General features: G+C 39.4%; 2 protein-coding genes across 5 annotated transcripts; one reads left to right on the top strand and one right to left on the bottom strand.

Moving 5' to 3' along the window:
• Positions 1–9,431: 9,431 nt before the first annotated feature.
• On the top strand, positions 9,432–81,250 carry LOC106554926 (UDP-glucuronosyltransferase 2A1-like). Of its 3 annotated transcripts, XM_087713239.1 has the most exons (8): positions 15,997–16,053; positions 20,180–20,258; positions 71,549–72,418; positions 75,306–75,454; positions 78,331–78,462; positions 79,122–79,209; positions 79,304–79,523; positions 80,149–81,250. In XM_087713239.1, exons 3-8 carry the CDS (start codon positions 71,650–71,652, stop codon positions 80,426–80,428), a joined length of 1,638 nt encoding a protein of 545 aa, XP_087569365.1. In that variant the 5' UTR covers positions 15,997–16,053; positions 20,180–20,258; positions 71,549–71,649; the 3' UTR covers positions 80,429–81,250. The 3 variants fall into 3 exon arrangements, with proteins under 3 accessions (XP_087569364.1, XP_087569363.1, XP_087569365.1); XM_087713238.1 differs by lacking the exons at positions 71,549–72,418; positions 75,306–75,454; positions 78,331–78,462; ... (1 more) ...; positions 79,304–79,523; positions 80,149–81,250 and adding exons at positions 9,432–9,537; positions 49,660–53,702; positions 55,791–55,922 and having other exon boundaries at positions 15,996–16,053; XM_087713237.1 differs by lacking the exons at positions 71,549–72,418; positions 75,306–75,454; positions 78,331–78,462; ... (1 more) ...; positions 79,304–79,523; positions 80,149–81,250 and adding exons at positions 9,432–9,537; positions 49,660–53,702; positions 55,788–55,922 and having other exon boundaries at positions 15,996–16,053.
• An 813-nt stretch (positions 81,251–82,063) lies between these two features.
• YTHDC1 (YTH N6-methyladenosine RNA binding protein C1) lies at positions 82,064–116,727 on the bottom strand. Of its 2 annotated transcripts, XM_087713234.1 has the most exons (17): positions 116,449–116,727; positions 103,065–103,166; positions 101,990–102,321; positions 101,298–101,700; positions 99,221–99,310; positions 98,711–98,764; positions 97,625–97,719; positions 96,486–96,594; positions 95,891–96,008; positions 94,228–94,312; positions 92,625–92,791; positions 90,350–90,432; positions 89,633–89,669; positions 89,510–89,549; positions 89,360–89,422; positions 84,612–84,746; positions 82,064–83,801 (listed from the first exon to the last, which is right to left on the bottom strand). In XM_087713234.1, the coding sequence occupies exons 1-17, from the start codon at positions 116,474–116,476 to the stop codon at positions 83,583–83,585; spliced, it is 2,160 nt and encodes a 719-aa protein (XP_087569360.1). In that variant the 5' UTR covers positions 116,477–116,727; the 3' UTR covers positions 82,064–83,582. The 2 variants fall into 2 exon arrangements, with proteins under 2 accessions (XP_087569360.1, XP_087569362.1); XM_087713236.1 differs by lacking the exon at positions 98,711–98,764.
• Between the last annotated feature and the right edge of the window lie 2,613 nt (positions 116,728–119,340).

The following is a 119,340-nucleotide window of genomic DNA, read 5'->3' as shown; positions in this document are numbered from 1 at the left end:
AGGGGGGAATATGAGGTGTATAAGGAGGAGTGGTAAGGGGAGAGAGAAGGAGAAAGGAAGGGGAAGTAGAGTAGAAAATGATGGACGGAAGAAAGGATGTAGAAAGGGGGAGGAGAGAGGGGGAAGAAAGTGTCGGAAAAGGTATAAATATGGTGTATGGAGAGCAGAAGAGCCAATAACTGGTTTTTTTTTCCCTTTGGTAGTTGATGGTAAGATGAATTGATGTAATTACTTAATAATACAACATGATATTGACTATGTAATAGTCAATGGAAAATAAAAAAAAATTCTATGCAAGAAATACATTAATTTATTAGAATCAACATTCTGGCGTGTACTCCTGAGAAGCCAAAACTGCTTCTGCTTAATTGCATTTGAACTTTACTCCTTTATCTCCTCCCTTCTGTCATGCGTCATAGATCATATTCATGAACTAGGTTGTAGAAATATGAGATCCAACTCTGGCAGCAGGTATGCATGAAATCCTTCCTTGAATGCCTACCTGATAATAGTCATAGCAATGCTTTACAAGTTGACACTCGGTTTTCACTGCCAGAGGGTTGCAGGCCATCACAGCTGAAAATGGAGCTCGGAAACTTGTTTTCGCTGGCAGACTGCTCAGACCACCACAAGCACCCCCAACACGAGTGACATCAAGCTGGCCATGCCCACCCCAGCACCCTGAGGTCAAACACAACCCTGATGCTGCCCTCAATGAAATTGAGTTTAACACCCCTGTTGTAAGCCCACCTTTTTCAGAGAAAATATTAGGAACTTTGAAATCCTGAATTCTTTCGTTAGGGAATCAGAGAAACTATGGAATTAAATCATAGAAGATGCTAAGGATGAATGGGAAAAGAAATTGCCACAACCAAGAAGTAGAATAAAGCAACTGTCAGAACAAAACCATGGAAATTTCCATGAAGAGAAGCCAAAGCAAAGAAGAGTCTTAGGAAGGAAATAACAAGGAATTTAAGATGGCTGTTAGAAGAAGCACAAAACAGTGTTGGAGCGATATCTGTAAAGACATTAATTATGAAAATAGAAAAGAATGAGTATGCTTCAGATCCCATTGATTAAATGTTGTAATCTTTTGGGACTAAGGTAAAGTGACCAGATTGTAAAATTGGTAAAGCGGGACACCATTGGCAGGTGTGGTGGGGCAGGGCGAGGGGGGTGTTCTTGATTAAAATTTTTGCCGCCTGGCACTGAGGTGAAGCCGCCAAAGTTCCCGCCCATGGCAGCAGCGGTGCTTCCTCCCCTTCCGCTCAGAGCACCTGAGCTGGGCACCGTGTTACCTATGCCCTGCCCCCTCCTCCTCCACCGTGCTTTTGAGGAGCCATCGGGCCTTTTTTCCTGCTCCCGCCCCTCTGCCGCCTTTCTACTGGCTCCCGTGGCCTCAAGGCTCCTCAAAAGCACGGCGGGAGCTTTGGCGGCTTCACCTCAGCCGCAGTGCCGGGCAGCAAATCTGGTGATGCTGTAAGAGGAGGAGGAGGAGGCAGCAGCAGTTAGTCCGGTGGTGGCGGGGGCTTACCATCAGTCCAGTCGCCCTGTGCTCATCACAACAAATCACTGCGGCTGCGCGGGAGTTGAAAAGTGCTGCGCAGTGTTTTCTTACCTTGGGAACAGTGGTCCCGCGGGGGAGTCTCCGGCCGCTGCGCTCGCCTCACCCGCTGGCCCCCGAAGTGCGCGAGGGATGCTTTGGGGAAAGGCTCTGCTTCCAGACCCCGCCGAAGGCCACACACACAGGTGGCTTTTTTCAGAGAGGCGGAGGCTTTCCCATGGCTTGTCCAGGTGGAAGTGGGGCTGGAAAGGCGAGCCGCTCCCCTGCCCATCCGCCCGCTCACTCGCTACACCCCGCCCATGCGAGTGGTGGCGGATGGGCGGGGGAACGAATGAGAGGCTCACTCGCCCCCCGCTCGCTCACTCTCTACACCCAGCCCATGCCAGCGACAGCAGATGGGTGGGGGAACGAATGAGCGGCTCACTCGCTCCCAGCCCATCCGCTCGCTCCCTCGCTACACCCAGCCCATGCGAGCGGCAGCGGATGGGCGGGGGAACGAATGAGCAGCTCACTCACTCCCCGCCCATCCGCCCGCTCACTCGCTACAGTACCCAGCCCATGCGAGCGGTAGTGGATGGGCGGGGGAACGAATGAGCGGCTCACTCGCTCCCTGCCAATCTGCCTGCTCACTCGCTACAGTACCCAGCCCATGCGAGTGGCAGCGGATGGGCGGAGGAACGAATGATTGGCTCACTCGCTCCCGCCCATCCGCTCCCTCACTCGCTACACCCAGCCCATGCGAGTGGCAGCGGATGGGCGGGGGAACGAATGAGCAGCTCACTCACTCCTCGCTCATCTGCTCGCTCACTCGCTACAGTACCCAGCCCATGCGAGCAGCAGCGGATGGGCGGGGGAACGAATGAGCAGCTCACTCGCTCCCCACCCATCCGCCCACTCACTCACTCCAGTACCCAGCCCATGCGAGCGGCAGGGGATGGGCGGGGGAACAAATGAGCGGCTCACTCACTCCCCGCCCATCTGCTCGCTCCCTCGCTATACCCAGCCCATGCGAGCGGCAGCGGATGGGCGGGGGAACAAATGAGCGGCTCAGTCGCTCCCCGCCCATCCGCTCGCTCACTCGCTACAGTACCCAGCCCCTGCGAGTGGCAGCGGAATCTTTTGAGAACACCACAGGACGCGGGAAAAATTATGAAAAGGCGTGCCTGTCCCGCCCGATGCGGGACGTCTGGTCACCCTAGACTAAAGAAGTGTGCCTTATCTGTGGTCATATTTGTCTGGCATTAATAAGTGGGAAGGCTACAGGAAATATATCAATGGAGGAAGGTAGGTTGCTTAATGACTGCAAGACTCAGTGATTTGCTTAACAACTATGGCAAAAAAGTCATAGGACTTTTTTGGTCCTAATTCTAGTCTTTCCCATGACCAGCCTGTCCGAGATTCATCAGTGAACATGAAGCACTTCTAGTAAAGGCAGAAGTCTAAATCCAAACCAACACAACAAAGAAGGAACAACTACCAGAAAACAGGAAGGGCAATGGCAGCATGTCACTCAAAAGTCCAAAAATCTGAAAATGCTGCCCCTGCCATTTTAGCTGGACAATCAATTTCATGCCCTTTCCCTGAAAGAAAACACACAGATACTTGGAGAGCCTTTATCAAGTATTCCAATGACAGAATTTGTAGTAAAAAAGGCATGTATTAGTGATTAGGACTCACTACTCAGAGGACCAATATCAATTTGTAGACTGAACAATTTTTCAAGGGAGGTGTGTTGTCTCCCACATGCAAAGATTAAAAATGTGACAGAAGATTATTAAAATCACCAACCCTATCAACTATTATCCTTTCTTCCTCTTTCATATTGGGACAAATCATACAACTAAGAGTCTGAAATCAGTTTGAAAAGGCTATAAGCAACCAGGCAGAAAAGCAAAGGATCTGAATACTCAGGTTGTATTCTCCTCTGTACTCCCAATTGAAAGTCAACACCCAATGAGGGAATGAGGGCTTTTGTAGTAAACCATTGACTGGTGCTATTGTGAGAACTTTGAATTTCTAGACTATGGTTTTACATTATCTTCAGGAAGGGCTTCAAGCAATGAAATCGCTTTTCTCCCAGAGTTGTGGGTGCACCATCACTGGATATTTTCCATAAAGAATTGGACAACCATTTTGCTGGAAATATCTACTGTGGGTGGGGTTAGATTAGAAGACTTCCAAGATCCCTTCCAGCCCTATGATTCTATAATTCTAAGAATGTGTTGGAAAAACAACTACCTCTGTTCATCCAAAGAGCTTTAAACTAAAACTAGAGAGGGAAGGAGACTAAATTTAGGACTAAATCCAAAGCATAAAGCCCAGCACAACAAACCGGCCAATGAGAAAAGGAATGGGGAGAGAGAAGGGGCACACAAGTACAAATCAGAACACATGAGAAGAAAAGCCAGGATTAACCATTAAGGGCTCAGATGCCTATACCCCAATGTTCATAATATGGGGAACAAACAGGGACAGTTCAAAATCCTAGTACAAGGGTCCCTAAGCTATGGTCTGTCGACCAGCACCGATCCACAGCATGCCAGTAACCAGTCCACACAAACAAGCAAAGCTCTATCTGTGGGATGCAGGCAGCATGCAAAACCATGCTCCCTCAGGCTTGTGGAAAAATCTTTCTTCAAGGAATCGGTCCCTAAAGGTTGGGGCTACTGTCCTAGTACATAAGGGCAAGTATGATATTGTTGCTATTACTGAATTTATTATTGAAACACACAATTAGAAGGATATAAATTGTTCAAAACAAACAAACCAACAAAAGAGGGTGGTTGCATTGTATATAAGGAGTTACTACAACTCTACAGAAATGCTAACTAAGAATAAAATCTTCTTGAAAGTATTTGAGTAAATATTAGAGAGAAAAAAATGACTTTGTAATAGATATGTACCATAAGACATTCCACCAAGCAAAGGGAATAAATGTCTTTTTTTGCTAATCAGGTGAGGTGTGTAAGAAAGACACCACTGTAGTAATGGGAGACTATATCCTAGCATCAACTGAGAAATCAACTCTGCAGAAAGTGGGAGTTGCCTAGCCGACAACTTCATTAGAATAGACTTAGATTTGGACTAACTTTATTGTCACTTTGAATGTACACTAATCAGCATACATTAAAATGAAATTTCATTGAATACAGCTCTTAAAGGACCACAACCTCCAACATACACTACATAAACATGACTAAATAAATAAATAAATAAATATGCATATGCCCATATATAATTATATGATACAAACAACATAGTCTACTTCAAATGCATACATGTACATGGAGAGAAAAATAAATCTTGCAAGTTTACCAGATGAATGGCATAAAGCTGTTACAGAATCAAGTAGTCCTGCTAGAAATACTTCGAAATCTCCTCCCAGAAGGGAGCAACAAAAACAAAACATAAAGTGTGTGTGTGGTGTGTGTGTGTGTGTGCGTGTGTGTCTAACAATGCTTTGAGCTTTAAGCACATAGCGCTTATATGCAGTATCCTGAATAATAGGAAGTTAGCTTTCTATACTCTTCTCGGCTGTCCTTACCATTCTCTGTATAGACTTTCTATTTGAGGCACTGCTGCCACCAAACCAAATAGTGATGCAGTTTGTTAAAACACTCTCAATTGTGCCTCTATAAAAAGTGGCCAGGATAGAAGAAAAAATATGTGCTCTCATCATCCAATGCAGGAAATGCAGATGCTGGTTTGCATGCTCCGCTAAGGATGACAAGTAGAGACACCAATTCAAATTGTTAGTTATCTGCACCACCAAATATTTAATACAGTTTATGTCTACAGCTGCATCCTTGATGCTGAATTGAGTATGACTACACTGACTGTTTCTAAAATATACAAGGATTTTATTATACCAAAGGTAGAGAATGGAACTAGAGGGACAGTTATACTGGAATTAATTCTTACCAATACAGATGAAATGGATAAGGGAAAATAATAGGAACTTTGTGAGACAGTAATAATATCATAAATTCAACTTAATTCGGAGACAGAACAAAGTCAGACAAATGTTTTATATTTAGAAAGGTGAAATTTTGAAAATCAATTCCATTCCAATTAGACACATTTTTGAACTTCATCACACCACTAATTTCTTCAAAATATACTGAATTGGCACAGTATACAATAAAAGCTGTAAAAATATTACATGATTTTTATTTTAAAAAACTCTGATCTTCTATATGAAAGAATAAGTAATAGAAATATGCTTCAATGTCTTAGAGTACCTTCATATTTCATATATATATGTATGTATGTATGTATGTATGTATGTGTGTGTGTGTGTGTGTGTTTTATCTAATAGATAAAATCTTATATATGTATGTATGTATGTAAGTACGTATGTATGTACGTACGTATGTACATACGTACCTACCTACCTTACATACATGTATGTATGAAAAAGAAAGAAAATAAGACCCTGCCTTATTTGTCAGGGAAACGGTATAGATAGATAGATATTATATATTTTATATATCTGATATAGTCTATATGTGATTTACAGTTATTTTAAGTGTTATCTTTATTATTTATAGTTTTTCTTTTTCTTTTTATCAATTCTTTTATTGCTTATACTATACTCCGCAGGGAGGTGGAGCCGATTAAATGGTTCCGCACCAGGCGCCTGATGGACCCACTGAGGTTTCAGACGGAGCTTGGGGAGATACATGACTCTCTTGCCCACATTCCGGCAGACGCCTTGGTCGCCAGCTGGAATGCAACAGCGACTAGGGCTCTGGATCGGATTGCGCCTTTGTGGCCTCTCCACGGCAGTGGATCCAGGAGGACACCTTGGTTCACCGAGGAACTCCGAGAGATGAAGCGCCAAAAGAGACGCCTACAGCGACGTTGGAGGGCTAGCAACTCCGAATCCGACCGAACACTACTAAGAGCCTTTATTAGGACTTATTTAGTAGCGATACAGGTGGCAAAATGTGCACATTTTGCCACTCTTATTGCGTCCGCAGAATCGTGCCCAGCCGTCCTGTTTAGGATAACCCGCTCCCTCCTAAAAGGGGAGGATGCGGGGGAACCCTTACAGGGACGAGCTGAGGCGTTTGTTTAGTTTCTGTCGGACAAAATCACTCGGATTCAGACAGACCTAGACTCCAGTTGGACAGTACCAATGGAGGTACCAAGGGAAGGTCTTGCTCAGATTTCCTGGAACGAGTTCCATCTTGTCACCCCTGAGGAAGTGGACAAGGCCATGGGAGTGATGAGTGCCTCCACCTGTTTGCTGGATCCGTGCCCCTCCTGGCTGGTTTTGACCAGCAGGGAGGTAACACGAGGCTGGCTCCAGAGGATTACTAACTTGTCTGCAGGAGGGATCTTTCCCGCATTTTTTGAAGGAAGCGGTGCTAAGACCCCTCCTTAGGAGGCCATCTCTGGACCCAGCTATTCTCAACAACTATCATCCGGTCCCCAACCTCCCTTTTTAAAGGAAGGTTGTTGAGAAGGTGGTGGCCCTACAACTCCGACGGACCTTGGATGAAGCAGATTATCTAGATCCCTTTCAGTCTGGATTCAGGCCTGGATACTCCACCAAAACCGCTTTGGTCACGCTGATCGATGATCTCTGGCGGGCCAGGGATGGAGGACACTCCTCTATCCTTGTGCTCCTTGACCTCTCAGCGGCCTTCGATACTATCGACCATGGTATCCTTCTGTGACAGCTGGAGGAGGTGGGAGTGGGAGGCACCGCTTTACGGTGGTTCTCCTCTTACCTCTCCGACAGGTCGCAGTTGATGTTGTTTGGGGGACAAAGGTCGACCCCTAGGCCCCTTAAATATAGGGTGCCACAGGGCTCGGTCTTATCCCCCCTCCTATTTAACATCTACATGAAGCCACTGGGTGAGATCATTCGCCGGCACGGGATCAAATACCATCAATATGCGGACGATACCCAGTTGTATCTCTCCGCCCCGTGCCAACTCAATGTAGCGGTGGAAGTGATGTGCCAGTGCCTGGAAGCTGTCAGGGTCTGGATGGGAGTGAACAAACTCGCACTCAATCCTGACAAGACCGAGTGGCTATGGATGTTGCCTCCCAAGGACAGTTAGATTAGTCCATCCTTATGCCTGGGGGGTGAAAATCTACTCCCCTAAGAGAGGGCCCGCAACTTGGGAGTCCTCCTGGACCCACAGCTGATGTTAGAACATGACCTGTCGGCTGTGACCTGAGGGGCCTTTGCCCAGGTTCACCTGGTGCACCAGTTGCGGCCCTATCTGGATTGGGAGGCATGTCACATGGTCACTCACGCCCTTGTTACCTCGAGGCTTGACTACTGTAACACGCTCTACATGGGGCTGCCCCTGAAAAGTGTTCGGAGACTACAACTAGTCCAGAATGCAGCCGCGCGAGCGATATTGGGTGTACTAAGGTACACCCACATCACACCTATCCTCCGTGAGCTGCACTGGCTTCCTATTGGTCTCCGGGCGCAATTCAAGGTGCTGGTCATTACCTTTAAAGCCCTACATGGCATAGTACCCGGATATCTGCGAGACCGTCTTCTGCCACATACTTCCCAACGACCGATAAGATCGCACAGGGTGGGCCTTCTCCGGGTGCCGTCAGCCAGACAATGTCAGCTGGCAACCACCCGGGGGAGGGTCTTCTCTGTAGCCGCTCCGACCCTCTGGAATAAACTGCCCCCAGAGATCCGGACCCTACCCACTCTTATGGCCTTCCGAAAGGCTATTAAGACCTGGCTATTCTGGCAAGCCCCGGGCTGTTGAACTCATGACTGAGTTCCAGCCATGATTAGACTGGGTGTATGTTGTGGTCTTTTTTAATCTATGTTTCTGTGTTTTTAATTTTTCTATTTTTTAAATGTATTGTTGTAAGCCGCCCAGAGTCCTTTGGGATTGGGCGGCCTATAAATTCATTAAACATTCAAACATTCATACATTATACTACCTTTTCTCTTTTCTTATAGTATTTCTTACACTCTTTTAAAATCGAATTTGTATTCAATATTCTTTTCCCTTTTAATGTGAAATTATATTTCTTTTTATAAAATTAAGACCAAGGGTAAAATATAATGTGGTCTACTCATTTTGTGGGGGAGTGGAGCCTGACGTGAGTCCCAGAAAACAAGACATTCAACAAAGCAGGCCTGCGGCCTGCATTTGAAAAGGGACCTAATCCTTTCCTCAAGATCAGAGGACCATCTTTTTAAGACTCACTTGGATCTGAGGGCCGAAGGGTCATATAAGTCCTCTCCCGGGGTTATCCTACCCTCAATATAATTTTTGCCCGTTGATTTCTGTTGCCTGAATAATCCCTTAGCATTCTTTTGTATATCACAAGTTTTATTACGTTGAATGAAAAATACTAATCAATTGAACCGCTGCAAAAGTACGAGGCGTTATTCCCAGCCTTCCACCCCTCAGAAAGTCCAAAGCTAAGTTACCGAAGACGTTCAAAGGCACCACTCTTTGTCTAGGAACAAGGTTTGGGGTAGGTGGATTGGGGGGGGGGGGAGGGTATGGCTATATGCAAGTTCGACGGCAGCTTCTGAAAATAGACTCCCAGCCCTGCTTCGCGCCCAGTTAGTCAACCCGCTTTCCGACTTTTCCACCCGCCCTTTCCATTACAGCCAGCAATCTAGAGGCGCTGGGAAGGAGGCTAATAAAGGTAGGTAGGCTCCGACGAAGCGTACATCTCCCAGGAGACAAACGAGCAGACGCCGTCTTTGGAGGGGCTCGCCACAGAGGTGGCGGGTCCACCGGGAGAAGGGCGGCGGCGGCGGCGGCATGGCCTGGGAGACAATCCCAGAGCCGTGATGTCAAAAAGCTTCCCGTGACGTCGGGCTTGCTGTCTGGCGGCACCTTCCCTTGGTAAGCGCTCAGTGCCGGGTCCGGAGAAAACCAGCAAACAGCACCTTTCTGCTGCTGCCGTGTTACCAACTACATGCGGGAATACAGCGAGTGTTGAAAGCATGGGGAAGAATAAAGGTGAGTGACACACGTGGAGAGCCCGCGGGAAGAATTGGACTACTAATGTACGAGCAAGAGAGGTCCAAGAATATTACCACCAAAAAGGACCTCTGAGTTATACAGAATTCTCTGAGTTATAGAATGCGACTTGGTGTACTGGCGAAGTGTTCAAATATGAATCCGAACACAACTTGAAAGCCGATTTCAGTCAACCCAGTAATTATCTGGGTCATTCATTTACCAGTTTCACATACTCAAACTTCATTATGTTTGAACCAAAATTAGTTAACTCAGATTTTCTTTCTGAGGATAGTAGTTGTGAAGCTAAAAGGGGGTGAGGAGAAGCTGACATACTCTGACCTTTTATCCTCTTAAGAAAACCTTTTATAATTAGCAAAAATGAAGCAGCTACAGAAAAACTGTAAATTTCTCTGGTGCTTTGGATCAGTCTAAGTCCACTGATCCAGAAAGTCCACTTAGAAAGCTGGGAAGTAAATCTGAACAGATAAATACAAACAAAATCATTCTAAAGAGAAAACAATTATGAGGTTGATGGAGAAAGCACAAATACAAAGTTTTGAGATCTCCAGATCATTTTATTCAGAACATGTCAGAAAAGTTTGATTGGCTGACATCCAGTATTCCCTCCTTCAGTTTTGTATTCTCTACTAATAAATCATTTATGAGACATTAATAGCTAAATGGAATATTATGCTCACAAAGTACATTTTAGGAATTGAGAAAGTCATGGCTATCAGTCATGACTATATGGCCATCATATAAAGTCATGGCAACCAGCTATTGCAATGCTGTGAATATATATATATGTGTGTGTGTGTGTGTGTGTGTATGTGTTTGTGTTCACAAGACAACATTCCTGTTGTTCTGAGACTTGACTAAGGTTCCTGAAACAAGAAATAAATTGTAAGCACTCTTGTGCATCCTTTGTAGTCTAAAATTAGTCCTGGCCTTCTAATCTTGCTCCCTGCACTGATTCAACCATAATATATTAGAAGAACATAAAACATTTCTCTAATGATTCACTTGTAAGGAAATCAAATCTGATTCCTGCACATTAATGGTGGTTATGTTATGATGATGGAGAATTCTGAGAGTTAAAATCCCAAAACATTAGGAGGAGCAAAAAGGAAGACAGATTTATGTCTTCTGTGAAGTAACTCTATAGAGGGAGGAAACCTTTGAGGGAACTTATTGGTGATAGCGTGCTAGCTTATTTTTTCCTTGGTTATGTAAGTCTTGGTTTCAAAAATTAGAATAAGCTAACAATGGCAACTTGAAAAAATCAGTCTACATTCCAATACCAAAAAATTAACGGTGAACACCATACCATAAGCTTAATTTTACATGCTAGCAAAATAGCCGGATTAGAGCCTTTCATAGAAAAACAGATGCCAGATATTCAAGCTAAAGCAAAAGACATTATTGCTGATGCATTCTAGATAATTGAGACAGTCAAAGTATGCCAAAAAGAAATCATTATGTGCTTCATTGATTATAGAAAAGTTTTCAATTATGTTGATCATGTCAACTGTGAAAAGTACTCAGCAAAATGGGAATGTCAGAACATCTCATAGTGCTCATGAGAAGTTTACAACAGTGGAACCTCTGGTCATGAATGCTTCTGACCACAACCAAATTGGGTTCTGACCAAAAAAATCACAATTGTCTCCTAAAATCCTTTATCAGAAGTCACAAATAAACATCTAATATGGTGGATTACAGAAAAATATGCTAAGAAAGCTGGTTACTAAAGACAACCAGAAAGAACTAAAGATTGTAATTAAAGGAGAATACACTGTAATATAGAATGGAGAAAGATTTGGCAGAATTCAAGGATATTTAGCAACAATATACTGAGAACATTTTTATTACTTTCAGATGGGTTCAAAATTGGAGATAGAAAAGAATACAACTGAGAATCCAGGCTGCTTTGAATATGGATTTTAAAATGTACAAGAATAATAGTGGAAAAGAACTTATACAAGATTCACAAATGAAACTGATTGATATTTTAATAGCTAACAAGGGATGTGTTAGATACTGGCGTCAGCTATAATGGTTTCCACCAAGGTCCTCTGTTCCAGCGGGAACAGAGGTTTAATTTTATTGGTTGAAGGGTCTGACAGCTCCCTATAAAAGGGTTGCTATCAGACTCAACCTTCACTGGTTTGTACATAGTTGCTACTGAGTTAATAAAGAGCTGTTGTTACCGTTAGCCTGTGTGTGCCTTTCCATTACCCAATCTAACAGGATGCACAAATAATAATTCATAAGAGTGTTTGGATTTCAGGTCAGAAGAATGACTTGGAGATATATTATATATATTATATATTATATATATATTATTTTGGACTTGAAAGGGATGTTATCTCAAGGAGTTCTTGACAGAAGATAGAAAATTAAAAGAAAGTATTTTTGGGGACATTACTTAAAAAGACTAAACATCATATCTTTAAAATGTACAAAGAAAAAATTATTTATTTAACCATAGTTGAAATGTATATTATATTTTTCTTTGACTAGCTTAATGGTTTATTTCTTAACTAGGACTAAAGTATGAGGCTTTAAAATTTCTTTATAGTATTATGAAGAAGAAAGGTTTTTTGTTGTATTTTAAGAGAACGTGGTAAGCTAAGATATTCTGACAGATGAATAGAAAATGAAAAGAAATTATTTTGTGGATCATTGATCAGATTCAATTTCAACATTTTGTTATTTTTGGTAGATTTTAAAGAATTATTTTTGAAACTTTAAAAATGAGGCTTTAAAGATTTGTTTACAGATAGATTTTAATAGAAAAAATATATAAATATTATATAAATGAAGAGTAAGAAACTATTACTATAAGAAGTGTGTGTGCATGTGTATTGTTTTTGTAGCTTTTGCTGATTAAATGATGAGGCTTTATTATTTACTAATAGATAAAAGATGAACTATGGTGGGATCGACATTTTATAGAAGGTGATGTGAATGAAATTGTACTTGTCTTGATGAAGGGGGAAGTAAAATACAGACGCACACAAACACAACCTTTTGTTCTTTTACATATTTTCCTCCTTTCACATACCCCTTTTCTTTTTTATATATTTTTTGTATTTATCTTAGTTTGTATTAGTTTTTTACATTATTATCCATTATTTATATTTTATTTTTAAACCAGTAAAATAATTTCTAAAAGAATCTGACTTAATGGCACATAGTAAGTACCGTATTTATCGGCGTATAACACGCAGTTTTAAAACTAAAATTGCAAGCTTAAACCCTGCCTGCGTGTTATACGCCGATACTGCGTGTTATACGCCGGGTCCACTGTTCCCTCTAAGGTGCGCGGCCGCGCGGCCGCGCACATGGCAAGAAACCCCCGCGCAGAGGTTTCTAACTCCCGCGCAGAGGTTTCTTTCAAAGCAAACGTGGGGAAGTCCTTTGCAGGCAGCTAGAACTGGCTGCCTGCAAAGGACCTCCCGAAACTTGTTTCAGCGGCAGCTCTCAGCCTGGCGGCAGCGTCACACAGACTGTGGAAGGAGGGGGAGGAGGAGGGAACCAAAGAGAGCTTTTACCGAGTCTGCGCCCCACAGCCAGGACCGTCCTGGCGCCTCCAGCCGCGTTTCTTCCTGCAAAGCCCTTCGGGCAACCCGAGAGTTCCGCTTGACGCCAGAAGGGCTTTGCAGGAAGAAACGCGGCGTTTCTTCCTGCAAAGCCCTTCTGGCGCCAAAAGGAACTCTCGGGTTGCCCGAAGGGCTTTGCGGGGAAGAAACGCGGCTTGAGGCGCAAGGACGGTCCTGGCTGTGGGGCGCAGACTCGGTAAAAGCCTCTCTTTGGTTCCCTCCTCCTCCTCCTCCTCCTCCTCCTCCTCCTCCTCCTCCTCCTCCTTCTTTCTGGAGCCCCTTCCTCATAGATTTGGTACCAAAGCAATGGCGGTGAGGAAGTTGTGTCTTTTGGATTTTGCACTGTTGTCTTTTCAATGGTTCTCAGACTGGTTGAACCTTTAGCAGCTGGGGTGATATTCTTTACTGTTAAGGTTACAATTGGATGTGTTGGACAAATCTTAAAAGATGAAACTTTTATTAAAACGTTTGACTTAACTAAAAACGTCTTCCTTTTTCTTCTTCTTCTTAAATATGATTTATTTATTTATTTTTACTTCAGAAGTTTGATGACCGTTGTACAAACTAATCCAACCTAAATGTAGAGGAGGAGAAGAAGGGGGGGGATTTAAAAAGAGCAGAGGAAAAAGAAAAGAAAGCATGAAGAAAACATAAAGAAAGGGATGGGAGGGAGGGAAGGAAGGAAGGCACTTTATGTTGAAACAGAAAATATTATATAAGGAAGAAAATGGAAATAACTTTTTGCTCAAAGAGGTGTTTTTTCATTTCATATTTGCCTTTTAAGAGGAGTTAATGTTATAATTCATGTTCTAATGTTATAAATTTTAATCCAACATTAAGTTCCGAGCTTCCAAGTCATTTATTTTTAATGAAAAAAATTTTTACTCAAATTTTTGTGTTAAAATGGGGGATGCGTGTTATACGCCGGTGCGTGTTATACGCCGATAAATACGGTAGTTTATAGGATATATATGAATGGCTTTTTAAAAATCACATGACTGAACTATCTTTGTCCTGCATTTTTCAATACTATAGGAAGCATAGTGCTTCTTCTCATGACTATTTAACTGTGTCCTATTATTTAACCGTCCTATTTTTGAAATGTCCCATTCATAAATAGACAACTGTAAAACTATTTATTAATAGTTGGCCTTTCAACTCCGACGGACCTTGGATGAAGCAGATTATCTGGATCCCTTTCAGTCAGGTTTCAGGCCTGGTTACGGCACCAAAACTGCTTTGGTTGCCCTGATCGATGATCTCTGGCGGGCCAGGGATAGAGGACATTCCTCTATCCTAGTGCTTCTTGATCTCTCAGCGGCCTTCGATACCATCGACCATGGTATCCTTCTGCGATGGTTATGGGAGGTGGGAGTGGGAGGCACCATCTTACGGTGGTTCTCCTCCTACCTCTTGGACAGGTCGCAGTCGGTGTTGGTTGGAGGACAGAGATTGACCCCTAGGTCCCTCAAATATGGGGTGCCGCAGGGTTCGGTCCTGTCCCCCCTCCTATTTAATATCTATATGAAGCCGCTGGGTGAGATCATATGCCAGCACCGGATCAAATATCATCAATATGCGGACGATACTCAATTGTATCTGTCCGCCCCGTGCCAACTCAGCGAAGCAGTGGAAATGATGTGCCAGTGCCTGGAGGCTGTCAGGGTCTGGATGGGAGTGAACAAGTTTGCACTCAATCCAGACAAGACCGAGTGGCTGTTGATGTTGCCTCCCAAGGATAGTCCAGACATTCCACCTCTTAGCCTGGGGGTGTGTGTGAAATCATACACCCCTCAGAGAGGGCCCGCAATTTGGGTGTCCTCCTGGACCAGCAGCTGACGTTAGAACACCATCTGTCAGCTGTGACCAGGGGGGCTTTTGCCTAGGTTCGCCTGGTGCACCAGTTGCAGCCCTACCTGGACCAGGAGGCACTTTGAATGGTCACTCATGCCCTCGTCACCTCAAGACTGGATTACTGTAACACGCTCTACATGGGGCTGCCCCTGAAGAGTGTTTGAAGACTGCAGTTGGTCCAGAATGAAGTGGCGCGAGCGATACTGGGTGTACCTAGATACACCCATGTTACACCCATTCTCCACGAGCTGCACTGACTCCCTATTGGTCTCCAAACGCGCTTCAAGGTGCTAGTCGTTACTTTTAAAGCCCTACATCGTTTAGGACCTGGCTACCTGAGAGACCGCCTCTCCTGCCATATACCTCCCAACGACCAACAAGATCTCACAGGTTGGGCCTCCTCCGGGTGCCATCGACCGGACAATGCCGGCTGGCGGCCCCCCGGGGGAGGGCCTTCTCTGTAGCTGCGCCGGCCCTGTGGAACGATCTACCCGTAGAGATCCGGACCCTTACCACTCTCCCGGCCTTCCGTAAAGCCACCAGGACCTGGCTGTTCCGGCAGGCCTGGGGCTGTTGATCAATGTCCAGCCCCACTTAGACAGAATGGATGGTGTGTAATTTTAACAATTGTATTTTTACCTTTAAATTTTTAAATGCTTTTTTATCTTGTCTGTAAGCCGCCCAGAGTTCCAAGGGAGTGGGTGGCATACAAATTTTATTAAATTTCAAATTTCAAATTTTTGTATGTTAGATCTGTCACCATTTGGATATTTTTTATGATGTGTGAGTGTAATGTGTGCCAGGAAATGTAGTATTTTATTACTATTTTAAAAAGTTCATCTTTGGGATCAGATGAATGCTCTTAGAATCTTTATGTTTCTGGCACTCGTACAAAATGTCTACTTTTATTTTTCCTTTTTATGACCTGGGATGGTTGCTTAATGAAATGCAGATCAAAAAATGTTTTCCTAAAATTGTTTTCCATCTGTTTTATAGGCAGTTGGAGAAAATTTTTCTGTTGTGCTGTTCCACCTGAAACTCAGTCCTCAACTTGGTAAGATCCATCCTTCTTTAATAGTCAATGGTACTTTTTAGAAGTTTGCCTCAGTCATTCATATTGTTACAGTATAATACTGGACTACATAATAGTCCACTATATGAATACATTGTATATGTAGATATACTTTTTCTCTTGTTTGGCTCTCAAAAAAAATGCTTATGAGATAAATCTAATGTGAAAGATAATTTTAAAAAATCATTTGAATCAAGATCAAAACACAGGAATTGGAAGCATTCACCAAAAATATCAACTCTGTGGACAGATACATCAAACTCACGTGGGAAGATGTTAAGGAAAATAGTCTAGACTTCCTGGACTATTAAGGAAGACAGAAGCCTTAGCATTGAAGTTTACAGAAAACCTACACACAGAGATATTTACATTTTGATTCTTACCACCCTTTGGAGCACAAAATGGGAGTTATCAGAATTCTATACCTTTGAGCTGAAGGCAATAGCAATAGCAATAGCAATAGTTAGACTTATATACCGCTTCATAGGGCTTTCAGCCCTCTCTTAGCGGTTTACAGAGTCAGCATATTGCCCCCAACCACAATCTGGGTCCTCATTTTACCCACCTCGGAAGGATGGAAGGCTGAGTCAACCTTGAGCCTAGTGGGATTTGAACAGCCGAACTGCTGAACTGCAGTCAGCTGAAGTGGCCTGCAGTGCTGCATTTAACCACTGCGCCATCTCGGCCTGCCTACCAGCAAAGAAGAGAAAGAAAAAGAACTAAAAGACATCAAGGAAGCCCTTAGAACATGTGGCTATCCCAAGTGGCCTTCATCAAATCCCCCAAAAGACCCAGCAGAAGCTCTTTCCTTAACAGACAGAAAAGAGAAAAATAAATGAAGCAATGTTGTCAGTCCATTCAGAAATATCTGACGTATGTATGTATGTATGTATGTATGTATGTATGTATGTATGTGTTCTGACCCCCCCTTCTCCGTCCCGGAATGAAAGCCAAAAGCCACGTAACTAAAAAGGTTTCTTTTAATCAGTCCAAGCTCTTGTTGGCTACAAGCCCAAATAAACAAAGATAATAGCTCCGGCAGAAAGTCCTATAACTCACACCAAAATGCAAACCCGACTTCTCTTATCTCAAACCCACTTATCCAAGTTGGCTTCTCTCGGTTTGTGAACGCGAACAAGAACAATCACTAAAACAGGAACAGAACGTTTACGTCTGCAACCAGGGTGTGGCACCAGCAGTCTCTTTATACTCAGAAGAGGATCCCAATGAGCAACAGCTGCTCGCAATCATCTCCTGTAAGTACTCAGTTGTTCCTTCCGTCGAGTAACCCTTCGACGGAGTGCATCTTGTGACAACTCCCAAGTGTTTCCCTGAACACTCCCTCTGATCCAATGCTCTGCCGCCACCTGGTGGCCAACTCCTGCCGGGCCACAACATGTATGTATGTATGTATATATGTATGTGTATATGTGTATATATATATGTGTGTGTATTATATTTTTCCCTTGTAGTGAACTCTCTTCATAGTTCCTGTCTGCTTGATTCTCTTCCCTTCTTTTTATTCCCCTTCCTTTTTTGTTTGTTTGTTTGAACACACTCCTCCCCTTTACATTTTCCCTGTGCCACTGTTAGACCCAGTGAAATCATTTATTTGTTTATTGTTTCCCTTGCCTTTTATTACTTTTCTATGTTATGGCTCTCTTTTCTGCTTCCTTCCATTTTAATATCTAGCCTATCGACTTTTTTCAACTTTAATGATTCACGCATTTTTTTTAAAAAATTCGCATATTTCTTCAAATTCCCACTGCTCCATAATGCCCTGTTTATAATTTGCTATTTTTCCCTCTTTAAATTATATCTCAATTCTTTACAATTTAAAGCCCACAATTTCTTCTTGTTTACAACTATAATCCAGTTCAAATGTTCCTATTTAAAAAGAAGAGGAAAGGAATTTTCTTCTTCCTTCCATTCTTGTAAAAGGGCATAGTCAAACAGCTCATGCTAAATCCAAAGTTCCAAGATTCTCACCATTCCAATTCCATTTCCCTTCAAGATCAGCTTTTTAGGTTTCGTTTTCTTTGTTTCTGCCAGATGACACTTTCTTCTTTCTGGTAGGTGGCTCTGCTTCTCGTTTTTTTCAGTCAGATGTCAGAAATGTAGATTTTAACTCCCTGAGAACACAAAATGCAAATTTTAACAAAGGAGTGGCAAAGTTTCTTCTTTGGTTTTAAAGCGTGTTAAAACAAAACCACTTCCCTTCATTGTGATGGTTTATCTGCAGTTCTGCTCTTTCTGCAGTTCTGCCCTTCTGCTCTTTCTGTGAAGCTTCCATGGAGTTTACAGTTTAACAATTAGCCACTATTAGAAGCAAGGTCTTTCCAGGTTTCAAATTCAACAGAATTTTTATATTGGTAAGGTATCCAATCATTCATTCGGTTCCGCCTCCCAAGCTACAAAAACACACCGTTCTCCTTGGGCTTTGATGTTTTTAAATCACCATCTTATTTCTTTTTCCACACAGTTCCCAATTTATCCGTTTATGCTATTTTACGCTTAAATTATCTACTGATTCCAACTTTACGCTTATTGTATCAGTGGATTTTAAATCTTCTCATCCAGTCTCGTTACTTTGTCCGACCATCGCTCATGCTTAGCCCAATTACCCCAACTTTGTGGCAGACATTTTACAATGCCTGCTGCCTCCACCACTGGATCAGAGAGCTAGTGTCATTCCTCTTGGCTGTTCAAGACACAGCTCTTTCTTTACCTTCTATATAAGAAGGTTCTGTTCCAAACTGTGGAAAATAAATTATAGATTAACAATGTCAGCATCATATCAAATGAATCTGTACAAAATGTTTCATAGATGGCATCTGCCGCCAGCAAGATTGGCAAAAATGTTTCCAAATATGTCTCCAGTTCCAAACTGTGGAAAATAAATTATAGATTAACAATGTCAGCATCATATAAAATGAATCTGTACAAAATGTTTCATAGATGGCATCTGCCGCCAGCAAGATTGGCAAAAATGTTTCCAAATATGTCTCCAGAAAGTTGGAAATGCAAAGAGGCACAGGGATCTTATTATCACATGTGGTGGACCGACATGTCCATCAGCAAAAAAATATTGGGCAAAGATAAAAAAAAGTGGCTAGAGGAGATGGTAAGACAACAAATAGACCTCAACCCAAAACTATTTTTATTAGGCATACTAACAGAGAAATATAATAAAAGAATTCAGTATTTAATGTTACATGTAATAACAATGGCTAGAATCACGTATGCCCAAAATTGAAAAAACGGAAGCATACCTACAGAGGAAATGGTAATAAAGAAAATATTAGAATGCACCAAAATGGACAGTTTAACAATGGAAATTAAAGACAAAGGAGAAATAGAGTATTATGTATTATGGGACCTATGGTACAATTGGTTAGATAATAGATGCAAAGATTAGAAAATGAATGGTGAAAGATGATTAATAAACCAGAAATAAATACAGTATAAAGTTATATAGAAGAATATGTATTGTAAGCAATATCACTACCAGAATGTACAAAAGTGTAAATTAAAATATAGGTAAAGATAATATAGGTAAAGATACGCGTGCTAGTAGTTTCCGCTCTAGGGGCAGTGCTCATCTCAGTTTCTAAGTCGAAGAGCCAACGCTGTCCAAAGACATATCCAAGGTCATGTGATCGGCATAATTAAATGCCAAAGGTGCACGGAGTGCTGTTACCTTCCCACCAAAGTGGCCCTTATTTTTCTATTTATATTTTTACATGCTTTCGAACTGCTAGGTTGGCAGAAGCTGGGATGTGAGGTCACTCCGTTATATAGAATGATAAATGTATAGAGAACTATGTTAGAACTATAGAAACACTAGGTAAGTATGTCGTATAATATCAAATTCATTTATTTTTTTATTTTTTTATGTTGAATATTGTATGAATAAGAGAAAAATGGACATAATGAGGATATATAACATCATGTATATTTTAAAAAGTACTGATACAACCAGTATATCACTGTTGTAAAGTTGAAATTGAGATATAAAATAAAGAAAAACGTACAATTAAAATATTTTTTTTAAAAAGATGAGATTGCTTAGAAAAAACTGAAAATTTTTGTGTCTTATGTATTTCAGCATTAATATTATTGCGGCTGATCACTTCAAATCTTCTACAGAGTTGTCTGAGACAGATCTGGAGCTAGACCAGCATGAGGTAATCCACTAAAGAAGCTAGCTTTTACAGTGTTTTCCTCCAAATTGAAAATAGGCAGGTTATGAAATCACTACAATTGGGAAAACATTGTGATAATGTCTGTTTGGTGCTTTTTATACTTAAAACTTATGACAATGGCTTATTGATGACTACTTTCTGCTTTTTATATTTAAAAAACACAGCAACATCCATTTCAATAATGTCTCTTTTTAAAGTTTGAAAGTGGATACTATTGATAAATTGATCCCCAAATGGTTCTGGCAACATGTTGCTTTCATTCATTCATTCATTCATTCATTCATTCATTAGAAAATTATTTTTTTTCCTCTCCTGCCTAGCTAATTAGTGGTTTCTATGGTATGAGAAAAGGGAAGAGAAGAATAAATATAAACCTTCCTTTGGAATAACTACCCTATTTTCAGAGTATAAGATGGACCTTTTTTCCTCAAAAAAGAGGCTGAAAATCAGGGTGCGTCTTATACACTGAATACAGCATTTTTGCTTCCCGAAATGCCACCCCCTTCACCAAAATGGCTGTGCATAGCTTTTAGAAGGCTTTCAGAGAGTTCCTGGAGGCTGGGGAGGGCAGAAATGAACAAAAAACAGCCAGCAGCTTCCTAAAGGCTATCCATGCCCTTTTTTGGACAAAAAAATAGGCCCATTTATGTGAAAAACGGGCTGTTTTTTTGCTCGTTCCCCCCCCCCCCCCCAGCACTCTACAGCCTCCTATTTTTGAAAAAAATAGGTCCCTTTTCTGGAGGTTTGCAGAATGCAAAAACTTTTTTTTCTCTTCAAAACCTTGCTCCAATGCGTCTTTTACTCCGAAAAATACGGTATTTCTTTATTACTCACTTTATTTACTCACTTCAGTATTTTATTTTCTCTTATAGACATAGAAATATAGTTCTCAAATTTGGGAGATGTACTAGGCTGAATGAATATTTCCCAAACTTAAATACATTTATTGAAGCTTTCTTTTGCTGGCGATGAATAGTTTCTTAGGCGTTGAAACAAAACAATATATGAAGTGTCAGATTTTGTGGAGATTGGTAATTGGGGAACTATCTTCCTTTTTAAACTTTATCACTGAGTAATTGACATGTTTTCATGAAAATCTGCATATGATTTTTTTTTCTTTACCTAGGCAAGTTTAGTTTTGGGATAATTTTTCAACAGTGCGCATCATCATCATCATCATTAGATCCTTTGCAGAGCACTTTGGGCAGCAAGTGTTTTCCAGGGTTTCTATCATTTGCAGCATTTTTGGCATCATTGCAAGGGACATTAATAATTTTAAGATCTTCCTTAAATGTTTGGCACCCTATTATCTGAGGCTGGTCTTATTTCCTCTTTTTCCCGAGAAGCATCCAAAGTAGTGCAATTTTTTTTAATAAAAAGTTTTTTTTATTTTTTTCATTTTCATAACAAATAACCACATGTATACTGTTACATAACCAACATTATTAAATATTTACATCAATTTGTCTTACCATCAACCCCCAAAAACGATTATTTGCTCTTCTGCTTTCCTTATACCATATCTTTACCTTATCCATCACTTTCTTCTCCCTCTCTCCTCCCCCTCCCTACCTCCTTTCTTCCCTCTGTCATTCTTCTCTTCTGTACTTCCCTTTCCTCTCCTTCTCTCTCCCCTTTCCACTCCTTCTTTCTCTCTTCCTTTTCTCCCCCCGCCCTCTCTCCTAAGCCTCTCTTCTTCCCTTACCTCTCTTCTCTCTTCCACACTCTTCATCTCATTTACTTGGTGTATTCCAGCCTGTGAGCAAGCTCCATTTTATGTTGATGGTATTTATAATTCCATTTCAATAAACATCTTTAATTTTAACATATATCTTCCTCCTTTTTTTGAAAGAAAAAAAGTATACATATATAGCAATTACGTTTTTAAATCTACCCACCCCACCTTGCAATTTATTTTTGGCTGGAATGTGGACTTGGTTACAGTTCCCAGCTATTCTCCTCGGTACCTGTTTTAGGGCTGTTAGTTGTTGTTGATTGTGTATTATTGGATCGTCTCTTGTTCTGTTCAGCACCTTGTCGTGTATTGATTTTTTAATGAACTTTACATGGACTTCCCTTGGGAGATTGTTCTTTTTTGCATAGTTTGTCTGGATTCTATATGTCTCATCAATCACTTGCCATCTCATCCTTTCCTATTCCCAAAGCCTTTGCCATAAGGTCTGCCATCATGTCTGGTAAATCCTTGCCTTTTTCTTCCTTTACATTCTGAAACCATAGAAATTGGGCCGCTTTCTCCGATTCTAACGTGAAGACTGTTAACTCAAGTTCTTTGTTTGCCTGGATTAGCCTAGAATTCAGCTCCTCCAGTTTTTCCCCTCATTCTCCAATTTTCCTTCTATTACATTTATTCTTTGTTCATGTTTATTGATCTGTTCCTGGAACTTCTCAAATTTATCATCCATCTTCTGCATCCTCTCCTTTAGTTCTCCAGTATCATTTCTTATTTCTTTAATATCCTTTCTCAGTTCTTCATGATTTTTAGCCATTGCCTCTTGCATACCTGTAATATCACTGGATGCTCCTTAGTTGAATTGGATCTTTTTCTCTGGAGTATATCCTCCGAAGATCTTTGGTTCAAAGGACTGGCACCCACTAGAGACGGCTGGGATTCTGGCTTCCTCCCCATGCCTATTTTTGTTAGATTTGTAGCGCTTGTCTTTTTTGGGAAAAATTGGATTCCTAATTTAGTTATTTTCTTTTAAGGTATACTGGGGGGAGAAGGGGGGAATTCCAGATTTCGCCAGTAGATGTCACTCTTCCACAAGCTAACCAGATACAAACTAACAAGATACAGACTTGACAAAATGCACTGCCATAAATCAGCTTTTCCCCCTTCTGTTTAGCATTTATAATTCTCCATTCTTCATTGCCTTCCTCTTGCTTTTAACCTTGTCCTATAATATAACAGTAGTGCTAACACTTATAATAATATTGATTATTTATATCACCATATATTTGCATTCTCTATTTTCTATTTTGGCTTCTGTTTTCTAGCCACTTATAAATTTTATTCCATATTTTATAAAAATCCGATTCGTCTCTATCTTTTAGTTCTATTGTCATTTTGTCCATCTCTGCACATTCGAGTACTTTTCTAATTATTGTTTCATCTGTGAGTGTATTATTTTTCCCCCAGTTTTGTGCGAAAGCAATCCTGGCTGCAGTGAGTTTGTGTATGATTATGTATTGAGATTGTTTATCCATTTTTTGTCTACTAGTCCTAATAAGAATGCTTCTGGTTTCAGTTCTATTTTTCGCTCTGTAATTTCTCCCAACCATTTCCGAATTTTACACTAGTATTTCCTTATGATGGGGCATGTCCACCACATATGGTAAAATATTCCAGACTTGTGGCTACATCTCCAACATTTGGGGGATACATTTTGGTACATTTTGGGCAATTTCGCTGGAGGCAATTGCCATCTATAAAACATTTTATAGAGGTTTTCTTTGTAAGCTATTGCTGTTGTAAATTTATAATTTCTTTCCCATAATTTATCCCATTTTTCTAACTCTACATTATGGCCAAAATTTCTTCCCCAGTTAATCATTGTCTCCTTTACCATCTCTTCCTCCATTTTATATCTTAAAAGAAAATTATATAATCTAGTAATCCCGTTCCTAATAATATTTTATCTAATTCCATTTGTTTCTCGTGTATTCTGTATTGTTCCTGATCTTTACAATAATACAATAACAGAGTTGGAAGGGACCTTGGAAGTCTTCTAGTCCAACCCCCTGCCTAGGCAGGAAACCCTATACTGTTTTAGACAGATGGTTATCCAACATCTTCTTAAAGACTTGCAGTGTTGGGGCATTCACAACTTCTGGAGGCAAACTGTTCCATTGATTAATTGTTCTAATTGTCAGGAAATTTCTCCTCAGTTCTAAGTTGCTTCTCTCCTTGATTAGTTTCCACCCATTGCTTCTTGTTCTACACTCTGGTGCTTTGGAGAATAGTTTGACTTCCTCTTCTTTGTGGCAACCCCTGAGATATTGGAACACTGCTATCATGTCTCCCCTAGTCCTTCTTTCTCTTAAACTAGACATACTCAGTTCCTGCAACCGTTCTTCATATGTTTTAGTCTCCAGTCCCCTAATCATCTTTGTTGCTCTTCTCTGCATTCTTTCCAGAGTCTCCACATCTTTTCTACAACGTGGCGACCAGAACTGAATGCAGTATTCCAAGTGTGGCCTTAGCAAGGCAATATAAAGTGGTATTAACACTTCACGTGATCTTGATTCTATTCCTCTATTTATGCAGCCTAGAACTGTGTTGGCTTTTTTGGCAGCTGCTGCACACGGCTGGCTCATATTTAAATGGTTGTCCACTAGGACTCCAAGATCCCTTTCATACTTACTACTATTGAGCAAGGTACCACCTATACCAGTGATGGGCAACCTTTTTGGCGTGGTGTGTCAAAAATCGGCAAAAAATCGAGCATAATTCGCGTTGTGTGTCACTTCGACAAAAACATAATTTTGCGCAATTTATAGTTGCTGCTAATGGCGCTCACAGTTCCCGTTGGCACTCCGCTGTTCCCTGCTGTGGTGCGGTCGTAACCGACAGTCCCAGGAGTAGGCTCTCTGTGCCGGCCTGACTGGAGAGAGGCGCGCACTGTTCCCGCGCTCCTCTCCTGCGGGTCCTCCCTCGCCGCGCTGATGACGTGTGTGCGCACGGCACGCACGCCTTACCAGCAGCCCCTGCACTCAGAAAGGGGCGGCGGCGATACAGTAAGTGAGTGTGGGCGGGGGAGATCACACGTGTCCCCCCCCGTTCCTCCAGCACAGATTCTTTCATCCTCAGCAGCCGTGCAGGAGCCGAGGATGAATCGCATGAAATCCTGTGCGTGTCACCCCAAATGGCTACGCGTGTCAGCACTGACACGTGTGTCATAGGTTCGCCATCACTGGCCTATACTGTACCTGTGCATTTTGTTTTTGTTGCCTAAATGTAGAACCTTACTCTTTTCACCATTGAATTTCATTTTATTAGATAGTATCCAATGTTCAAGTTTGTCAAGATCCTTCTGTATCTTTAGCCTCTCTTCTGGAGTGGTTGGCCAGCTTGGTGTCATCTGCAAATTTCATGAGTTCCCCATTTATTCCCTTATCTAAATCATTGATGAAGATGTTGAAGAGTACTGGGCCTAAAACAAAGCCTTGGGGTACTCCACTGTATACTTCCCTCCATGAAGATGCAGTTCCATTGAGGACTACACGTTGAGTGCAGTTGATCAGCCAGTTACAAATCCATCTGGTGGTGTCTAACCCACATTCTTCTACTTTATCTAGTAGTAGATTATGGTCTACCTTATCAAATGCCTTACTGAAGTCCAAGTAAACTATATTGATGGCATTCCTCTGATCCACTAATTTCGTCACATTATCAAAGAATGCAATAAGATTAGTCTGACATGATCTGTTTTGACAAACCCATGTTGGCTTTTGGCTATTACTTTGTTTGCTTCTAGGTGTTCGCTAATTCGTTGCTTGATTATTTTTTCCAGAATCTTTCCTGGTATTTAGGTCAGGCTGATAGGTCTGTAGTTTTCTGGATCTATTTTTTCCCCCTTTTTTGAAGATGGGAACCACATCAGCTCTTTTCCAGTCCTCTGGTAGTTCCCCAGTGTTCCAGGATCTCTGAAAGATATAATTCAGTGGTTCTGAGATCTCGTCTGCCAGTTCCTTCAGAACCCTGGGGTGTAATCCATCCGGTCCTGGTGATTTGAACTCATCTAGGGTAGACAGGTGCTCACTTACCATTTTCTTCCCTATTTCAATTTGTGTTCCTAATCTGATTTTTGTGGTGCTGTTTTTGATAGGTTGGACTGTTTTATCCCTTTGTGTAAAGACAGATGCAAAACATGAGTTAGATGTTCTGCTTTCTCCCTGTTGCTTGTCACCTTCTTGCCACTTTCTCCTAGCAATGGACCAATTGTTTCCTTAACTTTTTTCTTGTTTTTAACATGTTGGAAGAAGCTTTTTTTGTTAATTTTCACTTTTACTTTTGTGGCAAGCCTTTCTTTATTGTGAGCCTTAGCTTTCCTCACTTTCAGGCTCGGGCTATTTGCTGATATTCTGCCTTAGTTATGTCCCCCTCTTTCCACTTTTTATACTTTTTTTTTTTTTTTGTCTTTCAATTTGTCAGAGAGTTCTTTATGCAGCCATGCTGGTTTCTTTTGGGAGCTTTTATTTTTCTTCTTCATTGGTATTGTGCTAGACTGGGCTTTTGTAATCTCATTTTTCAAAATTTCCCAAGCTTCTTGAGTTGTTTTCCCCTTGAGGATTCTCATCCATGGTATTTTTCCCAAGCTCTAAGTTTATTGAAATTAGCTCTCTTTAAATCCAAGACTCTAGTTTGACTTTGTTCTACAACTTGTGTTTGCATAATGTTGCATTCCAATATTGCATGGTCACTTGCCCCCAGGGTTCCTGTGACTTCAACACCTTCTATCATTTCCTCTCTGTTAGTGAGAATTAAGTCCAATATGGCTGGTGGCCTTCCAGCTTCAGCGTACCTTGGAGGAAGCTAACTATCTTGACCCCTTCCAGTCTGGCTTCAGGCCCGGTTACAGCACAGAAACCGCTTTGGTCGCATTGACCGATGATCTCTGGAGAGCCAGAGATGGAGGCCATGCGTCCATCCTGGTTCTCCTTGACCTCTCAGCGGCTTTCGATACCATCGACCATGGTATCCTTCTGCGACGACTGCGGGAGGTGGGGGTGGGCGGCACTGTTTTACAGTGGTTCTCCTCCTACCTCTCGGACAGGTCGCAGTTGGTGTTGGTGGGGGGGGAGAGATTGTCCCCGAGGCCCCTAACTTATGGGGTGCCGCAGGGCTCGGTCTTGTCCCCCCCTGCTATTCAACATATACATGAAACCGCTGGGCGAGATCATTCGGAGGCACGGGATTAAGTACCACCAAAATTGAATCAACCAATAACCTCGGGGGAAATCCTGCAGGTAATTAAGCAATTAAAGTCAGGGAAAGCACCAGGTACAGATGGCTTGACAGCGGTTTACTATAAAAACTTACAGTTAGAAATGGTAGAACCTCTTAGAGAATTATTTAATATGATTCAAACGGAAGGTAAAGTCCCTCCATCTTGGAAGACAGCGTTTATATCTTTGATACCCAAAGAAGATCAAGATACTACTCAACCCAAAAATTATAGACCTATTTCATTACTGAATGTAGATTATAAAATTTTTACTAAAATATTAGCAAATAGGTTAATGTTGGTCATTCAACAATTGATACATACGGACCAAACAGGTTTTATACAAGGGAGACAGATGAAAAGTAATGTTAGATTAATTATTAATGCATTAGAATATTTGGGAAAGAACAACCAGATCCCTGCTGCGTTTATATTTTTGGATGCTGAGAAGGCCTTTGATCGAGTTAACTGGCAATTTCTGCTGAAGATACTGCAAAAAATGCAGATAGGAGACAATTTTTTACAGTCAATTAAAGCAATATACCAACAGCCAACAGCACAAATCATAGTCAATGGAAGTTTAACAGACTCTTTTCAAATTGGAAAAGGTACAAGACAGGGCTGTCCTTTGTCCCCATTATTGTTTATTATAACTTTGGAAGTATTGTTGAATAAAATACGGGGCTTGGATGGTTTAAAAGGGATCAAGATTAGGCAGCAAGAATATAGAGTCCGCGCTTTTGCGGATGATTTGGTCATAATATTGGAACAACCGCAGGAATCCAGTATGGTTTTAATGAATACGATTAATCAATATGGTCAAGTGTCGGGCTTTAAAATAAACTTAGGAAAAACCAAAATATTAGCTATAAATATGAATATTAAACAAAAGGAAGAATTAGGAGTGATGCTAGGATGTGAGGTAGTTAAAAAAGTCAAATATCTTGGAGTTAACATTTTAACTTCAAATGGGAAATTATATAAGCATAATTATGAACCACTTTGGCATAGCATACAGACAGAGATGAAAAAATGGGAGAAATTGCACTTATCTTTGCTGGGTAGGATAGCGGCAGTGAAAATGAACATTTTACCAAAATTTTTATTTCTTTTCCAAATGTTACCTATACTTAAAAAAGATGCGAACCTTTTAGAATGGCAGAAGGGTATCAACAAATTTGTGTGGGCAGGAAAGAAGCCGAGGGTAAAGATGAAAATAATGCAAGATGTACGTGAGAGAGGAGGATTGAAACTACCTAATTTAAAACTATATTATGATGCAGTGGCATTATCTGTAATTAGTGATTGGACTCATTTAACCAATGATAGAATATTGAATATTGAGGGACACGATTTGGTATTTGGTTGGCATGCTTACCTGTTATTCAACAAAAAATTGGATAAGAATTTTAAAAGTCATATTTTAAGAAATGCTTTATTGCGGGTTTGGAAGAAATACCAATATAAATTAAATGACAAGATACCCATGTGGGCAATTCCTAGACACGCAATTGAAAATATGAATACAGCACAAAAACAGGACAGAATTACTTACAGACAGCTTCTTACCTCGGAAAGGGGGGTATTACAATTAAAATCTTTAGAGATATTAAAAGAGGAGAAGGTAGTTCAAACATGGTTCCAGTATGGGCAATTACAGGCTAGGTGGAAAATAGATCAAAAAATTGGTTTTATCCAAGTTGAGGATAATCTGTTTAAACAAATAAGAGATCAAAGCTTAATGCATATAAAGAGGATATATAATGTACTAATACAGATGGATTCGGAAACAGAATTAGTTAAAGATTGTATGATAAAATGGGCTCAAAATATTGAGGAACCAATAATGTTGGATACATGGGAAAGAATCTGGGTAAGAAATGTGAAATTTACACAAGCTCAAAATCTGAGAGAAAATTTTTACAAGATGTTCTATAGATGGCATTTAGATCCTAAAAAGTTGGCTTCTATGTATCCGAATGTACAGCCTAAATGTTGGAGGTGTGGTTCTCTCGATGCTACATATTATCATATATGGTGGACCTGCCAAAAGGTTAAGGCATTTTGGATAAAAATATGGTGGGTCATGCAAAATGTTTTTAAAAGAAGGATAAAGTTTATTCCTCAGTTATTTTTACTAGGTATATGTACTGACTTTACAGTGGTAGAGACCAATTTGATTCTGCACCTGATAACTGCAGCAAGACTGTTGGTGGCGCAATATTGGAAGAAGGAAGACTTGCCTACAATCCAAGAATGGACATTGAAAGTAACAAACTTAGCCGAGATGGCTAAAATATCGGCATATCTCAAAGATCATTCAAATGAGATATATAAACGAGACTGGGAAAAAATGGATTGACTATATACAAAATAAATACGGGACTAAGAAATTCCAGTTAGCCTATACTTAAGATCAGAAATGATTTAAACTGTTAAAAGTCAGTTCAGTAAGAAGAAGCTAAGGTCAATCTAGAATGTCATTAATTTCTTTATTTCTTTTTTCTCAATAGATTTTAGACTGTGTTAGTTAAAAATCCATACCGTGTACGGGTTCTGGGAAGTCGGGGGGGGGGGAAGGAGGAGGGGGGTGGGGGGTGGAGGGAGGGAGGGGCACACACAACAAAAAAAAATTGTACTTCAATGTCTTAATGATTGACAAATGATGACATATTTGTGTTTTTTTTTTAAAAGAAAAATAAAAAGTTCTGTTTAAAAAAAAAAAAGTACCACCAATACGCGGACGATACACAGTTGTATCTGTCCGCCCCGTGCCAACTCAATGAAGCGGTGGACGTGATGAACCGGGGCCTTGAGGCTGTTAAAGACTGGATGAGAGCTAACAAACTGGTGCTCAACCCGGAAAAGACCGAGTGGCTGTTGTGTTTTCCTCCCAAAAATTCGGCTAATGTTCCATCAATCAGGCTGGGGGGGCAAAATTTATACCCCTCAGACAGGGTCCGCAACTTGGGAGTTCTCCTGGACCCACAGCTGAGTTTTGACCATCATTTGTCAGCTGTGACCAGGGGGGCATTTGCCCAGGTTCGCCTGGTGCGCCAGTTGCGGCCCTACCTGAACCGGGAGGCCCTCACAACAGTCACTCGAGCCCTTGTGATCTCTAGGCTGGAATACTGCAATGTGCTCTACATGGGGCTGCCCTTGAAGAGCATCCGGCGACTTCAGCTAGTCCGGAATGCGGCCACGCGAGTGATCGTGGGCGCACCACGGTTCGCCCACATAACACCGATCCTCCGTGAGCTGCGCTGGCTACCTGTTGATCGTCGGGTGCACTTCAAGGTCCTACTTACCACCTATAAAGCGCTCCATGGTAGTGGATCTGGCTATTTGAGAGACCACCTTCTGCCAATTACCTCCCTGCGTCCCATCAGATCGCACAGGGTAGGCCTCCTCCGAATTCCATCCGCCAGTCAGTGCTGACTGGCGACTATGCGGAGGAGAGCCTTCTCAGTTGCAGCTCCGACGCTATGGAACAATCTCCCCGTGGAGATCCGCACCCTCACCACCGTCCAGGCCTTCCGCACGGCCCTCAAGATCTGGCTATCCCGTCAGGCCTGGGGATAGGATTTACTCTCACCCCGCCCGAATGTTGAGTGAATGTTGTGTTTTATGGTTAATTTTTTACTCACGTTTTTCTTTTATGTCTTGTCTTGCACTCCCTTCCCTCACTATTGTAAGCCGCCCTAAGTCCCCTCAGGGAAAAGGGTGGCCTATAAATGTTCAATAAATAAATAAAATAAAATAAATGATTCCCTTGTTCCCTTCTCTACTTTTTGGGAAACAAAGTTGTCTGCTAAGTTTATTAGGAACCTGTTAGATCTTCTACTTGGTGCAGAGTTTGTTTCCCAGTTGTTGTCGGGGTAGTTAAAATCTCCCATTACTATTGTGGTGTGCTTCCTAATACCTTAGTTAACTGACTAGCAAAAAGTTCATCTACTTCCTCTGCTTGGTTGGGTGGCCTTGTAGTATAGACCTTTGGCAATGTCATTTCCCCCCAACCTTTAATATTGACCCAAATGCATTCAAGATAATTCTCATCATTGTTGTGCTCTATTTCTGTAGAGATGTAGATCTTTTTTGAATCTTGTTTTAATTTGTAAATAGGGCCACCATTCCATATTTATTCCTTGTATTTTCAGATCTTGTATTGATTTTAGTTCTCCTTTTTCATCTAAGAGTTCTGCATAACTTACCATTTTGCTGAGATCTATAGTATTCGGATATGTCATTGCCTCCATCGTTGATAGCCAGATTGGAATTTTCACATAATGGTTTTATTTTTTATTTTTCCCCAGACCATAAATAGGGCACCCTTACTATTTGTCTCTGGAAGTAGGAATGAGATTTATTCTTTACCTCCCAGAGGAAGCCATGCCAGCCTAGTTGGAGATCATGGCCTTCTAGCATAAGAATTCCTTTATTTTTTAGTTGAATCCAGTCTTTGAGCCATGTCAGGGCTGCCGCCTGATAGTAAAGTTCCCAGTCTGGGAGGCCAAAGCTCCCTTTGTTTCTAATATCTTGTAGAAGTTTGTATTTAATATGCGTTTTTTTCCTGACCAGATGAATTTGGATACCATTTTATTTAGTTGTTCGAAAAAAGTTTTCTCTAATTTAATTTAATTTAATTGTTTGGAAAAGATAAAGTAGTTTTGGTAATACATTCATTTTAATTGTTGATATTCTGCCAATTAGTGATATCTGTAGTTTAGTCCAATTATCCAAATCTTTTTGTATTTGTTGTAGCAATTTATTGTAGTTATTTTTTATTGTAACACATTTTGCTGATAACCATATTCCCAAATATTTAATGTTCTTGGCCCTCAAAATTCCCAGTTTCTCCTCCAGTTCTTTATTTTGTCTTTTGGTTAAATTCTTAGTTAATATTTCAGTTTTCTCTTTATTTATTTTAAGCTCTGCTTAACGAATTGGTTTATGTCTTGTAATATATTAGTCCAGTTTTAGGGGTTCCTCTATGTTAAATGCTAGATCGTCCACAAAGGTCTGCACTTTGTATTCCTGTGTTCTAATTTTCAATCCCTTTATGTCCTGTCTAATTTGTAACATGTCTCTATTGAGAGGATAAATAACAGGGATAGAAGGCAACCCTGTCTTACCCTTTTCGTTAAGCTGAAACTTTCTGATGCTTCCCCATTTAGTATTATTTTTGCCCTCTGGCTAGAATATATTGCTCTGATCATCCCAATAAATTTCTCTCCAAAGTTAATTACTGCTAGTTGATTTATATGAAAATCCCAATTCAGGTTATCAAATGCTTTTTGTGCATCAATAAATATCAATGCTGCTTGTTTTCCTGAGTGTATCTCTTAGTATCCTAATATGTCCATTATCGTTTGTATATATTTTTTATATGTCTGTTGGGTAGAAATCCATTTTGGTCTGGGTGTATGATTCCATTTAGTATATTTTTAATTCTTTCTACCATTAGTGTCATAAATATTTTATAATCAGCATTTAGCAGCGAGATTGGCCTATAATTTTAGATCTTTTGTGTTTCAGTTTTGTCTTTGGGAATTAATGTTAATTAATTAATTAACATTTTGACTAACATTTTGACTAAAATCCATCCAGGATTTTGGTGTCTTAGCTTGTTCCAGTACTTCATTATACATTTCTAATAATATGTTCTCTAATGGTTTTTGCAATTCTTTATAAAGTTCTGCTGGAATTCCGTCCAGCCCCGGGGTTTGTTATTTTTTTGTTTTTGAATTGCCCTTTTTAATTCCAGCCTCGTTATTCTCTAATTTAGTGTTTCCTTTGTTATTTCCGGTAAGGTTGGAAGATTCCTTTTCTGTGGGTATCCTTTAATATCCTCCTCTTCTATTTTCTCTCGGCTACACAGTATTTGAAAGTATCTTATTGCTATGCTTTCCCCCTCTTCCTTTTGGTAGTATATCACTCCTTCTTCATCCTCTAGTTGCTTATTAATTTCTTTTCTTTTTCTTTTTTAGTTTATAGGTTAGCTATCTCTCTGGTTTGTTGGCATTTTTGAAATAATTTTGTCTACTTGTTCTAATTTTCTGGGCCATTTCTTCTTGTGTAATTAAATTTAATCTATGTTGAATTATTTCTTTTTCTTCTTTAACTTCCTGGTTTTGAAGTTCTTTCTGGATTTTATATTCTAATTTCCCCAGTTTCTCCTGGAGCTCTATATATCGTTTCTTTTTATCTTTGTTTCTTCTTATTGTATATGCTATCGTAATGCCACGCACATAGGCTTTGAATGGTTGTCTGTTCGTTTCAGTTTTCCTTTAGGAAAAACACTAATTCTATTGAATATAGTTCTTTTCTTTCACAACCCTTTGATTCATGGTCCATCTCTTTTTCCTTTTTGCCTCTCCTTTCGATTTGATTGTTAATGGGTTATAGTCTGCCCACATATTTGGTATTATTTTTACTTCCTCTACATCCTTCTCCATTTCCAGGTCCATCCATACCATGTCAATCCTGGACCATGGGGGTTTGAAAAGAATGGGTATTGACTCTTCTGTGGGTTGATTTCTCTCTAGACATCTTTTAGATTTAATTCTCGGGCCATTTCGAAGAATGCATTTGGTAGTGTTCTCCTTTCATAATATTTTTATTATCTGTTTTATAGTCTTTCTTTGGGTCTATCACCACATTGAAATCCCCTAATAAACATATGTTGTCCAGTTCCAGTTCTGCAATCTGCTTATGTAATTTACTAGTAGTATTCTTTCTGGTTTGTGATTGGTGCATATATGACTGCAATTAGTACTCTTTTTTGTTTTATTGATACTTCAGTTAGTAATGTTCTTCCCTCTTCATCCACATATACCTGTTTAGATTTTACCAGTCTTTATATATACTGCAATTCCTCTTTTCTTTGTTTTGGCCAAGGCCTGATGTAATTTCCCTAACTTCGGAGATTCCAAGATACTACCATTTCCTTTTTTAATATGAACTTCCTATAGGCATGTGATGCCCATGATTTGTTTTTAGAGTTTAGAAATTGTTTGTCTTCTTTTTATAGGTAAATTTAGTCCATTTAGATTGACTGATATTAATTTCACTCCTTCATCCTGTTACTTATTTGTCGCCTTTGTTCCTCTACTTGGTTTTGTTTCCCTTTGGTTTCTTGTCCTTATGCCTTCTCTTTCTTGAAATTCTCTTTCAGTCGTCTCTCTCACTTCTTGGTCTAATCCTTTTTTCTCCATCTTCTGCTCCTCTTGGCTTTTGGTTTTGAACTCCTCTCTACTATCTGATTCTCCCTCTATGTATTGTTCATAGAATTTCTGCGCTTTTTCTGTGGTGTCAATCCTTATTTTCTTATCTTGCCAGGATATTAAAATGCCTTCCAGTATCAACCAGCAGAACATTATTTTATATTTTATCAGTTGTGCATAGAGAAATTGGTAGTTCCTTCTTTGCTCTCTGATTCTCTTTGGTATCTGTTTGAGGGTTATGACTTCTTATAGACCAACAGTTCATCCCTCGTTCTTTTAAAGATTTCATCTCTGACAGCTTTTTTTGCAAACTTATATGTATTTGACGGGGTAACCTATGTCTTCATGCATAATTAGTATGCACTTGTAGATTTCATCAATATTATTCCTCAGTTCACTTTTGTCCATTTGCAATTGGCCAGCTAGAAGATCCCTCATGAGTTTTGATAGGTCCTCATCTTTTGTCTCTATTATGTTCTGAAATCTTAATTAGAAAGAGTATCTTTCTAACTCTAAATGCACTATTGCCTTCTGAGTTCTCTGTTTGGCTTCTGTCAGTCTTTCTTCTGTTGCTTCCAATTTCTTTTCAATTTGTTCTGTCCTTGCTTCTACCAGTTTTATTTTCTGCTCATTTTTGGCTATTGTTTCCTGTATCTTCCCCATTCTATCATCCAACTTCTTTATATCATCTTTCACTTCCTCTAGATGACCTCTCATTTCCTCTTGATTTTTGTTTATTGATTCTTGTGTTTTTATCATAAATTCTTGAATCATGTTTAATGAAGCTTGTAGGCTTTGAAGGGTTGGTGCAGATCCTGGCTTTTCACTGCTTGACATGTCTGTTGTTAACTTCTGTCCTGCTGGAGAAGCTATCATTGGCAGCATTTTCTTTACAGTTTTGGTAGCTGTGGATGTGTTTGCCACCTTTAGCTTTTGGAAAAAAATATTTCACAATACCATAATCTTTTATTCTAGGTCTTTCCCTAATCACTGTATCTTCTCCTCTCTTTAAAAAAAAATCTGATAGTTAACAATGGTAATGTAATATAGGACACTAATTAAATCCAATCCTTAATATCAATTTTCTATAGACAATTATATAGACAGTTATATATGTAAATCACAATTATAAATTATTATATTTGTGGTTAATTATTATAGATTGTCCTAACTTAACTGTATTAAAGGGAGAGAGGGAGAGAAGGAGAGAGATTAATAAATATTTATAATATCTATAAATAATCGATTACACTTTTTTACTATACAATAAATACTAAAAATTCACAAATACATAAATGGGTATGTGCAATCAATTAATTACAGGTTACTATTAATCAAGAGTTCCTACTTTAAGGCTAGATAGATCTTCTATATGCAGTAATAAAGGAAGTAGCTATACATTCTATCCTATTTTAAATGTACTTGAATCTCTATTAAATATATTTAAAGTATAAACATATAAAATAGATAAAATGGATAGCTTATAAAATATTAAACTATTTGATCTAAAGATCACTGATAGATAAAATAATATTTAAATACCATAAATAGTGTAAATAGTATCTGAAGTGTACAAAGCTGGTTCTAAATGAGTCCAATCCAAAGTCCTCTGTTGGGAATTCTACAGTTCTTATGCCTTGGTCTCTCTACTTCCTTGCAACTTCTCTTTTCCCTGTTCTCTGTGCTCAAAATGACCGCTTCCCTCAAATTGCACAGTCACTATCCTCTCTCTTCGTTTTCTTCCTCCTCTTTCTCTTTCTCTTTCTTTCTCCTGTTGCAAAGGGAATCTGTTCTTGCTTCTTTCTCAATCCGTTCACCACCCACACAAATCTCAATTTATATCACCGGAGATCCAGTCTCAGAAATCAATAGAAATTCTCCACTCTACAACCGCAATCACTTTCACTCTCTACAGAGTCTGTAATTTGTCTTCTTCATATTTCTGCTCCCCCACACAGGCGCCGATTTTCCCTCTTTGGAGACTCACTTAATTGCTCTATCGTAAATTCCACCAACTTGGAGAAGTGTCTCAGAGTTTCAGGTTATTTAACACTGTCTGCCGCTACTCACTTTTTGCTGCCTCCACCATTAATCAGGCTGTGACATTTCAGGACCAGGCCATGACCAAGCCATAACAGCTGGTCTCTTCCATGTCAGATTTCAGGGATTCCACCCTTCGCAACGGGGAGATCGCTTTTCTCCTCGTCACCCCTAGATATCCGCACACTGTCGCTGTCCTCTCCAAGGCTCAGCTTTGCTGCTGACAGCCTCCAGACAAAAAAAATCAGACAGGGAGAACAGAGACTCGCTTCCCTGCAACTGCTCCAATTTGACGTCAGCCCTGGAAGCCTAGAAATTCAGTTTAATTATCATTCAAAAGAGTAAATGACATACCTCTACTTTATATTCTCCACATAACAATTTCTAAATATATTTCTTTCTAGTAAGTCTTTTATCCCAAATTCTAAACTGCTTTTTGTGTTCATCTTAAAAACTCTATATGTGTCCATATTTCATTCATTTTAACCTTTATTTAATTATCTTCCCATTATAATGTTCAGTCAGTTAGCAACTCAGTTTAATTATCATGTAAAGGAGTAAATCACAAACCTCAACTTTATATTCTCCACATAACAATTTCTAAATATCTGATTTTTCCTAGTAAGTTTTTGTCCCAATTCTTTATTCCTGTCCCTTCCCTTTTCTTTGTTGGGATATGTCCATCCTTTTCCCCAAGCCACTGTCAAACCCAGTGATATATTTTGTCTGCTTTTTATTTCCCCCTTGTTGGGACATACCCCCCCCCCCAATCTTCAGTTTTCCCCATGCCATTGTCAAAACCAGTGGAATCTTTTGTCTGCTTTTTATTTCCCTTTGTTGGGACACATCCCCCCGCTTTTCAATTTTCCCTACAGCACTGTCAACCCAGCAAAATCTTTTGTCTGCTTTTTATTTTCCACTGTTTCATTACCCTCCCCTTGAGGAGAGACATTTCCTGTCTCTCCTCAAATTCTGACTTCAAAATTCTATTTAAACTTAATTTTAATGATTTATGCATATTTTTTATAATTTCACGCAATTCTTCAAATTCCCATAATGTCCAGTTCCAAAATTACAGTTAATTATACAGTTAATTATAATTTAATTTAAGTTCCAAGTTTTCCAAGGTTGTTCTTATTTCACAATTCTGATCCAACATATTCTGATTCATCTAAAATGGAGAGGATCTGATCCAGCTTATATTTTAAGTTAGCTAACATGGAGAGGAAGAGAAGGAGGAGACATCTTGATCACTTTGCTTTCTTTGTTCTTTGTTCTTCCCTCTGGCAAATGGCTCGGTGGTTTCCAGCAATACAGCTTAATATTTTTAAATCCAATTTTAAATCCAGAATAGTACTATTTCTTGATTTTTTTCCTTTTTACATTCCACTGCTCATTAATTAGAGTTTTTTTTTATTTTGATTTTTGATTTTAGCTTTTTTTGTATGCCGCCCTTTTCCCTGAGGGGACTCAGGGCAGCTCACAATTCAGGGGCAGGGAAGTACAAAACAAGTTATACACATAAAGACAATACATCGTTAAAAAGCACAACAGTCATACTATTCGGGTGAGGTTGAAGTCTTTAGCCCCAGGCCTGTCGGGACAACCAGGTTTTAAGGGCTACGCGGAAGGTCTGGAGGGTGGTGAGGGTACGAATCTCCACGGGGAGTTCGTTCCATAGGGTCGGAGCAGCCACCGAGAAGGCTGCTTGTTGCTTGAAATATATTAATTAGAACAAACTCGAACATAGCAAGTCTCTTTGGTATGCTGTTTCGTTTCTCCTCCCCTCCTCCAAATTCTGATATGTCATTTGGTTAATTAAATCTTCTTTCCAAGTTTCCCATTCCATTTATTGCTCAGATAAGATTGGATTCTAAGGGAAAAAATAGTGCTTTTTCTTACCCCCCCCCTTGTTACATTCCATCTCTCATTAATTAGAGTTGCTTAAGATATGTTGATTAAAACAGTCTCAAACAAAGCAAGTCTCCTTGGTATGTTTTTAACTTCTTTTCACTCCTTCTTCTGCTATTCCTTTGTAGAATTACCAATTGTCAATTAATCTCTTTTAAAGACACAATCTTTTCAAATCCAAATTTGAAGTTTGTGTTTCAGTGGGTTAGTCAATTCTCCGTTTCCTCCTTTCTGTCACCCAGTTGTTTAAAACAAGCAGCTCTTATTAGGCTTAATGATTTAAACCACCATTTCTTCTTCTTTCTTTTCTTTCTGCCAAAATCCCAATCTTCCATTAATATTATTTATACTTACAAGGTTCTTTGCCTTTTCCAAATTCTTATTTATGTCAGTTGGTTTTAAATCTTCTTACCAGGTTTCACATTCCATTCATGATCCACCCCTGCTCAGATGCTTTGGCCAGAAGCCCTGCAACTGGACAGCAGCCATGTTGTCATGTTGCTATGCTGCCTCCCCTGACGCCAATTCAGAGAGCTAATCTCCGACCTATGAGGAACCTGTTACATTCCTCTGGGTCTAATGAAACTTAACTCCTTCTTCACTTCCCCCCCAGGAAAGTTCTAATCCAAAAAGGATCTTGGTATTGGTTTGTTAGATAGAATTTATGTGAGGCTCTTCAGAGCTCACATTTTTTCCGCCTGTCTCGCTGAGGTAACTTCCGATCTCCCAAAATAATACAATTTTTGAATGCTGGTCTTTAGGTATATATAAGATATGGCCAACAAGCCACATTCAAAGTTCATCACAATTCTCAGTAGGTGTTTAAAATCTGATCTTTGTAGTACTTCTTCCATAGTGATGAGTTAAGATCTCTAAAGAAACAGCAAGCAAACAATGCATATGTGGTTAGAAATGTAAGCTGAGCTTTCTTCAGTGCCGCAGCTCGCTCACTCTCCTTTTAATTCTACTTTACCTGATTAGTTTTTGAAAACAGAAAAGTCTGCAACTATTTTATGAACTTTCAATTGGTTTAGTGAAGGTATTATCTTCATACTGTATTTATTTTTTCTCATGACCAGTATGACTACTATTGTTTTTATGGTTTTCCTGTAGAGGTAAAAGAGGAAAATGAGGTTGATTACCTTGTAAATTGAAGAAAGGAAGGCAGAAAGAATGCTTAGCTTTCTGCCCAACTTTTACTTTAGTTCAAAATCACTAGCTTGTAAGGAAATATTTATTTATGAAGCTTAATTTAATTGCCAGAAAACTTAAAATATCAGGAGAGTTTTATTAATGAATCCATCATTTCTAGCTATGGATAATTTTTGAGCATCAGAATAATTATTGTTGCTAATGTCTTTGTGCTATAATTTCCTTTACTTCCAGTAGTCTGAATATAAATGCTGTTAGTTAACCAAAATAACATTAAAACATATCAATGAATTGATATGAATTAGAATTGTACATGACCTCTGTGAAAGGGAGGGGGTCCATCCAATTTTCTTGATGGTAGTTAATATAACTTCTGAGATATTGCTCTAGTATCCAACTGCATGTTCACAGCAACCATTAGTAGCCAGATGATGCAAGGAGCTGAGCCCCTGAATGGTCTCCAAAGGTTTGAGGAACTCCTGCCCAAACTGCAAAGTGAATTGAGATTATTCTTTCTGGAGCACCATGCAACTGATAGACATGCTGCATGAATAGTTTAGCCAAAGTGGGCATGGAGTAGAATTTTTGACAGAGAATGAAGTGTACTTTCTGGAAAACAAGTCGGTATCAGCCAAATTTCTGTATTACCCAAGCTTTGCGGCAGTTCTACTATAAAATCCATTGATATCTTTTTCCATTGGGCTTTAGATTTTGCAATCGGCTGGAGAAGCCTGGGTGTTTTCCCTTGTCGCCTTTTGGAAGAAGCACAAACGAGACAGCTAGCCACATAGCTCTCTATATTCTACATCAGTGACAACCACCAAAATTTTGTCACTTGATTAGGTGCAGAGTATTTATGAAACCAAAATGTCCCACCACTTTTGAATCATGGCTTTTTTTGTAGAGCCATTAATCATTGACTTTGTGGAACATATAGTTTGGCTCTCATCCAAGGTAGACCATATTGCCCCTTGTGCATTTGGAACCACCTATCCTCCTCCAAAGTTGCCTTTAGAACACCCTTCAAATCATCAGCTAGTTTTCATTTTGGCCTGTAGCTGGGTGGTGACTGGGACCACCAGTTGTCTGGAGGTTATGACCAATGTAATAATCTCTGGCCCTGAACTATTGTATTGCATCAGCCTGGATAAAGCATCTGCTAGAAAGTCAGGTCCCCCCTCCTGGAGGTATCGTAATGTGAAGTTTAATTGGTTAAAGTAGTCTCCAGGGTTTTTTTCAAGGCTTCTAAATTTTTATGGTCAGTCCATAATTCCAATGGGTTTTTCCCCCTTTCTAGAAAATGGTCCAAGTTAGGAGTGTTCAGCACACTGCATTCCTTCTCTCAAACTGCTCCATCTCATTTAGCTTTTTAGAAGTGCATGTGCATGGCTGTAGGACCCCTTGCTTGTTTTCCTATAGAAACAGCAAGCCCACTACAACATCACTGGCATCAGCCTGAATGATGAAGGAGTCAGCACTGGTTCTGCTGTGAACAGCTGCTTAAGCTTTTCAAATGCAGCATAGTGTTCCATAGTCCATTTAAGAGGCTGGCTGGGCTTGGATTTCCCTTCCCCTTTGTCTTTAGTAGATTGGTGATGGGGAAGGCTATCCGGGCAAACAAGGGAACAAATTGGCGGTAAAAGCTTGCAAATCCCAGGAAGATTTGTTTTTGCTTCCAGGTGTGTGGAAGAGCACACTTTAGCACAGCCTGCTCCTTTTTGCAGTCCATCTCTATCCCCTCGTGAGAAATACTGTAGCACAGATAGTTCATTTTACTCTGGTAGAATTTAAATTTGGACAGCGTGGCATATAATTTGGCAGCTCGAAGCTTCTTGAGCATAGCTCTGACTAGTTTTATGTGTTTTGCCAGGGTCTTAGTATAGATTAAAATGTCACTCAGATAAACTAACAATCTCTTGTTCAAGTGTTCATGCAGCACTTCGTTAATTAGCTGCATAAGCACAGCAGGGGTCCTTGCAGTCCAAAAGGGAGGATCCGGAATTGGAAACATCCTAAAGGCCAATTGAAAACCATTTTTCACTCATCCCAGCTTTGATCTTCATGCAGTAGTATGCCTCCCGCAAACACAACTTGGTGAAGACCTTCCCCTTGCCCAAATCTGCTAGCATGTCCTTCATGATCGGGAGTGTGTAACTGTTTTTGACACACATAGCATTAAGTCCATGATAGTCCATGAATAGAGCCATCCTTCTTTTCCCTAAACAGTACCAGGACAACCATCCTTGGTCTTGCAGGTTGGATGAATTCATGCTTCAGATTTTTTACTATAAAAGTTCACAATATTCCAGTTCTCTAGGAATGCAACTTAGGTTTGGATAGTTTGGCTCCCAGTAGGATTTCTATATAGAATAATCATTCGGCTGGTGGGTTGGGAGTATATTTGATCCCTTCTCACAAAAGATAACCTATACTTTTTGGGATCCAAGGATCACATTGGGGACGGTCTTTTACAGCTCTCCTACCTCCCTTTTTGGTTTCATCCAGTAAGTTTTTGATGGCTCTTTTCACCATCCTCTTCACAGTTCACATAGGGTTCCATTTCTGGAGCCAAGACAGTCCTAACACAAGACTTTCTATGCCAGGGGCTATGGCGAAGCTAAGAGTCTCTGTGTGTATGTATGTCTATCCTTATTTCTATTGGCTTAGTAATAAATGTTACTGGGATCCCCCCGCCGCCCGCTACTGAGCCATCCAGCTGGCAAAAAGCTATGGGCGCATTAAGTTGTTTGAGTCTCACACCCAGTTTCCCAACAAGGGCAGAATTGATCAGGTATCTGGTGCACCCCAAGTCCGGGAGGGCTACTAGCAGGGATGGGATTCAGCCAGTTCGGCCGAACTGGTAGCTCTGACAATCAGCTGGGGAGCGAACCTGTTCTCCCATACCTGTGCTTTACTTACATATACCCTAATTTGTATGGCAGAACGGATTGCACGCCACAGCTGTTACTCCCTAGAAGTAACATGAAAAATTAGGTTCCATTGAAACTGTGCATGTGCGCAGAGCATGCGTCAGGTATGCACACATGAAGCACACAAACACCGGACTGGTTGTAAAAACAGCAGGATCCCACCACTGGCTACTAGTCCCCTTTGCATCCCAAGGATCAAACCAGCAGTTCTATGGGGATCATTACTGGGTTGACCTTGTGACTTACCAAGGGATAATTGTCATAGTCCGATTTGCTTTCCCCTTGACTGCCAACCAGGTCAGTCAGAGTTCAGTTGGGCGGGAAAGTATACAGCTTCTATTCCCTTCAGAGTGGTGTCACAGGTTCACTGTTGGAGTTTTGCTGAATTTTTGGCAGGATCCTGAATTGTCTTCTGGGTTGGGTGTATAGCTTGGTAGTTGGCAGTTTGATGCCCCTCCTTCCCACACCTGAAGCAGCCAGTGGATCATTGGCATGGGCTCTGCTCACATGGCACCAGTTTTGGGGCCTCTTTTTTTCAGGGAGGGACCTTCGCCATCCATAGCTCAGCTGTTATTTGGATTGAGCCACATTGATTTCCACTTCTGCTGCTAGGACATACCATCTATGAGGGGGAATCTCTGGAAATGGAGGTGTTGTAGACCTCATCACTTAGCCCATCAGAATACCTGATCAAGATGACTTCTGGCCAGTCAGTCAGTTGGCAAGCCAGTATCAGGGTTGACAACCTGACAGTCAGGTTGCAAAATTCCTGGGTGTACTCAGCTACTCCTGCGTGCTTGGCTGATGGTGTTTATGTGGTCTCTAACTTTGCGATTCGTGAAAGGGTCTTTGAAGTGCTTCTGAAGTGACCATGAAGCAGTCAAATTTTCTCAGCTCCGAGGCAGCATCATTGTGGAGAGTGACCATCCGTTCAACTACAATTCCTCCATGGTCACTCATCTTAGCATCTTCTCTGTCATGCTGGGGCTGCCCTGGTACTGGCGCAGGTTGGACTTTGGAGCTGGTCATTGGGGCAGTTGCTGCTTTTGGGGTGCTTGCTGCTGTTGTGGCAGCAGAGGTAGTTGTCCCATCATTTGCCATGGCTGGAGTAAGCTGGTCAGTGGGATATGCCTCTTGCGCTAAGACTGCTCATGCTAACCCTAACCCCTCAGGAATTTTTATGGCTTCCTCCAGCATGCAGTCCTCTTGCTCTGGCTCGCCTGTGGTTGATTCTTCCTCCAGTTCCTACAGCATCACTTGATTCTTGTACCAGCGGCTCCCACAGCTCCCACAGGTTTCTCTTTCCATTCTTCCTTATTTCTTACCCTGGGGGACATTGGAGTCTTGGTGGATCATTTGTTTGTTTGTTTGTTTGTTTGTTTGTTTGTTTGTTTGTTTGTTTATTAAATTTATAGGCCGCCCAATCCCGGAGGACTCCGGGCGGCTTACAAAGAAAGAAAAAAAAGAAAAGCAAAATAAAAGAATAGTTTAAAATTCTCTCCCAGCCACTCGGATAGATCCCACCCTCCAGGAGGGTTTTTTGAGGATGCCTCCCCCCAGCCTTCAATCTCTTCCTGGTCATTCCAGAAAGAGACAATTTCCTCTAGACTAGAGACAATTTCCCCTAGGCTAGCTATGCAGTCAGGTTGCATAGCTAGCCTAATGCCAGCCCTGTCTTAATCTGATCCCTTAGGAAAGAAAGACCCTTGACTCCGTTTGGTTAAAGCAAAGGGTTCTTTTACTAAAGATGTTGGCTGCAGTAAAGTCAAGCTAACTCTAAATTTTCCTGTTCTCAAAAGATACAGAAAGATTTGTCTGCAGCCCATCCCTCTCCCCATGATTGGTCTGTTTCCAGCCAATCCGAGTGCATCAAAATGAGAATACTGGGATGTTTGGGGATAATTCATATATTTTCTCAGGGTGCCTGACCTTGGGGCGCTGCTACAAACTGGATCCAGGCTGCTCCGATCTTTATCACCTATCATTCCCCCTCCCTATTTCCCATCACATATACACACAGCTTTATTGTCCTTCTATTCTCTCCTTCCCCTTCCAGCCTTTAATGGCAGGATGCCTATGTGACACCAAGCCACAGTAGGCCGAACTGATAGCTGTGCAATGGTCCATGCAGTTGGTAGCTCTGAGCATAGGCTGAAATGGACCATTTTGATTAACATATTTACCACAACCAAAATAATAGTGTCTCTTTTAGACAGTGGCAATTCACTGATGAAATTCATATAGATAGTTCCCCACAATCTCTGTGATATGGGCAAAGGCTGCAGCAGTCTGGGGGAGAGGATCTTTGATGTTTTGGCTTGTTTACACTGCACTGTTACATATCCGTGGATGTCATGTTGTAGTCGCAGCCACCAAAAGTCCAGAAAACTAGATGGAGTCTCTAAAATAACCTGAAATGGCCTGCAGCTAGACTATTGTGATACTGTTGCAAGATGAGACCCTGAAGGGAGCCAACCAGAACATAGATGCAGTTTCAAAAGTAGAGCAAGTCCTCAGTGTACGACCAAAGAGGCATCTCTTTTCCTGACCTAGGGCTAATTTGCAATGGCATGAAACAAGAAACATATCTTGCTACTCTGCATCCCAGATCTGTGCTCTCAAACCCATGGGTTATTCAGTAGCAATGAATCTCTGTAGTGGGATTACAGTTTGGGCCCTAAATGTCCTCTTTTTGGATATAGTTTGGTTTGTGGGACACTGCATCTATTCATTGATCGCATCTGCTTGAGAAGTCAAAGTTGGAGAAGGACAATGTTACATCCTCCTGGACGCGACCGGCAGTCGAAGCCAGAGCAGGAAGAAGATCTGATTGGCTCTGGCGTGGCTGCTAGCCCACGGGAGAATTGCCGTTGCCTGATTGGTTCCCTGCCTAACAGCTGTCATTATAGCTGTCAGGCGGCTGTTGTTACTCGGTTCTGTACAGTTCTTGTTATATCTACTTGTTCTAGTTACTTAAGCAATAAACCGTTGTGAAGAAACGTTCACCTGTAGTCCATCTTTTTAAAACTTAAAACTGGCGACGAGGTCGAGTGAAATGGACCCTGTTCAAGTTCCTACCGTGGCTGCCGCTTCAGTTTTTGCGGCTTTCCACCCTGAGGCAGAATCGTGGGATGTGTTCCTTGAATGCTTCGAGTGTTTCTTACAAGCTCACGACCTGACCAACTTTCTGTGAAATGGAAGAGAGGGGTTTTCCTGCACTACTGTGGCCCCAAAATGTTTGCCACTGCGCGAGCCTTGTCTGCCCCTACTCCAGTTCAGATGATGCCTTGGGAGCTGCTCTTGGCTAAACTGAAGATTCACTATGAACCTACTCCTTCTCCCTTCACACGGAGGCAATTTTTTCGGTGGTGCATACAGGCTGAGGGGCAATCCATCAGCCATTACGTAGCCGCTCTGAGGGCCGCCACAATCCACTGTGAATTCGTGGATTTGGATGAAGCGCTCCTTGAGCAATTTATTTACGGCCTCAGGGACATTAACCTACATCGCCGTATTCTCTCCCGAGCCGAACTATCTTTAAAAATTGCGGTGGACGTGGCACATGCCTATGAAATGGCCGATCAATCCACCCCTGATCTCAGAAGATTTCGTCCTTCGGCTATGGCTACACTTCCTCACTCTTCTGTTAACTGTCAGCTCGGCCCGGAGAAGCTATGGTCTGAAGTTGACCTTGCCATTGATCGCCTGAAGTCTTTCTCTCTCAGAGATGGCAGTGGCTGCCTCAGCTGCGGAGGCTGCCACTTTTGCTCCTCCTGTAGGTTCCGGGCAGCCGTTTGCCACAAGTGCGGAAAAAAGGGCCACATTGCAGCCGTCTGCTGCTCCGGTCCTCCTGAAGTTAGTGCGACTAGATTTCCTGCTTCTAACTGCCGGCCTGCCTCAAACTCCTCAACTGCGAGGCAAGGGTGTTACGCCATCGCGGAACCTGGGGGGCCAAACCCTGACAGAATGGTGGACTCTGCCTCTACTGCTTTGGGGGATCGTGGTAAGAGGCACCTCCGCATCTTCATTGAAGGCCAGCCCTGCACCATGGAGCCATGGCTCGGCCCGCTCCATTATGTCATGGGACACGCTTAAGACTTTACTTCCACGTCTCCGCCGGCATCAACTGTTCCCCTCCAAGTGTCACCTCCGCGGTTATCAAGAGAACCCTATCCCCATTGTGTGCTGTGGCATCTTTATTGTACAGTATGGCCATTTTAAGGGTCCCCCGCCCCTCATTGTGGTCCGCAACCCTTTGGCTTCCTTGTTAGGGCTCGACTGGTTCCGAGCCCTGGGTCTATCTAGTGCCGGCATAAATTCCCTTCGCCTGGCCTCTGACCTTGACTCCTTACTAGCCAAATTTGTCAATGTATTCGATCCAGCTTTAGGCTCTTACAACGGCAACCCTATCTCCCTTAATTTGGATCCCTTGGTGGCGCCTATCCACCTTAAGGCCAGGAGAGTGCCTTTTTGCGCTTCGGGAAAGGGTCGACGCGGAGCTAGACAAGCTGATAGCGCTTGCGGCTGTCAAGGCCCTTTTGACAGCTGCCCCCGTGCTCATTGAATACAATGAGCGCCTTCCCCTTCTCCTTGTTTGTGATGTCTCGCCCTTCGGTGTCAGGGCCGTCTTGAGCCACTCCCTTCCTGACGTCTCAGAGGTCATGATCACATTCTACTCCTTCTCCTTGTCCAAGATTGAGCGCAATTATACCAGCTGGACAAGGAGGCCCTGGAGGCCGTGGCGGGAGTAAAACATTTTGAGCCAAGGTGGCGCAGTGGTTAAATGCAGCACTGCAGGCTACTGCTAGATCAGCAGTTCAGCGGTTCAAATCTCACCGGCTCAGGGTTGACTCAGCCTTCCATCCTTCCGAGGTGGGTAAAATGAGGACCCAGATTGTTGGGGGCAATATGCTGACTCTCTGTTAACCGCTTAGAGAGGGCTGAAAGCCCTATGAAGCGGTATATAAGTCTACTGCTATTTCCACCACTGCCTCTATGGTCGCCTTTTCACCCTTCTCACCGACCACAATCTCCTGTTGGGCCTTTTGGTGGGAGACAAGCCAACTCCTCCCATTATGTCCCCTCACATGTCTGAATTCCTAGCTTCCTACTCATATACCCTACTCTACCAGCCTGGCAAGCACATGGGCCACGCGGACACATTGAGCCGCTGTCCCCTGCCCCAGCTTGTCTCGGACCCGGCTTCCACCGTTTGCCTTATTGATGATCTGCGCCTGCCGCTATCCGTGGCTGACATTGTGCAGTCCTCCCTTGAGGACCCTGTCCTCCATAGGGTTATGGACGCAGTTTGCAGGGGCTGGGCGACGGACACTCGCTCTGCCATGTTCCTGCCATACTTCCGACGCCGTGACAAGTTATCAGTTTTACAGGAAGCCTTTTGTGGGGCTCTAGGGTTGTTATTCCCTCTGTGCTCCGCCATCAAGTCCTCACCCGCCTCTACGAGGGCCATCCAGGCATTTTGTGGATGAAATGCCTAGGCTGCAGTTATGCCTGGTGGCCCTCTATGGACGCAGACATTCCTGGCTGGGAATGTCCGTGCCCTCCGTGCCAAAGTGTTCACCCTGCCCCACCCGCTGCCCCTGCCCAGGAGTGGGACACCCCCTCTGCCCCGTGGAGTCGTCTCCACATGAACTTCATGGGCCCCGTGAAGGGACATACCTTCTTCATAGTAGTTGATGCTCTATCCAAATGGATCGAACTTTTCCTGATGCGCTCGACCACATCTGGCGCAACCATCCAAATTTTAGACGCCCATTTCACAATGCACGGCCTTCCGGACATCATTGTTTCTGACAACGGGCTGCAATTCACATCTGAAACATTCCAGACGTATCTGGCCTGTCTAGGCATCCACCATGCCCAGGTCGCTCCGTACCACCCCACAGGGAATCGGTTGGCCAAACGAGCTCTCTGCTCGGCCAAGGAGGCCCTCGCACAAATGCATCACCTTCCCTGGCCAGCCAGAGTCCAAACGTATCTCAAGGGCTAACACACCACTCCTTGCCAGGTCACGGGCAAAAGTCCTACCGAGATACTCATGGGCCATCACCTCCATACCACACTTGATTGTCTCCATCCTTCTTACTCCCTTTCTGCTTCCCCGTTACAGGGGCCCCTAAGGTCTTTTCTTGGGCGGTTATGGATGGGCGAGCTATGGATGGGTGAGCGGAGGGGATGCAGGAATGTAGGGCGCCTGACCTCCCGCTTTGGACCTGCTTCTTCCTCTCCCACTTCTCTCTGCATGCCCATTTTTATTTCCGCAAAACATGGCATCAACCATGAGGAAGAGAAACAGGGTGGGCGAGAGCAATCGCAGGTCCAACCTCGAGAGGCAGCTGAAGGGGACGCTCACTTAGGCAATCTGGCTTGTTTTCCCATCTCTCTAGCAGAAGGTTGACCTTCTTTTCCCCTTCCCTCTGATTTCTCCCCAGCTACGCTCACCTCATGCCGCAGCAGGTGTGTGTGTTTGTGTGTGTGTATGTGTCTAGGGTGGCACAAACCGTTCAGCGTTGTAGAAGCAGCGGTGGTGGGAAGAGTGAGGCTTCTTTGTTAGCCTCCCAGCTGGCAAAGCAGAAATTTTCACTGACTTGTTGGGCCTGGGTAGGTGGGGCGGCATTCGACTGAGTGGGCGTGGGCGTGAGTGATGTCAAGTTGGCCATGCCCACTCGGCCACATGCCTATCCATGCCCACTGAACCAGTAGTAAAAAAAATTGAAGCCAGCCTGACACACAGATACATACATACATACATACACACACACACACACACACACACACACACACACACACACACACCTTGGCGTCATCCAAATGAAGTAGGAAATTGTAGTTTGGTGAGAGTATTATCGCAGAGAGTTTCCTGAGAAAAATTAGACAGTTTAAGTCAAACCAGATTAAGAACTAGCATGCATAAATACTAGATCTCTATTTATTAATGTGAATTAGCAGCTCAGTGCAGTTAGAACAAAACAATCCTATTTATTTAATTTAATTTTCATTTTCCCTGAGTAGCCTTGGAAAACTCAAGCAGTATATTAAATAGGAATCCAGATTTTTGGCTCTTGCAAACGAAAAAGAATAGTTTTCAACTCCAAAAGATAACTGACTTTCAATGCAAGATAATCATGTTTTCTCCAAACAGGAGGAAGATGATTTGTTTATTGAAGCTGAGGTACAGACATCTAATGTGGAAATTCCAGAAGGAAATAGATGGCGGTGGTCACGACTACATAAAGAAGTTGAGTTGCAAACTTCGATTATTTCAATACCAATTGTAGAAGCAGAATCATCATCTGAGGCTGATGTTCAGATCCAGACTACATTTTCAAGCATACCTGTAGAAGCTAATGCTCGTGCACAAACTTCATTTGTCCCCCTGCGGAGCACAACCCCAGTTGATACTGATGCCCAAATCCAAACTTCATTCGCAGAATTAAGAAGACTCTGTGATGCTGAAGCTCATGTGCGAAGATTGCTTCTTTCTTTACCAGAAGAAAAGAAAGTGCAGGTGCAAACATCTTTGTTATCGTTACATGGAGAAACGGAAGCGCAGGTGCAAACTTCGCTGAGAACGGTACCTGAAGAAAAGGAAGCCCAGGTGCAAACGTCGCTGTCTTCTTTACCTGAAGAAAAAGAGGTCCAGGTGCAAACATCACTGCTGTGTTTACCTGAAGAAAAAGAGGCCCAGGTGCAAACATCACTGTCGTCTTTACCTGAAGAAAAGGAAACCCAGGTGCAAACATCACTGCTGTCATTACCAGAAAGAATGGAGGCTCAAGTACAGACATCACTATTGTCGCTACCTGAAGAAAAGGAAGTCGAGGTGCAAACCTCATTTACTTCCATATTAGATAGGGAGCCTGCAGAATTTTTGTCAGAGTTTATCCAGACCCAACCTTTGTATCTAGAATTGTTAGAGAAGATTGCATCTTTGCCAATATTAGTTGAGGCTAAAGTGCAGACTTCACCTACTGATTTGCGCATTCCTTCACAGGCAGACATACAAGTACAGACTTCATTTTCAGATTATATGTTAGAAAAGGAGGATGCATCCTCTATTGTGAATGAGCTCCAGAATGAGCTCCAGAATAAGTTGTCATTTTCCCAGTCATCACTGATGAAACCAAGCAACTTATACCCTGCATATATTAATGCTGAAGTCCAGACTTTACCTGTGGAAGCACCTCCTGGGAATGATTGGCGTACTGCTCGATTGAATGCTGAAGCCCAGGTTCAGACCTCATTTACTTCAGTGATAGAGTCACCTGAATTCCAGATACAGCCATCAGAGCTTGAATTAGAAAAAAAAGAGTGGGGAGCTCCTTTGCTCACAGAAAAGAAATCTCTCCCATTTCAATTGACTGAAGCTTCTGCACAGACATCTGACACTTTGATTCGGCAGTGGGACAAGTGGCGTTTATTACACCCACAAGCTAGTGTACAGGTCCAAACCTCAGCTATTGAATTGTTAAAGAAGCTTTCTTTACTAGCACAGCTTGAGACCATGGAACCATTTTCTGATGCTGAATTTCTAAAGAAAATTTCTTCACTATCAGTGGCTGAACCCCAGTTGCAAACGTCAAGTCATGAACTAATGCGGAAGGCTTCCTCTTGGTCAGATATTGAAACCCAAGACAGAATTTTCAGTGATGAGCATTTGAAGAAGCGTCCCTTTTCAGCACAAGAGTTACCAACCTCAGACTATGAATCTGCAACACCGTCATTCAAAAAAGAAGCTCAAGTGCAAACATCCGATTTGGAACTAATGAAAAAGCTCTCTTCTTTGTCACAGACCAAACTCCAGGAGCAGTTCTCCTCTTTATCTTTGGTTGAGGCTGAGGATGAAAACCAAGAGATAACAGAAGGAAAGGAGTACCTTATTACCCCACAAGTAATAGAAGCTCAGATTCGAAAATGGTATCAAGAGCTTCCAGAATTTCAAACATCAACTTCCCAGACTCCTTTCCAAAAAGACCATCTTTGGTCTCCAGGAGTTGACAATGAGGTACAAACATCAGATGTTGAAATTCCATTTGGAAATAGGTGGCGGGCATCGCGCCTGCAAGCTGAAACTCAAACTCAAACTCCAGGACTTGAATTGACCACAGAAGAAATAGAATCTCTTTCTCCAAAACAATCAGAACCTCGGAGACAAGCATCCTTGCTTGAAATATGGCAAGCAAGAGACTTAGCTGATGCCCGGATGCATACTTCAGTATCAGACTCACCCAAGACAGTGGACTTAACTCCTCCATTAGTAGTTGATAGTGAGGCACAAACATCACTGTTTGACATCTGGAAAGTAAAAGAACAAATGGATGCTCAAGTGCAAACTTCTGCAAGTGAATTGTCAAAGCAAGGAATTACATCTCCTTCTGCAGAACACGTAGACAATTTGACTCAGACCTCTTTTATTGATATATGGAAAGCTAAAGAATTAGTTAACATGCAGCAGCAGACATCTGAAACTAAATTAGAGGAGGCAAAAGTGGCACATTCTCAGCAGCTGAAATCTGATTTTGAAATGCAGACATCTTTGACAGATATATGGAGGAAAAAAGAACAACTGGACACCCAAGCACAAACTTCCTTTGTTGATATACTAGAGGGAAAGGAAGAATGCTCTCTTGTATCTCAGACTGGTGACGCTCAAGTGCAAACATCAGAAGCTGATATTCCTTCAAATTTGCATGCTGACTTTCAGCAGCAGACTTCACTTGAACTAGATGTGTCAGCCCCACCATCACAAATGGATATCCTGCCACAAGCCTCTCTACTTGACCTATGGAAAGCAAAAGAAGAGGCTCATCTAGTGTCACAAATGGATGCTCAGATGCAGACCTCAGATGCTGACATGGCTCAGGAGGATTTGTGGCCTCCATTTCATAGGTATGCAGATGTTCAGCAACAGACCTCACTTGAACTAGAAGAGGCAAAAATTGAAGCACCACAAACGGACACCCAAATACAAACCTCTCTCCTTGACATATGGAAAGCAAAGGAACTGAATAATGCGCAGTTGCAAACATCTTGGATTGATTTGCCAGGATCTGCAGAAAAAATTTCTATCCCTTCTGAATCTGAGATCCCAGTTCACCCATCCCTGGTTGTAAAGGCAGAATCTCTTCCTCCAGGCCAAGTCACTACCCAAGTGCAGACCTCCTCTGACGATATATGGAAGACAAAAAATCTAACAGACACTGAAATTCAAACTTCCCTATCCTATTTGACACCAACTACTGAGGTATTTCCTGCCTCACAACAGACTGAAAACTTAAAACAATCATCTACCCCTGAAATATTGAAGGTGACAGAGCCAGTGGAAGACCAAATAAAAACCACTATGACTGAATTTCCAGATATCAGTGCTAAAATCTTCCTGACTGATAAGCATGCTCCAGAGGACCTTCCAAATGCCCAGAAACAATCTCCTGGGAGCCCTCTACTAAGCTCCCCATCAGTCATAGATGAGTCATCCACCCAATCACATATGGATGCATCGCATGATCTTTCACACACAGAGGTGTCTTCTCTATTGCACATGGAGTTACCTCTTGTTCCATCACACATGGCGGTATCTCCAGCTCCTGTACACAGAGATATATCTCCTGCCCCTTTGAGTACTAAAGTGTCTCCTGCACCTTTGAGCATTGAAGAGTTTCCTACTGGGTCACACATAACTGAGTCTCCCTTTATTCCATGCATAGCTGAGTCTCGGGTTCCATCACGAACTTCCAGTCCAAGGAGACCATCAACTCCTGCATCAGGATTCACAAAAACTGAGACTTTCCGCCTAGAACACAGTAGGGCTCTGATGCAAAAATCATTGCTCGAATTATGGACCATGAGAGAGGAAGCAGTGCTTCAAATGCAAAGTACCAGTTTTGGCCTGTCTTTTGAAGAAGATTTGAGATTATTTCCAAAGCTAGTAGAGGGTCCAATGAAATTTGCAGATGTTAAAATACAAGAAAGGGAAAAATTAGATCAAATTTCTACAGTGGAAAGGAAGCCAAAACCTACTCTATTTACTGAAGCTCAAGTTCAGACCTCATATGTTGATATACCACGAGGAAAAAAATGGCGTTCATCTCGCATATGTACAGAGGCACAGGTGCAAACCTCTTCACACGAAATCCGTGTGAAAGACAGGATTTCAACTATACGTGATCATACAGTAGCCAAAAGGTTAGGAAAAGGAGACTGTTTTATTATAACTTTATGCCATGCATTACATTTTTAAAACATTTTTCTAGGACTAACAGATACATAGATGAACAGAAGCCATAGTATGGCTTGATTAAATGATTTGAGATTGCAGATCAAATATTTAATGTTAAGGCACTTCTATAAAAATTACTCTTAGTGCACACCAAGCTATAGAGAAAGATTTTAGATACACTTCTGATTTTTGTTTTGAATGTGCAGACAGTTTTATATGAGTTGTAAAAGAATTTATAAGAAAATAGGGGTTCTTACATTTTATATGGCATTGGATTTTTCCACTCCCATTCAGTCAAGTCCTGTTCTTGGAGATTGCCTGGATAATCCTCTGCAGTATTTTGGCAAGATTTTTCAGAAGTGGTTTGACATTGCTTCCTTCCTGAGAAGATGGTTAGAATGCAGTACTGCTGGCTACTTCTGCTGATCACCAGCTGCCAGCAGTTTGGCAGTTCTGCTCTTACTGGCTCAAGGTTGACTCAGCCTTCCATCCTTTCAAGGGCGGTAAAATGAGGACCCGTGTTGGGGGCCATATGCTGACTCTGTAAACTGCTTAGAGAGTAAAGCACTGTGAACAGTATATAAGTGCTATTGCTAAGACACAGAGAGAGTGACTGACCCAAGGTTACCCAGCTGGCTCCGTGTGCCTAAGGTGGAACTAGAGAGTATAGTTTCTAGCTTGATGCCTTCACTACACCTGATTCTCTATGGGTGGATAGGAAAGAATTCTGGATCACTGAATGTGGCCCTTAACTGAGTGATGAAGTTTTCAAACACAGCTATGATACTCTATTTTCCTACCCAGTTGCAAACTCCTTATCTTAATTTCTCTGAAATCAAAGCACAATGAGGGAAAACACATATACTTTTATCTTCTGGAGAAAAGTAATAATCTTCCCAGTAGCTCTGTATTACTGTGAGGTTGGGATACCACATATTTTCAGAAGTCTCATGAGAACATTGCTGATCACTGTTAGCTGTTAAGTAGATTGTATAATCCCTGATTCCCTTTCCTGCAGATTTAAATTATGCAACCCAGAATCATATTCAGATGTTGATCAATGCTACATGTTGATGTAACAAAAAAGTAGTGTGAAAAATTCCTGTGAAGTTGTTTTCTCGATTCATATGTTAGAGCTGACCCAACATTTCATAGTCCATAGTCACTAGATCAGAATTATGAATAATTTGAAATTTAATTCAGATCTTCCTGGCCTCAGTTTAGTATTCATTAACTATGGGCTATTTAATATGTCTGCTGAATTACTTTTGAAAATCTCAGTTTGTTTTTGTCCAGCAAAATCCTGATAGGGTAAACAAAAGTAGTTTTGAGCTAAGTGTAGATTTTTATATTTATTGTGAAATTATCTCAATATGAAAGATAGTAAAGATGCTAGGAAAGCATATTATAGTTCAGTGATGGCAAACACTTTTGTAAATGCATGCCAAAATTGTATGTGTGCGTGCGATAGCATGCACGTTCCCCACACCCACAATGCAGGGCACCCTGCCCACCTGTGCATGCACGCACGACTCCCCTTGCATGCATGCACGACCCCTCCGCTGCACAGAGGGGGAGTTTTCACCCTCCCCAGACTTCAGGAAAGCCTCTGGAGCCTGGATCCATTTCTAACTTCCAGAGGGCTGGAGAGGCCTTTTTCGCCCTTCCCAGGTTTCAGGAAAGTCTCCAGAGCCCGGAGAGGGCAAAAAATAGGCCCAACCGTCCAACCAGAAGTTTGGAAGCGGGATCTAGTACAATAATGTAATCTTTACTCAGACTAATAATTTATTCTTAGATTTCAATGCAGTATGATAAATGAGACACTTATATTATACATAGGAAAGTTTTGTTCAGAAACAGGTTTGTTGAGGTATTGTTTCAAAGCAGACAAAGCTTGTTGGATTGAAGATGAGAAATGAGCATAGAACATAGAAAGTAGATTCTTTCTAATCTAATTTTAGATTTATTAAAAAGTGTTTTTTTTTCATTCTAAGACATGAAGGGGACTAAACAATTTCTTTTTACCCCCCCCCCCCAAATTTCTGGAACAGCAGAGTACCTAAAGGACCAAGGCAAGCACCACCACTGTCTGTGCACCTACACATAAAGATGGCGTCAAAGCGTTAACCTAACAGTGAAAAAAATAGTGAATACTTAAATTTAAAGAAATAAAAGATTACCAAATACTACAAGCGTAAGCAGTGATTTTGTCTGTAGGCAATGTGCAAGCTTACATTTTTGTGATGCATGTGAAAAAACATGAATGTTTGAAATTTTTAAAAAAATCATATTTGGTGATCAATATGTGAAACAAAGCTGCCAGTAGAAAACTGAAGTAGCATAACAATCTCTGATTCCCTGCTGACTGCTTTACGTCACACTTTATACAGGAGACAGTGCAGAGTTGTCATTTTATATTACCTGAGGACGAAGATCGAACAGTTTGCAGTTGGTCGACTTTGTCTGATAAGAAAGCCAGTTACATTTTTATTCTTTCAGTTTATCACGTTATTATTCCCATCACTTTGATGGGCTGTGTAGGTGTATTAGCTGATCTCAAACAGTGGGTCATTGGTTTAAAACTGTAACCAGACTTTCTACTCTACCTAGAAACACTTTCTTGAGCCACTGTGCACATACTCTCCAACCAGCTAAGTTACCTGCTGCATCCCAAAATTAAGGACCGTATCCTTACCCATATTCAATGCCAACAGTCATTACTAAAGGAAGATGCCAACAAAATCCAGAGACTGGGTCCATGTGATGGAGGAATAATCAAATTGATAAAACATATTCTGTATCACCCTTTCTATACACATTCAAGGAATTATTATTTTCATTCTTTACTAAATATCTTGGTCATTTTAATTTGTTTATCTTAAAATGTTGTCATTTTTATAAGATCAATCTGATTTTATCTCCTTAATTATTGTTATATAGTCTTACATAATATTCACAGAATATTAACACTATTAATTATTAGCATTAATAATATTAATAGTAATTGTTTTTAGATATATTATTTTTCCTTTCATCTTAATTAATTGTGATTCTTGTGTTTTATAAACTGGTCTATGATAGCCAGATACCTTGATTGCTATGCTGAAAATATTCAGGACAAAAATAGTCCCAATGCTGACCTACAATGCAGAATTGTAGATTAATGAATCTACCCTACTTGAACAAGTTCAGACCCATTTTTTAAGATGCATGCTGGGAATGGATAAGAACATATCTGTTCTTGCAGTTAGTGTAGAAACAGGTAATTCCTTACATAGTAATCTAATAAAGTTTTCACATATTGACAGAAAACATTTGATCTATTTCTGAAAACATGCTTAAAAGAACAGATAAGTATGGCCCAGGCCAATTCCGAGTCAACCAACTTTTTAAAGTTATTTTACAACATAGATTTTCCAATCAACATCTACATCCAATGGCCTCCCTACTCAAGAGGAAGATCTGAATTCTTGGGCTCCATGGCCAGCTATAGGCTCCTTTCATCACTTGTCATATTTTGAGAGAACTTGCATCTGCAGTTCAGTCCAATTCATTCCATATCTTTTAATTCATCATATGCCTCCATTAGACTTAAATATTTATTACCCCTTTCAGAAGAAACAGTCCACTGGGATCTCAACTAGAAATTGTCATATTTTCCAGTAGAATCGAGGGAGGGGTTATGCGTGGGTTTTGTCACAGCGTGATTAGTCCATAAACTGAGGGAAATTTCTTTAATATTCCGCCTTTTCCCACTGGCTCCCAGTTTCCTCTCAGGCTTTTGGTCCAAGCACTGCTTTGGCTCTTAGGTAGGAAAATTACTGTTAATTGACTATATTTAATTAATTGATTCGATAGATTGGATACTCTAAATTTTAAATTTATCTCAGCTGCGGCCCTAGGGGCAGTCTTTTCTTCCTTGTGCAGGATAGGAGAGCCCCTTGGGGCACCTTCCTCCTACTGTGCGGGCCAGAGCCCTGTCTGATTCCCGGGCCAGTGGGGGTGATGGGCTTCAAAGCACAGCTTACCGGGAGCTTGCTGTGAGCCCAAGGGAATAAGCCGCATATTTAAAAGTAGCAAACCGCGGCTTTTTTTCTGGTGCTGACAGCCTCCTCATGGCGAACGGCACTTCTTTGATCATTCCGTTCCCCTATTACTCCATGTACTCGCTGCCTTCTGCTGCGCCGACCCCGCTCAGCATAGGAGCCACAGTGATTAAAAAGACAAGCCGCGGCTGTTCCGATCCTCCCGGCAGCGTGATCAGAGGCTCCGTTGGCCATTTTGAAAGTGCCACGTGGAGGCGGCCATTTTCTGAACCACGTGGTCATCCTTAGCCCACTGCATTGCGGCCACTGATCGAGGCTGGCAGGACTTTAAACTGAACGCAGGCTCACAGCTCCCACGGGCCCAGGCACCTGTGGAATCTATAGTGTCCTTGATACCGGACACGTGAGTGAATAAGATGGCAGCAAGATCTGAGCTTCCTCAGGCCCCATTAGAGGACCCTAATGGAGGCAGGAAAGACCAATTAGATAGGCCCAGAACCAGGGCCGCAGTTTCAACCCCATGGCTGATCAACGCCCTTCCAGAGCCGCAACAAGAGATGAGCTTAGACAGAGGGCTCTGGAGAAAACTATGCCCGGGCAGAAAAGCAGGCCCAGGTCACTATGTCCAACTTGGCCAGCAGTTCTAGATCCCCTATCAGGCCCTCATCCCTTCACTCAGGCTCCCCAGAGGTTTCAGCCCTTCTTCCCCTTCAGTCTCCCCTACTAGATCCCACAGGTACTCAAGCCAAGGAGCTTCTCCTTTCCCTTCTATCTCCGGCCTTCCATCTTTTCAAATCCTGACAACAGCTCAAGCTCTATAATTGCCAGCTATCGATACCTCAGTAGCAGCTCTGGTTTCTTCCTCCTCCATAATCTCTGGGGACGCAGCTGATAAGATGAAGCCAGAGGACAAGCGTGCGGAACTTACCTTACATAAGAACTTTAATGCTTCCACCTGGGCATCAAATCGGTGGCAGCAGCTTCTTACTTTAACCACATGATGGTCATGTGGCTCTGTCAACTCCAGAACTGTATTCAGATCCAGGATGAGCGACTGCATCAAGATATAACTAAAATCATAGCAGCCTCTCAATTCTTGGCCAACCTTAGATGCCATTAAATATGCCTCCAGTGCTCTAGCCACATCATTAACCTCCCGACAATTGTTATGGTTGCGCAGTTGATAGATGGAAAACAAGGCCAAATGGAATCTGGCGGTGGCCCCTTACACAGGCAATCTTTTTGGGGAAGCACTAGATCCTATCTTAATAGAGAACAAGGATAAGAAAAAGGTTCTTCCCTGCAGGGTTTCTGAAACCGGCGTAGGTGTGCTCAGTGGCGGTGGGTCGCCTGGCTTGGGATCTCTGCAGCCGGTGTGGGTGTGCCCAGCAGCAGCTTCCCACTACTCCCCTTGAATACTGTCGGCTCCCCCCCCCCCGTGAACATGTCATCTTGTTCCATCTCCACCTGATGTCACCCCGTTTGGTTGATGCCACACTCTCCTCTATGCTATACTTAGACAGAACTTTATTCCCTTTGGGAACTCCCCCTTTCCCGGAGATGGCCTTTTTGCCTATCAGGACATTTCCTTAATGATAGATCTTGGGATCCCAAGAGATGGCATGCGCAGAAAAGACTTCTTAGGTTTTTTTTTTACAGGAGTTTTAAAATCAGATTTTAAAGGGGGCAGGGGGGTTGATATGGATTGCTCAGACAGGCTTGGCGGGGGGGAGTCTGCCAGGGCACAGGCCAAAGCTAAATAATGAGCGTGGGTCAGGAGTGCTGGGAAGGGTTGGTATTCCGGGGGAGACATTAAGCTATTCCATTGGGGGGGGGGGTTCACCATCTCTACTGTTTGTGGGGGCCGAGGGCCAAATTATGTTCGGGGTACATGGGTCCGCTGTTTAAAAGCGATCGCGCATTCTGACCCTCATCACCCTTCTCACACCCCTGGGTGCTCGGGATTACAGCACCCTGGTCTCCGGCTGGTGTCGCTTAATGCCAGGTCCATGGCACATAAGGCTCCCCTCATTTACAACCTCATACAGAGGGTAGAGCGGACCTGGCGTGCATTACGGAGACCTGGTTGGGCCATGAGGGGGGTGTTCCCCTTAGTGAATTATTCCCACCAGGCTTCCGGGTGTTTCACCAGCCGAGAGCCCAGGGCAGGGGTGGGGGGAGTGGTGGTGGTTATTAGGGAAAGTCTCAGACCTCAGGAGGTCACTGTGCCTCAGATTGGTGGGTGTTAGTCCCTTTTTGTGAAATGGGGCCTTGGAGTTCAGGTGGGCCTTTTTGTTACATACCTGTCTCCCTGCTACGTTTCATCAGCTCTACCGGAGCTGCTGAATGTGTTAGCTGGATTGGCGATTGATTTCCCCAGGCTTATGATCCTGTGGGATTTCAATCTGCCTTCCATTGGCGAGACATCCGAGTCACCTCGAGAGTTCATGGCTTCCATGATGGCTATGGACCTAACTCAGTTAATTCAAGATCCCACCCATAATGGGGGACACACGGTCGACCTGATTTTTGTCTCTGGGCAGTAGATGAATGATCTAGATTTAGGGGATATTTGTATCCAACTCTTGTCATGGTCGGATCATCTCCTCATCAGGCTTGACTTCCATACTGCTACCCCTCACCACAGGGAGGCGGAACCAACTAGATGGTTCCGCCCCAGGCACCTGATGGACCCTGAAAGGTTCCTGATGGAGCTTGGGACTTTTCCTGAATCCCTTGCTCACAACTCGACCGAAGCCCTAGTGGAAGCCTGGGATAGGGCGGTCACTGGGGCTTTGGATCGTGTTGTGCCTTTGCAGCCTCTGACCCGGTGTCGATCCTGGGTAGCTCCCTGGTTTACCGAGCAGTTTCTGGGAGATGAAACGCCGGAAAAGACGCCTAGAGAGTGGTTGGAGTGCCAGCCGGTCCAAATCTGATCGAATACTAATAAGAATTCATATTAAATCCTACTTAGTGGCAATAAAAGCGGCAAAATTGCAACATTTTTCCGCTCTTATCGCGTCTGCAGATAACTGCCCAGCCGCCCTGTTTAGGGTGACCCGCTCCTTACTTAACCAAGGAGCTGGGAAAGACCCCTTGCAGGGTAGGGCTGAAGAATTTGTTCAGTATCTGCAGGATAAAATCGCTCAGATCCGGACAGGCTTGGACTCTGACTGGGTAGATTCGGGTGAGTCGACGGGTATGAATCTTGTGGAGATCATCTGGGATGAGTTTGACCCTGTGACCCCCATGGGCATGGACAGGATTATGGGGAGACTCAATGCTGCCACTTGTGTGCTGGACCCGTGTCCCTCTTGGTTAGTCTCGGCTTCCTGGGAGGTGACACGAGGCTGGCTCCAAGCGATTACCAATGCTTTGTTGAGAGAGGGGTTCTTTCCCACCACCTTGAAGGAGTCGGTGGTGAGGCCCCTCCTTAAGAAGCCTTCCCTGGACCCAGCTCCTTTAGCCAACTATCATCCGGTCTCCAACCTTCGCTTTGTAGCAAAGGTTGTCGAGAGTGCGGTAGCCTGTCAGCTTCCTCAGTCCCTGGATGAAGCTGTCTACCTGGATCTGTTTCAAGTCGGGTTTCAGACCCAGATACAGCATGGAAACTGCATTGGTCGAGTTGGTCAATGATCTCTGGCGGGCCCGGGACAGGGGTTGCTCTTCTGTCCTGGTCCTATTAGACCTCTCAGCGGCTTTCGATAACATCAAGCATGGTATCCTACTGCGACGACTCGGGGGGAGTGGAGAGCATTGTTTTATGGTGGTTCTCCTCCTACCTGTTGGATCGGTCGCAGTTTGTGTTGACTGGAGGGCAGGGATCGACCCCGAGGCACATCACTTGTGGGGTGCCCCAGGGGTCGGTTCATTCACCCCTCCTGTTCAACATATATATGAAACCACTGGGTGAGATCATCCGTGGTTTGGGGGTACAGTATAATCAATATGCTGATGATACCCAACTTTTCATCTCTATCCCAAACCACCCAAATGATGCCCTCAACGTGATGTCCCAATGCTGGAGGCTGTGCAGATCTGGATGGGGCGGAACAGGCTCAAGCTCAAACCCTCCAAGACTGAGTGGCTGTGGTTTCCGTCATCCTGATTTGTGCATCCTGTTCAATCTTTGATGATAGGGGGAGAAATTTTAGCCCCCTCAGAGAGGGCCCGCAATCTGGGCGTCCTACTGGATACGCAGCTTAGTTTAGAAGAACACCTGATGGCAGTGACCGGGGGGGGACTTTTACCAGGTTCACCTGGTACGTCAGTTGCGCCCCTTTCCTGGATCGGGATGCTCTGTGCACAGTCACTCATGCCCTCGTCCTTTCTCGCCTGGACTACTGTAACGGTCTCTACATGGGGCTGCTCTTGAAGAGCTCCCGGAAGCTTCAACTCCTCTCTGGCTAGAGGCCCTGAAGATTGGTTCATGGGCAGAGAGACACTTGGCATCACTGGTGTCGGAACACATCTTGGGCAAGTCCAATCATCAGGCCGACTGGCTGAGCCAAGCAACCCTCAACAATGGCAAGTGGCAACAACTCCTGCCCAAGTTGTTCCAGAAAATCTGCCGGCAGTTAGGCACCCTGCGAGGGGGTTTATTTGCTACCCCAGCGAACTCTCAGCTGCCGAGGTTCTTCTCCTGCTTCCATACTTGAACTGAGGAGGGTGCAGACGCCCTCAGGAGCAGATGGCCGCCAAGCCTACTTTATTCCTTTCCCCCTATTCCACTTATACCCGGGACCCTCAGGAAGGTAGTGACAGAGATGGCGTACATCATCATTCTGGCCCCCAATTGGCCCAGGAGGTCCTGGTTTGCGGATCTAGTCCAACTATCAGTCTCCCTTCCATGGAGGATTCCTCGGGAGGAGATTGTCTTGTGCCAGGGGGTCCTGATCCCTCCGGAGCCCCAGTGCCTCCACTTGACTACCTGGCACTTGAGCAGTGACTTCTGAAGAATGCTAACCTGTCCTCCAAGGTCATAGCAACCATTGAGGTCTCAAGATGCCTGTCGACCACTCGGATCTACAATTCCATGTGGTTGGCATTTGTCAAGTGGTGTACACCGCTAGTTATCTGCCCCACCGAAGCCTTGGTGGTCCAGATTCTCGAGTTCTTACAGAAGTGGTTAGATGGAGGCCTCTCCCATAACACCCTGCATCACCAGGTGGCTGCATTGTCATCTGTTCTTGGGGGGGGAGGGTAACTCCACTCTCTCTCACCTCCCCTTGATTAAGTGGTTCCTAAAGGGAGTGGAAAACCTCAGGCTTCCCCCAATACACAGATTTCCCACCTGGGACCTCCCCCTTGTGCTCAAGGCCCTGACAGGAGCACCATTTGAACCCCTGCGAACGGTCCACCTTAGATTACTATCCCTCAAAGTGGCTTTCCTAGTCACAGTTATGTCGGCCAGATGCATTTCAGAACTGGGCGCCCTATCATCCGGGGATGATCTTTGCCAATTCCATCAGGACAGGATGGAACCCACATTTCTCCCAAAGGTAAACGCTCCATTCCACAGGGCACAAGAAATCATTTTACCTAATTTTTGTCCGGCCCCTTCTCACAAAAGGGAGTGCCTCCGGCACCGACTGAACATTCACTGCGCCTTGCACATCTATGTTAGGCAAACGTCGGGGGTATGCAAATCCAAGGCTCTCTTTATCTCTTTTCAGCCAGGTCCTTAGTAGCCAAAGTGTTCTCAGCCACCATTGGCAAGTGGCTGAGGGTGGCCATTGTAACAGCTTATGAGGCATCTGGTCAGGCCCCTCCCACAGGGATCACGGCCCATTCCACCCGGAGTGCCGTCACCACGGCGGCGTGGGCCACCAGGGCTCCATTCGAAGACATTTGCCAGGCAGCCACTTGGTCATCTCTGACTCCTTTTATCCGTCACTACCGACTGGATGCATTCGCCTCTGCGGAGGCGTCCTTTGGCCGCAGGATCTTGCAGCGGGTGGCAGCTGCCCCTCCCCCTGTATCCTAATTTTCCCCTCCCTGGGACTAAGTTTGGGTATGTCCCACGAATAACCCCTCCCTCGATTCTATTGGAAAAAGAATGTTGGTCCTTACCTGAACGTGTCTTTTCAGTAGAATAGAGGGAGGGGTTACAACCCACCCTAATTAGTGTTAGAGATAGGTCAGGTGGAGGGTCTGGAGGTCCCTTGGCCTTCTTGTGTTTTTGCAGGTGCAGTCCATCGACATCGAGGAAACTGGGATCCAATGGGAAATGGCGGAATATTATAGAAATTTCCCTCAGTCTATGGACCAATCAGGCTGTGACAAAACCCATGCGTAACCCCTCCCTCTATTCTACTGAAAAGACAGGTTCAGGGCTGCAATGCATAGATTTACATAGAATTGCTAAGTTTATAACTAAGAGAGTGGTTCTATGAAGCTGATACAAAGAACAAGTTGAGGTACATGGTAAGGGAGATTTATTTATCCAATTACTGTCTCTGCATTAACTCTCTTAGTTATAAACATTTGTATAACTCTCTTAGTTATAAACATTTGTATTTTATCAATTAATTTCATCCTATCTTATTCCAAAAATAGACTATGCATTTTATTTTATTAGCACTACAACACTAATCAATAACTGGTCTTTGATCAAGTAAAGAGTAATTTGATATGAATGCTGTAAATGCTTCAATTTGCTGGATCATTTTTTTTAATTTTTTTTTATTTGAGAAAAACTATAATTTCAATTGCTGCAATATTTCCTGATAATTCTACTATGGTAGTTAATATATGATTCAAAATAGAGATAGAATATTGCATTACATCAATACATCTTAATTAAATTGTAACATTTGCCATTTACTTATAATTGAACATGTGCTCCGGCCAAAAATAAAAGAGTAGTGAAAGAGATGAAGTAAATTGAAATGTGTAGCATACTTATTTTAGATAAACATATCTAGAAAAAAGTTACAATCTACTTTCATTGAGTTTAAGATAGATTACCATTAATTAAATAATGAATGAAACAATCCATAATACACAGTTTATGATTTTTAGTACTTAATTTTTTATTTTGAGGGGTGGTGGTCATCTTTTGTGCTCTAGTTCTTACAGTGTTGATTCATCTGTAGCTCAGTGATTTTTTTTTGCCAAACTTCTCTCTACCCATTGGTATTTGCCATTGCATGTCTATTTAACACACTTAAGGGAAATTTTTACTCTAGAAAACTGTGTTGGGTTTTCTGGGTTTCTGCAGGGTGAGGTGGAAAAAAATGCACTTTATTTATTTAATGTTAAATTGTTTGCCACCCATCTTGCTGCAAGTATGATATGCAAATGCTATAACTTAATATATTTGTATTGAATGGGCATGAGTTTATGACCATGTTATCAATGCATGAATCCCTTGCTAGAAGAAGTGACTTTACTGTGCATACAGTAATATACAATGAATATAAAATTCCTATATGGATGCCTTTGGTATTTGTTCCCATTTATGGTTATCAGAAACATGTGAGGTTTATTTTGTTCTTCTAATCATGCTAATCCAATCCACTTTAAGAATGTAATCGCAGTCACTAAATCAATGAAGCATAGCGTATCATTATATCCTGGTGAATATTCTTTTGTCCAGTTCTCACATTTCTCATTTTCCATTTAAGACCTCTATTCATAACAAATCTTACTTAAGTTTCTTTTTTCCTTTGCACTGTGGGAAAAAAACTGTCAGAGAGGAAAGAAGCAAGGAGGACAATGAAGAATAGGTAAATTTAAAACTTTTGTTTTAAAAAGAGTTATTGTTTGTTAATATGGTTTTAATTAAAGTAAAAACTAGCTACTTAAAATTTTGTACTAATATTTTAAAAGAAAATATATATCTTGTATATATGTACTTGATAACAAATATTCACATCCTGGCTTTTTGTCTTTGTCTCTGGATTTGTGAATTTGGATGGGGAAAGAATGTCAATTGAGGGAATAAAACTATAGATGGATTGATGCAGATCATGGAAAATAGCTCTGGAACTTCAGCCTTTCAGAAGGTGAAATTCACTAATATTTTAGCTAGATCCCGAAGATTAAGAATTATTCTATAAACTAAACTAAACTAACCTGAAATGTTTTTATCTAATCTGAGCCATGTCTAATGTCTAATCAAAGCCACCTCATACCAAAGGTTTAGCATAGCAAAGAAAATTTTAGGAATGTGGATTCTGATAGACATCAAATATTTAATATGTGTGATATTTATGTATCTATATAGTCCTGCTTATTTGTCTTCTTAATAAAACTAAAGTCTCCTGTTTCTATATAGCAAGAAGCCAATCTGTAGACAGGATTGAATTTATTCTGGTTATTCTTATGGTGCAAATTTGGCACATTCAGTTTGTGATACTGGGGTTCCCCCCCGCCCCAGCTGTCATTGTATGTACTTTGGAATACATTTCTCCAGATGGGCATTTTTGTTTGCAAGTTACATTTTGTCTAATTCATAAGTTTATACTCCATTTTTAAACATTAAAACATTTTTGTATAGATTTTTCCTAGCTGGGTAATCGGATTTTGGTAGAATGCAAGTTTGGTGAATTTTGGATATGACTGATAATTAAACATCAATTTCCATTAAATAATTAGATAGATTTGCATTTCCAAATGTATAAAATACTTCCCCCTCCATCCCTATATCTTTCTACAGTTTTTTTAAAAGAATAAGCAATCTTGCTGAATTCTTCCCACCCCTTCCCCAGTTTTCATAAGCAAGTAATTCAAATAGTCAGTTGCTCTGTGCTTTCCCAGCTAAGGTTACACTCATTACATGTATGGGGATGCTTTTTCATTGCCAATGCTTGAGGCAGGAATGTCCCCATCCATAATTTTTGCAATTCAAAAGTTTGTACAGCTTCAACATGTTAGCTTTAGTAGATCTTGATTTTTTCATGTTCATAAATTATTAACTTCTATCACATTTCAGACTAAAGCCAAGGATACTATTAGACACATTTATTTTCAGACAATACTTCTTTAATATCTGCTGTTATTTTATAAAACAAAAACAATTTTTTGGAAAAAAAAAACCTTCAAACATTCATAAAAATTCTTATTAGGTTTAGGTTAGATAATCACGATTCTTCTGATGAATTGGGATTTGTTTGCCATTTATTAAAACCCCTTGAGCCCGCTGCTGGGCCATGGCCTATTGGCAATCAGGCTGTGCAAGCGGCAGGTGAGTGTGTAAGAACACAAAGGTGCATTTGCGTGAGCAGCATATACACAAAACCATCTTCTCTCCCCCCCCCTCTACTCCCCCAGCGGCTGCTGCTGCCAGGTCACAAAGACTGAAAGGTTGGAGACCGCTGATTAATAATACTATTAAATAAGGTAGTTGTCGGTCAAGATGATAGCTTCCATCTTCTTGTAAAATCTATAAATCAAACTTCCATTGATTTTTGTCTTCTTTTTTTCATGTTGTACTTATTTTATTTGTATTACTTTACATTTCCAACAAACAGTGTGAGATCTAGGTACAATTATTTAAACAGTCATAATCTACATATTGGTTATTATATTCATCACAATAATATTAATAGTATAACTATATATCAATATAGTTTCAATAATACATAACATCTTCATCATCAAATTCTCTCCACATTAACATTTCCTTTTTTTAATATCTCGTCCTTTCTAACTTCTGTTTCTATTGTCTAATCATTGTAAAGTACCTCCTATGTCAACAATATTCAGTTTCTTCTTTATCCTTAATAATGAGAGTTAATCTGTCCATTTATGCACATTCTAATATTTTCTTAATTACACTCTCATTTGACGATATCTCATCATTTTTCCACATACAATTGCGCACATACAATTCTAGCTGCAGTTAATATTTGTAAGACCAGATATATAGTTTTTTAATCATATTTTTCCAGTAGAATTACCCAACAGAAATATCTCATGTTTCAAATCAATATGCTGCTTTATCATTTTTTCCAACCAAGTATGTATTTTTATCCAATATTTTTTAGCTTTTGGGCAAGTCCATCACATGATAGAATAATCTGAGTGGTTGATTACACTTCCAACATTTGGTAGATTTATTTTTATGCATTTTAGCCAATCTTGCCGGTGTAAAGTACCATCTATAAAACATTTTGTACAAATTTTCTTTGTATGCAGTTGACATAGTCAATTTAACATTTCTATCCCATAGTTTCTGCCATTTGTCTAATACTATTGTATATCCAAAGTTTTTGGCCCAGGTAATCATTGTCTCTTTTACCTGCTCACTTTCAAGTTTAATACTGAGTATATAACCATATAATTTCTTTATCAGTTTATCATCTGTTCCATTTCAATAGTAACTATCTAATTCTTTTAAGTTTATTAAAACCATACATTTTAGCATCTTTCTCATAGTGCGATTCTATCTGCATTTGTGGCCACCCTGCGATATCTATCCCTTGAGTACTAAGTTCTTGTTTAGTTTTTAATTCCTCTTCATTATTCAAAATGTCTCTGTATCTTACAAATTTTTTTATATTAATAACATTAGGATGTACCAATGCCTCCATAGTGGAAAGCCAGATTGGTATTTTCGAATAGTGTAGTTCTTTTATTTTAATCCAGACTGATAACAATACATTTCTAACATGTCTCTGGAAATAGCTATGTATCTTATTCTTCCCATACCATAAAAAGACGTGCCAACCTAGTTGAAGATCATGCCTTCTAATGTTAATAATATTGTATGCCTCAAACTAATCCATTCTTTCACCCATGTGAATATCAAGGCCTGGTAGTATAATTCCCAATCTGATAGTCAAAACCCCCCTCTTGTTTTGGTTTCTTGCAGTATTTTCAAGCCTATTCTTGCTTGCTTTCTTAGCCAAACAAACCTTAATATTATTTTATTTAATTCTTCAAAATATTTTTTCTCCATCTTTATTGGTATCATTTGAAACAAGTATAGTATTCTTGGCAAAATGTCAGCTCAGACACAAGGAGAGAAATGAGATACACGACAAGAGAAAGGAACACTCTCTAATGGCCATCTATATAGCGTGACCCGTCAAAAGCGCGGACGGCAAAAGCGCGATCGACAAAATCGCGCCTTTGACGTCATCACAGCGCGACGAAAAAGATCGAAAAATTCAAATAAAAATTAATAAAAATTAAATTAAAGCAAGCCGATTCACATAAAGGTAAGGGTTAGGTTTAGGGTTAGGGTTAGGGTTGGGTTAAGGGTTAGGGTTAGCTTTAGAGCGTTAGCGTTAGCGTTAGGGTTAGGATAAGGGTTAGCGTTAGGTTTTTCGTTACTTTAACGGTTAGGTTTAGGTTTAGGTTTAGGGTTAGATTAAGAGTTAGGTTTAGGGTTAGGTTTGGGGGGCTTAGGGTAAGGTTTTCACTTTATTTTTACATTTTTCGATCTTTTTCGTCGCGCTGTGATGACGTCACAGCGCGCTTTTGTCGAGCGCAATTTTGTCCTACGCGCTTTTGTGGTGGAACCCTATATAGACCTCTTAAAAGGGTAAATGACTTGTGTGGACCCCATCAGAGTCTTAAAGAGATGATACATGTATTGCAGGGATGGGTTTCAAATTTTTTAATAATGGTTCTGTAGACGTGCCTTGTTTGGTGGGTGTGGCTTGATGGTCATGTGATTGGTTGGTTATGTGACTGATTATCCCCACCCGAATGAAGAATGAATGTTGAGTACTATTTTAACTCTTATGTATTGTTTTATGTTTATTGTTTATACCCCCCTCCCTATTTTATGTAAGCCGCCCTGAGTCCCCGCGGGGAAAAGGGCGGCCTATAAATATTAATAAATACTCAAAATACTCAAATATTGGTCATGTGACTCGGTGGGCATAGCTGATTGGTCATGTGACTGGGTGGGTGTGGTCAACTTGATGTCATTCCCATCAAGGAGCACCTTGCCTCGCCTCAACGAGACCCCAACGAGATACAGTTTCTCTGTCTATTTATTTACTACTAAACATCCAAAATACACTATTTAATCCTATGTATATATGCCATATGTGTACATACATATTATATAGTATAGAGTGTATATTATAGGCAAACAAAAAGATACATTATCTACTATATATACTGTTTGTGTATGTACACACACAAACACAGACACACACAGAGAGCTCTTCTAAAACTATACACATTGAACCTCACTTGCTGCATTTGGAAAAAAAACACCCAAAGTCCACTTTCTGCCACAAATTTAACTATAACTTCTGTACATTAGAACATTACACACACCTTCAGATGTTATTCCCTAGCTTGTACATGACTGATATGTGGTGAAAATGTGAAAACTCACTTAACAACACTCTTGCTTAGCAACCAACATTTTGGACTCAATTGTGGTCATAACTCAAGGACTATCTCTGCCTTTCTCTGCACGGCAGCCTTGTCCTAGTAAACTCTTTCCCCTTTCTGGCAATTTCCCTCTCTGTTAGAGGCACAAAAATAATCCTGATGATATAAGGTTTCCTGCTGGGGCAGGAGGTTGGACTAAATGACCTCCGAGATCCCTTCCAGCCCTGGATTGCTGTGCTGTTTCAAAGCGTCTTCTAAAGCCAGGTCTAGTGCCAAGGTTAGCAGTACTTCCTTCCTCTCCTTTCTCTCTCTCTCTCATCCTTCCTTCCTCTTTCTTCCTCTTTCTTCCTCTTTCTTTTTTTCTCTTCCTTTCTTCCTCCATTCCTTTTTCTTTTCTCTCTCTTTTTATTTCTTTTCTCTCTCTCTCACTCACATTTTAGGAATCACATCTAAAGGCCCTCTAGAAGTCTTATTCAAAATTGATTACACACCAGGCTGCCATTACTACCGGTTCAGAGAGGTATGCCGAACTGGGCCGAACAGATAGGAACTCATCTCTGATGTATTGCTAAATCAACCTCATTGTATCAGCTTACAGTTTACAGCTTACAACATTACACAATAATGATACAAACAAATCTTAATATTATTTTATTTAATTCTTCAAAATATTTTTTCTCCAATTTTATTGGTATCATTTGAAACAAGTACAGTATTCTTGGCAAAATGCTCATTTTTATAATTGCTATTCTTCCTGATGGTGACAGTTGTAAGTCTTCCCATTTCTCATCAATTTCATCACAATTTTTATCTTTTGATTAACTATTTTATTCTATTGGTTTCTTATTTCCCCTGTTTGTCTGTTTACATTTTTAGAAATGTAAAACTACCTCATTGTCCCACACTGAATTAGTAATCCTAAAATTCAGGATGTTTGAAATCCAAAAAGCTATTCCCCTGGCCTTAGAGCTATTGCTTAAAAATATTCTCCACAGACAGTGTGTATGGGATTTTTAACATAATTTCTTTTTTTTTATGTTTCCTGTATCCTTATGCTATCTGATTTATTAGACTTTTACTATTTCTCTTGCACATAATTATTGATCTAGTCCCCTTAAGATTCCCTTTGGTAGTATTCAAATTAGCTATATTTCAAAAATCCATAAATATAAAACAAAGAATATGTTTGAGAGAGTATAATGCTTACTCTGGAATTCTGTGGAGAGTAAACAAAAATTTCAAAAGAAAAGCATACATATTATAACAATCAATTAATAAAAATAAAAAGGAAGTAATTTTTGTTTTTTTCTAATTTAAAAATGTTTCTTATTTTTATTAATCATTAAAACAAATATCTCTGTCTAATCTCTCTGTAATTTCGCAGTCTCTATGTAATCTCTATTTCATTATGTTTCATTATTTTATCATTTTCTTTTGTATTTAACTTTGTCCTTAAACAACAGAATTTGACTAGAAATTCTTAAAAACGGAACTCATCCACCTGGTTAAGGACAGGAAGCTTTCTGCAGAAATTATTCATTGAGGAAGAATCTGTGAAGAAAATATGACTGCCCAAGAAAAGCTTATAGTGACTTCAAAGTCAGTAAGATCAACTGCAATAAAACTTGTCATCCCCTTGTTGATGGTTCAGGTAATGCTGGTAGGAAATGTTTTGTGTGGGCATGTGCTTATTTGGCCAACAGATGCCAGCCATTGGCTAAATATTAAAATAATAATTCAGGAACTGATAAACAGAGATCATCATGTCAGCATCTTGATTCCAACAACATCTCTCTTCATCACACCTGGAGATATTTCAGCTGCCAATTTTGAAGTATATTCTGTTCCCTTTACAAAGGAAGAGTTTAATTCTTTGATCACGGATTTCATAATGTTATGGTGGAATAACAAACCATCTATTACAACCTTTTATAGATTTTATCAGGAACTAGGGAAATTGATGGAGAAAGTAAATAAATTCAATCGGAAAATGTGTGAAGCAGTTTTAGCTAATCAAGAACTCATGTCTAAGCTGAAGAACGCTAAATATGATGTGCTTCTTTCTGATCCTGTGATGCAATGTGGTGATTTGATTGCTTTGAAGCTGAACATCCCATTCTTATATACGCTGAGGTTCTCTCCAGCCTCAACAGTGGAGAGACATTGTGGAAAAATGCCTGCCCCTCCTTCTTATGTTCCAGCTATTTTATCTGGGTTCACAGACAAATTGTCATTTGAAGAAAGGATAAAAAATATTATCTCTTACTACATTCAAGACTATATTTTCCAAAAATATTGGGGGGAATGGGATTCCTATTACAGTCAAGTTTTGGGTAAGTCATTTTTATTCATTTATTTACTTCTCAAGTATCATTGGTGTATCTTTTAGAATTGAAGAAAAACAGTTGGATTAAAAGAATTTTCATAAAACAGAATTAGAAAAGTCTCATTCTGAACATATAATTAAATATATTGCTACAGGTTAGAATAGATATGCCTGTCAATCCTACTTGTGTTATATTGGCTAGGGTTGATGGAATTGTAAAAGATCTGGGAGAAAAAAAAACTGAGGTAGATAATTTTCCTACCTGACAGTAATTTCATTTGAAAAAGTTTGGTATTTTATGTATTCAAAAAATAGATGAGATAGTCTTTTTCTTTCAGAGGTGCTTATGAGGCGAAGTCAAAATTGCATCTGTGCTGATATGTTCAAAGCTTCATTTGTGTTACATATGTAAAACATATAAAAACATGCAGATCCATCAACTCATTGTAGCTACCATTTTGATCTTAAACAGTTATACATCCAACCTCCTTTTGTTCCTTTTGTTCTCTTTGTTTTTTATTCTTCCATTTGTCTAGGTTCTGTTTTTAGCCAAACATGGCAGCGAAGTTGTCATATTTTGTTTGCTGTTCCACAGATCTAGAGATACGATTCTTATGGAAATTCACAAGTCCTATAAATTGGATGTACCATCTCACTTTAAATTTGCATTCTGCATATTTGTTTACTGTTTAATAAATAAAAATAAACATAAAAGAGAAGGCCAGCTGAATGTAATGTATTTAGTAACAGGTATAATTTTGCTTTCCTCCTATATAAAAAGATAGCACCTTGTTATTAGCACCACTAGTTCTGTTCTGAAGTTTTCTGAAAAACTGATAAATTATGGACAATCTCATACAGAAAAACAAGGTGTCCCCATTTTCCTCAAATATTAGTTGTATTTATGTGAATAGTACTTTGCTTACAACACAAGGTGAGCCTTTAACTCCCTGTATCCCAGAATTGGGGTTGAGGTATCACTCTTCAAATACCAGTTTAATCAAAACAGCCACAGATTATTAGCAGAGTAATTGGGCAGACAAGAATTGGAATTCAAGAACAACTAAAGGACTAGAGACTATCTGCCTTTGACCTGGGGAGCTCACTTCTGCTTCTGTCTCTAGGATATTTTTCCATGGCCGTGTTGGAAATAAACTTGCTGAATCTTCTTAGGAAGGAAAAAAGAGATTTGAACCTTCAGGTCGCTAAAACCTATCCAAATATGAAGATATTTAATAGGATTTTAAAAAACACATGGTACTGCTGCACCAAGAACAAATTCACCTGTAAATTGCAGGGATGAGAAGCCTTCCCAAAGAGACTCTCAACCTCTACCCCTTTTAAGTTATTGGGATTTTTTTTTTGCTAACCACATCATAGTGCCTAACTCTTCAAACCAGCTGTTCTTTGAGCCAAACAGATATGAGAAGGATACCATATATTGAGCATATTTTGTTTTTGTGACATTAGGAATATCTAGTACTAACCTGCTATTTAAAATGATTGCATTTTCAATTGAGGGAGTAAAGCATGCCCTTCTGTTAAAAAGTAACTACATAATCTGCAACTAAATACTTTTATTGTTCTCCCTCCCCACTAATAATTATTGATATTCTTGGCCACCATTATGGTTAAGAAAGAAATGGGCTAGCACGTTAAAGAAATAGTTCAGTTTTGCTGTTGCAAGCGCCCAGTTTAACAGGATTCGGGTTTTTCCTTCCATTTCCCATCCTAGTGAGAAACCTGGATTTTGTTGGTTTTTTTTTTGCATTCTTTGGCTGGATCCTGATCCAGAAGCAATAAAGATCTGACCTCTGTTGCCATTAATAAACTTATCCAGTTTATTCATAAATAAATAATAATTTGAAATACTTTTTTTACTTGTACTGGAATATTCAATGTAAGAAATTCTTGGTTAGATATTAAAACTTTGGCTCCATTTTTATTTTACACTTCTAAATAATACTGGAAGAATTAAATGAAACAACTTTTTCTTTATGCACAGAATACATTTTTTCTATTAACTTGAATTTATGAATCCATATGGATCAACAGGGAAACTGGCTCATAATTTCAATTATTTCAGTTTGTACTAGCCAACTTATCTAAATAACGAAATCATTTAAAAAAGGGCAGCAACAAAGATTACACACATGTATAGGTTTGTATAATTATTTATACCTGTGGATTTCTGGGAATAGATATACTTTAAAAAAATCAAAGTATAGGACCTGCATATCTTCTGTTCTATCTTGTATTGATCAAATGTTTTGATTTTTATTCACTGCTTTCTTTTCCTCCTATGTTCCCAGATAACTGGGCAAGAACCTGACTTGGGCATCTCCACAGAACCTGCAATTTACACTACACATTCAATTCCATTGTAGCTTTATAGTTTGTATTCCATGTGATTCAGATGACTCCCTGCAGATTAACTTTCAGAACAAATATAAGTTCTAATTCACCAAATTGAATTTTTTAAAAAATGAATCCCCCCCCCATCCCATCCACCCCCTGGTTGGCCATCTGTTTCAGTTGCTGTTTCCTTTTTAGGTTTATCCATATGGTATGTGAATTCAGTATGCTCATCATAGCTAAAGATTGTTTTTTAAATTATTACCCAATGCTAGTGGAAGATTCCCCATCAAGAAAGTTGATCTATTTTGGCCCTCCAGTGAACAAATGCATGGTTTTGGGAAAGTTTTGCTCACCCTTGATAACATGTTTTTTAAAACTGTTGAGTAACATTCAGTTGAAAACATAAATGTATTGATTTTGAATATTTCTGAAATCAGTATCACTAAACCTATTAAGTACCAATGCAGAAAAAACAAGCAGTACATAAATATATTTGAATATAAGCAGTACATAGCTCTATTACTTTCTATCTGAAGGGAGACCCACAACACTGTGTGAAATAATGGGTAAAGCAGAAATATGGTTAATCCGAAGCTACTGGGATTTGGAATTTCCACGACCTTTTCTACCAAACTTTGAATTTGTTGGAGGTCTGCACTGCCAGCCAGCCAAGCCTTTATCTGAGGTAATTATATCCTTCATCATTGATCTGGTAATAACAAAGCTTTTTCAAAGGAAGTACAATGGAAAAAATGCCTTAGAAGCAGCATTTTTTTGTGGATTTTCTTCTTTGTCTCAGATAGTTTGTGGAAACTGAAAATAAGGTAGCCATAGAATGAAGAATGAAGAGCCAAGGTGGCGCAGTGTGTTAAATGCAGCACTGCAGGCTACTGCTAGATCAGCAGGTCAGCGGTTCAAATCTCACCGGCTCAGGGTTGACTCAGCCTTCCATCCTTCCGAGGTGGGTAAAATGAGGACCCAGATTGTTGGGGGCAATATGCTGACTCTCTGTAAACCGCTTAGAGAGGCCTGAAAGGCCTATGAAGCGGTATATAAGTCCACTGCTATTGCTATAAGATGATCTGAAATTACAGTAAGATTTGGGGAGAGACACGTATTCTTGAACTGTAGCTTGCATATTAATGATTGAAAAACAGAAATGGATTGGTGAAAAGAGATCTCAGTAGGGAATCAAAATGAAGGAAGGTCTTGTTCAATAAGAGTTCTGGAAGACCTCTTGAAGACCTGAAAAAACCATGTTAGGTACAGATCATCATAGAAAAAAATCTATTTATATGATTGCTAAGAGTCAATATTGATTTGATAGTACATAATCCCCCTTTTGCTTAGATTCAAAGAATAACATATTCTCTGTGTTAGTAAATCACAATGTCCACAAGGCAAACTCTGATCATCAGTAATCCCAGGGAAGCAAATCACAAATTACCAAACAAGTATGCGGATTTTGCAGATGTATTTTGAAATGAAGAAGCAGTAGTCCTTTCATCACACAACCTGCAACAGTGCTATAGACTTAATTCAAGGAGCTAAAATACCTTCTAAGAAGCAGTTTCCCATGTCAGCTAAGGTGTTATTGGTTTTTGACCAGTGTTTGGAATCTAACTTGTAGAAGGACTTAAATAGACCTTTGATGTCACCAATTTCAGCAGCTACCCTTTTCATCCCCAAGAAGATTCTGATACCACAAACCAAGTGGTGAAGTTCCCTTGTGAATTGTTCATGACTACAAATGGTTGAATTATGTGATGGTGAGACATTATTATCCATTACACCTAATATTGGATTTGCATCTGATGTTATTTTGTGATGCTTTATCTGAATGACATCCTAATCTACTCGAAAGACGAATCTCACATGACCACCATGAACAGGAGATTTTCAGTAAGCTAAGGGAAAATCATCTTTTAGTTAAATTAGAAAATGCCTTTGATTTAAAATAGTACCACATTTCCACAAGTAGAATTGAAATGGATCTTCAGAAAGTCCAAGCAGCAACCCCCCCTACACAGTTAAGTATGTTCAGAACTTCTTAGGTTTTTGCAAACTTTTCTAGAAAGTTTATCCCATGCTTTGCCCATAAACACAGCTATTGAAAAAAGGAGTCAAATTTGCTTGGACACACTCACAGCAAACTGAGGAGTTAAAACAACTTGTGGCATGCCAACACCTCCTTCAGTATCCTGGACCATCACTCAGACTGATGCCTCTCATGTGGCTGTCAGGGCTGTTCTCTTGCAAGAGGACTGGGAGGGGGAAAGTGCTCTTCGTCTTGAGTACTTTTCTCAAGGTCATTGACCACTCTAGAACAAAACTATGACATTTTAAACAAAGAATTATTAGCAGTCAAGCCAGCCTTCTAATAGTGGAGGCAATTTTTGGAAAGCGTGCATTGGCCCATCAAAGTCAACACTGACTATAAAAACCTAGAAATGCTGCAATGATCCAAGGTAAGTGAGATGTAGTCCATTCTTCCTATTTGACTTCTATATATAGTATGTCCAAGGTTTGAAGAATTTTATTCCAGACATGCTGTCCCATAAACCAGAGGACTCACATTATTCCAGAGCTCAATAGGTGCCAGCATCATACAGCCTTCTAATTTCAATTGCAAACCTGACGAGAGCATGCTTCATTTTCAGCACAGTGCCGAAAAGATTCGCCATTACTGTCAAAATTCTTTGATTTCTTGTCAGCTTGCCTGTCTTGAATCGCAATGAATAAATTGAAAGCCACCTTGTTTTCAGTTCAAATCTTCAATCCAATGTAAATAAATATAAATATGTGCTCTTAGTTTACCCTGCTGACAGCTGGCCATTTGCATTCTTTCAGAGTCATTGAGGCCACTTGGAGGTTTATCTGTGTCCTCTCGGTCACTTGCTTAGTGCAAATGGGTATGGAGTTTTCTTGGAACTGTTGAAAGGACTATATTGTAGACTACATATAGATGATGTCATATCCCTCACCTTCTGTCAAGAGAGGGTTGTTTCAATTTTGACATAGATGGTGTTTTTAACCCCCCCTTTCAAATCAGCAGTCCTCTTTCCAAAATGTGAACTTTGCTGTCTTCAAAAAAGTGGTCTTTGCCTTTTAAATGTAGATGGACTACTGAATCTTGTTCTGATGGGTTTGTTCTCCTATGTTATGCCATGTGTTTATGAAACAGTTGTTTTGTTTCCCCAATGCATGTCTCACTGCATTGTGCTCTATATACCACAGTGCTGTTTGTGTCTGGGTGCTTTATCCTTGGGGTGGACACGCTTCATTAAGGCAGACACCCATTTTTCTGAAGTAGTATAGAGTCTCCTGCTTGAGCAAGGGATTGGACTAGAAGCTCTTCAAGGTCCTTCCAACTTACTATTCTATTTCTTCTGCTTCTTTCAAATGCAAATGACTACATGCTGTTTTTTCCTGGTCCATCATCTGCTTGCATTATGATCAAAAATTATGTGATTTGAGCACACTAATCATGGCCAACCAAAGAAAATGAAACATTTCATGCCATGATAAAGAGGTCTGATTCTTTTTTTTCTTTGCTAACAGGAAATTGAAAATTTTGTACAGAGTTCAGGTGAACATGGTATTGTAGTATTTTCCCTTGGTTCACTGGTTCAAAACTTAACAGATGAAAAAAATAATATAATTGCATCAGCACTCAGCCAGCTTCCACAGAAGGTCAGTGTCCTAGGTGTAAGTCATACACACAAATTTCTATGAAGGAAAACACTTTATGGATAATCCAGAAATCTTCATTTTCTTCTCCAATAAATTTCTGACAGTGATTTACAAAAGATGCTTATATTTCATAATTTTCATTTAATTGAACTGTGTCTAATTTTTTTTTATCCTGATAACTTTTAACTTCTTTGGAGTTTGACAATTTAGAACATATGCATTTTCAATTGATTTTATGTAATTTACTTCTTTCTGAAAATTCCCACAATACTAAGGGATTGCAAATACTCTGTTAAAACTCATATTTTCTATTAACTTTATGATAAAAGACACAAGAAATACATTCTAACACATCTAATTCTGGTTATGCAACATGTTTTAAATGCAAGAATTTAAAACAAAAATTACTAGTACAACGAGTTCCCCATTTTATTGTTATAAAAAAGAATGGCATGTAATTTTATTTATTTATTGCATTTAAATTATCATGGAATCCTTGGAATTTCAGCAATTTTACAAGAATGCAACATTAAAAGATCCATGACCCAATTCAATCACCCAAACAAACTCAAAAATCTAAAATTCATCAGCCAGGATAAATTCTAACATTGTTTGCAATTTGGACTACATGGAATCGTTTTCCGATTATTTTACCCTAGGTTATCTGGAGGTATAAAGGGAAAAAGCTAGAAATGCTTGGAGCCAATACCAGGACCTATGATTGGATACCACAAAATGATCTTCTTGGTGAGACACCTTATGCTTCTTTAGACTGAATACAACAGCCCCTATGTCGTATCTTAAAGGATTTTGTCAGAACATTTTCATTTTTTTATTCCAGGCCATCCAAAGACCAAAGCATTTATAACACATGGTGGAACCAATGGAATTTATGAAGCCATTTACCATGCAATTCCCATAGTAGGGATTCCCCTATTTGCAGATCAGGCTGATAATATTATCCATATGAAGGTGAAAGGAATGGCTGTGGAACTAGATATCCACACAATGAAAGCAGATGATTTAGTAAATGCTGTGAATACTGTCATTCATAATGATTTGTGAGTTGTTTACAAACTCTCTTCGGAATATAGATTATGTCTAAGATATTAATATTAATCAATTTGCTGGTTTTTTCCTTTGATGTCATGATTATTTTAGTAATTCTGGTTACTTTACCAGTTATTTTATCTCAGTTAGGCCCAATTTTCGTATATCTATAAGGAGGTAACAGTAGAATATGTACTTTGAGCATTTTACTGGACTGGATTCCTTTCCAATTATCTGTGCTACTTAGGACTAAATAGAATTTGGAGCATTATTCTTTCCCCGGTATAGAATGCATTTGTGCTTTGTTCAGTATACCTAAATTCATTGTTCAGAAAAGGATCTTAAAATTCTAGCTAACTTTTTGATATTTTTATATATGAAAATGAATAGAATGCAAGTGTTATTGAAGATAAAATAGTATTTTAATGGAGTATAAATAAGCTAGCGGTTATAATAGTAATGAACTAGGTAAGAAACTTTTAACAGGCACTAAGCTAGTTTGAATTTTGACAAATCAGTAAATTGTTTGATGTAAAGTCTATAAGTGCTTGAAGACTGAAGTTCTTAAAAACAATAGAAAGCAGATTTCTGACTCTTTCCTAATTTATTCTTTTCCTTGTACTTTAATTTTTCCAGTTTTAAGAAAAATGCTTTAAAAATATCTCAGGTCCATCATGATCAACCGATAAAGCCGCTGGACCGGGCTGTCTTTTGGATTGAATTTGTCATACGTCACAAAGGTGCCAAACATTTGCGAGTAGCTGCCTATCACTTGACTTGGTATCAGTATCACTGTCTGGATGTCATAGCCTTCTTGATTGGCTGCACAGTAGTTTTTGTATTCATCGCTTTTAAATGCTGTTCATATTGCTTTGGGAAATGTGGCAACATTTTACAAAAATCAAAAACAGATTAATTTTTCTGGGACTGAGTCCCCAACACTGATTAACATAGTTTATGCTCATACACTGTACATTAAGATTTATATTAAAATGTTTCCATATAATTAGATTCCATTCATAACATTAAATTTTATTTTTATGTGTAAAGGGTTAACAAATTTAGTTTTGATTTGATTGGTAGTTAGGTGATTGAAGTAGAAATTGAGCTCTAATAAGAAATAATTTTTTCAAATGCTCCTCTATAATTTTCTCCAAATCAAATTGTTACTTTATTTAGAAATTCATATGTAATTTTTTCCTCAAAATCCCAATCCCTTGTTTAAAAATGTTTATGGAAGTATCTAATACAGGAGAATTATATTAGACTAAGTGATGTACTTATCTTCAGCAAACACATACATGAGGAAAAGTCAGATTAAACAGTAATCTATATATAAAACTTTTGATTGTGTTGCATTGTAGCTGTTCGGATGAATACATCTTTGCTACTGTTATTAAGAGTAACAAGAGTTAATGAGCATCCAAAAGTTGCTGCTTTCACAATAGTTTTTATAACTTCTATCAGAAAATACTTGCTATGAGGCCAAAAAAAACCAAATATCTTGGAGAGACTTCACTGGAATTCACTGCTTGTCTTGTGCAATATTTTTATCAACAAATGGGCTTTACAAGCTGTAAAGGGTTAAAGGGAAAATTCCAAGATTTGTTTTCTCAAGATTTAAAACATTTTTAAAATGGATTATGCATCTATCATGGCTACTGTTCCCCAAGCCAAGCTTTGCACATCTGACAGCCTGACATTTGGGGTGGGAGGTGGGGAGAAAAATCTAAGCATGGCGACTAAGGAATGAAAAGCAAACACCTGCTCGCCAACATCATCCATCGGAGTGCAAAGCAGAAAAGTCCATCAAACCAAAGACCCATTACCCAAAAGATACCAGTACCTGATTAAATGTTTGCTGATAAAAAGGGGAAATGGCCAGGGAAAAGGGAATGTTAATTGTGTAGTCTGCACCAAAATGCCAGAACTAGCTTTGTTAAACTTCTGTAACCATTTAAGCTCCAGTAGAGTATACTCTTGGCAAAACAATGGCCCAGTATCTTTCTTTGCTGGGTGAATAAATGGGATGGTTGACTGCATCGTTTTCTTACAATTGTGAATAAAATGTTTAAAACAAGAGACAAAATCTTTTGCCTCCAGCAACCAACTGGTTTTGAATGTAATAAATTTACAATTAATTCTCACAAAATTATCTTTTCTCTGCAGAGGAAAAAATAAAAATAGTGCATTTCTTGATATACTGTCCTTGAGAAAGCACAACCCATTTCTATCCTCTAGAATATTCTGTTGTCCTGCTAGCATGACTAGGCTCCAAGGGATGGAGTGTATGGAGAGAAAAACAGTCTGTCTATTTTCCTCTTTCAGATAGGAAATACTATATCTAGGAGAACAGTCAGTCTGTTCTCCTAGATATAGTATTTCCTACCTGGAAGAGGATCATTTTAAATTAAGGTGTCTTTTTGAGTACATGCTATATTAAAATGAGTTAACCAATTGCATTACTTATTCTAGGCACCGTTAATATAAAATTCCTCTTTTTCGCCTTTTAATGCTTTTATTCCATAAAAGAAGAAAACACCACAAAAAGTTAAAAGAAAACACTATTTTTAATAGAAATACAAGGGTTTTGAAGTCAGAATATTAACCCTTTAATTGACATCAATGCATTTTCTATATAAATTATAACTGATTTCTAATCTCTGTTTCAAAAATACCCAACCACACTTTCAAATTGGTTAATCAATTATTGTTATATTAAAATGATTTTATGAGCAATTATACATAAACTGCATTATATTCCTATGTTGACAAAATAACAAGATTGGTAAAGAACACCAGGTATTGCCATTTTTTGTTTTATTTTAGAATAGGAAAAAAGAAATGTTATTTGTAGAATTAAAATGTCCAGAAACTTTATACCTCTAGCCTTTTCATTAAAGAATGACTATAATTTACTAGAATATCAGGCTATTCCTACTATAATATCAGATAGAGAATTTGCTTCATCTCAGGTATGAACAAGCATTCTTACTGGCAGCAAATTGCAATAAATAGCATGGGAGTTGGTTAAATAAATTAACATGGAACTGTTCACTGGCCACTATTTTCCAAAAGTTTCCTTTTTCTATAACAAAACTATGCACTTTCCTGAGTCTGAGATTCCCGTACTTATATTTTTATGGAGTTATTAATAGATCTGCCACAATTTAAATATATTGGATAAGAATGGAAATTTATTTGAGTTATCATTACCTAGAACAACCCTGACAATGCCTCTTTTTCTGTCTCATGCTGAGGCCTGAATGCCTGAAATGACATTGACAAATTAATCATTAATCTTTCTTTTTTAGAAGCCAGAAAGCATCAAGTCCATGGAATTTGACTATTAGCAATTTATTATAAAAAAAGAAATGATATCAATGTAGAATACAACAGTATTTGTGCTCACGCATATATGCACACACACATACAGTGGACATTCTAAACAGTATGGTTAATTTGGAGAAAAAAGGGTGCAAGTGAGGTGATTAGACGAGCATTAAACAAAATACAATCAGAGCACAGGTTCAATAACATATTACTATTGCTTTCATTATTGAACAAGCTTTGTCTTTACAAAAATTAAAACAGAAACAGAAAAACAAAAGGCGATGGCTTCAATACTGCCATACAGCCAACTATCACACACCCAGTATTTTTGCGTACTTGATAGCAGCATTCCACACTTACACCCCCCCCCCAAGAAATATTAAAAGCTACATGTAAAGAAAAACAGCAAAAATCATGGCAGCTAGTAACTTGTATTCAAAGGAACATATAATTAAATTATTAAGATAAACATGTTGGGAAAATTCATCTACATTCTTAAAATGTTTGTCTTCTAAACTGCCGCTTAAATGAAAATATCAACTGAAGAATCAAGCTTCGCATGTTTTTGGCCGAAATAAGTATTTCAGTTCACAGCTTACAGCATGCTTGGAACGGGGCAATTATAAATTCATCTACACAATCAAGTATGATGACTTAGGAAAATAAAAGTTTACTACTTGTAAACACGCAAATATACAAGCCTTTGCTTCCTTAAGTAACTCTAGTTTCACAATACATTATCTTCTGTATCTTCCTCTTTCCCCTCTGTCTCTGTCCCGATCACATATTCTTTCCCTCTCCCTCTCCCTCCCTCGTTCCCGATCCCTGTCTCTTCGGTTATCTCGGGGCCGATCTCGTTCACGATCCCGCTCTCTCTCTCTTGGCCTGCTTCTCCGGCCACTGACAACTGCTTGCGTCCGACGTAGAAAGTCATCTACCCTCATGTCATAGTCATGCTATGGAAGACAGAATAAGTTTAAATATTACTAAGTTTAAAATCACAACTTCTATCAACTTGGGAGTTACTAAAAATACTTGCATCTAAAAGGCTTCCAATTATCCAGCAATAGTTAATTGTTGTAATGTTAACGTATTTAATAAAAGTGTTAGTATATACTAAAGACCACTTTGATTTAGGTAATAATTTTGCAAATCTGAATTGTGCTACTACTCTCTTTTATAACCATGCGATTTAGGAAGATGTCTGTCAAGAGTGGTTTCCACATATTTTCTACATGTCCTAGACTTAATTTATATTTATTCTTTGGTAACTCCTCCACTCTCCCTCAGGGCCATCCTCTTTACATTCTGCAGCTTCCACATGCTGATCTTTATTTTATTTTTTACTGAAAATTTGAAATATGCTGCCTGCAAACTTTACCTCACTGAGTTCTACAAATATGTAAATACGTCCCCCCCCACCTTTCTTTTCAATTGTGTTTGATTATAGAAGACTGCCTGGACAGGTCCCTCAGTACTTTTGCAGTTTTTGGAAGTGGTTTGCCATTGACTCCTAACTAGAGCTGAGAGTGACTATTCCAAGTGACTATTCACTCACCTGGCTTTCTATCTAAAGTGGAATCAGAACTCATGATCTCCCACTTTCTAGCCTGATGCCTTAACCACCACATCAAATTGGTTCTTCTGTAACTATCTAGTCCTAGAGATTAGCCGTAAATATTTTATAATGAATATGGTGATTTTCAATGAAATCTGATGTGTACATTTTCCTAACTTGGAAAAACAGTGATCCAGGCTACACTTACCACTCGCTTATCCCTGTACCGTGCATCATGTGGCATGGGATGGTGTCCTGAGTAAGGAGGGTGAGCCTGTGGAGGAGGAGCATGGTGTTGGTAGTATGGGTGATGGGGAGGCTGTTCTATACCTGGGTAAGGAGGCTAAAAAAAAAAAAAAAAATCCTTGTTATTCCAGTAACCTGCTACCCCAGAACACAGCAGCATCAACAGGAAAATATAATTCAATTTGAGCAGTACTTCAATATCTATCTATCTATCTATCTATCTATCTATCTATCTATCTATCTATCTATCTATCTATCTATCTATCTATCTATCTATCTATCTATCTATCCATCCATCTAGGATGGTATTTGAGTTCTCATCAACAAATACATTTTCATAACTGATCCCAAGAAGGCTGAAGTTATTTAGAGCATTTTCTTATAGCTACTGCTAATAAAAGATACTCTTAAAATATTTTTTTTGTAACAAGATAGAATAGGATTCAATAAATAAGATCAATTGTCCAATAAAAGTTTGAACTGAACACTCTAATCATTATTACTGCATTAGGACTGTGCATCAACCACAAATTTGATTTCAGACCAATTTGACATTCCAATCAATCAATTTTATTATAGCCACAGACCAATATTACAAATAAAAGCATTAAGAACAATAATAATAAAAATAGAAAAGCATACAAAATAATATATTAAATTAGTGATGGATTAATGGACAGCTAGAATCTGACTAATTTTGCATGTAGTGTAACAACATTTGGCTACATTTAGAGAAACTACTTTGTGCTGATCTGATAACAGTAGTTACCATATTTTTCGAAGTATAAGACACACCAGAGTATAAGACGCACCAAGGTTTTGAAAAGGCAATTTTTTAAAAAAAGTAGAGAGAGAGGGAGAGAAATTTAGTAGGTAGGAAAAGAGAGAGAGTAAGTAGGTTGGTAGGTAGAGGGATGTATGTAGAGAGAAATAGAGAGAAAAATACAGTAGATAGGTAGGGAGAGAGAAATATAGTAGGTAGTTGGGGAGAGAGAGTAGGTAGGTAGATGGAGAGGGAGGTAGGGAGAGAGAGAGATACAGTAGATAGGTAGGAGTAGGTAGATAGCTACATGTTTCCAGGTGTATTTATCCATGTGCTGAGAAGGAAATTGCTGACAATCTGCAGCACCCAAGACTTTGTTTCTGCTGGCACAGCACTTGATCAATGTAATTCTTATCAATCAGTTAAAGAACTTTCCAAAAGGGGGAAAAAGTTTTTGCCCTCTGCAAACCTCCCAAAAATGGGCCCATTTTTTTTTTTAAAAAAAGGCACGGATAGCTTGGGTGTGTGTGTGTTGCAGAGTGCTCCTGGGGGGGGGGGTCGCCCCCCCAAAATGAGCAAAAAAACAGCCCATTTTTTGATCAAAAAAATTGCATGCATAGCCTTATGGAGGCTTATAGAGTGCTGCTGGGGGGGGGGGGGAATGACCCATTTTTTGCTCATTTCTGCCCTCCCCAGCCCCCAGGAACTCTCTGAAAACCTCCATATGTAAAGTAGTTTATTTCAGGTCAATGGATAGTGCCCAGAATGTTTCTCTGAATCTGCAAGCATGGAGGCAGGAAAGCTAATGCTCAGAATGAACTAAGTCTTGGAATGGACAGAGATACACATAGCTAAAACAAAATACTGACCAATAGCCCAAACCTGCAAGGATGGAATCAGAAAATTAAGGATCAGAATGAACTAAGATTTGTAACAAATGCAAAGAATATTTTTTTAAAGATTTTTCAACCTGTAAACAAGAAAAAAAGTCAAAGAAACAATAGATCTATTTAAAGAGAAGATGGCAAGATAGTGAAGAGGATCAAGAAAAAAATGGAACTGCTTAATTCCTTCTTTGCATTTGTCCACATGCAAAAGGAAAAATTAGTCCAATCTATCAAAAATAGCAAGGTGGGAGACAGAACAGGAAAGGATAAAATGGGGGGTGGGTGGAGGGAGAATGACACAATACTAAAGAAAACATAGTTCAAATCGCAGAACCAGAAGTATTACATCCCAGGATTCTGAAGAAAACAGCAGGTTGATCCCAGAATCACTGAGTTTCTGGAATAGAGAGTCCCTTCCTGCCCTATGATTCAATTATAAAAAAAATGCATTTTGAATAAACATAAATACATTTTTAGAGAATGAGAAATATGTGTTGGTGATATGTAAAGAGAGATAGGGAAAGAAAGGAACTAGGAAGATGGAAAAAAAGATCAATGGTTAGAGCAGTTGGATATATTGCACTTAAAACTATATAACACTGAGAATCTGAAAAATTATCACTAATGCCTGCAATAGGAATAAAAAATTATGAATAAAAAAGATGTGTGTGAGAGTGTGTTTATATCAAAATTTTAAAAATGCATCAAAAGATGATGGATAACAGATGTGAACCATAACAGAAAATCTGTCTGGCAGGTATTTTGGAATATTTTATCTTTAGCATAGCGTACCTAAAGGTAATGACTAGATTTTCATACCACTTGGTATATCAAAATTTTAATACTGTGAAAAGTTCAAGAAGGCACATGTATCATCCCCTAAATTAGTTTCAGTAACTGTCCTAGAAACGACTACATTGCTACTTCTTTGAGATATAAATGCTAGTTAATCAGTTAACAAGTATAAGATACACTTGAAAACCTTTATTGCAACCAACCATTTCAGTTATATTGCTGTTATCTGACCCATTGGAGGTAGCTGACATGAATTCTCAGCTGGTCTTAACAGGAAAAACTTTTAAAGATTTTTTCTTTTTAGAAATGTATCACAAAACCTAAAATACTAAAAAAATATTTTTTATATATATTCTTGTAAAACCCAACATCTGTGTTGAACACTATAGGTCATTTTCAATTTTAGAGGATTAGCTTCCCCAAGAAAACAACTGGATCATTCAAGAACATCTGGAGAAGAAATGGAATATTCTAGAAATGTTCTGGAATAACATAATTTATGTCAGCTTTCTGACATAATCCAGATAGGAAGTGTATCCAGATGAACTAATTCTACTTTATTATAATTTTAGAGTTCACAGAATTTTAAGAACATTTTAACATTTCTACCCTGGTGCCTAAGGGAAGCTTTGTTCTGAGACATTTTCCACATTCCTGCTACGTGCTAAGCTACCTCTTATCCAACTGTACTCCGGCTGAATCTCTCAAGGTCATTTATACATACCATTGCATCTATAGCTTATTGTCTAACAGAGATCATTTTTCTTTCTCCTCATACTCATCTGAAATGTTACTATTTCTGTCATAGCATTTCTTTGAAGAGGATTTAAACCTGTGTTTAAAGTATGGGTTTCATTATAGCTGGTTTGTATGGCTAAGTTGCTTAACAACCCATCTGCGTTTATGATGGAACAGGCGGTTTTAAGGTCCATAAAGCATCCATTTGTAAAAATATTGTGCTGCAATTTGGTCACATGACCACATGTTGGGCACTTGGCGAACTGTCAGATCTATGAGCACTCATAATGTTCCATGGTCAAGTGATTGTGATTTGTGATGGCTACCAACAAAAAAGCCCAATGGATTCACATTTACAACTGTGGCTTTGCCTAATGAACCCTAGTAGACTACAATCACTTCTGTTCATGTCAGCGCTTGAACTTATGACCAAAATTACTTATGACCAGGTTTCCATGTAGCCATAAGTCAAGGATTACCTGTATTGCTTTTCCTCATTTATTTGCTAATCATGGTATAATGCCGTGATGGCAAACCTGTGGCACACAGAGCCCTCTCCACGGGCACATGCCATCGCCCAGCTAAGCTCTATTGTACACGCCTCCTGCCACCACCTGATTTTTGAGTCTCTGTCGCACATGTGGGAGACCCATGTGCATGCACAGGGGTGGGTGCATGTGCATGTGGTGCACTGCATTATAGGTGTAGGCACACATGTGTGCAATTTCAGCATGCAAGGAGAAAAAGGTTAGCCATCACTGGAATAATTCTTCCATTTTGACAGTGTAAGCTGCTTTAGTTCAGTTTTTCTTTTCATCTCTATTATACAATTATGCAGCAGAATCTTTTCTGAAATGTGTTGTGGGTTGTGTAACTCTAGATTTTCATGGGAATTGCTTTGTCTATAGTTTGACAACAACAAAAAATCAGTTCAGTATAAGGAGCTTTAATTTCCATTTACTTCTCAATCATTGTTTACTGCTTAGTTCAAGGGTACACAAACAAAGCCTCCCTTCCAAAAGCCCAAGGGACAACACAGAGTGCTGTTTCTTTTGCTCTGGAGTGTGGTATGTCTCTGAGTGTAAGCATTCCACAATAACTTATGATGATGCTTAAAACACTCATTTTAATTCCTGAAATCTTGTCATGGAGTGCTCCGTTACAGTCCTTGAGGCAACAGATATTCTGTACCCCTGATGTAGTTCTTTCCCACTAAGATCATGTAATTTTCAAATAAACTATGGCATGAAAAACATGTAAATTACTACTTGGATCTTACTGATTTCATTGATGAAAACTGCTATGCCAAGAATTTTTACAGGTACTACTTCTTGATCATACTTGTCTAAATCATTTGACTAAAATTAGTAATTAAAATTAGGAAGTTACACCATAAAGATTTACTGAAAATCAAGCCAGCCTTAAAATCACAGCAAAATGCTGTGTTCTACATAAAAGCTGTGTTTAGCAATATTCCCTTATAATACTGTGGGTGTACTAAAGTCAAAAGAATACAAAATTACAAACCATTCCTTGCCAAGGCGGTGGTGGTCCCATGTTATGAAATTCTCTCACATAATCATTGTAAGACTACAAAAAACACATATACAAGAATGTCAAAATCAAGCAATATTAAAATCATCTATGGTTACTGCCTATGAAAGACTATAAACTTACCCCATTTAAAAAGACATCTCTCCGAACTCCTGAAAATCGTCTGTTGAGAATAAGATTTATTAAATTAGACACAAATACTCAGATATCTTAGATTAGAAAATGCCATTGTTAGACATCTCTTACCTGTCTATATCTTGATATCTGGGGTCTTTTAAATACCCTGTTTAAAATCAAGCAGCATTACGTATCACATTTATTATATTTGGCAACATAAATAGCCATTACCATCTTTATTTTAAGCATGCTACTGCCTTGCTACTCATAGGAATGACTCTTCTCTTCCCAACTGGCCCATGAATTTCAATTTTAAAATAACTATGTAATACTTTATGGCAAAGGTAGTAAAAATGTTTTCCTGCAGGAGGCTGAATCTCAGCTAATACCATCTTGTATTTTTAGGCAGACTGCCTGGAACTGTTGGAATTTATTCAGTCATATACTATATGAAGGACAACTGTTCCTATGCTCCCTCCCCACCACACACCAAGACATTGTGTGAAATTAAATGAATGCTTGGACTACTCAGAATGCAAGGCATTCCTTTTTCTAACTTTTGGTTTGACTTACAGATTTACAAGAGCTAGTCCATTCTCCATATTACACACCTCTATTTGTTCCAAAGTGGCCATGTTATTGCATAACTATTAGAATCTTATTAGTGATAGTTATTCCAAGAAAGTCCCCTTACTCTTATATGTTTTGTTACGTTCTCATATTTCAGTTATCTTACTCAAAGCCTTTATGACCTTAATTTTAAATAATTTATTCACATTCCCACGACTATTGTAATACACAAATCTGTAAATTTGTGCATATGCATTTAAACAGTAAAATATTAACCTGGTCTTTGGTGAAACTCAGAGGGATAATCAATCCTTGGTTTCTTTCTGCTGTTATGAATATCATAATCCTCTGGTCGACGCCTACATAAATTAGACAATAATTAAGAACTGTTTGGAACAACTTACGTAAACATAACATCTTTAGAAGGACTCACCGGAACAGCTCACAATTTTTTGGAGATTTTTGTGTGTATGTTTTCTGTAATTCTCTATGAGTTTCCCAGAATTTGTTACAAGGAATTTGTATTTGTGGTAGCAACAAAATGTATATTCTTAACTAGATATTATGAAAATTTTAGATTAACAGAGAGCTTCATCCAACCACACCTAGTGTAAATCCAGTCATAATATGAATTCCGTTAACAGTCCCATTGACTTTTTGTGGTGGGTTCTCTTTTGTCCATAAAAATTGCAGCATGAAATCTATTTGATACTTACACAATTTCTACATTGAAGTTTACCCTGAAAGCATAAGCTACATACTTTGTGAATACCATTTTATACACTTGACTGATTAACTGTCTTACTTGGTCTGTAAAAAACTTGATCAATTTCCAACATGCAAATCCCATCCTGCATAGACACAATTACTTGTTACTGTACAGGAAAAAAAATGTTTTAAGGCATAAATATTTTAACAAAATCATAATCTTGGAATCAAGAGCCCATTATTGTAGGTTTCTATACATTTTAATAAAATGAATTTTAAATTGTTTTTAATGATCTTTCATATTTCTTGCTCTAGTTTGCTTTTGACTCTTCATTAGCAATTTACCTGGTGTTCCCTTCTAATGAACCTTCACAATTTCTATAACAAGGAAACATGAATAGACCATAAAATGATTCCTCCCGCCTCCCCATTTATTATTTAAATTATCATTAAGAATAAGTATCACATTCTGAGAAAATAAAGCAACTGTACGTACAGCAAAAAAGAGTTTTAGAAAATAGCTGGTGTAAAAAATAAACATACCGCTTTCTTGTAGTTTGAGTGTGCACTTACGACCGGTATAATATATGATAGTAACAGTTCATATAGTAGTCCAACTACTGACTTTAAGCTGAAAGCCACATATATAAATGGAGGCCCTGGCAGGCTTGAGAAGGTGTGATGGTGTTATAATGTATAGTTTGCAGTCCATTGCAAAACCTTCACTTGTAAATACTGGAAATCTCTTAGGGCTTAACTTCAAAAGCCATCTTGGTGCTCAGTCCTTTTATGCCCAAAGAAAGGGGGGTTGCTGCCAGGATTCCTCCTACCTACAGGTTACAATGTCCTTTAAGAGCAAGGATATGGGGACTCGTTGGATATCTGTACCTACCACAGGACATTTCCACAAACTGGAAAGTCTAACCAAAAAGGTTTCAGCCCAAACCACAGTCTTTAGCAGAAATGCTTTAGATTTATCAGAAAACAAAGTGGCTACACGGGGATCAGGGAAACGTGTTGGATAGGAGGGATTATTATCAGTCCTTTGCAAAGACTCCTCCAATTCTGTAACAAGATATACCCTTCTTTCTGGGGAAGGTTGGTAAGTTCATAGAGTAGTGATCAATAACCATGGCGATCCTCTAAAACAACTTTTAAGTCCACGGGTGCTGCCAGCATCTGGAAAGGTTGTATACATTGACACAGCAACAGCCATTCTTTTTGGTTTGTTGCCGGGTCTCCAAGGGCTACTTCCTTTGGAGAGAACCTACGGCTTCCAGAAGCACAGCAAGATGTAAGAGAATATTTGGCAATGGGCATAACCACAGCACGGTGATACAATTTGAAACAGTCCCAAACACGTTCTTCTTGAACAGCAAAATATTATAAATATTTTATCCTCAATATGAGGCGACCATCTTCTGCAAAATTATAAGTGATCCTGATAAAAGTCCCATATTGACAAGGCTTATCCAGAGATATACCTGAAAGAAAAGGCTTTTACAAGATATTAACACATTTTGGAACACAGACTTGATTTTCCTCCACCTAACCTGGTCTTGAAAAAAATCGGCTTACCTACAATTGACTAAAAATCTAGTCAAAACTAGATTGACATAAACTTTTCTGTGTAAGCAAAATGTCCCCATTTTCCTCTTGAAAGTGACAAACTGGGGGAGAGGGACAATTGAAATCCTCAATGAAGCCACAAACCCGTCCATGCAGCTTGATGTGAGGATTTTCTCTCTTCTTGATTGCAGGGAAAGCTTTTTGATGAATCATATTCCTCCATCACGTTATTCTGACACATGTGCCTATTATCAGTCCAAAGAATGTTTCTAACCTTCCCACATCTCGGAGTGGCTCTCGACGGGATGGACGTCCTCTTGACCGGGGTTGAGAGTGCATTCTTCTCTTATGACGCATTTTATGAATGACTTGATACAAGTCAATACTTTCATCAGGAGGGAATAGGAGACAAAGTTGGGTTCCACATTCAAGCTCAATTTCCTGTAACAATTAAATAGTTATGTTATAAATTCATAGCAGAGCCCACACAAAGGAATCAATGTTTAATTATACGGTTTCATTCTAAGGCCAATTGAAGACATTTTATGAATGCTAATGCCTAATTTAAGGAAAAGCAGGTCCATGAAGCATATGTTAAATTCCATATGTTGTAGTGACTTTAGTGAAATTAACAAGAGATGGATCAAGGCAGGTGTATAGTTACAGGTAGTCCCTGACTTATGACCACTCAGTCAGTAACCATTTTAAGCCATGATAGTGCTGAACAAATGATAATTACAACAATCCTTGGAGTTCTGGCTATCCCAGCATCCTTGAAGACATGTGAGTTCTTGGCAATCCATTTACATTCCCAGTTGCCAAGCCCCCTGCAATCATGTGTTCACCATTTGCAATCTTCCTGCCCAGCTTCTCCAGAAAGTGAATGGGAAAGCTGGCAGAGAAGGTCACAAGCTGCTCAGTTAAGTCTCCTCCTTTAGCTCCTCTGTGCTTACACTATGCCAGCCTCTCACACATCTCCCGATACTCTCCTTGACCTATACTCTCTCCTTAGCCCATATGAAACCTCTTGTACATCCTTCAACCTACATAGTGCTTCTCACATACTCTTGTACATGCCCCTGACCTGCATCTTGTGCACACACACACACCAGATTTCACCAGTACTCCCTTTCCCTTTCCCTCACCTAGCTGCTGTCACTTACCTGTTCGCAAACCTGAAACTTGAAATTTCCTGCCAGCTTTCCCAATGACTTTGGTTGCAGGAAGTTGCCTCACCTAATGACTATAGGATTCAGTTAATGATGGCAATTGGAACTTCAGGGATTTCTATCACTAATTGGTGTGGTCACTCTAAGAATGAGTATTACTTAGCGATGGAAATTCCATTCCCAATTATAAGTCAAGGTCTGTCTGTCTATGTTTAATTTAATGCACACCACAACTTAAGCATGCATGCTTAGTAAATAGGCAATTTTCATACAAGTCTCATCTCACAATTTGTACAAAAAAAGAATGCCAATCTATGATATGCTGTGGCTGTGATATATTTACCAGTATTGTTTTGTCATCTTTCTTCCCATCAGTTCAATCACCATTTTCCTTAATTACGAATGCTTTAATTAAAAAGTTGAATGACAATTCTTCTGGCTTCATGCAACCTTCTTATAGAAATCTGCTTACAATGGTATATTTTATTTTAAAAGAACTTGCTGTGCATCCCCAGATGTTTTAATATTTGGGAATGCAATCTTTTTACCATAATGTGACAATATCATATAGACAATATATATAGATAAAAGATTATTTAGCAGAATTAGCTGTCAAAGATGAACAACTATGTCATAAAAAACCTATTAAGACTATTTTAAAATACTGAGATTAATGTTTTGAAGAGCAGTCAAAGGCAGTTGACAAACCTGTCCATCACGTCCAATCTTTACTGGCTTATGTTCATTCCAAGGATTCGTCAGGTGAGCAGATTTTGTGAATGGCAATTCACGCCTAAAAATATGACGACACTTTCTCATATAATGAAATGTAACTTAAAAATACGAGAATCCAACTACCAATGGGTCTAAAGAATGAAGCAGACCTTAGAGGCAATCCCAAGGGATCATAATGTTTACCTCACAAAGCAAATATTACAATCTTCAAAATTTGTTCTCAGATCTGATTAAGAAATTCTAAGGCAGGTCAGTTAAGCTTTCCTTTATTTTTTTCCTTCCTATCCAATTTTCACAAATCTCTTCATCCATACCCTTGTTTTGGCAACAAAGGAAGCAGTGTGATAAAAATGTAATTTTCCCTATATGAATTACATAATAATGGTGCTGGAAAACTTTTTGACCCTGTGCTCCTCATATCTGCGATTCTACAAAGTTAAAGGATGGAAAAGAAGAAAAAAAGGAGTCTGGAATAGAAAAGCAAAATTGGATGTTATGGGAGAAGCCAGGAAATTATCAGTGTTATTCTTCTCTCAATCTAATCAATCAGATTGATTGACTGATTATGTGCCATAAAATTAACTATTAGTGAATTTTCTCCATAATAATAAATAAGATAGGTTAATCATCTGAAATAGGATCGGGTTTGATTCAATTAGGTTGCACTATTTTCGTTTATATTTCTAATATGAAAAAAAATGATAGTGATTCCAGGCTTTGGAACAAAATGGTAGGGATTCTAATCCTTATAAAACTGAAAGGGATAAAACACTCAATATTTAGTTTTTTAAATAATGTTTCTTAAAATCTCAGAGTCATATTTCTGACACAACTTCCCACTGGAGGAGAAAAAAGCAACTCCTGGCTTCTCATTTTACACAATGTGATTTCAAAATCCAAGGAAAGGAAGTCATCCATCATCAACAGAAGACACTTAAGACTATAAGAATAAGAAGAAAAGGCAGTAATTCAGAATCTGTAAATATCTTAAAAGAAAAACTACAGCAGAAGAATTATATGGAAGAAAGAAACATGATATGAGAATCTCTACCTTTGATGCATCAAAATGTGGACCTGCAGGCCATTGAAATAATTTTACCTTTTAATACGACACTCAATGTCAAGTCTCTCTTGACATAGGCTCAACTCTTGGCACCTACATGATCGTATCAATATTGTTTTCTTGGTATCAATACAGATACGATTCACACTGCTGTTTTCTAAGATGTTTCTCAACTTTCCATTTGATCCTATAGCCCAGGGGTAAGCAATTAATTTTTCCAGGCTGCCACATGAGAAACCTGGACTGTTGTGGAAGACTCTTGATACCACCCCAATCCTGATACTGCCACTGCCCCTGCCAAGGTCTGGACAGGGACTACTACCAAAAATCCAGGTCTACTATAACCCTAAGATGTCCTGGTGGGGTCTCATCATAATACTAACTAGAACTGATATTACTGGGTTTTGGTTGTTTTTTTAAGACAAGTCAAATTTCGATGGGGGCTCAGGCATGCAGATACAACTTGCCACATAAACATTATACATCTGTTCTATACAGATTTGTTCTTATACATCTGTTCTATCTATAGCCTATCCAACCACACTTTTATTTTCTAATTTCCACCCATTTTACCTGCATATCCAATCTATCTTAAATACTCCTCCCAGCATTTTTGCATTCATTCCTGCAGGTAGCACCCAATGTATGGGAGACCCTCCATGATGAGATTCAGAAGCAAGCCTTGCAAATCCTGTAAGAATTAAAAAAGTGCAATGAGGCCACTTATCCAAATAATTTTTGATTTATGAATGCAAGTATTCTTTTTACAGGTAGCTCTTGACTCATAACCATTCATTTAGTGACTGTTAGAAGTTACAACAGCACTGAAAAAAGTGACTTATCACAATTTTTCACACTTACGATAGTTGCAGCATCCCATGGCCACATAATCAAAATTCAGACCCTTGGCAAGTGGCTCATATTTATATTGGCTGCAGTGTCCTGGGATCAAGAGATCACTTTTCATGACCTTCTGACAAGCAAAGTCAACAGGGAAGAGATTGATTTAACAACTGTCTTACTAATTTAACGACTGTGGTGATTCACTTAGCAACACTGGCAAGAAAAGTCATAAAATGGAGCAAAATTCACTTTAATAACTGTCTTGCTTAACAACAGAAATTTGGGACTCAATTCTGGTTGTAAGTCGAGGACTACCTACACTTACCTTGGAATTTTCCACTCTCTCTTACAGAAAATATCAAGATCACACTTCTTGCTGATCTGAAGGCAGCATTGAGCTTTTTCTCATTGACTGGAAGGGTTGACCAAACACCCTATGGAGAAATGAGCAAATAATTTACAAACCAAAAGCTATCTGACATGTTCAATAAGATTTTGAAATATATTCAGCAACAGCATATATTTTCTATGAAGAAGGCCTCAGTTTCTATTCCTGCAATTTCCAGATCCAGAAAACAGATTCAAGAGAGATATCTGAGTCATAAAAAAACAATTACCCAGAAGTGGAGACAATAGTATAATTTCCAACTAATAAAGTTTTATATATTAATAAATGCAAAACAAAATTTGGAGAAAAAAAATCAGAAATATTCACATTCTGAGTGATCTACAAATAACATCCACCAAATTAAACTCATTTTAAACCAACATTTAAACCAACATCTTTCCTTCTGCGGGCAGGGGTTCTCAACTCCTGGATCATGGCACAGCAGAGATGTATGTATTGTTAGAATGGGGTTGCAAAGCTGGAGGTGACTGAAGGGTAAGTGAGTGAATCCGAAACAGTTCCCCCCTCCCTTCAATTCATGGAAAAATTGTCTTCCATGAAACCAGTGCTATAAAAGTTGGGAGCAGTTGTTCTATACAACTTTAGCATTCCTCATGGAAACACATATATTTTTAGGATTTGAATTCTAAGATCAAAATTGTGATTTTTTAGCAGTACATTTGTAAAGTGTAAGTTCTAATATACATGCATTATGACTCTCAGAGGCTTAAAGCATTAATTTTGCACAAAATCTACAAAATATTAGGGGTGGCACAAACGGGAACAAAACTTTCGTTATTACCCATTTCAGTGACAATAACTCCAAGTTACCATGATATTTAGTGGCTGAATATAGTAATTTAATACATGTGGCTGGGGAAAAATGTAACTCCCATTTTAGATAAGGCAATGAACCAAAAAGAAATAATAAAATTATTTACAAAATAAAAATATATTTTATTTTGCATTTATATTTTAGTAATTATATTATATTTAATAAAATAATTAAAAAGAAAAGCAATTAATCTTATTCCATACATTGCACATGTAATTGACTTTACAGAAATTCAACATACCTTAGCTTTGGCAAGGGAGACATTTTCATGGTTGTTACTTTTTATAAGAAAAAATCGTGCATCTTGAAGAATATATTTAAGTTTGCTAGTTTGATCTGGAAGGAAAAAACAAAATAGGTAACAGTATTGGTAAACTTTACTTGCCAAAGAAACTTAAATATAGGTAGTCCTCAACTTACAACCATTTGTTTAGTGACTGTTTGAAATTACAATAGCTGACAAATGTGATGTCTGACCATTTTTCACACTTATGACCACTGTAGCACCTCCATGTCACCTGATCAAAATTTGGATGCTTGTCCATTGGCATATGTTTATGACTGTTGCAGTGTCCTGAGATCATGTGATCAAATTTCATGACTCTCTGACAAGCAAAGTCAATTAGAAAGCCAGATTCAATTAAAAACTCTGTTAGTAATTTAACAACTGCAGCGATTCCCTTAACAACTGTGACTAGAAAGGTAGAAAAGGGGGCAAAAACTCATTTAACAACTGTCTTACTTAGCAATGAAATTTTTTGGCTCAAATGTGGTTGTAACTTGAGGTCTCCCTATGTTTATAGGATGTGGAGTACAAAGTCTAGCTGTTGCAATGGCAAAATTGGCTTCAAGTAGGGCATATGCAGTTTAATCCCATGAATTCCTTCTTAATAAAAGGAAGCTCTATAATTCAAGCAGACAATCTGCTTTTCATATGAGTGAATGGCTCAATTCCACCAAATTCAGATTTCCATACCATGCAGTGCTAAACTTTAAAAGCAAAATAAGCTATTCAAGGTAGAAGCCAATGCAACATTAATAATGTTCCGATTTTTTTATTTGTAATAGTCAACATAAAGCCTTAACCAGAGAAATCTTTTTGTGAAGTTTGTCTGTGAAAGGATTAATTGGATTGCTTATTTGCCTGCTGATTCAGTGATGAAATATTGTTTTTCCATTAAAAACCTCATGCAAATAATTTTAATTATTCACCAGTATGTATTTTACTGTACATCAGAACATTATTTTATTTGCTATATAATCAGCAAACTCAATACAATAGCTTGCAATAGATGCATGAATTAAAAAGTTCAAATTTAAATTATACCTTTTTGGACAGCACGAACGGAAGATGATAATTTCTCATGCTTCTTTTCTGAACCTGTATTTAGCCAAAGTACATTTGTTCAGATTGAGCCTTAATAGAGATACGATACAAATTCTACAATCTTTTCACATACTATTTTCATTCATGACAAATTATTCCTCCTATAGGCACCCCCACACACAAAATTTGCACGAGGATTTGAATTTGATTTGTTTTTTAGTTGTCCGTTTTTGGGTTTCATTTGTTAGACCAGTTTTCTATAGAGAAAACTAGTCAATGAATCATCATCTTCCAAGTTTAAAAAAGTGAAATTTCTATTTAAGCAACATAATAGAATTAACATAAGAAAGCCCACTTTATCAAATTATTCACACACAACATGCCAGAAAACTAACTATATCATTTCAGCTATGTGTCTCAAGCCTATTATGGTCTACAGTTTATTTTCACCAATGCGTTTCAAGAGTTTGCTACAGATCATATTAATGAAGATAAGCAATCACAAAATACCTGCATATGACTCTGATGCAGAGCTTCCACTTCTATCAAAAACAATTGGAGAGATGCCTCTAGCTCTTTTCCTGGCCTTCTTTTTCTCATCTAAAATTATCAAAATAAGCAATAGCAGTAGTTTAAAGATTCAAACGAAAAAATAATATTTTTTAAAAAATATATAATTTGAAATATTTAGTGTATAGTTGACTATATTGGGCCAGAATTCAGAGAACTGTGACAATAGTTCCCAAAGTATCAGAAGTTTAGACAACTTGGTCTGAACAGAAAGTTTGCCTGTCAAAGCTATATTTGAAGCTCAGAGAAATTTCTAGGTCTATGTGAAGGATGCTGCTCAAAGTTTAAAAAAAAAAGCATTAACCTTCATTTGGAATATCAACAATGTTTCAGTCATAAATGTAATGCATTTAAGTATATTCTTATTTATAAACATAGTTACAAACCTAAATTAGGTCCCAATCTATACATATTAATTTACTGTAGTTGCCTCATTTGCATGACTCAAAGCCTCAATGGTAAAACCTGAATAACATAATCACATAGGAAAGTCCTATATCATTGCTACAGATTCTTCATCAGAAATATTTAACACTCAGAACAAAAGAGTGCATGGCAGATGTCTATGTAACCTTTCCACCGTAAACATTTAGATATTTTCTCTCCAAAGCAAAATTAAAGATTGATATATTCAACCTGCACTCAAATTAGTTGAGACTAAACCCCGAGAAATACAACCAAATCATTTATCATGTCTGGTTATTCCAATCATATTGTTTATATAAAATAGGAAGAGATAAATGCATGTACAGAACCAAGTATCTAGTAGTGCTCACTTAATGATTATAATTATTTCAAAAAATTATTTGCTTTACAAACAGCTAACAATTTTAAAACAGCTAGATCTTTGCTATTTGCTTTATCTTTATTCTCAAGGAAACCTTTACTAGTCTGTTTACTAGTGGAAAATGTAGGTTTAAGTTCCACTGCTAGCAATGCAGTGGTAAAGTGTAATGTCATTTGATTGCATTGCTTTGTAACAGGAAGCCAGGTAGTTCCCATTGCTATCATTGAGTATCACAGGTCGTTAAACAAGGATTTCCTTATAATTTCCTGCCAGCTTCCAAGACACAAAATCAGTGGGGAATCTGGTAGGAAATTGCAAGATGGCTTGCAAGCAGCTTGATGGATAAGTATGTGGCTGCTGCTGGGTAGGGCAGGGTTCGTGGATGACTGGCAAAGTATGGTATGAACACAACCAGAGCTTTGGGGATCAGTTATACTATTGTTCAGCACCATAATAACTTCAAACACAATTTGCTGAATTAATGATCATTAACTGACTGTTACATGTATGCCTAACAGCCTGAACAAATCTAATTGATTCAGGATTAGATGTTCAGAAAATATTTAATGCCCTGTTCTCCTTGGGATCTTGTTAATGCACCCCTCCCCCAAATTTACAATCTAGTGGCTTCTGGAAGTAAATCCTTCAAACTGGAAATAGTTCTGATGACCTCGAGAAAATGTTCCAAGACTACACAGACCTGATTTAGGGCCAGACCTACCCCCAGGTCATCTTGGAACTACTTTAGTCTCATTGAAATCTTTACTAATTTGTTTACTGTGAAAAAGCTCACTTCGTCTGTTATAGTATTCAAAATACGGACTACCTTCCGATTTGAAGAATTTTTCTTGCTAATAGAAATTCTTAAAAAGATAGAATTATGGACAAAATAATAGCAATATAGCAGTAGACTTATATACCGCTTCATAGGGCTTTCAGCCCTCTCTAAGCGGTTTACAGAGAGTCAGCATATTGCCCCCAACAATCTGGGTCCTCATTTTACCTACCTCGGAAGGATGGAAGGCTGAGTCAACCCTGAATAATAAATAATTGCACCAGCAGAACCTTATGTTTTATGCTTCAGTTCTTCACAGACTCCAGCCTGTAGATCCAGCTCTAGGATGGAAACTACTGAAGTCTGCCATTGTGTTATCCATGTTTTTCTGTCCCTACTATTAATAATAAACCTAATATTGACATAGGACAGAAAGAGATAACAGCATTTCTTACCTGATATATCTGAGCCTGAACCAGTTCTGACTGACGCATCAGTAAAAGATGCAGATTCAGAATCAGAGTCACTAGCTTCACTTCGAGTATCATAATCATTTCCCTCCTTCTGATCTCTTTCATCTTGATCATACTCTTCTTCCTCATCATCTCCATCTTCTTCTACTTCCTCTTCTTCCTCTCCATCATCATCTTCCTCTTCTTCCTCCTCCTCCTCTTCTTCTTCTTCCTCCTCCTCCATTCCTTCCTCTTCCTCCTCCTCTTCTTCATTTTCAGTATTTCTGGCATCAGAGGAACCACTACTACCTGTTTCATGATCTGAATCATATTCTTCAGAATTTACTTCTTCTTTTGAAGAATGGCTTGACCTGCTTGGTCGTCTCTCCACATCATGCCTTAGTCTCTGTTTATAGAAAACAATCAGCAATCAAGACCAATTATTTTGAGAGAGAGCTCTAAATGCTTGCTTTAAACCCTCATTTAATGTAACTGCAATATGTTATTCATTCAGGTTAAAAAATAAATTTCTGTTTAAACCTAGGAGAACAAATTGAAAATTAAAAGCCAAATACCAGTATTGCTTAAACTAAGCAAGGAAGTGAAATGCTGAAACTGATAATAAAAAGCAACACACTACTGCAGAAAAGATCCTATTTATTTAAGTACAGACAGATTTACAACCCATTACTTACTGCAGAAGCATCTGGAGTAGAGGACTTAGCTCTTCTGTCAACTTCCCTTTTCCTCATACATGCCTTTTCAGGCTGTCCCTTATACGGATCTCTGGAGGTGCTACTTGACATACGTAGCTTTCTATCACTTTCTGGACGCTTACTTCTGTCAGATCTTCGATAATCCTCATTCTTGTATTCTAATGCTGGCTTTCCTTTTGTGCTCACAATCCTTTTGTTGTTGCTAACAGAACAGCTTGGAGGTTTGGGTAAAATTTGCCTTGAGGAATGTACAGATGGTTTTTGTTTTTTAATTTCAGCTACTTCTATCCGTTCACTTTTCCTTTTGGATCCTTAAAATAAATAAAAATTATTAGTTACTTAAATGCTAAAAATATGTTGCAAACATTTTCAAAAAATTTTTTTATTTAGCACAGGTCAAAGCATAAAGAGACATTTAATCTAAATTTTTGATATTAGTAATTCTGCAACTATTACAGCCAGATGATGAAAAATCCTAGGATTAAAGTTTGGGAAGCTAAGACATGAATGTAAAAATTACTGGATAAAGATGAAAAATATAGAAAATATCTGAAATAGAATTTTACTTCTTGTTTCCATTTCATAACAAGGGAACATTTCCTATTTATCTGCCTTCTAAGTCTTCAAATTATTAGCTATATTTGTTTACAAAACAACAGTAATTACTTACAAGAAATAGTTTATTTTATGTACTATTTTGCATAAGTCTGAATAACGGTTTCATATCGGTTAAAGATATGAAGAAAGAGGATTGAGATATCATACGCTAAATACTGTAAAGCAATGTTTGAAAAGCCAGAAGTGATGGGGAGAGAAAATATTTCACAGGGAATTTGCTACACAAATTACTTTTACTAAATGAAGAAAAACAGAGCATTCAGCAAGAACCAGCAAAACTTCCTGCATATTGAGAACAGTTTCAAACTTGTCGAGAGGCCACTTGCAAGGCCTTTTATACAACAGCAAATTATCTAGTAGGTATCATATCTAATTCAGCTCCAAAATCCAGTTACACAGCTCTCCGGAAATACAACCGAGTTGTAAAGTAGCATACCTTTTTTTTCATTTTTATCTTGTTCACTATCAGGGTTATACAATTCATCGTCATGATCTGGTGCATCAGTCAAGATATCATCAAGCACATTCAATTCACCATCTATGAAGAAACAACAAATATTATTTAGAAATGATACAGTTAAAAAAATGAATGAAAAGTTACTGCAAGCCAATTATCGCAGACATTTCAATTAGTATCATTCCTTATCTATTCTATTCATGGTTGTCTAGAATCAAAATGGAAATTGAATACTAAGTTCTTTCTTTAAATAAATATGTTGAACAAACAAGTGGTAATATAATATAAGCAAGAAAATAAACAATTGCATAAATCTTCCAGGGGTAGTGTATTTCCCTGTCCTTGATAATCTCATTGGCAATATCAAGCTATGGCAGCGAATAAATTCTTGCTATGCCTAGAACAAGAATTCAAGCTTCTTTTGCACAAGGTTATATGGTATCTGATTAATACTTATTCTTTAGATTCCATAATTTATTTTTTTCCAATATACTTTTTTATTTTCCATTTTCATAACATACAATCACATGTATACTATTACATAGCCAGTATCCTATTGTATTAAGTAGTAATTACATCAGTTCCTCTTGTCATCAACACCCAGAAAGATAAAAACCCATTATTAGCTCTTCTGCTCTCCATAAACCTCTTTCTTCTACCTCTCTCCTACCTCCTTCCTTCCCTCCATCATCCTTTCCTACTCTACTTCCCCCTCCTTTCTCCTTCTCCTCTCTCTAAATTCCACTCCTCCTTATCCTCCTCATCTTCCCCCCTTATCCTCTCTCCTATCCCTCTCTTCCCATCTTTCTTCTCTCTTCTGTTTCCCACTCTTCCTTTCATTGGTGTATTTCCACTTCTGAGCAAACTCCAATCTATGTTGATGGTATTTATGCTTCCATATCCTTAGAAAGTTTTTATTTTCCATTTTCATAACATATAATCACATGTATACTATTACATAGTCAATATCATGTTGTATTATTAAGTACTTACATCAATTCATCTTACCATCAACTACCAAAGAAGAAGAAAAAAGAAGAAAAACCCAGTTATTGGCTCCTGCTCTCCATACACCATATTTATACCTTATCTGACACTTTCCTCCTCCTCTCTCCTCCCCCCTTTCTACATCCTGTCTTCCCTCCATCATTTTCTACTCTACTTCCCCTTCCTTTCTGCTTCTCCTCTCACCCCTTACCACTCCTCCTTATACATCTCATCTTCCCCCTTCACCCTCTCTCCTATCCCTCTCTTCCTATCTTTCTTCTCTCCTCTGCTTCCCACTCTTCCTCTAATTCACTTGGTGTATTTCAGCTTCTGAGCAAACTCCCTTTTGTGTTGATGGTATTTATAATTCCATTTCAATGTACATAAAAAAGAAAAAATAGCAGTATACATGTACAATCATTCAACATCCCTCTTCCAACTTAGTAAACTCCACTCCCTCCCACCCAACCCCCAAAACCTTCCCCCACCCTGACTTCCCAGAACCAATACAAGGTATAAATCTTTAACAAAAACAGTTTAAAGTATTCTTAAAGAAAAAGTAGAGAGTTAATAACATCTTTGAATTGATCTTAGCTCCTCCTTGCTAGGCTAACTATAAACAATTCGTATCATTTCTGATCTTAATCATAAGCTATCTGAAATTTCCTAGACCCATACTTATTTTGAATATAGTCAATCCATTTTTTCCAGTCTCGTTTATATCTCTCGTTTGAATAGTCCTTAAGATAGCCATCTCTGCTAAGTTTGTGACTTTCAATGTCCATTCTTGGATAGCAGGCAAATCTTCCTTCTTCCAGTATTGCGCCACCAACAATCTAGCTGCAGTTATCAAGTGCAAAATCAAGTTAATCTCTACTGCTGTACAGTCAGTAATTATACCTAACAAAAATAGCTGGGGGATAAACTTTATCCTTTTTTTGAGGACGCTGGCTGGGGAATTCTGGGAGTTGAAGTCCAGACATCTTCAAGTTGCCAAGGTTGAGAAACACTGCTGTAGATAACAGTCTTTGCCGGCAGCCAGGCTTTAGAGCCCTGGATATGGCAGTACTCAGAGTCAATGCAATCAGGAGTTTCCAGAATTATTCAGATTAATTGTAGCAATATAGATCAGAGATGAAATGGATAACATGGCCATCCCAGAGTGGACTGAGTCGGAAACTCGGTGGTACCACTCATGGAGGTGGGTTATATAGGGGGTTAATTAGTTAGTAATCAGACTCAGTCCAATCAGAGCACAGACAGTGTCAACCCATGCGTGGACGCTATCTCCACCCTTATTGAAAATGTGGAGTTCACTGTCTTTTAAATGCAGATGGACTTCTGAATCCTGTCCTGAACAAACCCATTAGGACAAGTTTCAGAAACTTCTTCAATGAGAAGCAAAACATCTTCAAAGAAAAACAAAGCTCAATTGCCTCCTGAAAAAGCATCTTTGGGACAACCATGACCTGGATGACTGAGAATCTCCATAGACAATCCTGAAGAAACATCTTGGATGTGAAGTAAAATGTCTTCAAAGGAAAACAAGAAAGTCCAGTTGCCTCTTGAAAAAAAACATCCTTGGACACTAATGTGAGGTTTTAGTCACTGGAGTTTACTTAATGAACCAATTAAAACAAACCATGATTTAGTTCAGTATCTCAGTTAGTGGTAAAACATAATCTGATTTGCAAGAACAATTTTTTAAAAGTATGAAAATTCTGCCATTTCCATTGCTGAACTGATTTAATAAGTGTCTATACTAATAGCTGACAATTATTTATATCAAACCAGTACCAAATCTTGCAAAGAAAACTACAGGGACTTGTCCAGGTAATTGTCACTGACTTGAATGCTTAGAAAAATAAAACAAAACCCATAATCTATACCCACCCAGAACATGGCATAAGGTAGCAATAAAATTGTAGGGGAAAGTTACAATAATTAATCAATGTGATTATTTAAATAAATGAAAATATAAATTAATGTTTTTCTCAGCCCTTTCTGGTTTGGGATGCATTAGTTAAAAATAAAGATGTCCTTAGTTTAGGAAAAAAAACAACTCTATTATCTTTTAGGTAGTTTAGAGGCATCTAATAGCTATAATCATATCATCATCATCATTAATGTGAAATTACAACTGCCAGTTCTTTAGCTGATATTAGCTTCATATGAATTAAGTTCTAGAACAGTGGTTCCCAAAGTGGGCGGTACCGCCCTCTGGGGTGACTTAGGGGGGCGCTAAGAGGCAAGGGGGTGGCTGGGGGCGCTAAGAGGCAAAGCAGGCAGCAGGGGGGGGGCACTAAGAGGCAAGGGAAGTGGCAGAGGAGTGCTGGAGGTGTTCTGCTGTACTGTATTCCCGACTTGCCTAGCTTAGTGCGCAGACGTGGAAGGGAATGCGATGGGACCAAAAGCGAAAGTCCTTCCCTGCACGGCTTGTGTGGAGGTGATTACTGACTCCAGATTACTGAACGTGGTGATTTAAGACTCCTGCTAAGTGACTTAAAACCAGACATTGGGAAAGTAGTATCACTTCATCAAGCCTATCCATCACATTAAGAATTTACTGAACAGTGAAGTAGTTATTAAATTTCACTGAGCTTACTAAGTTACTAGTCACTAAGGTTGTTGATAAATGACTATCAGACTTTGAAAACCTGGTATCACTGGATCATGTTCAACAATTTTGTTGAATGAACATTAACTAAAAAAGATTTTTAAATTGGATTTTGAATAAATGTACAATTAATTGTTACAGTTTTGAATTTTACTGTTACTATCATCCTTCCGTCGTGCAAACAGTCCAATCACATGACCCCACCAGCCACGCCCACAGAAGCGGTAGAAAAAAATTGAATTCCACCACTGGGTGGGGGGCACTGAGGATCAATTTGTAGCACCAAGGGGGCGGTGGACTGAAAAAGTTTGGGAACCACTGTTCTAGAAGGTAGGACATCATAATGTATCAGCATAGTATATATGAGAATCCAAGCAGTGTGGCCATTTGTAAATTGACTATTGTTTATTATTATACAATTGTATCACAGCGGCCAGTTGTTTCGCCGGATTTGGCATTGGTTACTAGTCGGGCCCCACCCAGGGGCCTAGGACGTCGTAACGTATCTTTGTAATATGCGTGCAGATCCAAGCAGTGTGGCTTTTTGCATTTGACTGATGGTGATTTTGTCAATTTTTAACTGTTTTAAATGTAATTCCAGTGCTTTTGGAATAGCACCCAGTGTGCCAATTACCACTGGAATTATCACTGCTGGTTTGTGCCATAGTTGTTGAATTTCGATTTTTAAGTCCTGGTATCTTGCGATTTTTTCATGTTCCTTCTCAGCGACCCTGCTATCACCTGGTATTGCGATGTCTATGATTGTGACCTTATATTTCTCAACCAGTGTGATGTCTGGTGCATTATGCGCCAGTATTTTGTCGGTTTGTATACAGAAATCCCACAAGATCTTGACCATCTGATTTTCGGTGACTTTTTCAGGCTGATGTTCCCACTAGTTTGTTGCTGTTTTAATATTATAATTTTTGCACAAATTCTAATGGATCATTTGTGCTACTGAATTGTGCCGCAATTTATAATCAGTCTGTGCGATTTTTTTACAGCAGCTGAGTATGTGATCAACAGTTTCATCAGCTTCTTTGCAAAGTCTGCATTTGGCATCATCAGAGGATTTTTTGATTTTGGCCTTAATGGCATTTGTGCGGATAGCTTGTTCTTGCGCAGCCAGGATTAGTGACTCTGTTTCTTTCTTTAATGTACCTGTTGTTAACCATAACCAAGTATGTTCACTGTCCACTTTATCTTTTATTTTTTCCAGAAATTGGCCATGCAGTGCTTTTTTCTGCCAACTCTCCATTCTTGATTTTATCACATCTTTTCTGTATTCTTGTTTCGTCTGTTGGGCCTTCAGTAGATTTTTGTTCTTTACTTTGATTAATAGATGTTCTTGACTTTCTTTTAAATAATCAGCCAGTGCATGTTTTTCTTCTTCAACTGTTTGCTTCACTTGTAATAATCCTCTGCCACCTGATTTTCGGGGCAGATATAGTCTATCAGTATTACCATGTGGATGTAAACTGTAGTGCATTGTCATTAGTTTCCTGGTTTTTCGGTCCAAAAGGTCCAAATCAGCTTGTGTCCAGTTAACTATACCAGCTGTGTATCTTATAACTGGTATTGCCCAGGTATTTATGGCCTTGATTGTATTTCCACCATTCAATTTAGATTTCAAAATTTTCCTAACTCTGTTGGTGTACTCTCGCCTGACAATAGTTTTTACTTCTCCATGCTTGATGTTATCCAACTGCAGAATGCCTAAGTATTTGTAGGCTTCATTTTCTTTGCATTTAATTAATTGGCCATTGGGCATTTCAATTCCCTCACATGCAGTGATTTTGCCCCTTTTTATGGATACAGTGGCGCATTTTTCCATGCCAAACTGCATTGAAATATCGGTGCTGAATACTCAGACTGTGTTTGTCAATGATTGGATTTCTATTTCTGACTTTCCATAGAGTTTCAAATCATCCATATATAGTAAATGCGAATTTTTTTCAGCTTCTTTGGCTGTTTGGTAGCCTAATTTCATTTTTTTAAAGATTACTGATAGTGGGATCATTGCGATGATGAAGAGAAGAGGTGAAAGTGAATCACCCTGGAAAATTCCTCGCTTGATATTAACCATTCCGTAGATCTCATTCCCTACTGCCAACTCAGTTCTCCATTGTTTCATCGCCTTTTCAGTAAAGGATGTAATATTTTTGCTAATGCCAGTTGTTTCTAAGCATTTTATGATCCAACTATGTGGCAGTGAGTCAAATGCCTTTTTGTAATCAATCCAGACCATATTCAAGTTCGTTTTTCTGTTCTTACAATTTTCTAATATCATTTTATCAATTAGAAGCTGATCTTTTGTGCCCCTGCTCCTTCTTTTGTTGCCTTTTTGCTCTACTGGCAAGATGTTGTTTGTTTCCAATAATTATTATTTCCAATAATAATAATAATAATAATAATAATAATAATAATAATAATAATAATAATAATATATTATTATACAATTGTATCACAGCGGCCAGTTGTTTCGCCAGATTTGGTATTGGTTACTAGTCGGGCCCCATCCAGGGGCCTAGGACGTCATAATGTATTTTCGTAATATGCGTGCAGATCCAAGCAGTGCGGCTTTTTGCATTTGACTGACGGTGATTTTGTCAATTTTTAACTGTTTCAAATGTAATTCCAGTGGTTTTGGAATAGCACCCAGTGTGCCAATTACCACTGGAATTACCACTGCTGGTTTGTGCCATAGTCATTGAATTTCAATTTTTAAGTCCTGGTATTTTGCAATTTTTTCATGTTCCTTCTCAGCGATCCTGCTATCACCTGGTATTGCGATGTCTATGATTGTGACCTTATTTTTCTCAACCAGTGTGATGCCTGGTGTATTATGCGCCAGTATTTTGTCTGTTTGTATGCGAAAATCCCACAAGATCTTGACCATCTGATTTTCGGTGACTTTTTCAGGCTTATATTCCCACCAGTTTGTTGCTGTTTTAATATTATAATTTTTGCACAAATTCCAATGGATCATTTGGCCTACTGAATTGTGCTGCAATTTATAATCAGTCTGCGTGATGATGATGATGATGATCATGATTATTATTATTATTATTTATTCAAAATGTTTTGATCATGAAACCCTCTGATCTTAAACATTTCCAGTATTCTAGCTATGAAACCAAATACCTGTGGTTTAATAATTTTTGTTTTGAAGTGAAACCAAACGTGGTTGTTTCAAACACAATCATATTGAATGCTCTGACTGTTCTGAGGATTGCAACTAAGCTGCTATTTTGTGGCTTGTGACTGGGTTGTTTTCAAGCTCTGTCCACCCTAGCTGGTAGAGAAGCAGAGAGCAGTCATATCTCTGCTGCTATTGGTTTGACTGTATGAGGTGATGTGAGAGATTATTAAAGGAAAAGAACATTGAGGTACATGGCAATAAAAAAGAATGCTTCCAGCTGTACACCTATGTGGTAAGTTACTACTGTTAGTTACTTTTAAAGAACTATTTAAAGAACTATCAGTTCATCACATAGACTAACTAACATCTTATGCTATATAGGTAGTCATCAACCTATGTCCAAAATTTATGTTGCTAAGTGAGAATTTGTTAAGTGGGTTTTGGCCAATTTTATGACTTTTCTTGCCAATTAGTGAATCACTGCAATTGTTAAATTAATAATACAGTTGTTAAGTGAATTTGACTTCATCACTGACTTTGCTTGTGAGAAAGTCACAAAAGGTGATCATATGACCCTGGAATATGAAATCATCATAAATATGAAGCAGTTACCAGGCATCTGAATGTAAATCACATGACCATAGGGATGTTGCAATGGTCATAAGTGTGAAAAATGGTCATAACATCACTTTTTTCAGTGGCGTTGTAACTTCAAATGGTTACTAAGTAACTGTTGTAAGTCAAGGATTACCTGTACTTTATTTTGCAGATAATATTAAAGATATACCTCATATGCAAATATTGCTGAAGCTGTTAAGACTGTATAAAATGAAGATTACTACTACAGTGTTGTTTGGGATGGCTTGTTAAGCTCTGGATGTACTCTGTGCACCCTCATGTAACCTTCTGTGTTGAGCTTAAAAAAGCATTGAAAATTTTTTTAAGTATGGTTTGTTGAAGATAATTGATTTGTTGAGCTTTTGCATGTTTATCATCCTGCCTTGTTCTTCTAATTCTAATATTACTTGTGAAATTAGGAAAATCAGAAATCACTCAAATAGGCAAACAGAATATGATCTCCAATGAACATCATTATTGCTTCTGCTAAATCTGGCACAGATTGCAAAAATAGAAGCTGCATAGAAATTAAATCTGAAACTTGAATAACCTTTACCTTAATTTGATCACTAGCAAGATTTGGAGGTTTAATATAATGGTCATATTTTTACTTTGATGAATCACTATCTTTCTATTTTAAAAGTAGGACAAATAGAAGCGTCTATTGACTTTTACCTACTAACACCAGATAAAGCTCCTTCCAGCACATAAATGCAAATGCAAAAGATGTGACTGTTATCACAACCCGTTAATCTACAATTCATAAAATTAATGTCCTAGAGGCAGTAGAGACAGAAGATCCACAGAAAGATAAGTATCATTCTTTCTAGCTTTACAGTGAGCAGTATTCCAGGAAATTTAAAAATGCTGGCTGGCATTCAGTGAATAATTTAATAACTTTTAAAGAAGGAAGATTGAGATTATATCTAGAATTTAAATCACTTGGGGAAAATATTGACTGTCCACTATAATGTTTAAGTGTAGGATGGAACAGCTGATAAACTCTTTTTTGCACTAGGCTGTATGGTTAATATCTCATTAATTGATAAAGTGGTTAAAGATGCTGAGCTTGTCAGCTGGAAAGCTGACAGCCTGAGTTCCTAGCACTGCATCATGGGTGAATTTGTGTTCCTGCCCATCCTGCAGTTCAAAAGCATGCAAATACCAATTTCATTGTATTTAAGTACAATGACAATAAAGATTATACTATAAATATTAATAGATAAATAGATACCACTTTGTTTGGAAGGTTAACAGCATTCCGTGCACCTCAATGGGTAATCATGCTGGCCATATGACAATGGAAATGTCTTTGGACTACATGGCCCCCCTCGGCTAAAAAACTGCTTCCTCAAGTTGGACATGACTGGATAGAGGAAATCTTTACCTGGTTTTATCAATTCTTGGTAACTTAACAAAGAAGTATTTTGAGCATACAACTATCTGTTATAGCCTATCATAAATTTGTCTAGGCAAAGAGAACTGACTAATTTCTATTCCTGAATATAATTTGCAATTATTATATTATTTTGCTTGAAGATTTCATTATCGGTGATAATTGTATTGCAAGCTTTTAATTCTGTCTTCCCTCACTGAAGACCAGGTGATAAGGTTTCAAAGCAAAAGCTAGTACAGATAGAGATCCGACAGGAAGTTTTGCAGCTGGACAGACATGGGGGGGGGTCTAAGAGTCTCACATGAACCCTGTCTAACAAATCATCTCCGAGATCCTTTTGGATCAGAACTCCCACTGGAGGTGGGGGCTAAGAAGGGCAGCGTCTCATCAGACCCAGAGGGAAGCAACAGGCCCTCGCAGGTCAGAGATTTGTCTATGAATCGGAGTCGGAGCGGCAGCCTTCAACATAGCTGACAAGATGCTGGCTTTTTGTCAAAGCAAATGGAACAGGAGGGGAGTGGAAGAGAGGAAAGACCGGGTAAGAAAATTTATCTAACCCACAGCCATAAATTAAACCCGGAAAAGGCAAAGAAATCTTGAGAACATAAATAATATTGATGGTCAGATTGGGGCTTTATTTTTCCAAAAGAAAAGGAATAAAGGAAGGTAGAGTGTTGTAACCCCAGTCCCTCCAGAAACTCTTTGTTTGAAACGCTTTCGGACAGAAGGATAGAAAGCAGAGAAGTGACAAACCCACTCAATTATAAACTTTAAATTTGGTTTTGGATTTGAAATAGAAACCAATATCTTGAAGGGTTTACTTTTACTTTGTTTGAATTCCTTCCAGCTAATATAATCAAGAAAAAAGCAAGTCTTCTCACTGATAATGGATAATCTAACATTGACTATGCGGGAAGTTTTAATTAACCAACTGCCATAAATCAGAATTTGGAAAAGCAGGAGGCAAAGAGAAACTTCTGGCTGATTGCAAGTTTGTTACAAGTGATTTATTTTGAGCAATTATCAAAGCAAAGAATAAATATGGACTCAAGACCTAGGAAATATGAAGGGTTTTTTTTTCTCCTCTTCTTTTTTTTTCTCTTCTGCAAAAGATTAAGATGGCGTCAGCTTCTCTTCTGGTTTCAAAGTAGTTGGATTAACTAAATTTAAGGTGGACCAGAATTTTAAAATAAGATTTGTATAACTAACTGCAATCTTGGAACTGGATATTAAGAAAGAACAAAAGTCTACAACGGCTCACATTGCTTTTCCCCACAGCAGTTGAAGTAGATAAACTTAAGGTGGATTAGAACTCTGAAACAAGAATTGTATAACTAACTATAACTTTGGAACTGAAGATCATGGAAAACTGGAAATTAGAAGAACTATGTGAAATCATTCAAAAATATGCATAAATCATTAAAATCAAGCCTAAATAGAATTCTAAACCCAGGAAAGCAGAGATCTAAAGAAGAATTCAAAGAAGGGGGGGCAAGACAACAAAGGGAGAGAAATGGAGGGAAATAAAAAGCAGACAAAAAACTCCCATCAGTCTTGGCAGTGGTATAGGGAGAACTGTAAAAAGAGGAGTGTCCCAACAAAAGGGAATAAAAAGCAGACAAAAGTGGTTTTGGAGGTTGTTAGTGGCATAAGGAAAATTGATGTAGAATACTATGCCCTAACAAAGAGAAATATAAAATACTCTTGTGAGGATGGCCTGGGGAAAATTGATGGAGTGGAGGTGTAAAATAAAGAAAAGGGAGAAGATAGGAGCAGAGAAGTGGGACAAAAGACTTACTAGGACATAATAATGAAAAGATAATTTAAAAAGGCCAAAATATATAGAATATGGATAAATATGAAACTAATATGGAGAGGTTGTAAAGCAGAGGTTTGTGATTCACTTTTATACATGATAATTAAACTGACTTGCGAATTGACTGAAAATGACAACATGGGTTAAAATATATGAACATGGATATAGACAGAACTTTTAAGATGATGAATAAAGTGAGATGTTTACTGTTTGTTATTTTACATAATAGATTAAGGGAATTGTAATGAACATTGAACAGCGAGGTTTGTCATTTATAGACAATTTAAGGGTAATCTAATCCAAGATATAAAAAATGGAGAGGGAACATGAAATATATCTACAATGGGAAACTATTGAGATTTAAAGACAGAATCACAAATTGGGGGCGTGTAAGGATGTATAATTAGGTTCACCGACAAAACCGCGCCCGACTAAACCGCGCCCGACTAAACCGTGTCGCTGATGTCATCAACAGGGCGACAACAGCACGGAGACAGAAGCACGCTGTAAACCCTAAACCTAAAATTAACCCCTAAACCTAAACCTAACCCCCCTAAACCTAATCCTAAACCTAACCCTTAACCTAACCCTAAACCTAATCCTAACCCTTAACCTAACCCTAAACCTAACCCTTAACCTAACCCTAACCCTTACCTTAAGTTGAATCGGCTTGCTTTCAAAGCGCTATTTAAAGCGCCCTTCTTTCTCCGCGCTGGCTGTTGTCGCCCTGTTGATGACGTCAGCGACACGGTTTAGTCGAGCGCGGTTTTGACGGGTCACAGTATAATTATATAAAGATAATGATGAGAATAGCTGGGAATTGTAACCAGGTCTACATCTCAACCAAAATTAGGCTGGGGGAGAGGGAGTTAAAAGCACAATGACTATATATATATATATATATATATATATACTTGTTTGTTCTAATTTTTTTTAACGAAAGGAGAATATATGTTAAAATTAAATATATATATCGAAAAGGATCTATAAATACCCTCAACATAAAATGGAGGTTGCTCAGAAACTGAAATACACAAGTAAATGAGACAAAGAGTGGGAAGAAAAGGAGAGAGGTAAGGGAAGGAGAGAGGAATAGGAGAGTGGGCAAGGAGGGGGGAAGAGGAGAGCAGTGAGGAGTGGAAAGGGGGGAGAGGAGGAGAGAGGAAGGGGAAGTAGAGTAGGGAAGAATAATGGAGGGAAGAAAGGATGTAGAGAGGGAGAAGAGAGAGAGGGAGAAGAAAGTGATGGATAAGGACAAATATGGTGTATGGAGAGCAGAAGAGCTAATAATTGTGTTTTGGGAATTGATGGTAAGATGAATTGATGTAAACATTTAATAATACAAAATGATGCTGGCTATGTAATAGTATACATGTGGATTATATGTTATGAAAATGAAAAAATAAAAAACCTTACCATAAAAAAAAACTACTACAGGTAGTCCTCGACTTATAACAGTTCATTTAGTGACTAAAGTTACAACGGCACTAAAAAGTCACTTATGACCATTTTTACGATCTTTGTAGCATCCCCGTAATCATGTGATTAAAATTCACATGCTTAGCAACTGGTTCACATTAATGACTGTTGTTGCAATCACCCTTTGTGACTTTCTGACAAGCAAAATCAATGTGGAAACCAGATTCACTTAACAACAGTTACTAACTTATCAACTGCAATGATTCACTTATCAAGAAAGTGGCAAGAAAGGCTGTAAAATGGGGCAAAACTAGTCTATCTATACTGTATTAACTAATTCTGTAATGTCATTGAAATAAATGTTGACTCTTCCACTAATCCTGATCTTCAAACACAGGCATATGAGTGACTTGTTTATGTAGAAGCATATTTATTTTATTCCTATTATTTGGTATGCTTTTTCTCTCACCTTTTCTGTAATAGTTCAGTGCAGCTCTGTCCATTAATCCTCACAACAATCTTGTGAAAGAGGCTGAGTTGAAAGAGTGATTCTCAGAAAATCACCTCATGAGCTTAAGTGGACAGAGCTAGCCTTCAAGCCGGGCCTCCCCAGTCTTAGATGCAGTATATAGATGTCTTTCCCTATGTTTCAGGTAAGCTCTTTCCTACCATATAATTATTGAACATTAACACATGGAGTGAACATTTGATGTTTCTCCAAAACATTATGTTTCCCCAAAAGCTGTATATGAAATCAAAAATATAATATATCACAGCAGCTGCACATGCAAAGTATAAACTCAGATTCTTGTGTTCCAAATCAACCTTAAATAACGGCTTTATCATTTCAGCTTCAGTTGCACACCTAGATAATAGGACAGGCTCACCTTGAGGGCGAATTGCGATTATCAAAATACGGACAGGTAATAAAAACCGGAATCAATAATGCGGCAATAAAAGTGGTTCACGAAAATTACGTCCTACATATTTTTAAGGGAAAATATTAATTCTTTCGCAATCCATCCGTGCTCGCCCCAGGCTAGATCCCATGCAATGAAATCAAACTCTTTTCAGTCTTCAATCTGGTTTCCTGACCTGAGCTTTAAGATCACTGTTAAATGGCCAAAACCTCCCTTAGCTTGACTCTTACAGGAGACGGAAAGCAGTAATTAGCGTGAACTCTTAAACCCCTGGCCGACACTTTTTCGTAAGAGGGAAAGACGGGAAGGCAAGGACCGTCCATCGTGGGCCGACTGCGCGCCACTCCCACCGCTAATCGCGCTTTCCCACGTACTTACGGGCAGCCCCGCTGCCATGGCAGTATGCGGTACAGGAGGAGGAGGAGGAGGAAAGGGACCCATTCCATACCTTTTTCTTCCCGACTCTCGGCCGCCATCCTTTTCCCGCAGCCGCTCCTGGATAGAGCGATCGCCGCTCAGAGAGGCAACCCCACTTGGTGACGAGGAACGAGGGAAGCAAGTGGCAGACGAGATGCAGCAACGGTCCAGCAGGAATATATATGTATATATTCTCAGTGGCTACCCAGCCAAAATGGAGGCTTCCTTCAGAACCCACTTTTTCCTCCTCCTCCTTCCTCTTCCTTCCTCTCCTCCGTCCTGACTTCCTACGCGACAATTCTCTCGCTCCCACAATGCCCTTCGCGATCGACGCCCCAAACGTCACAAGACCCGGCGTCGGCGGAAGTGGCGGCTCGCCATTCCTAGAGAGGGAGCCGGGCGGCCTCTTGTCCTAGCGGAGGCCCTGAAAGCCTGCAAAATGCTCCTGAGAGGAAGCGGGAAACCTAGGGAGATCATCACGCCCAACACTCTCAGGATAGGTTGGGCGTCATTGGGGCTTTGAGGCGGGGGGGGGGGAGAGCAGGAGAGAATGACCTCAGTCTTCTCCCTCCCGTCCCAAAGCAGCGCTGGCAGTTTCCGGCGCTCCTGCTCTTTCGACCCAAAATTGTCTGGGTTTGAACTGTGTGGTTTGTGTCGCGCAATTAAAAAGCCGTTTTCAAAGGCAGTGGATTGCATCTGCCTTGCAAGAGCTACCAAATTAGTGGGAGCAGAGGCCTAGAAGGGGAAAGGCTGTTAGATAAATGTGCAAATTATTGTTGCAATAGATAAAGGAGCTTCAATAGATACGCCTCAGTCTGGCTTTGAATCCGACACCTTTGGAGCAGAATGCTTGTTCAGTCACAAGTATATTTAGATGTTCTCTCGGGGGTGGGGTGGGGGCAAAAGTTTCAGAACTTAGTCTCACCATTTTCATTTCATTGAATAGAATAAAATTAGAGTTGGAAGGGACCTTGCAGGTCTTTTAGTCCAACCCCCTACTTAGGCAGGAAATCCTATAGCATTTCAGACAAATGGTTAGCCAAACTCTTCTTAAAAACTAACAGTGTTGGGGCATTCACAACTTCTGGAGGCAAGTTGTTCCACTGATTAATTAATTGTTCTAACTTCCACGAAATTCCTCCTTAGTTCTAGGTTGCTTCTCCTTGATTAGAGTTTCCATCCATTACTTCTGTCCTGCCATCAGATACTTCTATCATGTCTTCTATCATGTCTCCCCTAGTCCTTATTTTTATTAAACTAGATATACCCAATTCCAGGAACCAACTGTTTTAGCCTCCAGTCCCCCAATCATCTCTACGCTCTTTCTAGTCTCAACATCTTTTTTACAAAACTGGATGCGGTATTCCAAGTGTGACCTTATCAAGGTATTATAAAGTAGTATTAACACTTCACATGAACATGATTCTATCCCTCTGTTTATGCAGCCTTCAAATTTTTTGGCACCTGCACACTGCTGACTCATACTTAAATGATTGTCCTCTAGATCTCCCAAGATCCCTTTCACAGTTACTACTATTGAGCAAGGTACCACATACCTATGCATTTTGCTTTTCTTGCCTAAATGTAGAACCTTACTTTTTTCACTTATTGAATTTCATTCTGTTCAATAATACCCAATGTTCAAGTCTGTCAAGATCCTCTGTATTTTAAGCCTATCTTTTGGAATGTTTGCTATTCCTGCCAGCTTGGTGTCATCTGAAAATGTGACGAGTTCCCCATCTATTCCCTCATCCAAATCATTGAAGATGTTGAAGTGTACTGGGCCTAAAACAGAGCATTGTGGTACTCCACTGCATACTTCCCTCCATGTAGATGCAGTCCCATTGAGGACTACATGTTGAGTGTCATTAATCAGCCAGTTACAAATTCATCTGGTGGTAAGGCTCTCTAACCCATATTTTTCTATTTTACCAAGTAGTAGGTTATGATTTATCATTAGAGGTGTCAAGCTCAAGGCCTGGGGGCGGAATCTGGCACCCAGCATGCTTAGATCTGGCTCCGGGGAACCTCCCTAGAAACAGCAAAAGGCCTCCCCTGGTGCCTCTGCCACCAAAAATGCAGCTCAGGAGGGCAGTGCACAGTCCTCCTAAGCTTTGTTTTCGGTGCAACTGCCTCTTGCTCTGCCAATGAAAACAGCTTGGTTTTTCTGGCAGAGCATTTGGGCCACTACAGGTGCCTCCAATTTGATTGATGTCAAGCTAGCTATGCCTACCTGCCTACCTCAAAGTCAGACATAACCCGGATGTGGCCCTCAATGAAATTGAGTTTGACACCTCTGATCTACTTTATCAAATGCCTTACTGAAGTACAAGTTGATTAAATCCACAGTATTCTATTAATTTTGTCACTCTGTCGAATAATGCAATAAGATTTGTATGGCATGATCTGTTTTTGACAAACCCATGTTGCTTTTTAGTTATTACTTTATTTTCCCCTAGGATGGTGTTCGCTAATTTGTTGCTTGATTATCTTTTCCAGAATCTTCCCAGGTATTGAAGTCAGGCTATTAGGTCTATAGTTTCCTGGATCTATTTTTTTTCTTTTTTGAAGATGGGAACTACATCAACTCTTTCCCAGTCTTATGGCAGCTCCCCAATGATCCAGGATCTTTGAAAGATCCAGTGGTTCTGAGATCACATTCGCCAGTTCCTTCAGAACCTTGGGAGTGTAATGCATCTGGTCTTGGTCATTTGAACTCATCTAGAGTGGTCAGGTGCTCACTTACCATTTTCTTTCCTATTTTAACTTGTGTTCCTGTTTTTTTTTTTGTTTTTTTTTGTGGTGCTGTTTTTGATAGGGTGGACTTTTTTTTTTCCTTTCTGTAAAGACATGCAAAAAATGAGTTAAGTAGTTTCTTTTTTCTCCCTGTTGCTTGTCACCTTCTTGCCACTTTCCCCTACTA

Source organism: Thamnophis sirtalis, unplaced genomic scaffold, assembly GCF_051295495.1.
Source record: "Thamnophis sirtalis isolate CommonGarterSnake01/CBP01778 unplaced genomic scaffold, rThaSir2_p1.2 scaffold_4, whole genome shotgun sequence".
In the NCBI taxonomy this organism is placed as follows: Eukaryota; Metazoa; Chordata; class Lepidosauria; order Squamata; family Natricidae; genus Thamnophis; species Thamnophis sirtalis.
This window is presented reverse-complemented; position numbering and strand designations above follow the sequence as displayed.

Excerpts from the sequence above, each read along its gene's own strand:
- LOC106554926 (XM_087713237.1), top strand. Across the intron at positions 20,259-49,659 it reads TGGAGCTAGACCAGCATGAG|GAGGAAGATGATTTGTTTAT; the intron begins GTAATCCACTAA and ends TTCTCCAAACAG. Across the intron at positions 53,703-55,787 it reads GATCATACAGTAGCCAAAAG|CAGAGTACCTAAAGGACCAA; the intron begins GTTAGGAAAAGG and ends TTTCTGGAACAG.
- YTHDC1 (XM_087713234.1), bottom strand. The coding sequence starts at position 116,476 with ATGGCGGCCGAGAGTCGGGAAGAAAAAG. Across the intron at positions 92,792-94,227 it reads AGATTGGACGTGATGGACAG|GAAATTGAGCTTGAATGTGG; the intron begins GTTTGTCAACTG and ends TAATTGTTACAG. Across the intron at positions 84,747-89,359 it reads CACCGCCTTGGCAAGGAATG|CCTCCTTACCCAGGTATAGA; the intron begins GTTTGTAATTTT and ends TTTTTTTTTTAG.